General features: G+C 43.2%; 1 protein-coding gene across 1 annotated transcript; it reads right to left on the bottom strand.

Moving 5' to 3' along the window:
- Positions 1–27,204: 27,204 nt before the first annotated feature.
- On the bottom strand, positions 27,205–99,423 carry ZMAT3 (zinc finger matrin-type 3). Its single transcript, XM_075861646.1, has 6 exons — positions 98,984–99,423; positions 78,888–79,224; positions 57,651–57,758; positions 54,205–54,371; positions 46,942–47,036; positions 27,205–33,652 (listed from the first exon to the last, which is right to left on the bottom strand). Exons 2-6 carry the CDS (start codon positions 79,158–79,160, stop codon positions 33,444–33,446), a joined length of 852 nt encoding a protein of 283 aa, XP_075717761.1. The 5' UTR covers positions 79,161–79,224; positions 98,984–99,423; the 3' UTR covers positions 27,205–33,443.
- Positions 99,424–144,179: the final 44,756 nt, after the last annotated feature.

The raw sequence follows: 144,179 nt of genomic DNA on the forward strand, positions 1-144,179 counted from the left end.
TTCTGACGCCCTCTGCTCCCAGTGGGAGACTTCCTGTGGAGAACAATCTTTTTCATTGTATAATCATTAATTGATCTTAATCAGATAATTCAATTGAAGAAAAACATTAACAAACAACATCTTTACATTAAACGTTCAAATTGAGCAGTAACTAGAAGTGATACATGCAAACTCATTTTTCTTATATATATATATATATATATATATATATATATATATATATATATATGTATATATATATACTGCACAGAATTTTCTGCTCTATAATTTTCCTTTCACAACAACACCAAAAAAAATTAAATAAAGAAAAATGTTTTCAAATGGGAATATTCCGCTTCTGTACCTTTTATCTGACGCATGCCTCCAATAGTCCAATGCTAAGGCTGGTCCAGAACTTTACATAAAACTTAACCTCAGTATTTAATATTCCGACAACACTTCTTGAATACAGTTATTAAACAAACTAACTTTGTGATAACATCTGGAGGACTGCTGATATCTTATTGTACAAACACCAGTTCAATACTTGGGATAAAAATGATTCCCCTGTCACTACACACAACTTCTGCAGTGGGGAAGGTACTGGCCGTGCTTCAGACCACCCTGAGAACAGGTCTACACATACGAGCACCTTTTCATACACTTCTACCTCGGGTAGTTGTATGTTCTGCAATCGCTGGGACGGGTAATCTGGCCGGGCTGCACTTTTCACAGGTACCTTTTCTATTTTACCTATGTCATGCCATGCGCACATCATGCAGGCTGCTACAAACCTAGTGCTAGCATTATTGTATCAAGGGACAAGCCAATTTACTGATACCTGGATGCACATACTCTTGTTGTCAGGTCTGTCTTCTCTTGCTCTCTCAATTGGCTTACCCGATGATCCAATAAAGTTCCTACTAGCAATGGGCCCATAATTGTGGGTGATGCCAAAAGCGTACCTAGAGTCAATGTAAATGTCGGCCGTCTTACCTTTTGCCAGGTTACAAGCCTCAGCGAGGACCTCCAGTTCTGCTCCTTGAGATGAACAAGAAGGTGAGAATGGTTTCTGGATGATTTACCTTGTGCCTCGTATCCTGTCTTGTACATACTGTATATGATCAAGTATCTCTACATTACAAATTTACATTGGAAACCCATGTCACATATAGATAGAACATTTCAAAAGGATGGAGTTTTATTTTTCCACATTCATCTGATGATCCAGGACACTTGTAAATCCCACCCACCAGGTTCTGTAAATACCTGATTAATACAAAAACAAATAAATTATGTTACTGAAATCTGGCATAAAATGAACAATGTTCAGACAATTTTTTTTTGTTTTGCCTCCCCCATCTAAATCTGTAAAGACTCATCTGTGAGTGACGTCACCTCGCCTCCTGTGTACATTTTCTGGAGGGGGATGGTCTCTTACACAATACCTCCTATTGGGTGGAGACTACAGCACAGCATGCTCAGGGCCATATTTACCGTTCTGGAAGGATTTGGAACCATCTATACAGAAATACCTCAAAATGTAGGTTACTATCATACACATTTAATTTGGATTACTCATTGGGGTCTCATACACATTTTGTAGATCTCCTAGAACCAAATTCATTAATTCAAAACAAAATAAAACACAAAACAAAACTACCTGTTCAGTCCCTTCACCATTCCCTCCTATTTGCACTCTGCGAAAGTAATGTAGCAGGGCTCAAAACTACATATCTCAACATAATAAGGTCGGGCACTCAATCTGGGGGGCACTAGTTTGGCCCCCTGTAATACACAACAGCCTGGAACAAAAATGACTTTCTCCTGACAAAAATACATTTTATCTTTAAAATGACTTGCAACCATTTACCTGTAAAACATCTCACATTTTCAAAAATAACATTTAGGCAGCACTATAGCACATGCCTCATGTGTGAAAACAAAAACAAAACAATTGTAATTAGTTATTCAATAAAACAGAAAATAATATATCTGCTAATATTAATTACTGCAAACCAATAAACTATATATAAGAATAGGGAACAGTAGGAGCTCATACATTTTCAAGACCCCGTGTCTCACAATATCTGTATTTTAATTCATTTGAATTAACATCAAAACATTCCAGCATTAAATCTTACCACATCATAACACATAAATATGCAACGTAACTTTTATCTTTTTGCAGACAAATCCAGCCGGCTGAAATATTTCTCTCGCTTGGTGTAGTTACGGACAACAGCGCATGCGCAAAGATAAGAAACATTCCTTTACACAGAGAGAAACTGATTTTAACCCCTTACACAAAACACTAAGAATGTTTTTTGTTTTTTTTTAGACATTACTGCTGTTAAAAACACGAACATACAATATAGATCTGCTTTATTGTAGCCACTAGTTTCAAACTTCACACATGTTACATTACAAACGTCTCACACTTCACAGATGTCACATCGCACCTGTTCACATTACACTCCCCCGTTCTGACCCACATTAGTCACTGCAATGTACCTGGCTGCTCCGTTTTCTTCACTCTTCCTATCAATATTTACACCTGTATTCAAATTGTTCTTTCTCACATCAACTTACTTGTAACCACCTGTAATCACTTACTTTGTCATTTTAACTTATGACTTTTCCTGGCCATCCACCATCCCTTTCTCAACTTTCCACAAACCATTCTATTTATCACATGCAAACAACCATCTTATGGCTGCCAGCCTCTTCAATTTTGCCTTCACATACTTTACAATTAAAGCCCCAGCTCCTTTTGCTCATTCTACTATAATGATGGCTGGGACCCGTGCCCCAAGGCTGTCCCGCATTTTTGTCTCACTTCCTCCTGACCCCATGGTCGGAGAGCAGTAGGGTGATCTCCGGTAAATCCCCCACCTCAGGCAAACTGGCCACGTTTGCCGACAGATATCTCAGACCAGTCTATCTCCTAGACTGTCTTACCAATACGATATCAAAAGTTGTTCCTCCAGACATTCTAGCAGTAGGATCCCCTTTCCTCTGATCCCTCACTGTATTGAACATCAAGAACAGACAAAGGCCTTTTTAGCTAGATAGCTAAATATTCTTTCGCTGCGGCTAGGGAAGTAAAACAATTTGCTGTATTATCTGGCAGGTGTACTGCTGGAAGCAAATCTTGTGGTGTAGCAGATTTGTGCAAATACATCTGAAAACTCTCCCTTTTTTTGCCATTTTAGCGTAGTAGTCCTCAAAGAGTAATATATAGGTGCACCTCTGAATTCAAGGGGATGTTGCCTCTTCTGAATGCTTTCAGGATTTCCATCTTGTCATTGAAATCCAAAAAGCGCATTATGGTTGGCCTTGGTTAACTGTGTCTTTGAGCCAGGTCAGCCCGTGAGTTCAGGGGTGCCGTAGTCAAGTCAGGCTCCGGTCCAATTCTATGGGCCCTTTTGAAACTGCAGCAGTGTCTCAATCCCAAGACCACCGGTAAGTCCTCCTCACACAATTTATGTAAGTCTGCAGCTTTAATTGCTTTAGGCATGCCCACCATCCTGAGGCTGCTGTGCCTTTATCTATTCTCCATGTCGTCGAGTTTGGCTGATATGCATTTGTTTTCCACTATAACTGCATTCAACTGCGTAAGTAAGAGTTCGTTCTCATTCTCAAGCAGGGTAATATGCTGCCCGGCCTCATCTGGGTGGTGAGAATGTTGCCTTCCAGTCTCCTTGAGTATGATGCCACAAGGTTTTCACACCTGGATTTGGGGATTTTTTTGCCGTTCTTCTCTGCAGATCCTATCAAGCTCTGTCTTCGATGGGGACCGTCGGTGGACAGCCATTTTTAGGTCTCTCCAGAGATGTTCGATTGGGTTCAAGTCAGGGCTCTGGCTGGGCCACTCAAGGACATTCACAGAGTTGTCCCTTAGCCACTCAAGTGTTGTCTTTGCTAGGTGCTTAGGGTTCATTGTCTTGTTGGTAGGTGAACCTTTGGCCCAGTCTGATGTCCAGAGCACTCTGGTTCAGGTTTTCATTAAGAATAGCTCTGTACTTTGCTCTATTCATCTTTCCCTCAACCGAGACCAATCTCCCTGTCCCAGCTGCTGAAAAATACCCCCACAGCATGATGTTGCCACCGCCATGCTTCACTGTAGGGATGGTATTGGGCAGGTGATGAGCAGTGCCTGGTATCCCCCAGACATGATGCTTAGAATTAAGGCCAAAAGGTTCAACCCTGGTTTCATCAGACCACAGAATCGTATTTTTCACAGTCCTTTAGGTGCTTTTTTGCAAACTTCAGGCGGTCTTTCATGTGTCTTTTACTGAGGAGAGGCTTCTTTCTGTCTACTCTGCCATAAAGCCCAGATTGGTGGAGTGCTGCAGTGATGGTTCACATGCTGGAAGTTTCTCCTATCTGCACACAGGGTCTAAGGAGCTCAGCCAGAGTGACCACTGGGTTCTTGGTCACCTCTCTTACCATGGGCTTTCTCCCCCGATTACTTAGTTTGGTGGGGCAGCCAGCTCTAGGAAGGGTGCTTGTTGTTCCAAACTTCTTCCATTTCAGAATTATGTAGGCCACTGTGTTCTTGGGAACTTTCAGTGCAGCAAAAAAATTTTTGTACCCTTCTCTTGATCTGTTCCTCCACACAATCCTTTCTGAGCTCTACAGGCAGTTCTTTCCTCCTCATGGCTTGGTTTTTGCTCTGATATGCATTGTCAGCTGTGAAACCCTATATATGCAGTGGGTGTGTCTTTCCAAATCATGTCCAATCAAATAAATTTAACATAGATGGACTCTAATCAAGGTGTAGAAACATTTCAAAGATGATGTAGAGAAATGGGACGCCCCCACAGCAAAAGGGCTAAATACTTATGTCCATGCAAAATATGAGTTTTTAATTTAAAATAAATTAGCAAAAATGTCTAAAATTCTGTTTTCACTTTATCATTATTGGGTATTGAATGCAGAAGGATGGGGAAAAACATGAATTTTTTTATGTTAGAACAAGGCCTAAACATAACAAAATGTGAGAAAATTGAAAGGGTCTGAAGACTTTCCGAATGCACTGTACAAGCAGTTCTCCCAGCTATTTCCAACAGGGCTACAACCTGATAACAACTTGCCATTAAACCACAAAATATGTACTTTTAAAGTCACATTCACTACTATGCAACATCCGGCCTAGATATAAATTACCTAAAGGTCTGTGGTTTGCAAATAGGCATAGAGCATTTCCTTTGTAAATTTATGTATCATTTTTAAATCATCCCTCATTCTGAAGCTCTTTATACACCCATCTTGACATGTGATTTGACTATTATTTGACTGTTTGTGATTTGGTACAAACACAAGAGGGACAAGACTAAGGCCTCATGCACACGACCGTGCTCGTAATTACAACTCGTAATTACGAGCACGGCCGGCCGGCCACGGGCAGCCGGCCGTTTTTCCGAGTCGTGCTCCCATTATAAAGTATAGTAGCACGGCCCGTAAAATAAAAAAATAGAACATGTTCTATCTTTTTAACGGCACGGGCACCTTCCCGTGAGAAAACGGGAAGGTACCCGTGGCCAACAGAAGTCTATGGGCCCGTTATTTCGGGTCGTAATTACGACCCGTAATAACGGTTGTTTTTACGGTCGTGTGCATGAGGCCTAAGCTAGAGTTTTATTTGTGATCTGTCATTGTCATTACATTTGTCATTGAAAGTCATGTCCTTTTAGCAGACGACCCCGAGTCATAAATATTCAGACCATATATCCAGCAATATTTAAAATAGCCACTCTGCATAATATACATCTTCATATAAATGATCTGGAGGAATCATGCAAGCTCTAATGTTGCATCCAGCATTAGACATGCTTACTAGTCATTTGTGCAACAAAGCATCTAATGGCCTCAACATTTCCCCAGGTCCTATGGCGAATTCCTAATGTACTGAAAAGCAGTAGGTCATGTTCATGGAAGGAATTAAGCAGTTATTCTCTACGTTCTGCTAAACTACACATTTTCTATTAATAAATGTTTCAGGTTTTCTGAAGCCAAGTGTATGTCAGTTCCATTATTAGTAATCTGTTTATGTACCATGCAGATAACTGAACTGAATTTAAAGTGTTCATACACTGAGAAGACAATTAGGTTCTTGTTCCACTCCCATGATGCTTAGTGCTTAAACAGTGACAGCAAACATCATATCTGGAGACAAAAAATATAAGCAGGTAGACATGTGTTGGAGAAAAAAAATTATATTGAAGATGAAATTATAGCAGGTAGCAGATTTACCAGTAATATTGCCACAGTTGTAATCTAAAGCTCCTGGCCCCCAATGCAAAGTCTGTAACAGGGCTGCCCACCTCACATGTGCTTTGTATATTATTGGCGACTTCTTATGTAACAGGGTGGATTTTGGCCAAATAATGCTTTGTCATCAATTCACCTTAACCCCTTCCCTCTTTAGCCACTTTTGACCTTCCTGACATTTCCTCATTTTTCAAATCTGACATGTTTCACTTTATGTGGTAATAACTTCGGAATGCTTTTACCTATCCAAGCGATTCTGAGAATGTTTTCTCGTGACACATTGTACTTTATGTTACTGGCAAAATTTGCTCGATACATTAAGTATTTAAAGTGAAAAACACCAAAATTTAGCAAAAAATTAGCATTTTTCAAAATTTAAATGTATCTGCTTGCAAGACAATTACATACAAACCAATAAAATACCAACAGACAGAATTCAATACAAAATAGTGCTCAAAGAGCTAATAAACTGTAGAGCATCGTTGCTGACTATATTGTATGCACTATATTGAATCCTGAGTGAAAACCAAGATATACTTGGTGCATCGATCAACAATTAACATGAGAATAAACCAAGAAAATATGATCGACTTCAGCACACAGTATTTGAAAAATAGACGTCTCTTCTTACATCATGTCCACCGGTATGTTCTCTATCTTTTGTCCTGTTTAGCAGTTGCTGTTTGACCGTGCTTATTATTATTATTTTTGATCATCCATTGACTTCAAATCGATCTGAGTTATGGGATTGCTGCATATTTGCGATTCGTACTTACCCTTTGTGTGTTACATAGTGATCGTTATCATTACCAGTGCTGTATTTCCTTACGACTACATTTCTTTTGCCTTTGGACATACTTGGCCCTATTTGGCCCTGATTGTTTATTACTCTTGATCATCCATTGACTTTAAGTTTATCTGAGATATGGTACTGCTATATATCTGCGATCCGTACTTACCTTTTTGATCTTATATAGATTTCGTTCCCATTATCAGCAGTTCATTTAATTATGACTATATTCTTGTCGTCTTTGGACTTACTTGGCCCTAATCAGCCCTGATCTTAATTGAATATTATTTCTCGATCTTATCATATGCATGTTTCACTTCTGCTGTTATAAACTAACATGTACACGGTGACACTATACACATACCCGGTTTTTTACTGATTTTGACGTCTTATTGTTGTGTGACTCATCCCCTGTTCTATTTTTTAATTGTCTCATGTCTGTTATTTAATAAAAATTTGTACAATTTTTCAAATACTGTGTGCTGAAGTCGATCATATTTTCTTGGTTTATTCTCTTGCAAGACAATTAGTTATACCACACAAAATAGTCGCTAATTAACATCCCCCATATGTCTACATTAGATTGACATCGTTTTTTGAACATCCTTTTTCTATGACGTTACAAGGCTTAGAACTTTAGCAGCAATTTCTCACATTTTCAAGAAAATTTCAAAAGGCTATTTTTACAGGGGCCAGTTCAGTTGTGAAGTGAAATTAGAAACCTCCAAAAAGTCACCCTATTTTAAAAACTTCACCCCTCAAAGTATTCAAAACAGCATTTAGAAAGTTTCTTAACCCTTTAGATGTTTCACAGGAATTAAACCAATGTAGAGGTGAAATTTACAAATTAAATTTTTTGTTGTTGCAGAAATTCATTTTTAATAAAAAACTTTTTGTAACACAAAGTTTTACCAGAGAAACGCAACTCAATATTTATTGCCCAGGTTCTGCAGTTTTAGAAAATATCCCACATATGGCCCTAGTGTGCTAATGGACTGAAGCACCATTCTCAGAAGCAAATGAGTACCTAGAGGATTTTGGGCCTCCTTTTTATTAGAATATATTTTAGGCCCCATGTCAGGTTTGAAGGGCTCTTGCGGTGCCAAAACAGTTGAAATCCCCCAAAAATGACCCCATTTGGGAAACTACACTCCTTAAGGAAATTATCTAGGGGTATAGTTAGCATTTTGACCCTACAGGTTTATTGCAGAAATTATTGGAAGTAGGTGAAAATGGAAATCTACATTCTTTCAAAGAAAATGTAGGTTTAGCTAATTTTTTCTCATTTGCACTAGGACTAAAGGAGAAAAAGCACAGCAAAATCTGTACAGCAATTTCTCCCGAGTAAAACAGTACCCCATATGTGGTAATAAACGGCTGTTTGGACACACGGCAGGGCTTAGAAGGGAAAGAGCGCCATTTGGCTTTTGGAGCTCAAATTTAGCAGGAATGGTTTTTGGAGGCCATGTCCCTGAGGGGACAAAAGAATGAAAACGCCCATAAAGTGATTCTATTTAGGAAACTACACCCCTTAAGGAATTCATCTAGAGGTGTAGTGATCATTTTGACCCCACAGGTGTTTCATAGAATTTATTAGAATTGGGCAGTGAAAATAAAAACAATCCTTTTTCTTCAATAAAACGTAGCTTTAGCTCAAAATTTTTCATTTTCTCAACAAATAAAGGAAAAAAAGAACCCCAACATTTGTAAAGCAACTTCTCTGGAGTACGGAAATACCCCATATGTGGTCATAAACTGCTGTTTGGGTACATGGCAAGGAACAGAAGAGAAGAAGGGGCATTTGGCTTTTGGAGCACAGATTTTGCTGAATTGGTTTCTTGACACCATGTGGCTTTTGCAAAGCCCCTAAGGTACCAGTACAGTGGAAACTACCCAAAAGGGACTCCATTTGGGATACTACACCCCTTGAGGAATTAATCTAGGGATGTAGTGTGCATTTTCACCCCACAGCTGTTTCATAGATTTTATTTGAATTGGGCAGCGAAAATAAAAATTCTAGTTTTTTTCTAATAAGATGTAGCTTTAGCGCAAAATTTTTCATTTTCTCAAAAAATAAAGCAGAAAAAGAACCCCAACATTTGTTAAGCAATTCCTCCCGAATATGGCAATACCCCATATGCGGTTATAAACTCAGTTTTGGGCACACGGCAGGGCTCAGAATGGAAGGAGTGCCATTTGGCTTTTGGAGTACAGATTTTGCTGGATTGGTTTCTGGTCGCTATGTAGCATTTGCAAAACCCCTGTGGGACCAAAACAGTGGAAACCCCTCAAAACTGGGTGCAGTGAGCATGTTAACCCCGCAGGTGTTTTCCATAAATAAATGCGCTGCGTATGGTGCAAAGTAAAAATTTAAATTTTTCCCCAGATATGCCAATTCAGTGGCAAGTATGTCATGCCCAGCTTATGCCACTGTAGACACACACCCCAAAAATTGTTAAAAGGGTTCTCCCGGGTATGGCGGTGCCATATATGTGGAAGTAAACTGCTGTTTGGGCACGCTGTAGGGCTCAGATGGGTGGGAGCGCCATTTGGCTTTTCAAGCGTAGATTTTGCTTGGTAGTAGTTTTGTTTGAGTATTACTGGTGTTTCTGTTTATAATGTATGGGCATATGTAAGCCGGGCAGAGTACATCATGGGCATAGTCATGTGGTATAATAATGTGATGGTACATGTAAGCCGGGCAGAGTACATCAGGGGCATAGTCAGGTGGTATAATAATGGGGTAAACAATAAAATAATCCATAGATGTGTGTTATTCTCTGAAGCAATCCTTTCTGCACAGGCCGGTGACGTACTGATAAATGGTGTGTTTACTTATCCCCCTTTTGGTCCACACTCCACACCTTTGCAGTTTGGGGAATTTTGCTAGGAAGTGTTGTCCTGGTATAATATGGGCACCCTCGCTTCTAGCAGATATGTTTGGACCCTCCCCTTCCTGGTTCCCTAATTTTAGGGCTCCGATAAATCGCCTCTTGAAACAGAAGAAATGTTCCCCTCTGATCTGCACAGCCACATATTTTTTATTTCCTGACTTATGGAAGCCTTAACTAATTTAATTTTTTCATAGACGTAGTGGTATGAGGGCTGTTTTTTTGCGGGACGAGCTGTAGTTATTATTGGTACCATTTTGGGGTACATGCGACTTTTTGATCACTTTTTATCCTATTTTTTGAGAGGCAAGATGACCAAAAAACAGGTATTCTGGCATAGTCTTTTAGGTTTTTTTTCATACAGCATTCACCATGAGTTATAAATTACATGGTAACTTTATTCTGCGGGTCAGTATGATTCCGGCGGTACCAAATTTATAGCACTTTTTATGTTTTACAACTTTTTGCACAATAAAATTACTTTTATAAAAAGAATGTATTTTTTCTGTTGCCATGTTGTGAGAACCATAACTTTTAAAAAATTTCATCTACGGAGCTGTATGAGGGCTTGTTTTTTGAGAGACTAGCTATGGTTTTTATAGGCACCATTTTTGGATACATGCGACTTTTTGATCACTTTTTATTTCAATTTTTGTAGGGCAAAGTGACCAAAAACCAGAAATTCTGGCATTATTTGTTGGTTTTTTTTACGCCGTTCACCGCGTGGAATAAATAACATAATATTTTTATAGTTTAGGCCATTACTGTCGCGGCGATACCAATTATGTATGGTTTATTCATTTTTTTCAATAATAAAGGACTTGATAAGGGAAAAAGGGTGATTGTGTTTTGTTTTATTTTATTACTTAAAACTTTTATTATATTTTTTACAACTGTTTTTTCAAATTTTTTTAACATTTTTTTTTGCACTTTACTTTAGTCCCACTTGGGGAATTGAAGGTCCAAATGTCAGATTTTATTTTTTTCTAATACATTGCACTACCTACCTAGTGCAATGTATTAGATCTGTCAGTCATTCACTGACAGCAAGCCGATTAGGCAAACAGGAGGCCATTGTTAGGTCTCCTGGTGTCATAATAGTAGTCGGCAGTCGTGCAATTGCAGGGCACAGCTGGCGATCTGCTACCAACCACAAAGATGCAGCGATCGTACCCGACGGCGACCCACGATTTCTTTGCGGGGGCGCCAATGGGGTGACAGAGGGAGCTCCCTCCCTCTGTCAAACACATTAGATGTCGCTGTCGCTATTGACAGCGGCATTTAATGGGTTAAACTGCCGGAATCGGAGCTCGCTTCGATTCTGGCAGTTGCAGCAAGAGCCAGGCTGTGTACATTGTCAGTACCCGCGGATATATCCGTCCTCCGGCGCATCTGCAGAGGACGAATATATCCGTCCTTCGGAGTTAAGGGGTTAAATTCCTGTGAAACACCTAAAGGGTAATAAACTTTCTAAATGCTATTTTGAATACTTTGTGGGGTCTAGTTTCTAAAATGTTTCATGGGAGTTTCTAATATATAAGCCCCTCAAAGCCACTTCAGAACTGAACTGGTACCTAGAAAAAGAGGCTTTTGAAATTTTATTCAAAATATGAGAAATTGTTGCTAATGTTCTAAGCCGTGTAACGTCCTAGAAAAAAAAAAGAATGTTCAAAAAATGATGCCAACATATAGTAGACATATGGGAAATGGGAACCAGTAACTATTTTGGGTGGTAAAACCCCTCTTTCTTACAAGCAAATGCATTTAAACTCAGAAAAATGATATTTTTTCACATTTTCTCTAAATTTTGCTAGTTTTTCACAAATAAACACTGAATATATCGACCAAATTTTACCACTAACATAAAGCCCAATTTTTCACGAGAAACCAATCTCAGAATCGATTGGATAGGTTTAAGCATTCCGACGTTATTACCACATAAAGTAAAATATGTCAGATTTGAAAAATGGGCTCTGAGCCTTAAAGCCCAAACTAGGCTGCGTCCTTAAAGAGGCTCTGTCACCAGATTTTGCAACCCCTATCTGCTATTGCAGCAGATAGGCGCTGCAATGTAGATTACAGTAACGTTTTTATTTTTTAAAAACGAGCATTTTTGGCCAAGTTATGACCATTTTCGTATTTATGCAAATGAGGCTCATCAGAATGCCCAGCTAGTAAAAGTAGTAAACACGCCCCGATGTACACACATAATACACGCCCAGTTGTACTTTTACTTTTCAACACGCCCAGTTGTACTTTTGCAAGCCTCATTTGCATAAATACAAAAATGGTCATAACTTGGCCAAAAATGCTCGTTTTTTAAAAATAAAAACGTTACTGTAATCTACATTGCAGCGCCTATCTGCTACAATAGCAGATAGGGGTTGCAAAATCTGGTGACAGAGCCTCTTTAAGGGGTTAAAGCAAAATAGAGGTGAAATTTACAAATTTCATTTTTTTGTCAGAAAATCCTTTATATTCCATTTTTTTGGGTAAAACAGAAGGTTTTACCAGAGAAACGCAACTCAATTCGTATTGCCCTGATTCTGCAGTTATTAGAAATATCCCACATGTGGCCCTAGTGTGCTAATGGACTGAAACACCGGCCTCAGAAGCAAAGGAGCACCTAGTGGATTTTGAGGCCTCCTTTTTATTACGCACCATATCCGGTTTGAAGAGGTCTCATGGTGCCAAAACAGTGGAAACCCCCCAAAAGTGACCCTATTTGGCAAAGTACACCCCTCAATGAACTTATCGAGGGGTCGTCTAGTGGACATTTAGATCCCACAGTTATTTTGCTGCAATTTGTGGAATTAGGCTGTGAAATTGAAAATCTAATTTTTCCAATAAAAGGTACGAATTTTTAATTTTGACAAGGAATAAAAGGAGAAAAAGCACCCCAACATTTGTAAAGCAATTTCTCCTGATTACGGCGATACCCCACATGTGGTCATACGCTGCAGGTTGGACAAACAGCATGGCTCCATGTAGATTTTGCTTGATTGGTTTCAGGGCGCCATGTCGCATTTTCACATTTTCTCAGGTACCAGAATAGGGGAAACCCCTTAAAAGTGACCCCATTTTGGAAACTAGACCCCTTGCGGAATTGTAGTTTTCATGGGGTGCATGCGACTTTTCGATCAGTTTTTATTCTATTTTTAAGAAAAAAAACAGCAATTCTACTAAAGTTTTTTATCCTTTTTTTTTTTTTTGCAGCGTTCACCATGCGCTATAAATGACATATTCACTTTATTCTGCGGGGCGATATGATTACGGTGATACAATATGTTTATGGTTTTTTAATGTCTTACGGCGTTTCCACAATAAAATACTTTTTATAAAAAATTATTTACTTTTGGAGTTGCCTTATTCTAAGAGCCATAACTTTTTTATTTTTCCATCAAGAAAGCCGTGTGAGGACTTGTTTTTTTACGTAACGAACTATAGTTTCGATCATTACCATTTTTAGGCACATGTGACTTTTTGATATCTTTTTATTACATTTTTTGGGAGGTGAAGTGACCAAAAAATTGTTATTCTGGTACGGTTTATTATTATTTTCTTTTATGGCGTTCACCGCGCGGGATAGATAACGAAATACTTTTGTAGTTCAGGATGTTACGGACGCGGCGATACTAATTATGTATAGTTTATTTGTTTATTTATCTATTTTTTATTAACCCCTTAGTGTCTAAGCCTGTTTTGGCCTTAAGGACCAGACCATTTTTTTTCAAATCTGACATGTATCACTTGAAGTGGTAATAACTTGGGAATGATTTTATTTTTTCAAGTGATTCTGAGATTGTTTTCTCGTGACACATTGGACTTTAAGTTAGTGGTAAAATTTGGTCGACACATTCAGTGTTTATTTATGAAAAACACCAAAATTTTGAGAAAAAAAATGCAAAAAATTGCATTTTTTTACATTTAAATGTATCTGCTTGTAAGACAGATAGTAATACCACACAAAATAGTTACTAGATAACATTTACCATATGTCTACTTTATGTTTGCATTGTTTTTTGAACGTCCTTTTATTTTCTAGGATGTTACAAGGCTTAGAACTTTAGCAGCAATTTCTCATATTTCCAAGAAAATGTCAAAAACCCTATTTTAGGGACCGGTTCCGTTCTGAACTGGTTTTGAGGGCCTTATACACTTTAAACCCCCTATAAATCATCCCATTTTAAAAACTGAACCCCTCAAAGTATTCAAGAAAGCATTTAGAGAGTTTCTTATCCCTTTAGACGTTTCACAGGAATTAAAGCAAAGTGGAGGGGAAACTTAGAAATGTCATTTTTTTTTGCAGAAAATCAGTTTTGATCCATTTTTTTCTGTAACACAGAAGGTTTTACCAGAGAAATGCTACTCAATATTTATTGCCCAGATTCTGCAATTTTTATAAAGATCCCACATGTGGCCCTATAGTGCTACTGGATGGAAACACCGGCCTCCGAAGCAACGGAGCACCTAGTGGATTTTGGGGCCTTATTTTTATTAGAATATATTTTAGGCACCATGTGAGGTTTGAAGAGGTCTTGTGATGCCAAAACAAAGAAAACACCCCAAAAAAATACACCATTTCGCAAATTACACCCTCAAGGAATTTATTAAGGGATATAGTTAGCATTTTGACCCCCACCGGTATTTTGCTGAATTTAGTGTAATTACGCTCTAAAATTGAAAATCTAAGTTTTTTCTAATAAAATGTCGCTTTAGCTGAGATTTTTCAATTTTCCCAAAAGATAAAGGAGAAAAAGAACCCCAACATTTGTAAAGCAAACTCTTCTGAGTACGGCAATATCCCATATGTGGTAATAAACTGCAGTTTGGACCCACGGCAGGGCTCAGAAGGGAAGGAGCACCATTTGGCTTTTGGAGCTCAAATTTTGCTTGATTGTTTTTCAGGTGCCATGTTTCATTTGTAAAGCCCCTGAGAGGCCAAAACAGTGGAAACCCCACAAAAGTGACCCTATTTGGAAAACTACACCCCTCAAGGATCTAGGGGTATAGTGAGCATTTAGACCCCACAGGTCTTTTGCAGAATTTATTGAATTAGGCCGTGAAAATGAAAATCTACATTTTGTTCCACTAAATTGTAGAATGTTTTCATTTTCACAAGGGATACTGGAGAAAAATAACCCCAATATTTGGAAAGCAATTTCTCCCGATTATGGCAATACCCCACATGTGGTTATAAACTGCTGTTTGGACACACGGCAGGGCTCAGAAAGGCAGGAGCACTATTTGTCATGCAGATTTTGCTGTATTGGTTTTTGGGCGCCATGTTGCACATGCAAAACACCTGAGGTACCAGAGTACAGTGGAAGCCCCAAGAAGTGACCCCATTTTGGAAACTTCACCCCTCAAGGCATTTATCATTTGCCTGCACAAGACAGGTCTCAGAAGTGAAGAGCACCATGCGCATTTGAGGTCTATTTTGGTGTTTTTAATAGCATTCGCCCACAAGTGAAGGGCTCGGAAGTCAAATAGTAAAACAAACCCCCAAGTAGTGACCCCCATATTGGAAACTACACCCCTTAGGGCATTTTAAGGGGTGTAGTGAGCATTTTGACCCCACAGGTGATTTTACATTAGAAATTAGTGCCCAGTGGATGGTGCAAAGTGAAAATTGCCATTTTCCACTGATATGCCATTTAGTGCATAATATGTTGTGCCCAGTTTGTGCCACTGAAGACAAATATCTCATAAACTGTTAAGCGGGTTCTCCCGGGTATGGCAATGCCAGATCTGTGGACGTAAACTGGTGTTTGGGCACGCTGCAGGGCTCAAAAGGGAGGGAGCGCCATTTGGCTTTTGGAGCGCAGATTTTGCTTGGTAGTAGTTCTGTTTGGGGTTTTGCTGGTGTTTCAATTTATAATGTGGAGGCATATGTAATATGTGCGGGGTACATCAGGGCATAATAAGAGGGTATAATAATGTGGCAAATAAATAATAATCTGCAAATGTGTGGCCAGTGTCACACTGATAAATGGCGCCCGATCTTATCCACTTTTGGAACACTCTGCACATTTTTCATCGCCATATTCCGAGAGCCAGAACTTTTTTATTTTTTCACCACTGGAGCTGTGTGAGGGCTTATTTGTTGCGGGACAATCTGTAGTTTTCATTGGTACCATTTTGGGGTACGTGCGATTTTTTGATCACTTTTTATTCCATTTTTTTGGAAAGCAAGGTGACCAAAAACCATCAATTCTGACAATGTTTTTTTTTTTTGTTTTTTATACGGCGTTCACCCTGGGCTATAAATTATATTTTACTTTATTATGCGGGTCGATATGATTACGGCGATACCATATGTATATCATTTTTTTTATGTTTTGCAGCGTTTGCACAAAAAAAAAATCCCTTTTTTGAAAAATAAATTTTTTTTGTGTCCCCATATTCTGAGAGCCATAACTTTTTTATTTTTGCGTTGACAAGGCTGTAGAAGGACTTGTTTTTTGCAGAACGGGATGTAGTTTTTATTGGTACAATTTTGCGGTACGTGCAACTTTTTTATCATTTTTTATTCTATACTTTATAAGGGATGGTGACCAAAAAAATAGCGATTCTGGCATTGTTTATTATTTTTTTTTGCGGTGTTCACCGTGTGGGAAAAATAACATTATAGTGTTATAGTTTGGGTTGTTACGGACCCGCTGATACCAAATATGTGTACTTTTTTAACGGTTTCATTTTTTTCCTATAATAAAAGACTTATTATAGGAAAAAAGGCAGTTTTTAATTTTTTAACTTTGAACTTCTTTATAACTTTTTTTTGTCCCACTAGTGGACTTGAAGACCTGCACATGTCATCTTTATTCTAATACATTGCACTACCCACATAGTGCAATGCATTAGAGCTGTCAGCTATTCACTGACAGCAAGCCTATTATGCTCCGCCTCCGGGCGGGGCCTAATAGGCTTCTGTACGTGGGAGACCAGGAAGCAATTGTTGGCCTCCGGTTCCCATAGAAATGATCGGCATCCGTGCGACCACATCGCAGCGATTCCGGTCACCTGGAAACACCTAAGATGCCTAAGGTGTTAATGGCAGGGACCGGAGCTAGCTGTCGGATGTTTATGACAGCCGATGTCACTGTTCTGTCACCATGTGTTTTGACATGGTGACGGAAAAGCACCATGACATAACTACTTCATGGTGCCTTAATGCAGAGCAAACCATGATGTACAGTTGCGTCATGGTGCGTTAAGGGGTTAATAATAAAGGACTGATAAAGGAAAAATTGGGATTTTTAAAACCTTTAATTTCTTATTTTTACACAACTTTTTTTTACTTTTTAACTCTGTCCCTCTAGGGGACTTGAGGGCAGGAGGCCCTGATCGCTATTCTAATACACTGCACTACATGCGTAGAGCAGTGTATTAGAGCTGTCAGCTACTCGCTGACAGCAAGCATAGTGGGTCCTGACTTCGTCAGTAGATGGCTTAGCCGGACGCCATTATAAGGCGTCCGGTTGCCATAACCACCATGACCGGCCGCTATCATGTAGCGGGCTATCGATGGTGGTTTAACCCCTAAGAAGCCGCGATCGCTATTGAATGCGGCTTCTAAAGGGTTCATCCGCGATCTGTCCCCGCTGTAGGAGCTGCGGCAACTGCTGTACGAGACAGCAGCTGTCACAGCTCCTGTATGTGTCAGGAGGACGGCCGAAATGGCCGCTCCTCTCGTGATGTACTATTCCATCATGGAGCGCGAACGCTATGGTTACCATGACGGAATAGTACGTCAAGGAGCGCAAACGAGTTAAGGCCGAGTTCCCATGGGTTGAATGTGCTGCGTAAAAACCACGCAGCGTATCCAGCCTGGAACCCGTAGCACACTCCGTCCGAAAACTGTCCGGAATTTCCGCTGCGGTAAGCAGCGTAGAAGTAAAATAAAAAAATATCCATACTTACCTAAAAAAAAAACATATTTACCCAGAACTCCCTCCTTCCTCCAGTCCGGCCTCCCTGGATGACGCTACAGCCCATGTGAACGCTGCAGCCTGTCATTGACTGCAGCAGTCACATGGGATGAAACATCATCCCAGGAGGCCAGACTGGAGGATGAAGGAGGGAGTTCTAGGTAAGTATGATTTATTTTTTTTCTGAGTTGCAACGCTAGGCTTTCTGTTGCGGGCTTTGCATCCCCATTGAATTCAATGCTGAAAACTTGCAACAGTAAAGCAACGAAAACGCAGCATAAATTGAAATTCTACACCGCGGATCAATTTATTAACGTTTAAAAAAAAAAAAAAGAAATCCGCAACGTTTCAATCTCATCCATTTTGCTGCTACTGTAAATGCTGCGGAATTTCTGCACATAATTCGGTTGCGGAAATTCCGCAGCCTTTACACTACGTGGTAACTCGGCCTAAGTCAGGCTTAGCAGATTCTGTCTTTCCATTTCCTGTGAGAAACAGCGCTAGATTTATGAAGCTGTGGTTTTAGGAGCAAATAAAAATGTATTTGCAGTTTTTAATAATAAAATACATTAAACACCTAATGCTGATGATATAAAAGGTAACATTATAAATTAAGACTTTTTAACTTACCCATTTTTAGCATTTACATGCCTCCTCAAACTTATGTAGAAGTAATTTTAGGTAATTGATGATCCTATTTATATCTCAATGACTCAAAGATTCAATATGGCTCTTGTCCAGTAAAGTGGTCATTTCAGACTTCATTAAATGACCCCTAAAGCTGTAGAACTCACGCAGAAAGTTACCGGAGGGCTCCTTATTCCATTTTCTCCACAGGAAAAATTTTTAGAATTCAAAATCATTTACTTCATGCCCAGCATCAAGGGTTTCTATGACAACATCATTGCCTTTGCTTGACTTTGGGGAATGAGGGCATTCTTACTTCCCAGACACTTCTTTACTTGCAGTGTAGACAAGGAATCACATTTTAAACAGAAATACAAATTAAATTACAAGACTGAAATAATTTTTTTTTTAAATCATTAACTAAATATAAATATAGTTTAGTGACTTATTTTTAGATTTGTTGACCATTTCACATTGAACATTTTTGGCATTTTTATGCTGTATATCTACCATTTTCTCCATCTTTCTCCTCTTAGGTTAGAAGTGTGCTAGGGAATAGAAATGGAAGGGCTAAGGCTATGGTAAAAAAAAAACAAATATATGCAAATGTCAATGCAGCCCATAATAATAAGATATAGACTAAAAAAGGATAAAAAATTTTTTTTTATATATATATATATATATATATATATATATAAAATTATATCTGCACAGTGTTTTTTTTCACATATATAAAAGTTTACTATGCTGTATATTTAGTTTTATGGGCATAAAGCAGGAAAGTGTTGCTTCTGTCCTCACTGTTGCTCTGTAACTATTAGCAAATCCATTTTCTTGTCATTTCATATATTGTTTGTGTATCTGGTGGGATAACTGTAAGTTATTTTTTATTGAGATTTGTAATGAACAGAAATAAGTTAAAAGGCACAAAATAAAACAATAATGGTTATTTATGGAATTCTAGGAGCGTTCTTAGAAGACAATCATTACTTTGAGTCATTATTTTTCTGGAAAATACTCTGAATAACGCAGTTTATTTACTGATTCATTGTGCTTTTTGCTTCAAGTCAAGCAGTTTGGATATCTGTCATATTGAGAGTTTCTGTGCAAGCGAGTAATGATTATGATTTATCCTTTCAAAAAATGGGATAGCTTTACCTTTGTATTTACATTCATCCGTTTTGGACTGGGAATTAAAAATAGTGTCGCATTCAAAAAGAAAAAAAATAAGCTGGGATTGATTCTGAGTCTGCTTCTATCAATATGTTTTCTTTTACATGAAGAAGTCTTTTGACTTTTTTTAATAGGAAAGTCACTGTAATAAATCTACAAAGAAGGCAGTTTTGCTAAATGAGTAATTTAATGGATACATTTGCTCCAAAAAGCCTCTTTGTGGCTTCTAGGAACAAAGATATTAATGCTTTATGAAGAATAATTGCTTCTGTATGTTACTTCCTCACAGACTAGTATCCCCAACATACTTGCTGAGTTTAACACCTTTGGGGCCTTAAAGAGGCTTTGTCACCACATTGTAAGTGCCCTATCTTCTACATAAGGAGATGGGCGCTATAATGTAGGTGACAGCAGTGGTTTTTATATAGAAAAACTATCTATTTTTACACGTTATGAACGATTTTAGTTTTATGCTAATGACTTTCTTAATGCCCAACTGGGCGTGTTTTTACTTTAGACCAAGTGGGCGTTGTACAGAGAGTATATGACGCTGACCAATCAGCGTTATGCACTTCTCTCCATTCATTTACTCCACGCATAGTGACGCTGCGTTGTTCACTATGTGCTGTCTTATACTGACACATTAAGGTTACTGAAATGTTTTGACAGTGAATAGACATTCCTTACAGCCAGGACGGGATGTCTATTCACAATCCCGACACTTCGCTAACGTTTGTGTGGGATTTATAGCAGAGCAAGCGTAATCTCGCGAGATCACGCTGTAAATGACAGGTTACAGCAAGATTACGCTTGCTCTGCTGTAAGTCTCACACAAACGTTAGCGAAGTGTTGGGATTGTGAATAGACATCGCGTCCTGGCTGGAGGTGATGTCTATTCACTGTCAAGACACTTTAGTAACGTTAATGTGTCAGTATAAGACAGCACATGCGTCATACACTCCTCTGTACAATGCCCACTTGGTCTAAAGTAAAAACACGCCCAGTTGGGCATTAAGAAACGAAATAGCATAAAGCTAAATTCGCTAATAACGTGGTAAAAATAGATCGTTTTTCTAAATAAAAAACACTGCTGTCCACTACATTACAGTGCCCATCTCCTTATGTAGGAGATAGGGCACTTATAATGTGGTGACAGAGCCTCTTTAAGTAGTTTTTATTTACTCGCAATTACTAGTAACTCAGAAAAGCTCAACCTACCACTAAAGCCTCTAATTTGCACTATACATCCATTTCAAGGGCAGCCAGAACATTTTAATGGGGTTTTCCCATTAGATAGATGATAAATGTATGTATGCAGGGGGCACCACTACTTGGACCCCAATGATCACTAACACTGGGATCCCAAGTCCCCCGTTTCTCCTCAACCACACGGCCATGGTGAAGAGGAGTTTGAATGTAGTGGCAGTCAATGTCACTCCAATCAAACTCTATGGTAGTGACGCAGCGCGGTATTTGGTGGGAAATAGTCCTATCCGCAGTATATAAGATACATTTTGCATCAATGTTGAGAATGAATTAAGCAGATGTGTTGTGGTAGACCAGGGTTCCACTCTTCTAATTTGGCATAATGGGTACAACCAAAATGGATGACTTGCCTTGTATCCTATCTGTTTTTCAGCCTATTCCATTCTGTTTGTAAACATAAACTCTGCATAAAGTGCCCATCAGAGACACACAGTGCAAGGCAGTTGCATATGTTCTATAAAGCTGCCCCCACTAGATTTGGTGACAAATTTATAATTGGTTCCTCATATAAGGGAAGTGTGATAAAAACTTAAATAAAATTACATGTTAAGATAACCTAAAATAAGCTGGAATAGTAACACATCCAGTAAGTAACACAAGAGAGCACACTCCCCGCTACACATTACTGTCATTACATATTTAGACCAGACTCAGGCTGGATGAATCACTGCTCGGTACGTCCTCTTGTCCCATTAAATCTACTGTACTTTCAAATTTACACCATACAGATAATAAAGAGAAAATACAGGAAATTTCTCCAACTTAATTTGGAAAATAAGAAAATGCTGGGTAAATACACAGTCAGGTGTCTTTAGCAGCTTAGTCCATTTAGTAATAGAGAAGACAAATAAAAATGATACAGGAACTCCCATGGTGTAAAACTAGGAAATATCAGAGAAAGTATAGAGGCTATGGACACCTTTGAGGGCATTTTTTTTTTTAAAATAAATACATTAGTCAGTGAGATTAGTATAACTTTGTACAGAGGTGTATCTAGGAAACTCTGGGCCCCCTAGCAAACTTTTTACAGGGCCTCCCTCCCCTGGGTGCCACGCGCAGCCCCACTTTGTAGATGGTGCCCCCTGTAGATTGTCCCATATATCCCCCCTGTAGCTTGTGCCATACAGCCCCCCTGTAGATAGTGCCATATAGCCTCCCTATAGAATGTGTTATACAGCCCCCCCTGTAGACAGTGCTATACTGTCACTCTGTAGACAGGGCTATACAGCCCCCTGTAGACAGTGCTATACAGCCCCCCTGTGGACCGTGCTATACAGCCCCCTGAAGACAGTGCTATATAGCTCCTCCTGTAGACAGTGCTATACAGCCCCCCTTATACATAGTGCCACCCTTCCCCCCTGTAGAAAGTGCCATACAGCCCCCCTGTCGATAGTGCCCCCACCTCCCCCTTGTAGATAGTGCCACACAGCCCCCCTTGAAGATAGCATCCCCACCTCCCCCTTGTAGATAGTGCTATACAGTCCACCTGTAGATAGTGCTATACAGCCCACCCTTGTAGATAGCGCCCCCACTTCCCCCTTGAAGATAGTGCCATACAGCCCCCCTTGTCGATAGTGTCATATATGGCCCCCCAAATAAAACAAAAAATATATACTCACCTAGGCCCTGTTCTCACGACGAACGGAGCTGCTCCTCAACGCCGATGGGATCCATGCATAGGCCGGCGTTTTCCAGTGACGTCATCACGCCGGCCTGCGCAGGCGTCCTGACCCTACGCCTGATAGGCTGCAGGCTGAACGCGGCCTGTAACCTAGTAAATAGCAGCGCAGGAAGATACCTCCCTGCTCTGCCATAGTGTTTAATAGTATCTGCGTACTAAGGACGCAGATACTATTAAATGTGACGTCGCTAATGTTGTAGCAGCCATAGCGACTGCTAGCGGTGCCACCTGGCATGGCGGCCGCTATGGCTGCTACAGCGGTAGTTACGCCACTGACTTTGTTATTAATCTTTATTAAAAAATAGTTTTACTTTTGGAAATAGAGCTGCTCTGTATTCTCTATACAGAGCAGCTTTATCGTTAGTTTTACACAGAATCCGTCAGTCCCGCGGACCTGACAGGTTTAGCGGCGGCGGGTCCTGCATGTCTGTGACACGCAGCATCCACCTGTAATTGATCACATCTAAGTTATCAACTTAGCTCTATCTCCAAAAGTAAAATGATTTTTTAATAAAAACTAATTACAAAGTTACATTGACTAATCTATTTCTTAAAAAAAAAAAATGCCCTCAAAGGTATCCATAGCCTTTAAGACCAATGTTATTATACTCACTATAGTATATAATATTCCTATATTAAAAATGGATTGCTCCCAACATGTGCCCGACTGAAGTTTTATGGTAGCACCTTCCACCTTGGTCCATTGTGAGGAATTGGGGAACTACTTTGTTCATTTTTCTCCAGGTAGAGAGTGAAATCTTGAATGTCTATTTTTAATGATTGTCCCGTGTCCCAATACCTATCTCAGGAGGTTCCTAACTGAATATAGACAAGCAGCTGAGCAAAATGGGAAACCAGCTCATATCTGTAGAATTTTATAAGTATGTATAGAAATGGCTGAGAATGATACTCTCCACTGTCAGCATTATGCCTTATGCCTCATGGGCCTTGCCAGTGCATACGACCCGACTACTGGGTAGAGTCTATTACTGCGCTGCCATCTGGGGATTTTAACATCAATAAATATAACAGTGTCCTACAGTTTAATCTTCTGTTATTTTCCTGCTGTTTTTTTATCACTAAAAAACATAGAAACTATTGATGACTACAGACAGTAATACAATATCTCATTATAAGGATGTGTGCACACTTGTGTCAATTGACAGAGGGCAATCACTAAGGCAAATACGCACCCACACAGTAGAATACTGGCCTGTGTACCTAGCAGATGTCTGGCCTTGTGAAATGAAATGTGATGAAGAACCCTGACTCCAAATTAAAATGATGGAAACTATTTGCAAAATAACACAAATTTTTAATTGGGTGTTAAATGGTAACAGCTTTATTTATAATCACATGACCGCACTGAAAATGGCAAACCCCCCCCCCCCCCCCCCCCCACTCACGAAGACTCACCCCAAAGCACTCAGCAGAGGGAAAAAATAAACCTATAGTGGAAACCTCTAGGGAATCATGGCTGAAGTATTGCCCTTCCCTTGGGCTTAGAGGGCCAATGCCAACGTGTAACCTAAAATAGTCAAATAGAATTTATACATTTTAGCATATTTACAGGGAATGACATTATAGGAATAGATTTTATATATATATATATATATATATATATATATATATATATATATATATATATATATTTATATATAATATGATAGTAGTGAAGTATAATAGTCATACAGGTTATACAGTTAAATAAGCAGGTTGAACAAACAGTAAGAGCACACGCAGCCTCTGCGGACAACATATAGAGAGGTGAAGCAGCTAGGACTGGATGTGAGGGGGATCTAGATGTGATATCTGTCACCCTATTTATCGCTAGACTTAATTTAGCTGATCTTATTGACTAGGTTGATGGCCCCTTCCTCCCTTACAGCTCCAGGTCCACCATTCCAAAAGTTGAACAACTGATTAAAGGGGTTGTCCGGTTTACATAAATGGTTCCCTGACAATGTACCCCTGTTATCTCTAGAGGGAAAGCTGCTCTTTGTAGTACCTCTCTCCACCCTGGCTAATAAAACAAACTTCACTGCTAGAAACTATATGCAAAAAGGTTCTCTAAAGAAGACAACCCCTTTAAAGAGGATGGCGGCACTGTGATAATGAAGGAGCGGTCTTGGGTGAGGGGCTTGCCTGCTAGAACCTCCAAATTGCATCAAGGCAGGCGTATCGTAGGGTATTCAAGCTCAAGTTCCTCAGTCGCATTAAATATGACACTGATCTTGGTGGTATGCCCTAATTTTATGGAATCCTCTCTTATAAGTTCATTATGTCATTACCGCAATCATTATGAAGTCACGCACAGGATTCTGAGGTGTTTAACCCTTTAATGACTGGCAGTGCGCCTTATTACAGAGGCCATTAAAATGTCACCAAGCAGGCCCGTTATCAATAAGGCATTTTTAAGAGGTTTTGAGATGTGATACACACATTAATGAACCTGAGTCATTGCTCAACAAATACATACTATGCAAATTAGAGCTGCCTCTTGGGTAATCAAATGTGCAGAGAGGGATCATGTGCCACCTCCTCATTCTTTCTTAAATAAGGCTACACAGCCCCTAGAAGCCGGCACATGAGCCCGTTCGGTGCATGTCATATGCCTAAATCGCTCTGGTGGATTAATTTACATATTTTTGACCAGTTCCATCGAATAACTTCTCTAGATACCTTAACATTACAGGGTCATTCTGGAGACAGACCATGCCTTCAAGGTGTTTTATTTTTGGGTGCTTTTTGCAGGAGTGTGGCATCTATGAAACGGGGTAAGGAAATTGCCTTAGTTGGCACTATTTCCTGAATGCTGCTAGACAGCATTTTGCATGCTATACAATCCATCTCTGCACTCACCCATATCAATTTGAGGAAGGGGGGGGGGGGGTGACATCTTACTTTCGGTATTAGTCTGCAAAAAATCTACACGTACCCCTGGTTGTCTGATTCAGGCCACTTTCACACGGCTGTATTTTGCATTAGTATTTGTAGGTCAAAACCAGGAGTGGAACCTTCTCCTCTGTGTAGGTTCCACTTTTGGCCTTGACTTCCAAATACTGATGCAAAATACTGACCAAAATACTGTTGTGTAAGAGTGGTCTTAGGTATACATTAAGTAAACATTTTAGTATTGAGTGTGAACCCATTTTCTATGCAAACAGTCAGTGGTATGAATTTAATAAGGTGCTGCAAACACTCCGGACATTCTGGTCCAGGTTGATTGATAACTTAGTGTAACTGCTGCAAAGTTGTCAGGTGCATATCTCTCAAGGTGTTCCTCCGCAACCCAAAGATGCTCTATTAGTAGAACAAGTGAATATTTGTAACTAAAGGAGCTCCAGACCCCGGCTTGTCCTAGTCCTGTTTGTCCCCTAGATTGTCCTCCACCACAGAATCAATGACAGCTTCTCCATGTTCTCATCATGACGCTCCTGAACTATTCAGTGAGAGCGATGCTGCCCTCTGCTGGAAGCATCCAGTAACACTGATAATGTCTTATTTATATTAGTAGCTTTAATACAGGTTTTCAGCAATGGCAATGTGGGTGTTCACATCAAACAGGGCTGTACATACACGAATGAATGAAAATGCAACTATTTTCAAAAAATAACGCTGAGTTTACTAATAACTGCAGAAGAGAAGTGCCTCTGGAATTTCTAGCAGATTAGGCTTCGCTGACCTCTCCTTCCAACACTCTACCATTCACTGCAAGTGCAAAAATATATTGCTGTTGGTTGGTATAGCGACTCTTATCCATTCGGGGCCAATTCTGTTTCATAATATAAGTGATAACTAAGCTACACATTGTATCAGGCTGCATCAAGTCTCTTTCTGCAGCACTAGTTCTACTGCCCCGATAATGGCCCCGGTGTTCATATCGAACGACAAACGTTTTAAAGATAATTTGTCATCAAGGGCAGAGCCTTTTAACTTGAGTAATTTACCAAATGCTATAAGAAAAACAAGCCACTGTATGTTATTTGAGAGTCCACTTGGCCACATCTTTTTACATATTAAATGAATGGGGTCTGCCCTGATGACCTTTAACGCGAAATGACCTACATGCACATAATCAGCAGGATGTAGTTCCCACAGGATGCCCAACATGTACCTTATCACTGATTGGGCGGGCACACCAGCAGTGCCTGTAGTAGCAGGAGCAGAAGTGTGGCTGTGATTGACAAATACACGTCTGCAGTAACGTGTTTAACCCCTGAAGTGCCCAGTGCAGTGCGGACAAAGGTAGGGGGCTCCTTTTGTCCTGTCCCTGTCAGCCCCAGCAGTGCGATTGCCAGGACTGACTGATTTAGATTACCTATGACAGCCCTGGGCCTAATAAAGGCCCCCATGGCTGTCTAGTAATAGTGTTGTTGTCAGTTTACATGCACAGACAGTAATGGACTGTCATATAGACATATTATAGTACATTATGATTAAGAAAAAAAAAAAAAAAAACATAGTTAAAAGTCCTCTAATTGGACTAAAAAATGTTAAATTAAATAATTTAAGAAAATCACGCAGCAACACAAACAAATACATAAACTGCAATTGTTTTTAAATATCAATTTTATTAAGTCTCAAAAACATATAAAAAATATACTTATTATATATCCTCACACTCGTCTTGAGCCGTACAATCTAGTTTTTCCCTATATTAAATTTAACTGTGAACGCTATAAAAGAAATAAATTAAAAAAACAAACATTACTAAATGATGCCTAATAAAAATATGACTCGCCCTGCAAAGAACAAGACCTCAAATAGCTGCCTAGCCTTAAAGATAAAAAAAAGTTATTGCTGATAGAGTGCGAGGAGGCAAGAACGGAAAAAATTTTTTAGTCCTTAAGGTAAAATTTGTTTGGTGCTTAAAGGGTTAAAGATTGATCGACTATAGTTTGGAGATAATCAAAATTATGCTTGTATATGATCACTTAAATATCAGTTAGAGCTGCTTCCACATTTCGGTGATCAGGAGAGTGAACAACTTCAAAATGTATTTCCTGCTAAAACTTCTATATCTCTTTAGAACCCGACCAAACGTGGTCCCAGGACATAACCTGAGAACTATTCATCTGATGTCCCTCCAGCTTCCTCGGAAGCATTCAATACTCAGAGTAGTGCGCTCCACCTTACATAGACGCAAATAGCCCCATCAACCATAGACTAATGGACTCGGCTGCTTTACCCACAGGTCAAGAGGAAATGCACATGTCTAATATTCATTGAATTTAATGGATTTAATATGAAAGGGCATCCCAGACATTTTTGGCATATTTATAGGCTATGCCATAAATGTTTGATAAATGTGGATTCCAGCTCTAGGACTCGCCCCTATCTCGAGATCATGGGTCCCCCAACACTATCCGCACTTGGTGAAATGGCCACTGACTGCAGCATCTAAGCGGAGACTCAGTGGCAAGGTGGCCAGGATTTCGGAAACCGTCGAGCTACACTGTTTCTGTAACTCCCATAGAAGTAAATACGAGCTATGGAAACATTGTAGCACAGCAAACTGCACTGTTTCAAAAACTTGGGACTTACAGTAGATCGCTGTGCTATGCTGTTTCCGTAACTCCCATTCACTTCTATAGGAGTTACTGAAACAGCGTCTCTGTCTGGATGCGGCGGTCATCCCACCAGGTGGGGACGGGGTTGGGGAACTTGCATCTATCAGACATTTATGGCATATCCTATGGATACCTCTATAAAAAGTACCAAGAAAAAATACTCACAAGTAAAAGAGGAAATGCGTAAATGGAACTAATAGTGAGACAGATGTTCAGTTCAAAAAGTTTTTGAAAAAAATCATCCCTATCTAAGAGAACATAAAGAAATGAAAGACAGACAAATTCCTTCTGAATAAGCAGGATTTTGACAATAAATGCATTTTCCAATGGTGCAATCACAGAATGACAAATGGATGACGACTGAAACAGAGAAACTTGGATTACTAGACTACGAATTCCGCATCAGATTCATACTATTGTGAAGAACCTATGAAGCTTACTTCTTCAATGGACACTCCCAACAGCCATTTAGTTGTAGCAGGTGTAACACATTTAGAAAACGTGCGAAGGAGACACCAAAGGCAAAAGAAACAGCAAAATATGGGTCAAAAGGAAGCAGGTCCCCCAGAGGAGGTAAGAGATATTGCTCTAAATGCCACCATATTATATGATGTACCCGTTTGTGTGACGAATTCTATTGATGTGGTTAATCGAACTGATATTTCTCTTACTGACAATTGCATCTCTGTATTATTTAGGGGTCTCAATTTTGGCTGAAGTGAGGAATTTAAGTTTACAGAATTTGAGATTGATCTATACAAGTCCATACAAAAAATTTACTTGCATAGATTATTCTCTGGTAAAGATGCCTATGAACCAGACTGATTGATAAGTGAAGACAGATAAATATAGGACTATTGGGCTTCAACCCTAACCTTCATTTTTAAGATAAAGACAGGAAGATGCCCTGTTTACCTTTGGATCTTCCAGAGGGAGATATGGGGTAATATACTGAAACAATTGACATTGAGGGATTTGTTGGTGGAGTCACATCTACTATTTCCCCCTTACCTGCCGGCTCTCCGTTGGACATTTTTTCCAAAGCGGGTCTTAAAGGATATCAAGCCCTTAATATATCCAACAGCCCATTCAAGACTTACTAAAGGGTGAAAATAGTAGGGAAATTTTTATTATGTAAAGAAAGCTATGCATCAATTAAACTACACAGTATATCGATCCTTACAAGGTGAACCGACTGCCATGTATCAGAGTTCATGAGATCATTGGAGTGTTCACGTGGCTATACCCTGGTGGCTGTGATAGACTCAGTTACTGAGTCTCTCTCAAACTACCATGATTGGGTACATCAGTGTTAAAAAGGATTCCATCTTCTTTTTAAATAATTTTGTCCATTCCATACAATTTTGGTTGGCAAGAGGGATTCAGTTTAGCTAGTATTGACGTTGAAAGCCTGTACACTTTCATCCCACACAATGCAGATGTGCAGGCTTTGCGACGTCCATTATAATGTGTTGAAAAATATGTCATCTTTGTGTAATTTATTTGTGAATCATTACAATTCGTACGTAGTCACAATTTTTTTCAGTTCTGACGGCGATGGGGGACAACCGTGGTTCCTTATTTTCCAAAATTTTTCTTTCTGAATTTAAAGAACAAACTATTTAGAATGCTAAAAATCCCCATATTATATGTATATGATTATGATGTGTTTATCATTTGATCTAGTTAATCCAGAGTTTTCTGAATGTGTAAGCTAAATAACAATAAGATTCATATGAGATTCACTAGCAAATTTGGTGGACATAAGAATTTGTTGATGTGCTATTCACAATTAGAGATGGTGAGCTAAAAACAAAAGGCTATCGAAAACCTACAGCTACTAATGCATTGTTAATATACGATAGCTACCATCCATATCACCTTAAGGCTACATTCACACGAACGTGGCCAACCTTGGAGGTGGAAAACTGCCGTTTTTCACATCCGAGGTGCACCAGTGCGGGACGCATTATCACGCATCCCCTATAGACTAGTCTATTGAGGGATGCGTGAAAACGCAAGAAAATAGGAGATGTACTATTTTTCACAGACCCTTCAAATGCTCTGATGAAACAGTTGTGTGAACGGCCCCATTGAAATACACGAGTCCATGTGACGGCCGTTGTTTTAACGGCTGTCACACGGACGAGACACACGCTCATCTGAATGAGTCCTAAGAGGTCACTACCATATGGCAAGTTTTTGAGATTAAAGAGGATTAACAGTAATAATGACACATTCAAGGTACAAGCAGAGGAGCTGAGTAATAGATTAACATTGAGAGTTTATCCAAAAGATCTTATTAGTGGCACATGTGAAAAAAAGGAACTCACCAGATTAAGAGCCATTGCTAAATGTAAAAAGAAAAGCCAAAAAGAATAAACTTTTTATCTTTTAGTTTCACCATGCCCTATGGGCGATGAGTTTCGATCAACGATCAGGAAAAATTAACTACCTAAATCGTACCAGGCCCCTCAGGCTGGGGGGGCTTAGTGACAGTTCTACTATTACATGTAGAACCAAATATGTGGTGTATGAGGTCAGTTGCTCGTGTAATCTTAGTACAAGAGAAGGCTCTTCTCTTTTAATATAAAATATGCATATCCATCATAATAGTTATCCGAGAGACATGAAGTTTGCGGAGGTTACTATTTGTGAAACAACCTCACTCAGGAAGGAACAGACATAATCTACTTCAGACTTTGTATTCCACATCCTGTGACTGTGATTTTGCATTAAAGAAGATATTTTTGCTGAATAATGAGTGCCATGGAGTTCTTTGCTGAAGTCCATCTACCATAGACTCTATTATGTGGACTCCCCTCGCGTCCCGACAACTCATCACTAACCTCATCACTAAATACTCCCTCAAGATATGGGACTCGGTAAAATACTCAGCTTATTTGATTTCCCCACACTTACCCCTTCTACTACTGTTTAAAAACCCTGTTACCCCATGGCAATAAATTCCCTTACTCTATTAGGGTATCACTGAATAAAGGTCTCACTAAAATTTACGACCTTCTATCCCTAAGGGCATCTCTCTCTTCACTTCACTTCAAAGGAAATACGAATTGCCTTCCTCTGAACCATTCCACTACCTCCAGCTCAAACATCTTTTCTCCACCCTTTATATATTTTTTCCCTTTACATAACTCCATTTGAGTAATACGGTTTACGATATCCACATGCAAGGGGCCTTATTACAAAAATTTATCCTTATTTACTTTCAATACAACGAGGTACAAAATTTGGTCTACCCTTTTTTCTACTTGTCCCGCTGCCCCGTGACAGAACGTCCTTTTTGTTTCCTTTCCCTCCTTTACCCCCAGTTTAGAGCTGGTCTCCCCCAGTTCACCCATTGATATTTGACTACCTAAGGATTCTCTAAAACTGTAGCTTGGTAAGTCAACACTTTTCCGTTTGTCATGACCTGTAATTTTAACTGATGGTCGTTATTTTGCTTCTCACTTGGTGACTGTTTCGTGTCTTCTTGTTTGCACTATTTTTCAATTGTAAAAATGCACAACTTCAATAAAAAATAATAGTTAAAAAAAACAAACACATTGGTCCAAAATAGTTCATAGTTATATATTTCTGTACATTATAAAGAAAAATATCATTTCATTAACATACATGAACAGCAAAACTGCAGATCCTATAAATCGACATACGGCACCACACAGCAACAATGTGCGGCAGGGTTAAAAAAAACAGGTACATGTCAAAATCCTTCATTCTTTAAGACAAAGGTATTAAACATATAAGTGATAAGTTTGGATATATCATTTGGGCTCGGTTTGTGCGTTAATTGTGCAATTGAAGCGGCATTATTTTGTTTCATTGACTTCTGTGAACTTCTGCATTACGGATTGTGTGGAAAAAAAGTGGAGAAAGGGCAGCCCATAGCAACCTTACAGCTCTTCTAATTTGATAGTCTGAGCCAAGATGCAGATGGGAAGATTCATCAAACTCTGCTATAAGTTCCCATCCTGATGTGGAGTTACCGGACATGGATATTAATAGGGTTTACCAATAAAGAACAGGTGCAAGAGCAGATCTGCACGAGTCCCAGCGTTAAGAGGCCGTGGATAACACAAAGTAGGGGAGGTTTTCATACAAGTATATAATCAATTACATGTAGATCATAAAAATAGGAAATCTTTTTCTCTATATACAAAATCATCAAAATAGGCATTGATATTTTATATCACAAAAAAGGAAAAATACCCTTTCTTAACTAACTGGCCAAAGTCCCATATGATCTTTTGTCTTTGACACAGTACCTAGAGCAGCAAAGAATTGAAGTGCAAAGTGAAGGATATAAATCTACCAATCTATCAAGAGACACATAAAATACAGTTCATTGCACAGTAATTGAATAAATGCCCAACAGCAAAAAACATTAAAAGAAGTTATCTATTAATGTTTGTTAGCAAACACAGTGATGAGTTTTGGAGCGTTCCATAGTAAAACACAACATACACAAAAATTTCTAAACCATGCTCTGAACTACATGCTGTACATGTCTGCACTGTGTCTTCTCATGTCTCATTCTGGACATGTAGACTTTTCCCATTGAGTATTTTATTATTTTACAAAATGGGATTCTTTGGCTACTAATCACACAGTGTAAATAATAGTGTGCAACAGCATAAAGTACATTGCAAGCCAGCAATTACTATATCTATAGCCTGGTAGTAGGGTCCCTACAACAGACAAATGTTTGGTACACAGTACACCCATAGTACATTCACTAGGTGTAAACTACCATTGAGCTGCCTAAAAACGTGGCTGAATCCCTTTGAAAGTAGCTGCATCCTTTCTTAACAGGTCATGACTACAGTCAGGGATTGGGAGCGCAAAAGGAACAGTTTTCACACTAAAACAAGGATTGTAACCTCCAATGATCCGTGCAAGTGTCCTACGTATAATGAATAGCTCATAAGCAATTTGCCCCGCCCCACGTAAAAGCACTGAATATGTATGAAAACTGGCAGTCTTGGCATACCTTCATATAACACATAATACAGTGTATTGTTTAGTACTGTCATGTAATACCTGTTAGCCCTCGGGTAGGGCTAATATTTGCCTAAACAAACATGGTGAAAGGAAGTCTACCCCCCATCTCTGGCAATGAAAGTCAATTAGTTTCTGAAAGGCCTCCAACTTGTGAAATGGTTACAAGGAAAATTGGTAGTAACAAAGGAAATCAAAGCAACAGTTTAGAAACACCATTTGATAGTGATCATTCCGCTACATGTATCCTAAATTCTCCATCTCGCTGCGGTAACGTTGCTCGGAAACTTTGCTTTTGTGCTGCTTGGTCTCCAGATGTTGCCTGAACTCTAGCTCCTCACTGGCTCCTGCATTGCACATTGAGCAATAGAACTGTCCACTAGGGGTTACACACATAGCCAGGTCCCTAGGAATCCGTTGGCGGGAACGGGGATTAAAATATGGACCTAAGGGAAACAAAACAAGAATTTAATTTTAGCATTAAAGTTGGAGAAGGTTAGGAAAAGTTTGATCAGTTGAAGGTGGAGAGAAACATTCTTCAGAATAATGCATAATAAACGATGGAGAAGGATGGAGAATTGACTACATAGGATTACTGCCTGGCCTCAATGTCAGTCTCCATTCATAGACCTATGGTATGGCTGTACGAGACCCCATCCATATTAACATTTTATTGCCTTTAGACCCACTAACGTAGATCTTTCAAAACAAATAATATATGAAACAAATGATATCCTGGAAGCCAGCCATATAATATTTTGACTTCAAAATGACGCATTATGCACAAATGGCTGCACAAAGTTCTCCCCACTAAACAGGAATTGATTTCACCGATGAGCTACATGATGGGTTATGATAGGATAGATACCTCTGAATGAGGTCGTTTCACATCCGGTACTTGCACGGAATGGAGACTGGGGTAGGGAGAGGAGGGAAAACAATGGGCGAAAGCATGGTTACAGGTCTGAGATTGTTTTTTGTGACATGTCCTCACAATGGATTACCTGGTCACTTTAAACTTCTGCTTTATGTAATGTTTCTAATCTCTAATGACATTGCTATACCACATTGCACTGTATTGACCTGTGCATTTTAATGCTCTTGTCTATTTTTTTTTTGTTGGTGGGATTGCATCACTTGTTGTAGTGCCATAGAACCACAACAAGCGTCTAATATCTTGCGATAAAATGTGAAGCGACTTCCATAGAAAAATTCAGTACCCTCATTAGATTTCATTTGCACGCTTTAGAACAAAGGAAATATGGATGGATTGGTCCATTAACATGGTCCATCTCTTGGTAATTAAAGGTCCATTTACTTGGGCCGATGAGCAGGGGAAACACTAGTTTGCCGGCTAATCGAATTTTCTATGATCCTTATATTCGGCAGCACATCTCCTCATGTAAACAAGGGGTGTGCTGCCAACAATGATGCAAACTGTATGAAGACAAACGAGCAATGATTGCACCATGTAAATGGAGCGAAGCGAACGCCGATGGATGTGCTACATCATCGATCAGCACTCGTTTACCGGCATGTATATGCTGGTGTAAAAGGTCCCTTAGTGATATAAGACTTTGACATTTAATGGCCTAATATTCTGTGCCACTCCTAGGAAAGACTGATATTTGTGTCATGAAATTGTTTGTAGAGACAGTAGTTCATGGTCGATGATCAATGCATTACATTTTAAAGAACATTACCAAATGTCTCATGAGCTTTCTACGACGCAGAAGATTTCCATCAACAGATTATAGACAATGAAATGTTCCCCTGATTAGTAATTCTTGATCATACTGTATATATCATGGTATGGCAGCATCTCACTTTACATGTCTTTACAGACCGCCCCCAACGCGCATTTCGCCGTCAGCTTTCTCAAGGGGTACCAAATGGGAAAGCTGACGGCGAAACGCGCGTTGGGGGCGGTCTGTGTGGAGATATCTCGTTTGTGGTCCATCATGCAATCCACGGGTTTGTGCAGTTCTCTTAGCCCATTAAATAGGGCCATTTTTTGGTCTGTGTATAGGTGGGCACAATTTTGTGCTTTCTGGCCAGGTGTATAATACATCTAGAACCTTTTTTTGTTCTTTAGTTTAATTATTTGGCTTATGATATATCCTTTTGGATAGAGATTTCTGTACTATACCACATCACATTATGTTCATATTGTGTTAGCATATAACTGGGACTATTTACGCTGTTTCTCCACACTCTCCTTAATTGTGTGTATTATTGTTTTTATCTTTGTGATGGCGAATATGCTGTTATGTGCAATATAATAAAGTTTCTTTTTTATTGTCATGGTACGTAATTTGTGCTATGTGTCGCTTATTTTCTGGATATACTAACTGGTATATTGTCTGCCAAACATAGCACACATAGAGAAGAGGAAAATCCTGCTCTCCTATCTCTACCTATCACATATATAGAAGCTGCAGCATAACAGGGAGGAGATTGCATAGCAGTAATGAGCAGTGTAGATGTGAATCCTGCACTGGGGTGACATAACACATAAAGGGGTTGTCTGGGCACGGGACCGTTTTTCATATTGATGACCTATTTACAGGAGGGGTCATCAGTATATGATTGGTGGGGATCCGAGACCCGGACCCCACACCGATCAGCTACCACTACTCAAGTGAATAAGAGCAGAGTTGCAGTACTGCAGCACGGCCGCTATTCAGTGTGCAGAGCCATCTGCTTCCGGCACCGAACACTGCATACAGTGCATAACATCTGGTGCCTGGAGGCACCCAGAGCAACTGATCGGTGCAGGGTCTGGGTGTAGGACCCCCACCGATCATATGCTGTTGACCTATACTGTCGATATATGAAAAACTTATGAAAAACTGTTTAGTAATGCCCACCGCCTAGCTAAGCTATCACACCGATAATGCTAGTGAAAATTGTGTCCCAAAACGTTTATTATTTTAAAACTTATGAGCTTTTTTTCTAAATATGTAAATGAGCCTTTATTAGACAAGTGGGGGGTACGCTAAGGGACCATTTGCAAGACAGACTTGGGATATACTAACAATGCTCAGGCAAGGATCAGAAGGGCTGGGGCCTTCTTATAGTCCAGGCAATCATGTGAGTTGATGATGATGATGATTGTCTTCATGTGCGCTGGACACAGCGGACCAGAGCGGAGCTCACAGATCCATGGCTGCGGGCGTCAGGAGGTGAGTAGACCTGACGGCCTGCGGCCATGGACGCTACACTGTATACTATATGATCAGGCTGTGTTGCTGGGCAGGGAAAGAAGAGAAACTCAGTGTCGCACCTGCCATGTGGCGAGGTGAGCCGACAGCCTCAGCCGGCGCCACCAAGCCGAAAATGGGGGGCGGGATTTTGAGCCAGGGACAGTCTGGACCGGGGGGACGGGGCATGCCTAATTTTACTTAGCAGACGTGCCGTATGATGGGCACGTCTCTAAGAACACTCCTCCTCCTTTCTGACGCTGTACGTAGCATGCGCCGCCAGAGAGGAGCAGGTCTGCAGGAGGAGCGGTTGAGTGCTCTCTCCTCAAGTAAGAAGAGGAGTGGCGAGACGCACGAGGTGAACAGTGGTCTGTATTAAAAACTGAGTGACACTTACAGTGCTCACGCTCCTGCCTTCACTAATTTAAAAGGGGTCGGTCAGCCGAAGCTGGAAGACCGGGACCCAGGAGTATACTGCAAAGGGGGGTCTGGGCATTTTACTGACAGCCAAGAGCTCTATGGGGGGGGGGGATAATCCACCCCATAGAGCCCTCACGTCACAATAATGGTAGGATAGGGGGATTCGGGGGGGGGGGGCGGTTTGAGTGTCTGACTTACTGCAGAGGGCTCTATAGGGGGGGGATTCTGCCCCCCTTTAGAGCAGTCAGTCAGATGCTTAGACCCACCTAACCTTGCAGTATAGTAACTAGTGAGGGCTGTATGGGGGATTATGCCCCGACCACACCTTGCAGTATACTCCCGGCCCCCCAGCGTCGGCCGACCCCTTTTAAATGGGGCAGGAAGCTGAACGCAGTATAATCCTTCCCCATAAACCTACCCCCACTAATTTAAAAGTGATCGGCCGACGCTGAAGGGCAGGGGATTCTACAAGGGGCAGTCTGAGCATCTTACTGACAGCCGACGGCTCTATAGGGGGGAATGATCTTCCTTTCTGACGCTGTACGTAGCATGCGCCGCCAGAGAGGAGCAGGTCTGCAGGAGGAGCGGTTGAGTGCTCTCTCCTCAAGTAAGAAGAGGAGTGGCGAGACGCACGAGGTGAACAGTGGTCTGTATTAAAAACTGAGTGACACTTACAGTGCTCACGCTCCTGCCTTCACTAATTTAAAAGGGGTCGGTCAGCCGAAGCTGGAAGACCGGGACCCAGGAGTATACTGCAAAGGGGGGTCTGGGCATTTTACTGACAGCCAAGAGCTCTATGGGGGGGGGGGATAATCCACCCCATAGAGCCCTCACGTCACAATAATGGTAGGATAGGGGGATTCGGGGGGGGGGGCGGTTTGAGTGTCTGACTTACTGCAGAGGGCTCTATAGGGGGGGGATTCTGCCCCCCTTTAGAGCAGTCAGTCAGATGCTTAGACCCACCTAACCTTGCAGTATAGTAACTAGTGAGGGCTGTATGGGGGATTATGCCCCGACCACACCTTGCAGTATACTCCCGGCCCCCCAGCGTCGGCCGACCCCTTTTAAATGGGGCAGGAAGCTGAACGCAGTATAATCCTTCCCCATAAACCTACCCCCACTAATTTAAAAGTGATCGGCCGACGCTGAAGGGCAGGGGATTCTACAAGGGGCAGTCTGAGCATCTTACTGACAGCCGACGGCTCTATAGGGGGGAATGATCTTCCCCATAGAGCCCTCTCTAGCTACCTTACTGCAAAGTTAGCAGGGTCTGCGGGTCTGACTGACTGCTGAGGGATCTAAGGGGAATCCGCCCCCTTAGAGTCCTTAGCACTCAGTTAGACGCCCAGACCCCCACATTGCAGTATAGGAATTAGTGAGGGCTCTATGGGGTGGATTATTCAGCCCCACAGAGCCCTCAGCTGTCAGTAAGATGCTCAGACAACTCCCCGCCCGATCACTTAAATTAGTGGGGGCAGGAAGCTGAGCACATTATAGCTCCCTCCCACAGCAGTCAGTCAGTACCCCTTGCAGTATAATACCCCCCCCCCCCCCCCCATAGCGCCCTCAGTAGTTATTGTACTGCAAGGGGGGGGTTTCGGTGTGATTGGTGCAACTTTCTAATTACTTTTTATTAAAAATTATTTTTACTTTTTGAGATACAGCTGCTTTGTATCATGTATACAGAGCAGCTATATATAGCGCTGAATCCTGTATCTATCAAGTCAGCGGGACTGACAAATTCAGTGTCAGCGGGTCCTGTAGGATCGAGCTGTTACCGATCACATCTAAGTTCATAACTTAGATGTGATCGATAATAGGTGACCTAATGGATTCAGGTCTCAGCGCTAGATACAGCTGCTCTATATACAGGATACAAAGCAGCTGTATCTCAAAAAGTAAAAATTATTTTCAATTAAAACTTGCACCAATCACATTGATAGATATCTTTTTATATATATATATATATATATAAGTTTTTAAAAGTGTATATAGCCTTTAAACTGTAACTAAACTTTTATCATGGCATACTGACATGTCAGAAGTTTTGATCAGTGGGGACCGAGCACTGAGACCCCCACCGATCGCTAAAACAAGCAGCAGAAGTGCTCGGGTGAACGCTGTGCCACTTTATTTATGATTGACTTTCGGCCGAGTGAGCGGTGTATGGACTCATAGACTTTCTATTGAGCCCGTACACTGCTCCAAGGAAAGCCAAACAGAATAGAAGCGGCACACCGCTCACCCGAGCACTTCTGCTGCTTCGTTTTAGCGACTAGTGGGGGTCTCAGTGCTCGGACCGCACTGATCAAAACTTCTGACATGTCAAAAGTTTAAAAAAAAACTGTTGTTACACTTTAAAGAGAACCTTTCACCTGCCCATACATGTGCAGCTGAGTGCAGCATGTAATAGGTAGGGCTGCACAAACTCTGGGGCACTTTAAATTTTTTTACTAGCCTCCTTCGTTATTTAGATATTGGTGCCGTAATATTGTAAATAACCCCCTGAACTGTCAAAGGGGCGGTAATTGGCAAGGGGGCGTGTAACATCGCTGCGACACTGTCCAATCAGCTATGGACAGTGTCAACAGCAAGAGCTGGAGAGAGAGCGAGTGCGCGCGCACGCTCTCACTCTTCAGCTCTAGGCAGGCAAGTACAAGACTGTGTGATCTCTCGCGAGAGATCAGTCTTGTCGTCCTTGTCTGCCGAGAGCTAAAGAGTGAGAGTGTGCATGCGCGCACAGCTCCGATGCCATGGAACAGTGCTGATGGGGCAGTGTCACACCGATGCTACACGCCCAATTGCCAATTACCGCCCCATTGACAGTTCAGGGGGTTATTTTCATATCGGGCGCCAAATATTACGGCACCGATATCTAAATAACGAAGGAGGCTAGAAAAAAAATGTAAAGTGGCCCAGCGTTTGTGCAGCCCTGCCCATTATATGCTGCACTTAGCTAAACATGTATGGGCAGGTGAAAGGTTCTCTTTAAGGCCTCATGCCCACGAACGTAAAAACGCCCGTAATTACGGCCCATAATTACGGGCATATAGACTTCTATTGGCCACGGGTACCTCCCCGTATGCTTACGGGAAGGTGCCCGTGCCGTTGAAAAATATATAACATGTTCTATTTCAGGCCGTAATTACGGTATGGACAGGCCCGTAGAAGTCTATGTGTGTGCACCCGTAATTACGGGAGCGTTGCTAGGCGACGTCAGGGGATAGTCACTGTCCAGGGTGCTGAAAGAGTTAAACGATCAGCAGTAACTCTTAAAGCACCCTGGACAGTGACTACCGATCACAATATAGATCAACCTGTAAAAAAAAAAAGACGTTCATACTTACCCAGAACTCCCTACTTCTTCCTCCAGTCCGGCCTCCTGGGATGACGTTTCAGCCCATGTGACCGCTGCAACGGGTGGAATACTGGTGACAACGGACCCATGTTTACGGGCACGGGTCTGTAAATACTGGTGCAATACGGGTCGAATACATGTGACCAAGGACTCGTATTTACGTGAGGAAAAAAATAAGTTTGTGTGCATGAGGCCTAAAGGAAAGGTTTTCTAAAAAAAAATATTTGATATGTTTTACTTTATGGGCCAATTTTTTCTAATTATTTTAATATGTTCCCTAAAGTAACTATTTATTCATATGTTTGTACTTCTGTGGGGGCAGCCATTTTTATTTTTCATACTGCTAATTTCTGTTTTGCAGGTTCCGCTGGACCATTTGGACTACGTCGTAGATTCATTAAACTACTTTGCTGATTTAAGATTTTTTTCGAAAAAATGGTAAAGCCGATTGTGTGGAAGAGTTGTTGCTTCAATAAAAAAAAAAATGTATGTCTCTGTTTTTTAATACCTCATTACCGCCTTAGTAATGGATGCTCTCAATCATATAACTGCCATTACTAAGAAGGGGCTTAGTGTTAGCTAGTAAAAAGGCTAGCACTAACCCACCGCCACCGAGTACCGGGAAGAGCCGGGTACGATCCAGTACCCGACCATCTGAAGTGAAGGGCGGGTACTGGGGTGGTCGCAGGCTGGTACTATCAGGCTGGGAAGGGTCAAAAACCGTGGCCCTTCCCACCCTGGTAATGCTTGGCTGCTGCTGCTTTATTGTATCTGGCTGGTTATGAAAAATGGAGGGGATCTCACGTAATTCTTTTTCCACCCTGCAGCCTAGCATTACCAGGGTGGGAAGGGTCACGGTTTTTGGCCCTTCCCAGCCTGGTAACACCAGCCTGTGGCCTCCCCGCTGGATAACCGTCATTTCAGATGGTCGGGTACTGGATCGTACTCGGCTGTTCTCGGTATCCCTGGCGGTAGTGGGAACTGTGGTAATAATAGGGGTTAGTGATAGCCTTTTTACTAGTAATTACGGGCCCATAGACTTCTATTGGCCATGGGTACCTGCACGTATGCTTACGGGAAGGTGCCCGTGCCGTTGAAAAAGATAGAACATGTCGTATTTCAGGCCGTAATTACGGCACGGGCAGCCCATAGAAGTCTATCGGGCCCCCGTAATTACGGGTGACTACGTGTGTGCACCCGTAATTACGGGAGCGTTGCTAGTCGACGTCAGTAAATAGTCACTGTCCGGGGTGCTGAAAGAGTTAAACGATCGTCAGTAACTGTTTCAGCTCCCTGGACAGTGGCTACCGATTACAATATAGATAAAGCTGTAAAAAAACAAAGACGTTCATACTTACCCAGAACTCCCTGCTTCTTCCTCCAGTCCGGCCTCCTGGGATGACGTTTCAGCCCATGTGACCGCTGCAGCCAATCACAGGCCAATCACTGGCTGCAGCGGTCACATGGACTGCCGCGTCATCCAGGGAGCTCGGGCTGGATGTCAAGAGAGGGACGCGTCACCAAGACAACGGCCGGGTAAGTATGAATTTCTTTTACTTTTATTACGGAAAGGGCTGTCCCTTCTCTCTATCCTGCACTGATAGAGAGAAGGGCTGCCGATTAGTGCAGTGCAATTTTGCAGCCAAAAACGCGCCCGTAAATACGGGTGGAATACGGGTGACACCAGACCCGTATTTACGGACACGGGTCCGTAAATACTGGTGCAATACGGGTCGAATACGTGTGACCAAGGACCCGTATTTACGCCAGTATTTACGGGTGGACAAAAATACGGTTGTGTGCATGGGGCCTTAGGGGGGCAAACTCGCAAATTGCCCAGTGCCCCCAGAATGGGCCACTACTCTTGGGCCAGTGCTGTGTGCTTGCCCCCCAGTCTAAAATTTGCCAGCCAACCCCTGACCATTGGCTCCGTGCTCCACCGTTTGCTCTTGTAGGCCACAGCCTGGTTTAGGCCTGAAGCCTACAAGAGATCGGGAGCATGCTGATGACATCAACTGCCCAGCACGATGACGTCACTGCATCATGCCGTCCACGCCGGAACACTGAACTCCGTTAAATATCATAAGTCAATTGGGTAATAAAAAGGGGGGCATAGAAGATGCGTTAAACCATTTTCAGTGTTAATGCTGTGTTGTTGATCTATCATACTAAAGTAATACAGTAAGAAGAATTCTTTAAATCTATTCTATACTTCAAACAGCACTTTAACAAATAAACAACTAATGTTTTCCTATTTAAATTTTTTTATATATTGCGTGTTTGTTGTGTGAAGCTAGTAATGAGAAAACTCGGATAGATTTGGGGGGGGGGGCATCTTTTTATAGTTCACCTCAGGCAGCAGAGGGGCTAGGTTCACACCTGGAGAAGCTGTATGCTGATTGGACAGCGTCATACAGAAAACATTACACCGCCCAGAGCGAAAAGAGTCATCTCCTATTGGGCTATTAGAGCCACATTAGCATATTTAGAAAAATGAACATAACTTTGCAAATAATAAACATTTTTAAAAACAAATCACACTGCGACTATTAGATTAGTTAGGAGATAGGGAATTGATAAACTAGTGACAGAGCCTCTTTAAATAACAGAACTTATCCAGCAATCTTAGTTGCTTATACAGTGTTTGTTAAAATTCGGTCCATGAGGGCCAATGTTAGGGACCATAATTTCTTTATATCAAAAATTAGACATATCCAATCCACAGAGTTGCCACTGTAAATATATAAATAAAAACATAAACCCTCCAGAAGTGTTCCTGAAATTAGCACTCAAGACAAAATTGAGTGACAATTTTGGCCACTATATATGCTAGTATCTTTAACACCTTGGCGCATAATCACGTAAATACATAGAAAGGCGACCATTCGCACATTCCGCAATGCATGTACGTGCGGGCACATAAGCTGTGCCTGCTTGCTCACCTCGGCAGCCCGGCTGTGAACGACAGCTGGGCTCCGCTGCAACGGCTAGCATTGGAGAAACCTCCAATCCCAGACGTTTAACCCCTTAAATGTTGTGGTCAATAGCGACCGTGGCATTTACGTGGTTTGACAGAGGGAGGGGGCTCCCTCTGTCAATAATGGGCGGCCCGCGATCGCCGACCGTTTACCAGGGCAGCCGGAGGCCTGACAAAGGCCCTCAGACCTGCCTTGGCTACATGCCTATTACGCCGTGCCAGAGTCATGGCCTAATAGATTGCCTGTCAGTTTTACACTGGCAGGCAATAATGCTTTGGTATACGAAGTATACCAAAGCATTATATCTGCGATCAGAAGATCGCATTGTAAAGTCCTCTACTGGGACTAAAAAAAAAAAAAAAATAATTAAAACAGTTCAATAAAGTTTATTTAAAAAATTAATTACAGTAAAAATGAAAATAAAAGCATTTTTTTCCCCATAAAAAGTGGTTTTATTTACTAGAAGTGTAAAAAAAATTACATATATCTGGTATCGCCGCGAACGTAACGACCCAAGCAATAAAGTTAGCACATTAAATAAATTGCCAGATGAACGCTGTAAAAAAAAAACACAAAATTAACGGCGAAAATGGTTTTTTTTTCCCATTCCCCCCACCAAAAAATAAAATAAAAGTTAATCAATAAGTCCCATGTACTACAAAATAGTACCAACGAAAACTACACCTGGTCCTGCAAAAAACAAGCCCATGTATGTCTACATCGACGGAAAAATAAAAAATTTACGGCTTGGAAGGCGGGGAGGAAAAAACGAAAAAGAATGCTTGGTCATTAAGGCAAAAATAGGTCATTAAGGGATTAATTTAGAATATTCTTTCTTCATCCTAAGGGTATGTTCACACGCAGTGTTTTCAGACGTAATTTGGGCGTTTTACGCCTCGAATTACGCCTGAAAAAACGCCCCTAATACGCCTACAAACATCTGCCCATTGCTTTCAATGGGAATTACGATGTTCTGTTCCCACGAGCATTTATGTTACGCGTCGCTGTCAAAATACGGCGCGTAAAATGACGGCTCGTCAAAAGTAGTGCAGGACACTTCTTGGGACATTTTTGGAGGTGTTTTTCATTGACTCCATTGAAAAACAGCTACAAAAACGGCCGTAAAAAACACAGCGAAAAACGCAGGTTGTTAAAAAAACGTCTGAAAATCAGGAGCTGTTTTCGCCAACAGCACCAACAAGACCTTTGTCATTATGAATGACCAACACTAACCCAGTTAAAATATCTTCAAGTTGAACATGAGGGTATGTTCACACGCTTAACAAAAAACATCTGAAAATACGGAGCTGTTTTCAGAGAAAACAGTCCTTGATTTTCAGGCGTTTTTGAAGCTGAAAATGAAGCTTCTTTTAATTTGGAGCTTCTTTTCAGGCTTCTTTTGAGGCGTTTTCCATAGTGTTCAATGGAAAATCAGCTCCAAAAAACGCCTCAAGAAGTGACATGCACTTCTTTTTACGGAGCGTCTTTTTACGATCCGTTTTTAAAACAGCAGCCTAAAAAGACGCCCCCCCCCACCCATATGAACTAAATGCTATTTTTCCCATTGATATCAATGGCCAGATGTTTATAGGCGTTCAGCTTCCATTTTTCAGGCGTTTTTCAAGGCGTAAACGCCCCAAAATATGCCTGAAAACACTGCGTGTGAACATATCCTTAGTTTTTTAAGACACTCGCGATTTTCTCTGCGTTTTTTACGGCCGTTTTTGGAGCTGTTTTCTATAGAGTCAATGAAAAACCGCTCCAAAAACGTCCCAAGAAGTGTCCTGCACTTCTTTTTCGCGGCCGTTTTTTTACGTGTCCGTTTTTCAAAACGGTCGCGTAAAAAAACGGCCCATTGGAACAGAACGCCGTTTTCCCATTGAAATCAATGGGCAGATGTTTGGAGGCGATCTTCTTCCGATTTTTCGGGCGTTTACTGCCCGAAAAATGGCCGAAAATAGGCCGTGTGAACATACCCTTACAGTTATAACATGAGATTAGAATGTCTGGCCATGATAAAGATAAGAATCTGTAGTTTCCTATGCAGCTTCTATGGAGTGAAGTGTATGCTGGACTGCCACCACAAACTAATACCACGCCAATAGTAGCGGTGTAAAGCATGATTCTCTGTCAACACCAGACAGTATACACATCTCCTGCCCTCCTCAGAACTGTCTTCTACAATTGTCCCTCACTGTACGGTATTTAAATCGTGTACAAGGTTATAGACATACTCTATATTCCTTCTTACTATATTTAGTAAAGATTACATATATATATTTATACTCCTACATTTATATTATACTTCTAAAAACAAGTGTATAAAATGCTAGTGCAGTTTCATTGCATGCAATGTCTATCCGTTATTCCGCTGAACACCACTAACTTAGTTTCAATGGACCTGGGACAAATATCAAATAAAGCTGACAACACTTCTGTCCTGCTAATTTTGCAGTCTATATATATACGGTATAAATGTGCTGTAATTACAATTCCAACATTAACATTAAAGTACTCATCTGCTTTGGATGATCCCTACTTGTTAGAAGGGTCCTTTGACTATCAGAAGATCACAAAGTGCCCCCATTTTGGGATCCCAGCGATCAACTATAATCTGTGGGGAAACCTGGCAGCAACTATTCCATTTCACTGCAGCTCCCCCGCAGGAGAAATTAATTTTACATAGTGTCCATTCAAATCAATGGACTGTCTGTGTCAAGCAGGACAGGACAGGTCCTCCAGAGGGAGAGACGCTCTTTGTAACCACCCTCCACTCTGGCCAAGAGATGAGGATCCTGAACAGCAGATGCCCCTCTATTATCTCAGAATTCCCTAAATGGATTTTCTAAACTAGATAACCCCTTAAGCAAAATATAGTAAAACCCTCTCTTTTTTTCAGGCGCACTTTATAAAATTGCATCTGAAAATTAGAAGAAACACTCTCTGCTTTGTTTTTCCTTTATTCTTTTTGTAATCGGTCTCCTCTCCCTTACATTATGCATATTTATTCAGAGTGAAAATTTAATAGTAGTGAATGCGACAGCTACTAAAGTAATGGGGCTACCAAAGTTCTAAGACTCTTCAAAACTTTGACAATTAAAAACACACATAAATGTTAAGAGCGTCTGTCTCCACGCTGTAGAAGTACATTTGTGAGCCAGGAAAGAGCTCTTTAGATTCCTGCTGTTTGTGGATACACTATATGGGCTATAGGGTTCTATTGTATTTGGCGACATCAATGCATTGCATTTCAGCAACTTCAGACTTTACTTAAACAATAATGTATAATAGATAAAAAAAAAACAAAAAAACAATCACGAATGAGATGTTTGCCATATGGTATCAGCAATAGAATTAAAAAGAACTGTGATTAAGAGCATGCAATAAATACAGTAAGCATATTTTCATTAAGAGAAAGGGAACGTCAGGCCTTCTTTGAGACAATGGTTATTTTAATGAATCAATGTCCAGAGATCATTACAGTAAAAGATAACAGATTGCGAAAGAAAAACTTGCTCTCGCCAGGAATCTTTGCATATGGAATAGAGACGTGTTCCTTTGAAATCTTGATTAAAACATGATAGGGGATTATATTTTTGTATATATCAGGTCGATGCGGTTTATTAAAATTCAGATTAATTTTGCTGAAATGTGCACCTCGCTGTAACGTGACCCACACAAACCGATTCTTCATCTGTTACTATGGCAACAATAACCCATTACTCTATGAGGCCTATTCTATGAACCAGCCTGGACACGTCTCCCTGATAAAATACCTGTATTATTCTGAAGAGAACAGACGTTTCTTCGATTCTGCATCATTTTATGTTCATTGCCTTCTTTGCGAACTCTCTTCTTGCATTCAGAGTCCCTGAAAGTGACAAAATCACGTTATATGACATTACTGAGGAAAAGCTATCACATAGTGATGCTACATGTTTACATTCATATACCAACCGGAAAAGTAGAAATATTTTGTACAGTAGCAGGTTGGTGTACATTAACTCTTTCAGGACCAGGCCTATTTTGGCGTTATGGACTGAAGGGTTTATAGTAATTTTTGCGTCACCGCATTAAGAGTCATGACTTTTTTTACTTTTTCCATCGATGTACAGTGCTGTGAAAAAATATTTGCCCCTCACCCGATTTTGTCACATTTAAATGTTTCAGATGATCCAACTAATTGTAATAAAAGATAAAGACAATGCGAGTAATCACAAAATGCAGCTTTTATTCTGATTGGCTTTTGTCGGAAAAGCCGAGCGATCGGTGTACATAGTTACATAGTTACATAGTTCGTACGGTTGAAAAAAAGACACAAGTTCAACCAAGGGATGGGAAAAGGGAAGGAAAAATTTCTACACATAGGAGCTAATATTTTTTTGTTCCAGGAAATTATCTAACCCTTTTTTAAAGCCATCTACTGTCCCTGCTGTGACCAGCTCCTGCGGTAGACTATTCTATAGTTTCACAGTTCTCACAGTTAGGGCTTATTCAGACGAACGTATAATACGTCCGTGCAACGCGCGTAATTTTCACGCGCCTCGCACGGACCTATGTTAGTCAATGGGGCCATTCAGACATTCAGTGATTTTCACGCAGCGTATGTCCGCTGCATAAAACTCACGACATGTCCTATATTTGCCCGTTTTTCGCGCATCACGCACCCATTGAAGTCAATGGGTGCCTGAAAACTGCGTACGGCACTCGGACGCAATTCCGTGTGCCGCGTGTGATGCGCTACAGTAGTCAAAACTATGAATGAAAACAGAAAAGCACCACGTGACAGAGTGTCATAATAATCACGCAGCCACGCACCATATGGTGATGACACACGGAGCTTTTATGGACCTTTTGCACGCGCAAAACGCCACATTTTTTTGCGTGCGCAAAGTGCACACGCTCGTGTGAATCCGGCTGAAAGAAGGCTTGTCGTCTCTGCAGATTGACAGCATGTACAGGCTCAATGGAAAATCTAGGCATTTGTACGCTGCTCGCTCAGCTTTTCAATGAAAGCCGATCAGAAATGAAGTGAAACAGCGCTTACCCGAGTGCTTCTGCCGCTTTGTTTTATCGATCGATGGAGGCAGTGGCGTAACTACCGCTATAGCAGCCGTAGCGGCTGCTACGGGGCCAGCAACATGAGGGGGCTCATGCCAACCGCCGGCACGGTCCTCCCCATGGCTGGAGGCTCCGCTAGCAACTGCTATGGCTGCTACAGCGCGACGCCACTGAAGGGGTTGTTCCTACAATAAACATGCATGCATCCCCTGTCCACAGGATAGGGGATACATGTGTGATCGCTGGCAGCGATAAGGAGAACGGGGGACCGAAAGTCCCCCGAAGTTCTCCATGACAAACCTCGGACTTCCGGCGTTTGCGCAGTTCAATAAAAATGAAAGGAGCGCTGGTCACGCATGCGCACAAGCGCGACCGGTGCGCAAGTCATTTCTATGGAGCTGCAGACAGACCCCGGAAGTCTAAGGTTTGTCATGGAGAACTTCGAGGGACTTTCGGTCCCCCGTTCTCCTTATCGCTGCCAGCGATCACACATGTATCCCCTATCCTGTGGATAGGGTATACATCTCTTTCGTAGGACAAACTATAGGCCGTTTTTTTTGGGGGGGGGGCTATATGGCGATATCTACAGGGTGGGTCTGTATGGCGTTATCTACAGGGGGGTCTGTATGGCGTTATCTACAGGGGGGTCTGTATGGTGTTATCTACAGGGGGGGTCCGAATGGCGTTATCTACAGGGGGGTTCTGTATGGCGTTATCTACGGGGGGGGGTCTGTATGGCGTTATCTACAGGGGGGTCTGTATGGCGTTATCTACAGGGAGGTCTGTATGGCGTTATCTACAGGGGGGTCTGTATGGCGTTATCTACAGGGGGACGGTGTATGGCGTTATCTACAGGGGGTCTCTGTATGGCGTTATCTACAGGGGGTGTCTGTATGGCGTTATCTACAGGGGGCTGTATGGCGTTAACTACAGGGGGGCTGTATGGAGTTATCTACAGGGGGGCTGTATGGAGTTATCTACAGGGGGGGTCTGTATGGTGTTATCTACAGGGGAGGTCCTTATGGCGTTATCTACAGCGGGGTTCTGTATGGTGTTATCTACGGGGGGGTCTGTATGGCATTATCTACAGGGGGGTCTGTATGGCGTTATCTACAGGGGGTCTGTATGGCGTTATCTACAGGGGGGTTGTATGGCTTTATCTACAGGGGGGCTGTATGGCGTTATCTACAGGGGGGACTCTGTATAGCGTTATCTACAGGGGGACGCTGTATGGCGTTATCTAGAGGGGGTCTCTGTATGGCGTTATCTACAAGGGGGGCTGTTTGGCTTTATCTTCAGGGGGGCTGTATGGCGTTATCTACAGGGCGGGCTGTATGGCATTATCTACAGGGGGCTGTAAGACGTTATCTACAGGGGGCTGTGTATGGCGCTACCTACAAGGGGCTGTGTATGGTGCTATCTATAGGGGGGCGCTGTGTGGTGGAATCTATAGGGAGGCACTATCTACAAGGGGGGTTATGTGATACCCAGCGGAGGGGGGCCCCATTCAAAAGTTTGCTATGGGGCCCAGTCTTTCCTAGTTACGCCCCTGAATGGATGTGTCAGTGCTCTGACTCCCACTGATCAAATATTCTTATATGTCACTATGGCATGTCAAAGGTTTTATAAGGGTATTTTCACACGGCCTATTTTCAGACGTAATTCGGGCGTTTTACGCCTCGAATTACGCCTGAAAAAACGGCTCCAATACTTGTGCAAACATCTGCCCATTGATTTCAATAAGTTTTACGATGTTCTGTGCAGACGAGGTGTATTTTTACGCATCGCTGTCAAAAGACGGTGCGTAAAAAGACGCCCGCCTCAAAGAAGTGCATGTCACTTCTTGGGACGTAACTGAAACTCCATTGAAAAACAGCTCCAATTATGTCCATAATGGACGCCGTGAAAAACGCGTGCACTTGCAAAAACGACTGAAATTCAGGAGCTGTTTTCGCCTGAAAACAGCTCCTGAATTTCAGACGTATTTTGCGTTGCCGTGTGAACATACCCTTAGGGTATGTTCACACGAGGTCATTACGTCCGTGATTGACGGACGTATTTCGGCCGCAAGTACCGGACCGAACACAGTGCAGGGAGCCGGGCTCCTAGCATCATAGTTATGTATGACGCTAGGAGTCCCTGCCTCGCTGCCGGACAACTGTCCCGTACTGTAATCATGTTTTCAGTACGAGACAGTTGTCCGGCAGCGAGGCAGGGACTCCTAGCGTCGTACATAAGTATGATGCTAGGAGCCTGGCTCCCTGCACTGTGTTCAGTCCGGTACTTGCGGCCGAAATACGTCCGTCAATTAGGGACGTAATGACCTCATGTGAACATACCCTAAAAGTTTAGTTACACTTCAAGTGATGTTTGCATTGAACAGGTCTGGCATTAATCATGCCTGGGTGTGGCTGGTGGAATTGAACTAAATATTTAATTAAATGTAATAATGGGTGGATTTAGTAGATAAGTGGGCAATTACTTTTTCACATAGGGCCAGATAGGGCTGAACAGCATTTTTCTTTCAATAAATGATATTGTCATTTTGTGTTTACTTGTCTAATATTAAAGGGGATTTGATTATTTGAAACATTCAAGTGTGCCAAATATGCAAAAATAGAAGACATTTTTTACAGCACTGTGGCTTTATGAGGGCTTGTTTTTTGAGAGTTGAGTTGTATTTTTCAATGGCACCATTTTGGGGCACATATAATTTACCGATTAACTTTGATTTAACTTAAATTTCAGTCGTTTACCATGTGGAATAAATAATGTGTTACCTTTAGGCCTTATGAAAATAACGCGCAGTGCACGGACCTATGTAACTCAATGGGGCTGTTCAGACAGTCCATGATTTCCACGCAGCGTGCGTCCGCTGCGTAAAACTCACGACATGTCCTATACTTGAGCGGTTTTCGCGCATCACGCACCCATTGAAGTCAATGGGTGCGTGAAAATCACGCGCGGCACACGGATGCACTTCCGTGTGCTGCGAGTGATTTGCGCAACAGTTGTTCAAGAAATGAAGGCAAAAATAAAAGCACCTCCTTCATTTCTGTTTCTAAACATAAAAACAGTGTCATAACGATGCCATATGCGCCAAAATCACGCAGCAACGCACCATTCACTGATAAGACACGGAACTGCAACGCGCGCAAAACGCTGCGTTTTTTGCTGCACGCAAAATGCACACGTTCGTGTGAATTTCGCCTTATTCTTTGTGTCAGTACGATTACGGAGATACCAAATATGTATAGTTTATTTTATGTTTTACAACTTTTGAACAATAATAGCACATTTCATAGGAAAAAACTATTTTATTGCTGCATTCCAAGAACAATAACTTTTTTATTTTTCTGTCAATGTAGCTGTATGTGGGCTTATTTTATGCGTAACGAGTCATAAACCATTTTGGGGTACATATAAATTATTGAATAACTTTTATTATTTTTTGGGGCGTAGGGAATGAAAAAAAACACAGTTCTGTCTTTCCGGGATTTTTGTACCTAAATGACGGTTGGTACAAAATCTTATTACAGTTCCAACATACAAATTTGGTAAATGAGCGCCGATTGACTTACTATATACTTGATTCGTGCTTGATACAGGCAATTTACCTGCCCATGTAATAGGACCCTAACACTGAATTACGTCTTTGTAAGAACAATATTTGGACTATGTACAGTAAAATTTATAAAGATTCTAAAGCTCTGTTCACACTGAGTTTTTTTAAACGTTTGTTGCTGCGGAAACCGCGGCAAAAACCGCGGCAACAGACAGCCTCCCTTTGTTTTCAATGGAAGGTGGAGGCATTTTTTTTCCCGCGAGCAGAAAAAAACGCTCGCAGGAAAAAGAAAAAACCCCATTTGAAATCAATGGGAGGCAGAAAAAACGCTGCGAACGGGCAACGCGTTTTTTTATGCGTTTTTTGACGCGATTTATGTAAAAAAATGCTTGCAGTTTTTTCCTTTGCCTGTTGAAGAAATAGGTTAAAAAAAAAAAAAAAAGTAAAAAAAGCGCATCAAAAAACGCCTGTGGTGCAAAACCACTTAAAAAAAAAACCAGAGCTGATTTTTCCAGGCAGAGTTTTCTGCCTGCAAAAAACTCTGTGTGAACAGGGCCTGAGACAGTCATAGAAGAGTATTTAAAATTTACTTGTATGGCTAAAAAGCCCAAAATAGTAATGTAACTAGGACTACTATGATTTTTAATGATATAATAGAACAGATCAATTTAAAAAGACGACGCATGAGGTCACAACGTGTGAAATGAAAATGTGTTAATGTATGGGAGAATAGCAGAGGGGACATCGATGACACCAGTGAAACAGCTGAAAATACTGAGAAAAGGGGCGGTCATCTGAATAGAGACCCGTAAGGCTGGGTTCACACGACCTATTTTCAGACGTAAACGAGGCGTATTATGCCTCGTTTTACGTCTGAAAATAGGGCTACAATATGTCGGCAAACATCTGCCCATTCATTTGAATGGGTTTGCCGACGTATTGTGCAGACGACCTGTCATTTACGCGTCGTCGTTTGACAGCTGTCAAACGACGACGCGTAAATTGACTGCCTCGGCAAAGAAGTGCAGGGCACTTCTTTGCCACGTAATTTGAGCTGTTCTTCATTGAACTCAATGAAGAGCAGCTCAAGATATACGATTGTCACAGACGCCTCGTATATTTTACGAGGAGGAGCATTGAGGGTATGTGCACACGATGAGAGGCTTTTACGTCTGAAAAGACAGACTGTTTTCAGGAGAAAACAGCTGCCTCGTTTCAGACGTAAATGCTCCTCCTCGTATTTTGCGAGGCTTCTCTGACAGCCGTAAATTTTGAGCTGTGCTTCATTGAGTTCAATGAAGAACGGCTCAAATTACGTCTGAAAGAAGTGTCCTGCACTTCTTTTGACGAGGCTGTATTTTTACGCGTCGTCGTTTGACAGCTGTCAAATGACGACGCGTAAATGACAGGTTGTCTGCACAGTACGTCGGTAAACTCATTCAGATGAATGGACAGATGTTTGCCGACGTATTGTAGCCCTATTTTCAGACGTAAAACGAGGCTGTAAAGGATCTGCCAGGTACTACGTCTGTGTATACTCCCGGGATTAATCAGTCGACACCTGAGGCTAGACCTCTTAGACTGACACCGGCTCCCACCAACCAGGGTGGCAGGCTTAGGAGTGGGAGAGCCTATCGCGGCCTGGTCAGTCGGAGTTAGCTCCGCCCCCTGTCCATTTATACCTGCCGTGTTCTCTTCCTCAGTGCTTGTTATTCTTCTTGGATTCCTGGCCCCACTGCTGCCTTGCTCCAGCCTGCTTCTGCCGTGCTTCTGCCTTGCTTCAGTTCCGCTTCTCCTGCTTCGCTTTGCCCCTGGCTTGCTTCCTGCTCCGTGCTCTCGTTGGTATACTCCACTACATCCTGATCCTGACTGACTCATTCACCGCTCCGTTTCCTCGCGGCGTTCCGTGGGCTACTGCCCCTTCCCTTGCGTGTTCCCTGTTTGTACTCCCTTGCACTTAGACAGCGTAGGGACCTCTCGTGCACCTATTGAGTGTAGGGACTATCGCCCAGTTGTACCCCGTCGCCTAGGGCGGGTCGTTGCAAGTAGGCAGGGACAGGGCGGTGGGTAGATTAGGGCTCACTTGTTCCCTTCACCTCCTTACTGCCATTACAGAGGCATAAAACGCCTTGTTTACATCTGAAAATAGGTCGTGTGAACCCAGCCTCACGGCTGAAACGACGCAGCTGTTTTCTTCTGAAAACAGGCTGTCATTTCAGCCATAAAAGCCAGCTAGCGTGTGAACATACCCTAACTGAATAGGAAATGCCCTCTCCCCCCATTCATCTACAAGGACATGCAGACTTTTTTTTCTCTTTCGAGACTAAAGGGATGGGAAATTAAAGGGGAGAAAAGCAGTGGGAAGATTAAAAAACATACTCCGCTTCTAAGGGATGGTCTCATTTATACCTACATGAAAGCATTAGCGGGTGTCTCAGCCAGACGCAATCTCTTGGCATGGTTTTTTCCTTGGTAGTGTGCTTGAGCGACCACCGGAGAGCTGAAGGAAGCATCACATAGTTTGCAATAGTCATTCTCAGTAGCAAGGATCACCCGCCCCCCACTTTTCGGAGTTGTCACCTGAATGAATTAAACACAACTTTTATTTCTAAGATAAATCATTAATCTGATTGTATCATTTTATAATGAATCAACAAACTAATTATAAAGAAACCTTAACTAATAATTACTAAATAGTTTTCAATAGCATATCTAATAATAAATACTCACTTTTTACATTTCAATCCCCAGATAACAAACTTTTGGGTAGCACCATTCAATAGGCTGTGATAATTTCAATGATAGGCATTGTTGTTACCATTGTAAAACTAGTTAAATTAGAACATCTGCAAGATACAATAATAAAGCTAAGTTAGTAGGTGCCATTGTACCAACTAAATGGCACCCGAAGTGCAGAATGGGGGACCAAATTGCTTCTATCCAACATAAAGACTTCTATAACTGCCGGCTGAGAGTTGTTCTGCCGGCAGTTATCACCCCCAATCTTCCCATTAACATGCAGGTTCGGCCAAGCAGAATATGTATGTTAATTCCTCTATCAGTAAAATAACATATTAGCACCTCCGGACACTACATAAGTATATCCCCCTCCCCAATATCAGGTCTTGGCATTGTATTTTGTAGATACATTGCAGCCTCTAATTTAGCTTTATTCTGGCATTTTACAGATTACCTAATTTAACAGAGTCCATCCTACGGTCAGTTTTTATGATAATATCACCGCTTAACAGAAATGTTGTCCTTTTATCATTTATATACTCAAAATAGAGTCACATAATCTAATTTGTAAATCTAAGCCATATTCTATAAACTAATGATAGCTACATCCACTTTCTAGATTTCCGATATAAGATTCATTGTCAGTGGCCACAGATGAAGCACTGACGTTGTCTGACCCTCAAAATATCAGAGGATTTAGGACAGGTTTTTGCTGTGCCTTTCCCATTAGTATGTAAAATTTCAAGGCACCAGGTATGATATAAGAATTCTGTCTGTATTATTACATCGTGCATATTATAAAATCATAAAGCCAATGTATTAGTCAGGCAGGACTTTTTTCAAGTTGGCCTTCTTGAACATCGATGCAGTGAAATGTAAAGAGTGTAGTGGTTATACACCAACATAGTGCAGCCGAAATATGCAGAATGATTTCTTCTGATACAATATTAAATTCCAGGCGCTCTCTAGTGGACACTGCTGGATCTACACACTTGCCAGGAATAAAAATGTTCCATAAAAAATTTCCATAAACAGACCAATTCTATAATTTATAGAATTTTGGTATTGTTGGACAAAGATGAAGACCCAGTGTATGCTTTTTGGACTCCAAATACAGAAGCAAGCACATCGCGTTTGGACTTTACATTCAGCACAAACATAGAGAAAATCTCACAATGCCGGCTTTGAACACATATGTCATACAGTTGCATAGATCACACATAGAACACAATTTTCTGACAAGGGGGAAGGGTAACTTATGGTTAACCTCATTGTCAAGGGGAAATTCAGGGTCGTAATGATCTCATGAGATTTAATAGTCAGTTTGTGTATTCAAGGGTCACATAAGAACATGGGTCTAATCCAGATTACTTAGATGGAGGTTACATCTCGCTGACATCACGGATATGGTCTACAAAGCCCTATTTAACCGTTTCCCTTTCACAGTGCTGGCTTTTCAGATCCTATGGAAAGTGACACTTTCCATTAGGACGTGAATCGACGACCGCTGTTGCACCCAAGGGAATTGGTTCTGGGGCTTCCTCTCACTCATCCCCATTCACTCACTGCCGCAAGTACAGATGCAGCAGCAGGAAGTGAGAGGGATGGGCATAACGGTTTGGCTCAGTCAACCCCTTAGATGCCGTGGTCAATAGCGACTGGGTGTAAAAAAGGAAGAAAAAAACCCACAAAAAAAATCAATGCTGAAACTGCTGGGTTTTTTCCTTTTTCCCACAAAAAATATGAATAAAAGTTCAATAAATTCTATTTACATAAAAATTATAACAATAAAAACTACAACACGTAACGCAGAAAATAAAAACACAATCGTAAAGCTTTGTCGACAGAAAAGTAAAAAAGGTATAAAAAATTTTCAATGATGAAATCATGAAAAAAAATTGGTGAGAAAGTGATAAATAGGCTGACCTTAAAGAGGCTCTGTCACCAGATTCTCCTATTGCATGTGATCGGCGCTGCAATGTAGATAACAGTAAAGTTTTTTGTTTTTTTAAAACGTTCATTTTTGGCCAAGTTATGAGCTATTTTATATATATGCAAATCAGGTTTGAAATGGACAACTGGGCGTGTATTGTGTTTTTAACTGGGCGTGTTTACGTGTATGACGCTGACCAATCAGTGACCAGTCAGCATCATACACTCCTCTACATTCATTTACACAGCAGCGATGTGCAGCCACATAAACAGAGATTAACGTTAATCAAGTGTCCTGATAATGAATACACATGAAATCCAGCCTGGACGTCATGTGTATTCAGAATCCTGACACTTCTGACTCTTTTCTTTGAGATTTCTAGCAAGGAAAACAAAATCTCGTTTACCTCCGTAATCTCGCGAGATTACGTGTGGCTTGCTGGAATCTCACAGAAAAGAGTCAGAAGTGTCAGGATTCTGAATACACATCACGTCCAGGCTGGATGATCATGTGTATTCATTATCAGGACACTTGATTAACGTTAATCTCTGTTTATGTGGCTGCACATCGCTGCTGTGTAAATCAATGGAGATGAGTGTATGATGCTGACTGGTCACTGATTGGTCAGCGTCATACACGTAAACACGCCCAGTTAAAAACACAATACACGCCCAGTTGGACATAACGAAAAAAAAACGCCCAGTTGTCCATTTCAAACCTCATTTGCATAAATATAAAATAGCTCATAACTTGGCCAAAAATTAACGTTTTTTTTTAAAAAAAACACGTTACTGTTCTCTACATTTCAGCGCCGATCACATGCAATAGGAGATAGGGGTTTGAGAATCTGGTGACAGAGCCTTTTTAAAGGCTATATAAACCTTTGAAAACTTTTTTCTTCTTACTAAAACAATGTTCTTAGTGTAACTTTGTCATTGGTTTTTATTAAAAATAATTTGAATTTTTGAGATACATAGAAGCTGTACCTTGCACTGAAACCGAATCTGTCAGGTCAGAAGGACTGTTGGCTTTGGTGACAGCGGGTTGTGCATGTCTCTGTTCATAACATTGTTTTAGTAAGGAAAAAAAAATAGTCTTCAAAGGTTTACATAGCCTTTAAGGGGTGAATATGTCATGTGCCATGACATTGTGGTCTGTAGGATGCAACTATTTAATGAGACACTTACATTTGGTGGAGATGATCCAGGTGACACTGTATCTAAGGTGTGTCTTGATGACGCTGGACAACTACTCGATGCACTATAATTCCGTAACTTCTTGCTGTGGTTTTTGCCCTAAAATACATATTTGTGATTATAAAATTATTACTTTAAGAAAATTTCTAAAAGAACTCAAAAGGAAATGGGGAAAAGATGCAACCAATTAGGTTATTACTTTCATTTCCCAACCATCAATGACCGCTGTAATATAAAGTCACCATTACGGTTTTATATGCACTAGTTTTAATACATTTATTTTGTATAATACTACACGAGAGGACAATGGGGGGAGATTTATCATATAGAGAACAGTGGAGCAGTTTCCCATAGGGACCAATCCGATTCGAGCTCTCGGACTAGTAAACTAGGTCTTAGAAATCATACGGCTGAATTCACTTGTGGTCATAGTGACTCAGCCATATCGCTACTGTATCTTGAAGCAGTTCTCAAAACATTACATGAAGAAACGACCATGTAAAGTCTTTCTGCTGCAGCTTTTCATAGTAAAGTACTTTCACATGAAATGGTAGTGATGCTGCACTACCTCATCGGTCAAACCAGTACCTTATTGGAAAAAAGGGATCGCTAGAAGACACAACTCTGATACACATACTGTAACGATCCCAGCACCTGTGTGTCCATCACTTGACCATGGGCAGAATTGTATCCACTCGAAGTAAACAATAAGGCCCTGTTCGCACATGGTTTTTGGGCACTGATTTTGACGCGGGAACTGCATCGGAATCAGCGCCGAAAACGATCGGAATTGTCCCTCATTGATTTCAATGGGAGGCAGAGGCCTTTTTTTACGGGCGGGTTTCGGGCCGGTCGCGGGGAAAAAAAGTGGCATGCCGTGGTTTCTGCTTCTGACCTCCCAAAAACCTGCGGCTCTCATCTCTAAACGTTTTTCGTGGCATTTTTTACGGCCGGTCCTTGAATTTGCTTCAAATTTCCTGAAGGAATTCTGAGGCAGCTTTAATCTGCCTGCAGAAAAACTCTGTGTGAACAGGGCCTAAAGGTTCCAACTTGAATAACAACAAGCAAAGATTTTGGTAAACCATGAGAAATTAATGCAATTAATAAGTGCTTTTTTGGGCACAGGAGTGGAGTCAAAAGAAAGGAGATGCATCAGTCTTTTCCTTATACCTTTCCTTCCTTTTGGATCCACTTTTGGCTTTGACTAAAACAAGAACAAGGCTGGTTTCAAACACAGCGTTTTGGTGTGTTTTTAATGCCGTTTGTATTCCCGCTTTGTGGTGCCTTTTTTTGGTGTGGCCAGATGATACATTAAAGTCTATAGCAGGGGTCTCAAACTTGGCGGTGTAAAGGGGCCACACATTGAAAAACGTTGATGGGCCGCATTACATTCAAATTTGATACAATACAAAATTATTTGTTAATCAATTAGTTATTTGAACTACTATAACAATACTACATTACTATAATAATGCTACATTACTATAATAATACAGTTCGGTTTAAATTTTCATAAAATTTGCGGGTTTACTCCATGTGTTAATTAAAACAATCCAGTTCTCCAATTTAACCCCTTTAGGACACAGCCTGTTTTGGTCTTGTGGACACAGATGATTTTTTCAAATCTGACATGTGTCACTTTATGTGGTAATAACTCCGTAACGCTTTTACCTATCCAAGCGATTCTGAGATTGTTTTCTCGTGACATATTGTACTTTATGTTAGTGAAAAAATTTGGTCGATAAATTCAATATTTATTTGTGAAAAACAGATAGTAATACCACACAAAATAGTTACTAGTTAACATCCTCCATATGTCTACTTTATGTTTGCATCATTTTTTTTCACTTACTTTTATTTTTCTAGGACGTTACAAGGCTTAGAACTTTAGCAGCAATTTCTCATATTTTCAAGAAAATTTCAATAGGCCATTTTTTCAGGGACCAGTTCAGTTCTGAAGTGGCTTTGAGGGCCTTCTATATTAGAAAGTCCCCATAAATCACCCCATTTTGAAAACTGAAGCCCTCAAAGTATTCAAAACCACATTCAGAAAGTATTTTAACAATTTAGGCGTTTCACGGGAATTAAGGCAAAGTAGAGGTGAAATTTACAAATTTCATTTTTTTTGCCGAAATTCATTTGTAATAAAAAAAAATCTGTAACACAGAAGGTTTTACCAGAGAAACGCAACTTAATATTTATTGCCCAGATTCTGCAGATTTTAGAAATATCCAACATGTGGCCCTAGTGTCCTAATGGACTGAAGCACAGGCCTCAGAAGCAAAGGAGCACCCAGTGGATTTTGGGGCCTTGTTTTTTAGGAATATATTTTAGGCACCATGTCAGGTTTGAGGAGGTCTTGTGGTACATAAACAGTCGAAATCCCCCAAAAGTGACCCCATTTTGGAAACTACACCCCTCAATGCATTTTTCTAGGGGTATAGTTAGCATTTTGACCCCACAGTTTTTTTTGCAGAATTTAGTGGAAATAGTCTGTGAAGATGAAAATCACCTATTTTTCTGTGGAAACATAGAATTTTTTCATTTTTACAAGGAATAAAGGAGAAAAAGCACCCCAACATTTGTAAAGCAATTTCTCCCGATTACGGCAATACCCCATATGTGGTCGTAAACTGATGTTTGGACCCACAGCAGGGCTCAGGAGGGAAGGAGCGCCTTTTTGATTTTGGAGCGCAGATTTTGCTGGATTGGTTTCCAGTGCCATGTTGGATTTGTAACGCCCCGGAGGGACCAAAATAGTGGAAACCACCCAAAAGTTACCCTATTTTGGAAACTACACCCCTCAAGGAATTTTTCTAGGGGTATAGTGAGCATTTTGACCCCACAGGATCTTTTTTAGAGCTAAGGTGACCAAAAAACAAGCGATTTTGGCGCATTAAATTCTTTATTTCTTACAGCATTCCGGGAGCGCAATAAATTAAGTTTTGCTTTATTCTTCCAGTCGGTACGATTACGGCGATACCATATGTGTATAGTTTTTTTTTAGTTTTGCAGCGTTTTCTCAATAAAATTAAGTTTCTATAAAATAATTTATTTTCTGAGACACCCTATTCTGAGCCGTAACTTTTTTATTTTTTTGTCCAAAAAGGTGTGGGAGGTCTTGTTTTTTGCAGGACGGGTTGTAATTTTTATTGGTACTATTTTGGGGCAAATGCGACTTTTTGATCACTTTTTATTCTATATCTTGGGTGGGGTGGTGACCAAAAAATAGTGATGCTGACATAGTTTTCCGTTTATTTTGTTTGCGGCGTTCACCGTGCGGAAAAATTAACATTATAGTTTCATAGTTTGGATCGTTATGAACACGGTGATACCAAATATGTGTACTTTTTTTTAACGTTTTAATTTTTTCCCTATAATAAATGACTTATTATAGGAAAACAAAAACTTTTATTTTTACACTTTTATAAAACATTTTTATTAACTTTTTTTTACTTTTTACACTTTATTTTGTTGTTTTAACTTTTCTTTTACTTTTTACACTTTATTATTTTGACCTGCAGCTGTGATCGCTGCTAGAATACATTACACTACCTAGGTAGTGTAATGTATTCCAACTATCAGTGTGACGTCACAGTCACTCTGACAGTGAGGGTATGTGCACATATAGTGACCAAAAACGTCTGAAAATACGGAGCTGTTTTCAAGGGAAAACAGCCCCTGATTTTCAGACGTTTTTTGAGCAACTCGCGTTTTTCGCGGCGGTTTTTTACGCAGCGTTTTTTACGTCCGTTTTTGGAGCTGTTTTTATTGAAGTCTATGAGAAAACGGCTCCAAAATCGTCCAAAGAAGTGTCCTGCACTTCTTTGACGATGCAGTCATTTTACGCGTCGTCGTATGACAGCTGTCAAACGACGACGCGTAAATTACAGGTCGTCGGCACAGTACGTCGGCAAACCCATTCAAATGAATGGGCAGATGTTTGCCGACGTATTGCAGCCGTATTTTCAGACGTAGAATGAGGCATAATACGCCTCGTTTACGTCTGAAAATAGGTCGTGTGAACCCAGCCTAAGGGTATGTGCACACGGTAGCAGGCTTTTACGTCTGAAATGACAGACTGTTTTCAGGAGAAAACAGCTGCCTCGTTTCAGCCGTAATTGCTCCTTCTCGCATTTTGCGAGGCTTCTCTGACAGCCGTAAATTTTTAGCTGTGCTTCATTGAGTTGAATGAAGTACGGCTCAAATTACGTCTGAAAGAAGTGTCCTGCACTTCTTTTGACGAGGCTGTATTTTTACACGTCGTCGTTTGACAGCTGTCAAACGACGACGCGTAAATGACAGGTTGTCTGCACAGTACGTCGGCAAACCCATTCAAATGAATGGGCAGATGTTTGCCGACGTATTGTAGCCCTATTTTCAGACGTAAAACGAGGCATAATACGCCTCGTTTACGTCTGAAAATAGGTCGTGTGAACCCAGCCTTAGTCTACGAGGATCAGCAGAGGCTGATCCTTATAGGCTTCCATACATGGCATTCCCGGAGGCCATTGCATGACCTCCGGATGCCATCACAAGCATCAGCAGCCCCCACAATTGAATGGGGGCTGCTGATGTGCTACAAACCCCCTACATGCGGATATCGCAATCGAGCCCCGCATGTAACGGGTTAATTGCCGAAATCAGCGGCGATGAGCCGCTGATCGCCAACACTGGCGTGTCAGTTGTCGGGGACAGCTGATCTCCAAGTTCCCGATGTACACCTTGTCGCCGACAGTGTGCATCGGGAACGACACAGTGACTTCCTGTCACTCTGACAGGAAGCCTATCAGCACCAGCCGAAGGTTGGTCCTGATGGGCTTCCGTCGATGGCAGACACGGAAGCCATTGTTTGGCTTCCCTTTGCCATACTAACTATCGGCAAACCCCGCAATTTCGGACCGGGGTCTGCCGATATGTTAGAAACTCCCAAAATTCGGCGATTGCAACCGATCGCCGAATTTAAGGGGTTAATTCGCCGAAATCAGCTGCAAAGTACCGCTGGTCAGCAAGAGTGGAGTGTCAGCTGTCGGCGACAGCTGACCTCCCGGTTCCCGGTGCACACTGTCGCCGACAGTGTGCACCGGGAAAAACTCAGTAACTGTAAGTCCTCGTGCGGGAAATAACCTCCCGCAACGACGTACAGTTACTTACTCGTGCGGATAGGGGTTAAGTTTCGCTAAATGCAGTCTGGCAGCTCAGTTGGCAGCGTTTGGCAGACACAAGAATGTCAAGATTGGGCAGCCCACTCTGCCTGGGACTCCAGCTCTGCTCCTGACATCACTGTCCATATTTGGACAGTGATGTCAGGGGCTTCCCCAGAGCCGGAGTCCCTGAGCAGAGCCGCTTCTAGCGCTCTGCCTGGGACTCCTGCTATGCTTCTGACATAACTGTCCATATATGGACAGTGATGTCAGGGACTTTCCCAGAGCCGGAGTCCCGGAGCAGAGCCACTTCTAGCACTCGGACGCTACTCCTTCGGCCTGCTCTTTCCTCTCCCGAGGGAGCTAGGTTGCCCCGCGGGCCGCAGATGAAAGCCTCAGGGGCCACATGCGGCCCGCGGGCCACTTGTTTGAGGCCCCTGGCTTATAGTAGAATATAGGAAAATGCACTGTTAGGGATAGGGATACAGTTACTACTCTCCTCTGCATGGTACCTACAGTCGTCTGGACTATATACTCCTCCAACATCCTGCTCTCCCTTGGGTGTCTTCCACATCCATCTGTAATATTTTATGGTCAGACCATGCCCCAGTATTTTGCACTTTACGACTCCCCTTTCTCACCAGAAACTCCTGGACGTGGAGATTCAATGAGACTCTCCTCTTGGATGAGGTCTTTCTCTCAGACCTGAAACAATCAGTAGGTCACTTTGTATCCGACCATTCTCACGATGTCACATCTCCTGTGGTGCAGTGGGAAACCCTCAAATGCGTACTCAGGGGGATCGTTATGAAACATGGTGCCCGACTTAAAAGAGAAAAGGCTTACGCCCTCAAAATTGCCCTACAGAAAGTCTCCTCTCTTGAGCTGGCACATAAACATGCACTCTCTATCTCAATTCTGCAAGACCTGCCATGTGCTCGAAAGGAGGCCAGATGTCTTTTAGACTCGGTACATAAACGAACCTTACAAATTTGCCATTGTAGATTCTATGAACATGGCGACAAGAGTGACCACATGTTTGCCAGAGCAATGAGAGGCCAAGATTTCCAATCTCATATACCCTTCCTCAAATCTACAACAGGCCTTTTAGCCAACACTACACCTGATATTGCCAAAAACGTCCACACTTTCTACTCCAGCTTTTATAACTTACGCCCCCCTCCACGGGATCCGGGACTCTCCCTCTTCCCCTTTTCCTCGTTTGTCCGCAGAAGACATAACGGACATGGAGGAAGACTTATCCTCTCCAGAAATTCTCGCTATGATAAAAGATCTCCTGGGGGGAAGAGCCCAGGACCGGATGGATATACCGCCAAATTCTGCAAATTTCTAGCTGAACAACTCTCACCTCTCTTACGCAAGTCTTTTAAAACAATTTCCCCTGAAGTCCTATTTCCCCCTAATTCTACTCAGGCGCATGTCGCGGTCCTCACTAAACAGGGTAAAGACCCCCTGTTCTGTGCCAGTTATAGGCCCATCTCTCTAGTCAATGTGGACTTAAAATGTATGCCAAGCTCCTGACCAATAGACTAAAAAACATCTACCCACCTTGGTTCATTCAGATCAGTTGGGTTTCGTGCCTGGCAGGGAGGTCCACGACAAGACCCTAGACATCATCAATCAAGCCCAATTCCATCACACACCCCTTATGATTCTTTAATTAGATGCCAAAAAGGCATTTGACAGAATCAAATGCTAGCTAGGTCCGTCTGGCCAGGCAGTGATAGGCTCTCCCACTCCTAAGCCTGCCATCCTGGGTGGTGGAAGATGGAGTCAGTCTCACAGACATAGAAGCAGGTGCAGACTGATTACCTATGGGCATCGACACAGAAGTTGTGTCTGGCAGATCCTTTACAGAAGCACAGTGGATGCGCTGCTTCTACTTCTCCCATAAGGCCTCTTCGGCCACCCGCACCCAAGAGACCAGCTTTAAAATTGTTCACAATGGTACCGGGTTCCTACTCCACTCCATAAATGGTAACCCCTGGTCCCTGATAACTGTTGGCATTGCGGTGCACCGGGTACTTCTATGACACATATTTAGTGGAGCTGCCCGCTATTGAGGTCTTCTGGGAAGCGGTGTTTAAAGTTATACACGGATCCCGTGGATTCTTGGTCCCTAACTCTCCTGAGGCTATTATTTATGTTCCCCATGCCCACGAATGCATACAAATGATCGCTCATTAGATACTTATTACAGGCAGCAAAGTCAGTCATTCCACGCTAATGGAAATCAGTAGAACGCGCTACATAAACTCACTACATAAACACCTGGCTCCAGTGAAACACTTTCCTTTCGTTCTGTGTACCATACATTGCTGAGCTAATGTTGTCTATGCTGCACCAAACGGGAAGTGAAGTCTTCCCCCACACCTGTTCTCTCCTAACGTGCCTATCCCCTGCCAACCACATACCCATCTCCTGATGGCCCCATAGCTGTCAGATGCCTTTCTGCCTCTTTTCTGTATTATCATCACTAATCAGAACCCTTCCTTCTTCTACACCACAGTACTTCGTATTGGCTTCCCCTCTGCCTTTCCTCTGTATTTCTTTCTTTAACCCCTTTAGGACGCAGACTGCTTTGGCCTTGTGGCACAGTAGATTTTTTCAAATCTGACGTGTCACTTTATGTGGTAAGAACTTAGGAATGCTTTTACCTATTCAATCGATTCTGAGATTGTTTTCTCGTGACATATGATACTTTTATGATAGTGGAAAAATGTAGTCAACAAATTCAATATTTATTAGTAAAAAAATTAGCATTTTTCTAATTGTAAATGGATCTGTTTGTAAAACAGATAGTAATACCACACAAAATAGTCACTAGTTAACATTTCCCATATATTTACTTTATGTTTGAATCGTTTTTTTGAACGTATTTTTATAGGACGTTACGAGGCTTAGAACTTTAACAGCAATTTCTCACATTTTCAAGAAAATTTCAAAAGGTTATTGTTACAGTTACCAGTTTAGTTCTGAAGTGGTTTTGGAGGGCCTTATATAGTAGAATCCCCCAATAAATCAGCCCATTTTAAAAACTGCACCCCTCAAAGTATTCAAAACAGCATTTAGAAAGTTTCTTAACCTTTTAGGCGTTTCACAGGAAATAAAGCAAAGTAGAGGGGAAATTTACAAATTACATTTTTTTTTTGCCAAAATTCATTTCTAATGCATTTTTTTCTGTATCACAGAAGGTTTTACCAGAAAAATGCAACTCAATATTTATTTCCCAGATTCTGCAGTTTTTAGAAATATCCCACATGTGGCCCTAGCGTGGTAATGGACTGAAACGCCGGCCTCAGAAGCAAAAGACCACCTACAGGATTTTGGGGTCTGCTTTTTTTTAGATTATATTTTAAGCACCATGTCAGGTTTGAAGAGGTCTTGTGGTGCCAAAACAGTGGAAACTCCTCAAAAGTGACCCCATTTTGGAAACTACACCCCTCAAGGAATTTATCTAAGGGTATAGTTAGCATTTTGACCCCACAGTTATTTTGCTATATTTATTGGAGTTAGTCTGTGAAAATTAAAATCTACTTTTTTTCTAATAAAACATAGAAATTTGTAATATTTACAAGGAATAAAGAAGAAAATGCACCCCAACATTTGTAAAGCATCTTCTCCCGATTACAGAAATACCCGTATGTGGTAATAAACTGATGTTTGGACCCACAGCAGTGCTCAGAAGGGAAGGAGCGCCATTTGGATTTTGGAGCGCAGATTTTGCTGGATTGGTTTTCAGTGCCATGTCGCGTTTGCAACGCCCTGGAGGGACCAAAACAGTGGAAACACTCCAAAAGTGACCCCATTTAGGAAACTACACCCCTCAAGAAATTTTTCTAGGGGTATAGTAAGCATTTTGACCCCACAAGTTTTTTCCATAATTTAGTGGAATTAGGCCGTGAAAATTAATACCCACATTTTTGTCCACTAAAATGTTGCGTTTTTTCATTTTCACAAGGAATAGAGGAGAAAAAGCCGGCCAAAATTTGTAACTCAATCTCTCCCGAGTATGACAATACCCCACATGTGGTAATAATTGTTTTTGTTTTAATAGAAATTAATTTACCTTTGCAGGACTGATCCTTTTTTGCTTTTCCATTGTAGTTTTTCACTCCCCGCCTTCCAAACGCCATAACTTTTTTATTTTTCCATCAATAGAGCGGTGTGAGGGCTTATTTTTTGCGGGAAATGTTGTAGTTTTGAAGGTGAAATTGGAAAAAACTGTGATATCTCCGTTCTTGTTTGGGTTTCGTTTTTACCGCTTTCACCGTGCGGTAAAAACGACAACTTAGCTTTATTCTGCGGGTCAATACGATAATGATGATACTAAATGTATATAGTTTTTTTTATATTTTACTACTTTTACAAAGAAAAAACTATTTGTTAAAAAAAAAATTGTTTTATATCAACACATTCTGAGAGCCATAACTTTTTTATTTTTTGGTCAATTGAGCGGTGTCAGAGCATATTTTTGGCGGGACGAGCTGTAGATTTTATTGGTACCATTTTTTGGTACATACATTTTGATCTCTTTTTATTACATTTTATTTAGAGCTAAAGTGACCAAAAAACACTGATTTTGGTGTTTTGAATTCTTTATTTCTTATGGCGTTCAGAATGCGCTAAAACTTACAGTTTTACTTTATTCTGCGGGTCGGTATGATTAAGGCGATACCATATGTATATAGTTTTATGTTTTGCAGCGTTTGCACAATAAAATCACTTGTTTATAAAATAATAAATTTTCTGTGTCACCATATTCTGTGAGCCATAACTTTTTTATTTTTCAGTCATAAAAGCTGTGGGAGGGCTTTATTTTTGCGGGACAGGTTGTAGTTTTTATTGGTACTATATTGGGGTACATGTGACTTTTTGATCACTTTTTATTCTATATTTTGGGAGGGGTGGTGACCAAAAAATAGTGATTCTGGCATTGTTTTTCATTTATTTTTTTTGTGGTGTTCACTGTGCGGGGAAAATAACATTATAGTTTTATAGTTTGGGTCCTTACGAACGCGGTGATACCAAATATGTGTACTGTTTTTTAACGTTTTCATTTTTTTCTCATAATAAGGAACTTGTAGGAAAAAATAATCTTTTATTTATCTATCTATTATACTTTTTTTTTAAATGTTTCTATTATCTTTTATACTTAAAAAAAAAAAAGTTTTTACTTTTTACACTTTTTTTACCTGCAGCTCTCATCGCTGCTAGAATATACTACACTACCTAGTAGTGTAATGTATTCCAACTGTCAGTGTGACGTCACAGTCACTCTGACAGTAAGGGCACATTCAGACGTGGCGGAATTGCTATTGAATTCCGCTGTGGACAGTCCGCAGTAGAATTATGCAGCAGCCGTTTTTTACATTTGTTTCTATACATTTTTAGGAAAGTTAGTTCAGACGTTGCAGAAAATAACTGTGCTGAAATTAGCCTGCGGTGCAGATTTTTCCCTCCGCAGCATGCACATCACATTGCGGAGAAGGTGCGGAATTTCAATGCGGATTACAGCCTTTTTCAATGAAAAAACCGAAATCTGTGGCAAATCCGCTGTGATATCTGCAACGTCTGAATTACCTGTCAAATAAGCAAATGTTGGTGCAGATTCGTTGCGATACTGCCCCGATTCTGCACCAACATTTGCAGCGGAAAAATTCCGCCACATCTGAACATGGCCTAAGTCTACGAGGACCAGCCGGAGGCTTCTATACATGGCAGACCCGGAGGTCGTTGTCTGGCCTCCGGATGCCATCACAAGCATCAGCAACCCCCACAATTGCATGGGGGCTGCTGATGTGCTACAAACCTCACAAATGCTGCGATCGCAATCGAGCGCCACATTTAAGGGGTTAATTGCCGAAATCAGCGGCGATAAGCCGCTGATCGGTAACAGTGGACAGCTGACCTCCCGGTTCCCGATGCACACTGTCACCGGGAACGACACAGTGTGCATCAGGAACGACAGTGACTTCCGGTCACTCTGACAGGAAGCCTATCAGGAAGCTGGTTCTGATAGGCTTCCGTACATGGCAAATACGGAGGCCATTGCTTGGCCTCCGGTCGCCATGCTAGTCATCGGCAAACCTCACGATTTCATTGTGAGGTCTGCCAATGTGCTAGAAACCCCTAAAATGCGGCGATTCTAATCGATCGCCGCATTTAAGGGGTTAATTGCCTAAATCAGCAGAAATAAGCCGCTGATCGGCAACAATGGTGTGTCAGCTGTTGGGGACAGCTGGCCTCCTGGTTCCCGGTGCACAATGTCGCCGACAGTGTGCACCGGGAACCGCGCAGTAACTGTACGTCCTCGTGCGCTAAGACACTGGCCACCAGGATCTACAGTTGCATCGTGGTGCGCCTAGGTGTTAAACAGGTATGGTTCGTCTCATCTGCCAGCGACCACAATCAACATATGCCTACGTAGCAGGCACTTATTTTGTCTGGGTCGCATTGGACTTTCCCGTCTCTTGCACTTACTTCCTGCTCCAAGTCATCCCATTGACTCTGACGGATATGTTGGACTGTCTATACGCTGGAACTAACATGGATCTCTGCCTGTTTGCTGGATCTTATGTTCCTCTTGTATGCTTTTTGAATCTCTTGTATTTGTATTTTGTCTACTTCCTGTTGGTATAAAATAAAAATTTTGAATTTGAAAAAAATATAGAAAAATGTCCAAAAAGCCACACAGCATATAAAAAATGCAGCCTGCTCTAAACCTGCCACAAAACCACCCAGATAAATATAGTATATGAATGAGAGCTGATAAATTCTGCTTTAATAGCACTGCACATCTGGCCATTGTGGGAAAAGCCATGTACTGAGTACTGCATCCTATTAGATTTAACACAACTTTTCAAATGCTATTAGAATTGCTGACCTTGTACTGTTCACTATTTCAGGGTGGGAAAATTTGATTAAGTTCATTGAAGATTAAAGCGGTTATCCAGTCCCTAAAAATTGATGGCCTATCCTCAGCATAGGCCATCAATAGCTGATGGGTCGGGGTCCAACTCCTGGGACCCCCATCAATCAGCTTTTTTGAAGGAGGTGCAGCGGTCATACGAGTGCTGCTTCCCCTTCATTTCTACTTGCTCACTGTGAACCGTGGACTCAGATTTTAAAAGAGAGGTTGTAAAAAGATGCCCCGTATGAACTAAATGCTGTTTTTCCAATTTATTTCAATGGGCAGATGTTTGTAGGCGTTCAGCTTCCGTTTCTTCAGGCGTTTTTCGAGGTGTAAACGCCCCAAAATACGCCTGAAAACACTGCGTGTGAACAGTCAGCAAGAAGAAATGAAGGGGAAGTTGCGCTCGCACGAATGTTTCACCCCCTTCAAAAGAGCTGATCGGTGGGGGTCCCAGGAGTCTGACCCCAACCCATCAGCTATTGATGGCCTATCCTAAGGATAGGCCATCAATTTTTAGGGACTGGACAACCCCTTTAAATTAAAGGAGTTGAAATAAAATTGAGGTTCAAATCTTGGTACCACTGCCGATCAGCTGTTTAAAGGGCCACGGCGGCAAGCACTGTTTTCCCTTCGATACGTACACAGCTTCATATTATACAACGCTGCCACATTCGTGTTACAGCTCACTATATGGACAAAAGTATTTGGACACCTACACATTACATCTACAGGAGCTTTATGAAATTCCATTCTAAATTCATAGGCATTAATATGGAGCTTAACCACCCCCGCCCCCCCCCCCCCCCCCCCCCCACCGATAAAACAGCTTTCACTCTTCTGGGAAGGCTTTGTACACGTTTTTGGAGTATGTGTGTGGAAATTTTTGCCGATTTATCCAGAAGAGCATTTGTGAGCTCAGACGGTGATGTTGGACGAGAAGGTCTGGCTCACAATCTCCATTCTAGTGCATCCCAAAAGTGTTTAATGGGGTTGAGGTCAGGGTTCTGTGTGGGCCAGTCAAGTTCTTCCATACCAAACTCACCCAACCATGTCTTTATGGACCTGGCTATGGGAACTGGGGCACATTCTTGCTGGAAGAGAAAAGGGTCTTCCCCAAACTATTCCCATAAAGTTGAAAGCATACAATTATCCAAAATGTCTTGGTATGCGGAAGCATTAAGATTTCCCTTCACTGGAACTAAGGGGCCTAGGACAACCCCTGAAAGAAAAACCCTGTAGCATTATCCCTCCTCCACCAAACTTTACAGTTGGCACAATACAGTCAGGCAGGTAACATTCTCATGGCATTCACCAAACCCAGACTCGTCCATCAGCATGCAAGATAGAGAAGTGTGATTCGTCACTCCACAGAACATGTTTCCACTGCTCCAGAGTCCAGTGGCGGCTGCTTTACACCACTCCATCCGACGCTTGGCATTGTGCTTGGCAATGTAAGGCTTGCATGCAGCTGCTCGGTCATTGATACCCATGCCATGAAGTTCCCAATGCAGTTTTTTGGAGTGTGTCTGTGGGAATTTAATGTTAGATGGGGTTTGGAGCTCTGCAGTTATTGAGTCAGCAACGTTGGCGACTTTTATTCACTATGCGCCTCAGCCCTTGGCGACCCAGCTCTGTAACTTTATATGGTCTGGCACTTCATGGCTGAGCTGCCGTGGTTCCTAAACGCTTCCACTTTGTAATAATACCACACACAACTGATTGTGGAATATGTAGGGGGTAAGAAATTTCACAAACTGACTTGTTGGAATGGCGGCATCCTATTACAGGACCACACTGGATTTCAGTGAGCTCTTTAGAATGACCCATTTTTTTCACAAATGTTTGTAAAGGCAGACTGCCTCGCAAGGGGCCGGATTTTATACACCTGTGGTAATGGGACTGAATGAAACATCTTAATTCAATGATTAAGAGGCGTGCCCAAGCGCTTTTTTCCATATAGTTTATCTCCAATTCAAGTGAATGGGGAAAAGCTGTAGTGCTGTTGTTCGCTGATATGAATGTGTCAACATTGTACATTATGGAGCTGTGTTCGCAGTGAAGGGGAAGCGGCGCTTTTATTTAACCGTATAAACCCCTTTAAAAATGCCTAAAATAAGTTATTAAATAATACGCTTAAAGGGGTTGTCCCGGGAAAAACATGTTGGGAGATGGTGACATCTCCTCTGAAAAACGCAGCAATTCAGTCCACTTTCCGTAGCAGGAATTGACATTCTTACATTTTTACGCAGCGCGTGGATGAGATTTGTTAAATCTCATCCACTATACTGCTACTATATCCACTATGCTGCTACTATATTCTGCAGCATTTTTTCTGTCTGAAATTCCAGACGGAAAAAACGCAATTCCGCAGCGTGTGGACGAGCCCTTACTCTACTTCACTTTTAAAGGGAACCTGTCACCAGTATTTCACCTATTAAAACAGCAATACCTGGTGGAGGTGGGTAAAAAAAAAATTTTTTTTATGTAACCTATAATTATCTTCTCAGTCGGCTCTGTACCTTTAGTATTCAGTTTTTTAGTGTTCCCGAACTGTATGCTAATGAGCATAAAAGTCATATCTTCATTCCTCAAGCCTGAGTTAACCCCGCATCCTTACTATTTATGGACAGCTCCTTGCCTCCCCCCAGCACACCCCTGAGCATCGATGCCCTGTTCTGGTGCATGCGCACAACGGGACACCATAGCGTCGCAGTGCAGTAACTCGATTTGGGGCCTGGGCGAAGCAGGGAAGGGTCACGGGACCATACACGACAGGCGTATGCGCCCTATCTCTGATGAGATTTCGACATTCAGGGCGAGCCAGTTTTCGGCGCTGGGCGGGCATAAGAATTTGAACGAACGAGACTGCCGGATTATTACCATAAAAGGTGTCAAATGTTTGCAGATCGTTATTTACGGTCGGAGGAGTTTAGGAGAGGGGATAATGGCAATGGGCTTTTGACAGTAGCGGCCAGCGAGGGGTGAGTAGAGTTCAATAGGTGAAATGCTGGTGACAGGTTCCCTTTAAGCTTCCTTTTGGGTCCAAACCCGAACCTTGGGGATAGGCTTCTATCATTTCCAGATGGTTTAAAGAGGCTCTGTCACCAGATTATAAGTTCCCTATCTTGTACATGATGTGATCGGCGCTGTAATGTAGATTACAGCAGTAATTTTTATTTCGAAAAACAATCATTTTTTACGGAGTTATGACCTATTTTAGCTTTATGCTAATGAGTTTCTTAATGAACAACTGGGCGTGTTTTATTTTTTGACCAAGTGGGCGCTGTGGAGAGAAGTGTATGACGCTGACCAATTCACGACCAATCAGCGTCATACACGTCTCCCCATTCATTTACTCTGCACATAGCGATATAGCTATATCGCTATATGCAGCCACATAAACACACTAACGTTACTGCAGTGTCCTGACAATGAATATACATTACCTGCAGCCAGGACGTGATGTGTATTCAGAATCCTCACCACTTCTGTAGCGTCTGTGTGAGACTACAGCAGAGCACAGCGAGATTTCGCTGTAAATGACAGTTTACAGCGTAATCTCGCGAGACTACGCCTGCTATGCTGTTACTCACAGAGAAGTGCAGAAAAGTGGTCAGGATTCTGAATACACATCATGTCCTGGCTGTAGGTAATGTACTGTATATTCATTATCAGGACACTGCAGTAACGTTATAGTGTGTTTATGTGGCTGAACATAGCGATATAGCTATATCGCTATCTGCAGTGTAAATGAATGGAGAGAAGTGTATGATGCTGATTGGTCACTGATTGGTCAGCGTCATACACTCCTCTCCACAACGACCACTTGGTCAAAAAGTAAAACACGCCCAGTTGTCCATTGAGAAACTCATTAGCATAAAGCCAAAATAGGTCATAACCGTCAAAAATTATCGTTTTTCTAAATAAAAAACACTGCTGTAATCTACATTACAGCGCCGATCACATCATGTACAATATAGGCCACTTATAATGTGGTGACAGAGCCTCTTTAAGAGCATTCTACACGTTCAATTAAAGGGGTTGTCCCGCAATTAAAAATGACATTTCTCCGTCATGCAAAACATACAAATTTTTTAATTAAGAATATTAAAAAAAAAAAAAGCTTCTGTGTCCAGATATTGCTGTCACATACTTGTTATGGCACCTCCCTTAGTTTCCCTCTCAGGACATCCATATAATGTATCCTGTGCTGGTGGATAGACATGCGCTGTGGCTCAGTCCCACCACTTGGAATCTGTGGAATGATTCCTGCTATTGTGCAGGCCAGACAATGAGAACCAGCGTACTAGAAGCAACTTCCTCTCACCCGCACTGAACACCTTGGGCCTTGTTCATGCAGCATATTTTCAGGCATATTTCGGAGCGTAAAATACTCGTATTATGTCTCGAAATACACTTGAAATATGCCTGCAAACAGCTTCCCGCTGATTTCAATGATAAATACGCTGTGTAGTTCATATGAGAAGTATTTTTCCGCTGCTGAATTTAAAAAAAACGACTCAAACATATATGCTTAGTAAAAAAAAAGAAGTGATATGTCACTTCTTGAATCGTTTTCCAAGCTAATTTTTCCCAATGACACTTCAAAAAAGCCATGACAATATGCCTAAAAATACACTTCAAAAACAAAAAACACTTTGAAAATCATCTTTAAAAATACCTGGTTCTCTATTGTGTGAGCCGTGTACTTTTCAGCCTAAACATACACCGTGTGAACATGGCCTTAAGTAGACGTTCTGAGAGAGAGCACCAGGGGCACCATAACAAGCACATAACATCAAAATCTAGACACAGGAGCATTTTTTAACCCCTAATTGCACCATGATGTACATGTATCTCATGAAATGCCTCATGTTAAAGGGTTATTACCATCTTGGCGATTATTTTTCATTTATTTTTTTACTAGCTCAAATGCATAATAAAAACAGAATCTCCCGATGTTGTCAATTTAATTTTGTTACCATGATTTTTGTTTTCACAGTGTCTTTTGGCTGCTCTACGTTTTCACGATCAGGACTATTTGTGTGAAATACAATCCTCGTCACCCACCCATTGCTAAGATCCCTATCGTTTCACTCGCACAGGGATTTCCTTCATCCGGGCTCAGCAGTTATGTGCCATCTGCAGCACTATAGAACGGCTCCCGGGCTACTGCGCATACTCGGGAGCCGTCCTATAGATTTGAATAGAGCTGCGGTGAGGTGGCCGGGCAGGAAGCTGCTTCTCATGCTCCAGCATGCGCGCACCCGAGTTCCCAGCCATCCTCAATGTAAAAAGATGTTAGAACGGCACAAAACGCGGCCACCGCTTCTAGACTGCGGCGGTGGTCGTAACCGTAGACAACGGCTGCCAAACAGTAAAGAGGAGCCTGGGTGGAGAGGAATCTTCATCTGGATAACAGAAGGGCCTGACAAGTGTAATACTGACATGCAATAATGCTTTGGAATGCTAAGTATTCCAAAGTATCATGGAAGCGATCCATCCGCTTCAATATCGCGGCTTCAAGTACTCTAATGGTACAAAAAAAACAAAACGATTTAAATTAAGTTTAATAAAGTTTAACTTAAAAAAGTCTCTTCCTGCAAAAATAAATAAATAAACCCCCTTTTTTTTTTATTGAAAATTATTATTTTTTTTTTAAACAGTTCAGCATAAAAAATACATATTCGTTACAATTGTAACGACCCATAAAAAAAAAAAAAGAAATAGCACAGAACCAAGTATAATCTATGCAGAGTATAAATTCATCTTTATTACATTCACATCAGAACACATTAAACTATTCAAGATTCAAAATATACATTATAAGACGGGGACATACAGTGCCTTGCGAAAATATTCACCCCCCCCCCAGGTGTTTTTGCTGTTTTGTTCTATTGCGACACATCTACACACTGGGGTTTTTGCACATTCTTCCAGGTAAAACTGCTCCAGCTTCTTGAAGTTAGACGTTCCGTCAGTTTACATCAGTTTTCTAGACCTGCCACAGATTCTTAATCAAATTGAGGTCTGGGCTTTGACTAGTCCATTCCAAGACATTTAAAGGGGTTATTTTAAAATTGATGGCCTCTCCTTAGCATATCTGATAGAAAATAGAAATAAACACGTATAAAACCTGCAGCCTCTTCAATGTTTACCATGGGTGTCACTCCTGTTCGTACTTGCACATACCGTTACTTTCGTAGCAGTTGTGCAAAGTATTACAGCACTGTCCCATTCACTTGAATAGTTCAACGCTATAAAATCTTGCACAGCTACTACAAAAGTAATGGAAGGAATGAAACCCGAGATAAACAATAATAAGGCTACAGCGCTCGTATAAGTGCTACGGCCCCTTCAAACAGCTGATCGGTGGGGCTGCCAAGAGTCGGACCCCCACAGATCTAATATTGATGGCCTATCCTAAAGATATTGGATTGAGGTCCGTCATTGACTAGGCCATTCCAAGACATTTACAGGTTTCCCCTTAAACCCCTCCAGTGTAGCTTTAGCACTGTGTTTAGGGCCATTGTCCTGCTGGAAGGTGAACCTCCGTCCCCAAATCTCTGACACACAAACAGGTTATTCCTCAAGAATTGCCCTGTATTCACTGCTACTCATCTTTCCTTCAATCCGGAAAAGTTTTCCAGTCCCTCCAATGAAAATCATCCCCACAATATGATGCTGCCACCACCATGCTTCACTGTGGGAATGGTGTTCTTATGGTGATGGGAAGAGTTGGGTGGATACATATGCACTCACAACTTTTTTTGTTAAGTTAATTATTCATTCCACTGTAACAATTTGGACTATTTTGTCAGGCCCATTACATAAAATCAAATTTGACATCCATTTTAATTCCAGGTTGTAAAGAAAATCGGAAAACACAATGGGGGTGAATACTTTCGCAAGTCACTGTATGTTTACCAAATGAGATCCCAGCAATATGTACATTTCTTCACTGAACACTCCCTAGCCCCTCGCCTTGGTCTTGAGTGACAGCTCTAGCGTCCAAATCAGTTGATCACTAGAGACTTGACAGAGAAGACATTACAATGTCATCGTCTCAGTCATGTAACCTGCATGGCCGTCACTAGTATGGTTACGCAGCTCTCACCATCGTTTATATAGCGCTGTCAGCAGTTTTGAGGGGTAAAAACTGCTGAAAGATTTGCTTTAACATGGATATGACCCCCATCTTATAATGTATATTTTTCATCTCCAAACATTTTATGTATTGTGAATGTAATAAAGAGGAATTTATATATTACTCAGTTCTGTGATATTTCTCTCTTTTTTAGTGTGTTTGTATCTTAAAGAACACAGGACCTTAAAGAGGTTGGCCCACGAAAAACATTTATCACCTATCCAAAGGACTGCAGATCTGTGAAACTCTCCTTCAAAGGGGTTGTTCCAGCTTAGAAAACCCTTTTTGACATACCCTATTAGAGAATTCTGAGTTTTTTGATCCTGTTCAGGATCATTTCTAGTGGAGAGCGGTTACAAAGTAGACAAGGTAGTCTGACAGTAGAATAGCACACTTAAGGGGCCTTCTTTAAAATCCCAGGCAGCCATGACAACAATCGGCATCCTGCCAGCGTGTCGTTGGGGGCCGACGACCTATCAAAGGGGGGCACCCCCTCATTCTAACAGCTTAGTTGCCGCTGTCGTTATTGACTGCGGCATCTAAGTGGTTAAACAGTTGGGATCAGAGTTATCTCCCCTTCTTTAGGTCCCCCCCCCGCTGCCATGACAACCGTAGGCACCCCGCGATCGCGACGCTGGGGGAGGGTGATGGACTGTCAGAGGGGTGCCCCCCTTTCTTAACAGCTTAGATGTGGCAGTCGTAGTCGACCGCGCCATCTAAGTGGTTAAAAGGCCAGGAAGAGCGATCTATGTTCCTGGCCATTAGTGCGAGGTGTAAGCTGTAATACACCGCTGAAACCTGTGTAGTATGGAGCGGGCTCAGCGCATGAGCCGAACCCATACTTCAGTCCCTGCACCAGGACGTCCCGTCACGTCCTGGTGCATGAAAGAGTTAACACAAAAATTGATAAACAAAATATTTTGCTGACTTTGTGTGAAATAACTCGACTGGCCTTCAGAGACTCCTGACCTCAACCCCATTGTACATCTCTGGGATGATTGGATGCACAAACTGTGAGCCAACCCTTACCTCCCAGCATCCGTGCCCAATGACACCAATTTTCTTATAGCGGACTGGATGCAAATTTCGATACCAACGTTAAAAATTGTAAGGTAAGCCTTGCTAGACTAAGCAGCTACGATGTCCATGGTTCTGGAATAACATGTTCAGTGAGCACATATGGACTGTGTGTCCACTTAAGGTCCTTATTTTACCCGCAGATTTCTACCGGTAAACCAGTGCTGATCAACTATATAGAATGTAGATCGGAGCTCGTTCAGCTCCATTTACATGGCACAATCATTACCAATCTCGTTCATCCACATACAGTTTGTATCAATGTCGGCAGCACAGCCCGTTTAAATGAGATGTGCTGACAACAGCGATGATTTCTACTGCTGCATAAAAGATGCGATTATTTAAAATTTTGCCTGATCACTGGGCCCTTTTACACATTGATAGCCTGATGAAGACGCCAGTCCGGCATAGAAATGCGTAGCTTGTCGACCCTGCACACCAATATTAAATTATGAACTTTGCTTAGCCTCATTGCCATTCATTAGCAGCGCCAATTTGGTTCCATTTTTTCTTTTTTTTTGTTCATCTTTTACACTGGCTGACCAGGAACGAGCATTCTGTTCCCCTGATCATCGGCCCATGTAAATGTGCCTTTACTTTTGGCCATGTACAGTAGTAGTATTTTTCAAAAGCTTTGCTACATCTACCATAACGCATCACCACAGAGAACTTTCTGTACAGACATCAAGCCTGCAGGACCGTGCAGCTCAAGTTCTATCAGGAAAGCCAGCAGATTTGTGTGTGACTGGAGAAGATATGATATAACTCACGTTTAGTACAAAATAGGAAAATCAAACTAACATTATACGGAAAAAAATTCTGAAGTAGAGCTTTAAGCTCTTTATTATCAGGACTACACACTACTATGTATGCCAGGAAAAACTTTAAAAGGACTAAGCAATGCCAGCCTCTGCTTCCCTTACCTGATAGTGCGCCTGAGCTTGCTGTGCAGAATTTAAAGTGACATTGCACAGCTTACAAGAAAGTGGTTTACACAGGTCTTCCAAGGACGAATCTAGCTCCACAACTTCATCCTGTGTGGCTTCTAGGGAAGGTGGTGGAGATGCAAAGTCAGGTCTTCTCTCTGAATGAAGCTGCACAGGAAACACTATTTGATTTTTGCTCATTCCTATGGTGGATGGAAAAGCAGATGGCTCTGGTTGAGACGGCAGCCTGGCATGTTGTAACACAATCATTTGCCCGGGTTTTATGCAAAATCAGTTCTGAATGTAAATTCTTTGCCCGCAGCAGCGAAGATTACTTGAAGGAAGAAAAACAAAAAAAATACACTTTTTATACATAAAATATATTTCTAGAGATTTGAACTCATCACAAATACAGTACACTGATAGATTTTGCAGTTATATGCTTACTGGCAGCTATAATGACTTATATTGAAGGAGAAGAAGCTAGCTACTTCCTCCCTTACTGATGTCACAACAGAACTTAAATTCCAAACTTCCAACATGCTTTGTTTTTTAATGATTTAAAAAAAGGAAAAAAAATAATTTATCTATACATTACATAAAATCACTGGTCTGTCTCAAATATCCGTGATAAGCGAATAAACATTTTACAGATACCAGATCATATCTTACACTTAACAGATACAGATTAAATCAAGTATGTCTCTGCACAGTCAGAGGGACAGGAGACATAGGGTACTCCGACTGCAAATGACTGCCAGGGACAAATGAAGAAGTGAGGAACCTCTGGGTGACTAGGTGATAGAGAAATCAGCCCCATGAGAGATAACAGGCCAGACAATGGTAGATGTGAGACAGCTACTTCCTGTCCCAATAACTGAGGGCCAGAAAACGCTTCAGCACAAAAGCTTAGGTCTTGCATGCATTCATCGGCAGAAATCTTGTGTGATGGAATTATTATTATGCTGTATGATAGGTATATATAACTTTTAACCCCCTAATAGTCTCATTGACATTTTTTTAGATGGTAGCTTCATTTTTTATTGTAGAATTAAGGTCGCAAGTAAATAAAGTTGGCGCATAACTCAATTTCCTTAAGTGCAATTTAACCCCTTAGTGACGTAGAAATGTTCGCCTTAAATAGGCACTGCACTTTGAACAAGGGAACAGAATGAGAGACATTTAAATGGAGTACGAACAAAGTGAGGAGGACATTGATTGAAGCGGCGGTTGAGCATGTATCCTGACACTCCATTAAAAGACTTGACAGAGATAGCGGAGTGCTGAAGTAAGGAGGAACGGGGGCACAGAACCCCCGTTCTAGTGATCGGTGGGGATTCAGGCGATGAGACATTTATTCCCTTTAAAAAATCTATATATGTATTTCCACCTATTAAAATGGTCAGCTGGCTGCCAACATAGAAGACTCAATATCTGTGCTTCCTGGGCTACCTAATTTGTATCTAGTTTATCATTGTAAAAGACTGGAAGCAGGTTCCGAGTCCAGTGGCTGAAATAATCTGGAATGATGTTGTTATTAAGCAAGAGGTTCTGTACATAGATAAGGAACCGTTTGAGTGGAGGGGAACATGCAGACATGAGCAAGAACAGTGATTTTCAACCTGTGGTACCCAAAGGGGGTACATACCGCAGCCTCAGGGGCTACACAGAGTGCTAAAAAAACAAAATTTAAGCTGGCTTTCATTGCTGGCTGCTAAGAAACTGATGTGCGAGCCAACGTGCTTATAAAGTAAGCACATCAGCTTTTAAAGCCTGCACACATCAAAAAGCTTGCTCTGCTCCCTTCTCCACTTCTATCACGGGCCCGCTGCTGCCGATTCTATGAGGGTCTGATCTGGGGTCTATCAGTATTAGGTGGTGTTCTGTGGGGTCTAACATTTTTATGGGGTCTGATCTGCGCTGTCATTATTAGGGTGTCTGGTCTAGGGTCTGTATAAAGGGGGTCGGGCCATGTCTGATGTGTGGCCTGCAATCATTTAGGGCCCTGCTGAAGTTAGTCATATGTGCTATTTGTGATTCAAATGCTGTTATTTGGGGGCATGTCATATATTAACGGGCAGGGCATAACAAAAATGTGCGCACCGCTTTTTGCTCCAATCTTCTGGTCAGACATCATGAATGGGTTCCGTCAAAGTATTCATCATTTTGATGGGAAGAATAGCACAGCATGCTCTGCTATTGTTCCCCTCAAATGAGATGGAGCCTATGACAGTAGTGTGAGCAGAGCCTTATAACTGATCCCTTTCTTGTGGGGTATTTGGTTGCAACTTCTCATCACTAAGAGGTGGTTGGCTTAAAAACATTGAAGAAAAACTGAGCTAGACTAAAGGTAGGATGCTAAATATTCTGGCAAGGCGCAAGGGCAAGGTTTACATAGGAGTTCAGAGGGTGAGGCTGGACAGATCCGGAACAAGATTGCTAAACAGCAGACCTTGGTGAAACTGGAAAAGGACACTGGAAAGGGAGCTGTCCAGCATCCCAGATAGCTCAGTGAGTAGTGCTGCTACCTGGAACAGAAGATTTTCTAGGATTGTTACATTCATACTAGAACCGAGTAGCAATAGAGGTCATGGTGCTGAAATCTTAGATCATATACACACACACATATATATATACACGCACAAATATATATGTCACACATGTATCTATATGCACGCACATACACACACACACACATATATATATATATATATGTGTTCACAAACACACACAGATATATCTCTTAGGCCCCATGCACACGGCCGTGCGTGTTATCACGGCCTGCGATTGCGGGCACGGCTGGCCGCCGACTGCCGTGCACATTACAAAGTATGGGAGCACGGCCTGCAAAAGAACGGACATGTTCCATAATTTTCGGAACATTTCTACGTTACGGACACCCATCCGTAGCTATACGGAAAGGTGTCCGCGGCCAATAGAACCGAATGGAAATTTTTTAGGGTTGTGTGCATGGGTTCTTACTCTGAAAACCACTGACCAAACCATTTCTAATCAATATGTAGAGCTACCCCAATAGGAACATGTCAAACGAAACAAACAGAAACTGTAAATATGAATCCTTGAGTTGTCAACACCTCTGAAGTTGTTGCAAATCCTATTTATGCATGTCTTAATAAACTGGGCAGATCAGATTCCTTATTGCATAACTAAGCTAATTTGATAATCTGCACTTGATGGCAGCCAGTATGTCTGCCATTTTAGGTCCCAAATCGGTTGTTCACCCAGCTTTCATAGGTTCCTGATCATCGAATCGGACTAGTTATGCTGGTAAATAAACCCTCTTTTCATAGGGCAACATAACTGGACACACTACAGGAAATGCTCTTTAACCCGTTAGTGACCGCCAATACGCCTTTTAACGGCGGTCACTAACGGGCTTTATTCTGATGCATATGCCTTTTACGTCGCTGCATCAGGATAAAGTAAACAGAGCAAGGAGCGTCAAATCTTCCTGCTCTCAGCTGCCAGAGGCAGATGAGGGCTGGGGGCGTCCCTGCTCTGCCGTGTGAGATCGATATTAGTATCGATCTCACCCTTTTAACCCCTCAGATGCGGTGCTCAATAGCGTGCACCGCATCTGAGTGGATTTGGAGAGAGGGAGGGAGCCCCCTCTCTCTCCCACCGACACCCGGCAATACTTTATTAGGCCCCCAGGTCTGCCTGGAGCGAATGCCTGCTAGATTATGACCTAGCAGATGCCTGTCCGTTTTAAAAGGACAGGCAGTAATACACTGCAATACAAAAGTATTGCAGTGTATTATAATAGCGATCGGAGAATCGCATATTAAAGTCCCCTAGCGGGACTAGTAAAAAAATTTAAAAAAAGTTTAATATAGTTAATTTAAAAAAAATGTGGAAAAAAATGAAAAACCCAGCTTTTCCCCTTACAAAATGCTTTACTATTAAAAAACCAAAATAAAGTAAAAAAGTTACACATATTTGGTATCGCCGCGTCCGTAACGACCCCGACTATAAATGTATAACATTATTTAACCCGCACGGTGAACGCCGTAATTTTTTTTATAAAAAACTATGGAAAAATTGCCGTTTACTGTGAATCCTGACTTTAAAAAAAGTGATAAAAAGTGATCAAAAAGTCGCATCTACTCTAAAATGGTACCAATAAAAACTACAAGTCTTCCCGGAAAAAAAAAAGCCCTCATACAACTGCATCGGCGAAAAAATAAAAACGTTACGGCTCTTCAAATATAGAGACACAAAAACAAATCATTTTGAAAAAAAAGTGTTTTTACTGTGTAAAAGTAGTAAAACATACAAAAACTATACAAATTTGGTATCCTTGCAATCGTAACAACCCGCTGAATAAAGTTAGTGTTATTTATATCACACGGTAAACGGCGTAGATTTAAGACGCGAAAAAGAGTGGTGAAATGTCAGGTTTTTTTCTAGTTAATAAAAGTTAATAAAAGTTCATCAATAAATAATATGTCCCCCAAAATGGTGCTATTAAAAAATACAACTTGTCCCGCAAAAAACAAGACCTTATACAGCTATGTCGACGCAAAAATAAAAAAAGTTATAGCTCTTGGAATGCGACGATGGAAAAACGTAAAAAATGGCTAAAATAGGCTGGTCATTAAGGCGTTAAATCTATGTACACCTTTGAAATCATGTTTTTATTTTCTTGTTTTTACTTTTAAAAATGTTTATCAGTGTGTTTTGTGTTTCTAGATACTTTTTATTAAAAATTATTTTTACTTTTTGAGATACAGCTGCATACTACTGTATACAGAACAGCTGTATCTAGCGCTGAAACCTGTATCTGTCAGGAGAGCGCCACAGGTTCAGTGTCAGCAGGTCAGACACGCAGAATCCGCCTGTTATCGATCACATCTAAGTAATGAACTTAGATGTGATTGGTAACAGCTCGATCCTGCGTGTCAGAGACACGCAGGACCCGCTGACACTGAACCCGTCCTGACGGATACAGGTTTCAGCGTTAGATACAGCTGCTCTGTATACAGAATACAAAGCAGCTGTACCTCAAAAAGTCATCATAATATCTAATAAAAAGTATTTAGAAAGTTGCACAAAACACACTGATAGACATTTTTATTAAAAAAAACAAACAGATTTTAAAAGGTGTACATAGCCTTTAAAGGTGTTGTCAAGTCAAGTCCCTAAAAATTGATGGCCTACCTTTAGCTGAGTCGAGGTCCGACTCCCGGGACCCCCCCCCCCCCCCCCGCTGATCAGCTGTTTTGAAGGGGGTGCAGTACTTGTAGCTTCCTCCCCTTCATTTTTACTTGCTCACTGTGAATCATCAATATGGGTGTAGTGGCGATTCACAGGTATTGCAGCCTTCTCCCATTGAAGTGATTGGGAGAAGAAGGCTGCAATACCTGTGAATCGCTGCTAAACGTGTGTCCACGATTCACAGTGAGCAAGTAGAAATGAAGGGGAAGCAGCGCTCGTGCTGGCTTCAGAGCTGAAATCTCTCAGAAGTCCTTGCTGGTTTAATGTCTGGTGATTTGCATTCTGGAAAGCCTAGTCTTTACACCAGGCTCTGTAAATGCTTGGTAACGGTTTCCAGTAAGAATCAGTAAAATTGAGCAGCAGAAACGAGAATACATATCTGGCCTATAATATAGTCTGTAATTCAGGAATAAAGCCCCATGCACATGAACGTGCTTTTGCGCCACAATTCCCCCGAAAATCCATGGGAGAATTGCGACCCCATTCATTCCTATGGGCCTATGCACTCGACCGTGGTTTTCACGGTCCGTGCATGGCCCAGCAGCCTAGACTGCAGAAAGAACGGACATGTCTTATTACGGCTGTGTTCTGCGGTTCAGGCTCATAGGAAATAATGGACGCGACCATGTGCATGGCCCAGGATTTGCAGGCAGCTCGCGGGTGATACTCTACGGCCGGCCGACCCGAAAATCACGGCCGTGCACATGGCTACGGTCGTGTGCATGAGGCCTAATGCATTTTTCCATTGGCATGTACGTAAATAATATTGGCAAGTGTGTAAATAATATTGGCAAGTGTGTAAATAATATTGGCAAGTGTGTAAATAATATTTGAATATTTGAATGTCTCAACACGCTAATTTTACAGAGATGAGCAGTCTCATGGGAGATGCCACCTATCTTTCTCCTGTAGAACTGATCTGTTAAAGCTTACTGCTGTCAAGAGCCCCTCCAACGGGAAGAGAAAGTCCACAGACTTGGACTAATAAAGCAGGAGTGGAGGAAGATGCTCTAGGTATAGTAAGTATTCATTATTGGTTGACTTTTCGGGGCACACTGTGGTCTGCACGGTACGGGGGCACACTGTGGCTGGTATTGTAATACACATCTCAGCTGCTACAGACCTTGAGGAAGAGGATCATGTTATTCATCGAGTGATTGCAGCAGCTCATGTGTGTATTTTGTGACTTCACTATGCGATTTTCTGATGTCTTATATAATGCTTTTAGTTAGTTTTACACTGACAGGCAGTAATGCTTTAGTATACTAACAGTAGTCTAGCATGGCCTAATAGTCTGCCTAACAGGCATACAGTGATGGCAGGCCTTTGTTAGGCCCCTGGCTGCCATGGCAACCCATTTCAGGCCCGCCGGTGACGGAGGCCCCTTCAACTGTAGCTGGACCTCCACCGATCAGAAAGCAATGGCATGTGTCAGTGTCTGAGTCTTAACCCCTTAAGGACATGGACTAGTTGGCACGTTCAGGACGCAGCCCCATTTTTCAAATCTGTGGTGTTACTTTATGTGTTAATAACACTGGAATGCTTATATCTACCTATCCAAGCGTTTCTGAGGTTGTTTTCTCATGACACATTATACTTTAAGTTAGTGGTAAAATTTTGTCGATACATTTAGTATTTTATTGTGAAAAACACCAAAAATTAGAGAAAAACTGCAAAAACTGCAAAAGCATTTTTCTAAATGTAAATGTATCTGTTTGTAAGACAGATAGTAATACCACACAAAATAAATGCTAATTAACATTTCCCATATGTCTACTTTAGATTGTCATTTTTTGAACATCCTTCTATTTTTCTAGGACATTACAAGGCTTAGAACTTTAGCAGAAATTTCTCACATTTTAAAGAAAATTTCAAAAGGCTATTTTTCAAGGACCAGTTCAGTTGTGAAGTGGTTTTAAGGCGCCCATACAATGCAAATCCCCATAAATCGCCCCATTTTAAAAACGGAACCCCTCAAAGTATTCAAAGCGGCATTTAGAAAGTTTATTTACCCTTTAGGCGTTTCACAAGAATTACAGCAAAGTAGGGATGAAATTTCCAAATTTCATTTTTTTTGCAGAGATTCATTTTTAATCCTTTTTTTTCTGTAACACAGAAGGTTTTACCAGAGAAACGCAGCTCAATGTGGCCCTAGAGTGCTAATTCACTGAAATACAGACCTCCGAAGCAAAGGAGCACCTAGAGGATTATGGGGCCTTATTTTTATTCAAATATATTTTAGGCACCATGGCCGGTTTGAAGAGGTCTTGTGATACCAAAACAGTGAAAACACCCCCAAAAAGACACCATTTGGCAATCTACAGCCCTCAAGGAATTTATCAAGGGGTATAGTGAGCATTTTGACCCCACAGTTTTTTTGCTGAATTTAGTGGAATGAAGCCTTGAAAATGAAAATCTAAATTTTTTCCAATAAAACGTAGAAATTTTAAATTTTTACAAGGCATAAAGGAGAAAAACCTTCCCAGCATTTGAAAAGCAATTTCTCCCGATTACGGCAATACCCCATATGTGGTGATAAACTGCTGTTTGGACCCACGGCAGGGCTTAGAAATGAAGGAGCACCATTTGGTTTTTTGAGCTCAAGTTTTGCTGCAATGATTTTCGGGTGCCATGTGGCATTAGCAAAGCCCCTGAGGGACCAAATCAGTGGAAACCCCTCAAAAGTGACCCCATTTGGGAAACTACACACTTCAAGAAATTTATCGAGGGGTATAGTGAGCATCTTGACCCCACAGGTTTTTTGCGGACTTTAATTCGGCCGTGAAAATTAAAATACAAATTTTTTCTAATAAAATGTCGACGCTTTCAATTTTTACGAGGCATAAAGGAGAAAAAGCACCCCAACATTTGAAAAACAATTTCTCCCGATTACGGCAATACCCCATAAGTGGTCATAAACTGGTGTATGGACACACGGCAGGGGTCCAAAGGGAAGGTTCACCATTTGGAGCTCAAATTTAGCTGGAATGGTTTTCGGGTGACATGTTACGTTTGCAAAGTGCCCGCGGGACCAAAATAGTAGGAAACCCCCAAAAGTGACGCCTTTTGGGAAACTACATCCCTTAAGGAATCTATCTAGAGGTATGGTAAGCATTTAGACCCCACTGGCCTTTTGCAGAATTTATTGGAATTAGGCCGTAAAAATTAATATCATCCTTTTTTCCACTAAAAAGTTGAATATTTTTATTTCTTCAGGGATAAAAGGAGAAAAAGCACCCCAATGTTTGTAAAGCAATTTCTCCAGAGTACGGAAATATGCCACATGTGGTCATAAACTGCTTTTTGGACAAACGGCAGGGCTCAGACAGGCAGGAGCACTATTTGGCATGCAGATTTTGCTGGATCGGTTTTTGGGTGCTTTTGCAAAACCCTACGGTACCAGAGTACAGTGGAAGCCCCCAAGAAGTGACCCCATTTTGGAAATTGCACTCCTCAAGGCATTTAACATTTGCCTTGACATATGACAGAGCTCAGAAGTGAAGAGCGACATGCGCATTTGAGGTCTATTTTGGTTATTTTCAGAGCATAGGCCCATGATTGCAGGGCTAGAAAAACAAACCCCCAAGTAGTGACCCCCATTTTGGAAACTACACCCCTTGAGGCATTTTAAAGGGTGTAGTGAGCATTTTGCCCCCTACAGGTGTTTTTCCATTAATAATGAATGCGCAGCGGATGGTGCAAAGTAAAAATTGCGATTTTCCGCCGATAAGCCATTTTAGTGCACACTATGTTGTGCCCAGTTTGTGCCACCGAAGACACACCTCGTAAACTGCTAAGCTGATTCTCCCGGGAATGGCGATGCCATATATGTGGACGTAAACTGCGCTGTTTGGGCACGCTGTAGGGTTCAGAAGGGAGGGAGCACCATTTGGCTTTTGGAGCGCAGATTTAGCTTGGTAGTTGTTCTGTTTGGGGTTTTGCTGGTATTTCAGTTTATAATGTGGGGGCATATGTAAACTGTGCAGAGTACATCAGGGCATAATAAGAGGGTATAATAATGGAGTAAATAAATAATATTTCAGAGATATGTGGCCAGTGTCGCACTGATAAATGGCACCTGATCTTATCCGCTTTTGGACACTGCACATTTTGTGTCGCCATATTCTGAGAGCCAGAACTTTTTTATTTTTCAGTCAAAAAAGCTGTGAAGGGGTTGTTTATTGCGAGACGGGTTGTTATTTTTATTGGTACTATTTTTGGGTACATGGGACTTTATGATTACTTTTTATTCCATGTTTTATGAGGGGTGGTGATAAAAAAAATAGCGATTATGGCATTTTTTTAATGTTTTTTTTTGCGGTGTTCACCGTGCGGGAAAAATAACATTACAGTTTTATAGATTGAGCCGTTACGGACGCGGTGAAACCAAATATGTGTACTTTTTTAACGGTTTCATTTTTTTCCTATAATAAAAGACTTATTATAGGAAAAAAGACAGTGTTTGTTTTTATTAACTTGAAACTTTTCTTTTTACACTTATATTCAACTTTTTTGAACTTTTTTTTGCCCCACTAGGGGACTTGAGGTTCTGCACCTCTGATCTTTACTCTAATGCATTGCACTACTCACATAGTGCAATGCATTAGAGCTGTCAGTCATTCACTGACAGCAAGCCTATTAGGTCCAGTCTGCGTGCGGGGCTTAATAGGCTATCATACGTGGCCGACCAGGAGGCCATTATTAGGCCTCCGGTTGCCACAGCAATGATCGACATCGTCACGATCACATCGTCACGATGTCGATCGCTACAAACCACTAAGATGCCGCGATCGCTTTTGATTGTGGCATCTAAGGGGTTAATGGCAGGGATCGGAGCTAGCTCTGTTCCCTGCCATTACAGAACGGTGTCAGCTGTAAGATACAGTGATGTCGCATCCGTTCTAGGCAGACAGGAGGCCATTGTTAGGCTTCTGGTCTACCGGAGCAGTCATCGGAACCCCACGATTTCATTACAGGGTTCCGATCTGCTTGTAAACACCATAGATGCAGCGCTCGCTTTTGAGCGCTGCATCTAAGAGGTTAATCGGCCACATCGGAGGCTAGCTCCTGTACTGGCCTTGAAGCAGTGATAGCGTTAAGCTATCACTGCTTTAAGATTGTGTCTGCAGACACAGTAGCCTGTTAACGCTATGACATAATAGTACGTCAGTTTGCGTTAACAGTCCACCGCCCGTGACGTAATAGTACGTCACAGTGAGTTAAGGGGTTAAGCAGGACCTCTCACCTCTCGTGACAGTTCAGTTAATTACATATGTCTAAAAAACAATTCTGGAGCATTTTTTCTTAGATCTCTACATTTTGCCGTTCCTTTGCTATTCCTCCTAGGAATTTATCAATAAATTAACAACTGGATATGACCAGCAGGGGATGTGTCCCTACACAGACTGACATTGTCCAATCAGTCAATATCCAAACTCCAATCGCATTTATATTCAGGGATAGGTAATGTGCGGACGAACATCCTCCCATAGTAGATCAATAGACCACTCCAAGCATATTCAAACCATTTCAGAAAAAAGGAGCATATAGCCAAATATATATAAAAAGGCATAACAACTTTTATTACTCATATTAGACAAACATAATTTAAAATCGTAATATCACAAGGTAATACAGACTAGTTAGTGGTACAGCAGGATAGACTGATCAAATGTTGGCCATAGAATAATTACTAATGATGTGGAAGAGTGTCCACTCATGGGAAATAGTGTGCAGTATATGGTTGACTATATACATAAAGTAACCTTTGGAAACCTCTCAAAACTCTCCCATTCCTAGTAACTCTCTCTAAATAACACAAGGGTGATCGCCAGTGCATATAAGTAATTCCTAGTTTATGATCAAAGGCCTGTCTTACCCATCTCAGCAAAGTCTTCCCACACAACCACTGTGTACCCCAATGCGCGTTTCGCGATGTCCCGCTTCCTCATGGGGTGCATAGAGTCCTGAGGTTACTAAGCCCTTAAACAGTGTGGTGATCTCACTGCGTAAGCAGCGCCGATCTCCAATCAGTGCTGACAGAGTCTCTGCAGGGCAGAAAATCTGTAGCACCTTAGCAAAGTGGATGAGATATTAATAAATTTAATCCACATGCTGCAGAAAATTTGCATGTACAAATTAACCTGAGGCGCGGATTTTTAAAATCTGCAGCATCTTAATTTATTCTGAAGAATTGTTACATATTTATTGTAAAAATCTTCACGAAATACCAACTGTAACAATTTTTGTTTTGCAGAAAATCCGCAGCAAAAATTGCAAGTAGAAAAAAAAAAGTCCTCTTTCCCGGTTAAAATAAAAAAAATCCCATAGTCCCCTTCCCTGTCTTTCCCATAGCGACTCCTTTTCAACTGCACCCCCATCTGATCTCTGTGCTGCAAGCCTTCTGGGATGATGTTCCATGGTGACCGCTGCAGCCAATCACAGGTTGCAGCAGTCACATGGGACCCAACGTCATCCCAGGAGGCCTGCTCAACACAAACCAGTCCAGGAGCAGGGACGCGTTACTATGGGAAAGCCAGGGGAGGGGAGTATGGGCTTTTTTTTTTTTTTTACATTTAATTCACTCTTCCCCCTTCTCCGCAGCAGCAAATTCAGCCGAAAATCTGCACCAAATCAAACACAATTGCAGAATTTTCTTTAGCAAATCTGACCCATGTGAACACACCCTTACACCCAGTTGACAATCTATTCCTGAATTTCTATGAGGAATAACATATGAACAATACAAAGCAAAGTTCTAAGAAAAAGTAAAAAAAAATAGACATGTTAAGACAGGTGACAGGTTCTCTTTAAAGAAGTTTTCCTAACAGGGTAGCCTTCTTAGGAGGCACTCGAGAGACCGTTTTCTTATTTCTCTATGAAAGCTATTATGTAAATAGTCCAGATTAATGCCTTCCCGCTCAATCACGTACAGTTACGTTGTAGGCGTTAGTGTCTTAGCGCTTTCCCACATAACTGTACATGATGGTGATGGCGCTGTGCCAGCACCATCAACCGTGGGTGTCAGCGGTATATTACAGCTGACACTCTGCTGTAAGGCCAGGACCAGAGCTGGCATCCAATCCAGCCGATTAACCCCTTAGATGCAGCGCTAAAAAATTATCGCTGCATCTAGGTGGTTTCCAGCCTATCGGTACCCCTCCAACACGATCGCGGGTGTGCCGATGGTTGCTATGGCACCTGGAGACCTAACAATGGCCTCCTGGTCTGCCAAGTATGAAAGCCAATTAGCCCCCCCCCCCGGAGAGCTGGAGCCTAATGGGCTTGCTGTCAGTGTATGACTGACAGCTCTAATACAATGAACTATGTAGGTAGTGCAGTCTATTAGAATAGTGATCAGGGTTTCATGCCTTCAAGTTACCTAGTGGAACAAAAAGAAAAAGGTAAAAAAAAGTTAATAAAAAAAGTATAAAAATAAGTTTCAAGTTAAAAAAAACAATAACCGCCTTTTTTTCCATAATAAGTCTTTTAGGAAAAAAACTGAAAACATTAAAAAAAAAAGTACACATATTTGCTATCGCTACATCCGTAACGAACCAAATTATAAAATATCACATTATTGTTCCCCCGCGGTGAACACCGTAAAAAAACAAAACTTATCGCCGTTTTTTTGGTCACCTACCCTCCCAAAACAGAATAAAAAGTGATTAAAAAGATGTATGTACCCCAAATTTGTACCAATAAAATTACAGGCCGTCCCACAAAAATCAAAACCTCCCACAGCTTTCTTGATGGGAAAAAAAAAGTTATGGCTCTCAGAATATAGTGACACAAAAAATAAATGATTTTTTTATTTTTTTTAAAAAAGTGATTTTATTGTGCAAACACTGTAGAGTATAAAAAAAAACTATATACATTTGGTATCGCCGCAATTGTATCGATCCACAGAATTAAATAAAATTGTCATTTATAGCCCACGGTGAATACTGAAAAAAAAAGAATTAAAAACATTGTCAGAGTTGATGGTTTTTGGTCACTTTGCTTGCCAAAAAAAGGAATGAAAAGTGATCAAAAAGTCGTATGTACCCCAAAATGGTATTATTGAAAACTACAGATTATCCTGCCAAAAATAAGCCCTCACATAGCTCCGTTGGAAAAAAAATGTGCAGAATGTGTCCCAAAAGGGCGATAAGATTGGGCACCATTTATCAGTGTGACACTGACAACACATCTGCGGATTATTAGCTATTTACCACATTATTATACCTTCATATTATGCCCTGATGTATTCCGCACAGATAACATATGCTTTCACACCATAAACTGAAATACAAGTAAAACCACAAACAGCACTACTACCAAGCAAAATCTGCGCTCCAAAAGCCAAACGGCGCTCCCTCCCTTCTGAGTCCTACAGCGTGCTAAACAGCAGTTTACGTCAACATATATGGCATCGCCATACCTCGGAAAACCCACTTAACAGTTTATGAGATATTTATCTGCAGTAGCGCAAACTGGGCACAATGTATTTTGCACTGAAATGGCATATCAGTGGAATATTCCAATTTTCACTTTGCACCATCTGCTGGGGTTCTTAAAAAATGCATTGAGAGGTGCAGTTTCTAAAATGGGGGTCACTACTTGGGAGTTTGTTTTACTATTTTACCTCAGAGCCCTGCAATTGCGGGCCAATGCTGTGAAAATCATCAAAATAGACCTCAAATGCGCATGGTGCTCTTTCACTCCTAAGCCCTGTCATATGGCCAGGCAAATGATAAATGCCTTGAGGGGTGTAGTTTCCAAAATGGGATCACTTCTCAGGGTTTTCCACTGTACTCTGGTACCTAAGGGAGCTCTGCAAATGCAACATGCCGTCTGAACACTAATCCAGCAAAATCTGCGCTATAAAAGCCAAATAGCTTTCCTTCCATTTTTAGCTCTGCCATGTGCCCAAACAGCAGTTTAGGGCCACATATGGGGTATTGCCATTCTCGGGAGAAATTGAGTAAGAAATTGAGTGGTGTTTTTTCTCTCTTACCCCTTGTGAATATAAAAAATTGGGAGCTAAAACAACATATTTTTGGAAAAAAAATATTTTTCATTTTCACAACCTAATTCTAATAAAATCGATAAAACACCAGTGGGGTCAAATCGCTCACTACACCCCTAGATGAATACCCTGAGGGGTATAGTTTCCAAAATGGAGTCACTTCTCATAGATTTCTAATGTACTGGTACCTCAGGGGTTCTGCAAGTGCGAAATGGTGCCCAAAAGACAATGAAGCAAAGTCTGAATGCTAAATAGCGCGCCTGCCATTCTGTGCCCTGCGGTGTGTCCAAACAGCAGTTTACGACCACATTTGGTGTATTTCCATACTCGGGAGAAATTGCTTTATAAGTGTTTGGGTGATTTTTCTCCTTTGTTCTTTGTAAAAATTCAAAATTTTACTGGAAAAATGTAGAGTTTTTATTTTCACTGACTAATTCCAATAAATTCAGCAAAAACAACAGTGGGGTCAAAATGCACACTATACTGCTAGATAAATTCTTAGAGGGGTGTAGTTTCCTAAATGGGGTCACTCTAACCATTCAAGAAAAACTTGAGCTCCAAAAGTCAAATGGCGCTCCTTCCTTTCTAAGCCCTGCCGTGTGTCCAAACAGCAGTTTATTACCACATATGCGGTATTGTCGTGCTCAGAAGAGTTTACTTTACAAATGTTGGTGTGATTTTTCTCCTTTTTCTGTTGTGAAAATAAAAAAATCTTAGCTAAAACGACATTAAATTACAAAAAATTTAGATTTTCAATTTGCCTAATTCCAATAAATTCAGCAAAAGGCCTGTAGGGTCAAAATGCTCAATATACCCAGGGTCATAGCTAAAGGCTCATGGGCCCGGGTGCAAGAATTCAGCTTGGGCCCCCCTACCCCTCCCCAACACCACCATCATCCAACCCCTGCGCGTGCCTATGCCCAGACGCCTTGCCCAACAGCCCCCATAGTATAATGCCCCCACACAGTATAATGCTACCATAGCTGCCCCCACACAGTATAATGCCCCATAACTGCCCCATACTTTATAATGCCCCCCATAACAGCCCCATACCGTATAATGCTCCCCATATCAGCCCCCACAGTATAATGCCCCACATAGCGGCCCCATACAGTATAGTGCCCCCCATATCAGCCCCCATACAGTATAATGCCCCCCATATCAGCTCCCCATACAGTAAAATGCCCCCATATCAGCTCCCCAGACAGTATAATGCCCCCATGAGCTTCCCATACAGTATAATGCCCCCCATATGAGCTCCCCATACAGTATAATGCCCCCCATATCAGCTCCCCATACAGTATAATGCCCCTCCATATCAGCTTCCCATACAGTATAATGCCCCCGATATCAGCCCTCATACAGTATAATGCCCCTCCATATCAGCTCCCATACAGTATAATGCCCCCCATACAGTATAATGCCCCTCCATATCAGCACCCCATATAGTATAAAGCCCCTCCATATCAGCTCCCCATACAGTATAATGCCCCTCCATTTAAGCCCCCCCCATACCGTATAATGCCTCCCATATCAGCACCCCATACAGTATAATGCCCCCATACAATATAATGCCCCCATATCAGCTCCCCATACAGTATAATGCCCCTCCATATCAGCCCCCATACAGTATAATGCCCCTCCATATCAGCTCCCCATACAGTATAATGCCCCTCCATATCAGCTCCCATACATTATAATGCCCCCATATCAGCTCCCCAAACAGTATAATGCCCCCCATATGAGCTCCACATACAGTATAATGCCCCCCATATCAGCCCCCCATACAGTATAATTCCCCCATATCAGTCCCCATGCAGTATAATGCCCCCCAATCTTATCAGCCCCCATGCCATATCAGCCCCCATACAGTATAATGCCCCCCCCCCCCGCCATATCAGCCCCCATACATTATAATGCCCCCATATGTGCATAATAGAAAAAGCATAATTACTCAACTATACCCGCTCCCACGTCGGGTGGAGGATCCTTCGCAACCCACAGTGTGTAATGTATTGTGTTGTATTGTGCAGTTTGTGGTAGAGAGAGGCTGTCATTTAACGGCCCCCCTCTCTCCACCGCAAACCGCACAATACAACACAATACATTACAACAACACAATACATTGCATTACAATACAGACTCTGCTGCTCACCTGGAGTCCTCCGCACCCGCTCTTCCACTGCACTGGCTGGAAGACGTGTCACGTGACAACACGGTCACATGGCACATAAAATTAATTTAACAAGCATGCTGTATGGCAACGGGGGCCCGTGGACCCCCCAGGCTTAGGGGCCCGGTCGCAACTGCGACCGCTGCGAACCCTATAGCTACAGCACTGAATATACCCCTAGATAAATTTCTTGAGGGGTGTAGTTTCACAAATGGGGTCACTTTTTCAGGGTTTCCACTGTTTTGGTCCCTCAGGGGCATTGCAATATGCGACACGGCACCTAAAAACCATTCCAGCAAAACTTGAACTCCAGAAGCCAAACAGCGTTCCTCCCCTACAGTGCTCTGCCGTGTTTCCAAACAGCAGTTTATTACCACATGTGTAATATTGCTATAATCATGAGCATTGCTTTTCAAATATTGGTTTGCTTTTTCTCCTTTATTCCTTGTAAAAATTTAGAATTTATATGTTTTATTGGGAAAAATTTAGATTTTCATTTTCATGGCCTAAGTCCACTAAATTCAGCAAAAAACCTGTGGGGTCAAAATGCTCACTATACACCTCGATAAATTACTTGAGGTGAATAGTTGGACAAATGTTGTCTTTTTGGGGGGTTTCCACTGTTTTGGCACCACAAGAGCTCTTAAAACTTGACATGGTGCCTAAAATATATTTTAATAAAAAGGCGGCCCCAAAATCCACTAGGTGCTACTTTGCTTCTGAGGCCGGTGTTTCAGTCCATTACCACCCTAGGGCCACATGTGGGATATTTCTAAAAACTGCAGAATCTCGGCAATAAATATTGTGTTTCTCTGTTAAAACATTCTGTGCTACAGAAAAAAATGGATTAAAATAAAATTTTGGGAACAAAAATGATTTTGTAAATTTCACTTCCTTCTAAATGCTGTTTTGAATACTTTGAGGGTGCAGTTTTTAAAATGGGGTGATTTATAGGGGGTTTATAATATATAAAGCCCTCAAAGCCACTTCAGAACTGAACTGGTCCCTAAAAAAATCGTTTTTGTAAATTTTCTTCAAAATGTGAGAAATTGCTGCTAAAGTTCTAAGCCTTGTGGCGTCCTAGAAAAATTAAAAGGACTTTAAAAAAAACTTTGCCAACATAAAGTAGACATATGGTAAATGTTGACTAGTAATCATTTTTTTGGTATTACTATCGGTCTTACAAGCAAATACATTTAAATTTAGAAAAATGCAAATTTTAGCCAATTTTCAAAAAATGTAGGTGTTTTTCACAAATAAACACTGAATGTATGGACCAAATTTTACCACTGACATAAAGTACAATGTGTCATGAAAAAACAATCTCAGAATCGCTTGGATACAACATTCCAAAGTTATTACTGCACAAAGTGACACATGTCAGATTTGAAAAATTGTCTGTGTCCATAAGGCCAACACAGACTGTTAAGGTGTTATTGGCAACCAGGATTCGTTGATATTTAGTACAATGTATCCGTCCCTCTAACACAATCGCAAAGCATAACAGAACCACCCACCTCACGCATAACAGTTGGCACGGGTGCTCTTTTCTTGAAATGCTTATTTATTTATTTTCTCCAAACAAGCCTTTGGTGATTTAAGCAAAAAAAAAAGTCTAATCTCTGCTTCAGCGGAATACAGCACTTGATTGCAAAATGCTTCTGGCTTATCTAAGTTTTTATTTTAACTCCCATTTGGCCGCTGATAGCAGGCACAAAATATACAGTATCCAAAATAAAGAGCCTGACTGACCGGGAGCAGACTGTGCCCACATCAAAACTTTCTACAAAGGTGCTGTGTATGCGGCCACATGGTCTTCTCTCAGTCAGTCAGGCCGAGACAGGCCTCTATTTTGCATATTGCATGCGGATGATACCGCTGCCCATACATATGCAGCTTAGTGCAGCATGTAATGGGGAAGGCTGCACAAATCCTGGGGCACTTTAATTTTTCTCCTACCCTCCTCCGTTATTTAGATATCGGTGCCGTTATATGTGGCACCCGATATTTAAAATAACCCCCTGAACTGTCAATGGGGCGTGTAATTGGCAAGGGGACATGTAACATCACTGTGACACTGTCCAATCAGCTATGGACAGTGTCACAGCAAGAGCTGGAGAGAGGAGAGCTATGAAAAACCACCCCATGCCTGGACCATCCCTTCAACCCCATGGCGACATTTCACATACATGTACATAACAACTGCCAAGGAGAAGTATGGAGTATGCTCATGATTTTGAGCGCGCTCCATAAGAGCGGGTGTCAGCTGTATGTTACAGCTGACACCCTCAGTCCGACGGCCGGAATCGAAGATAACTTCTATTCCGCCCGTTTGACTACTTAAATGCTGCAGTCAATAGCGACCGCAGCATTTAAGCCATTAAAATAAGGGGGAAGGCACCCTCTGACATGCCATCGGACCCCCCCGCGACGCGATCGGGGGGACTGGCGATGGTTGTTAAGGCAGCCTGGGTACCTAATGAAGGAGACTCATAAGAGACTGTCAGTATAGTTATATACTGCAATACAGTAGTATAGAAGTATATCATGAAAGCAATCCAACATATGCTGGCTCAAGTTCCCTAGTGGGGACTAATAAAAAAAAAAACGTTAAATACAGTTAAATAAAGGTTTTATTAATGTACAAAAAAAAAAAGTTTACATAGAGAAAACGTCCATCTTAGCCAGAGGTCTCAAACACGCGGCCCACGGTCCGCATGCCACCACTGAACCTGTCATCTGCGGCCCGCTGACAGCGGTAGAGCAGAAAGCAGGCCAAAGGAAGAGCGCCGCACACACCCCCCTGTATAGTGTCACACCACACACCCCACCCTGTGGACAGCGCTACACCCCCCTCTCTATAGATATCTTCATTGGGGCTCCCTCTAGGAGTGGAATCCCCAGCCAGAGAGCTCTGGTTGGGGATTCCGCTGATAGACGAGGACTCTGACATAACTATCCATATAGGTACAGTGATGTCAGTGGCTCCTCCTGGACCGGAATACCCGGCCAACGCGTTGCCGATGCACTGGTCAAGGATTCCGCTGATAGACGAGGCCTCTCACGTAACTGTCGGTTTACGGACAGTGACGTCAGGGACTCCTCCAGGAGAGGAATCCGCGGCCAAAATGCCGGAAATGCTTTGGCAGGGGATTCCACCCTTAGGGAGGGAGCCCCAATGGAGTTATCTATAGGGGGATATGTGTGACACTATCTACAAGGGGGTGTGTGGCACTATCTACAAGGGGGGGTGTGGTACTATCTACAAGGGGGGGGTGTGGCACTATCTACAAGGGGGTGTGTGGCACTATCTACAAGGGGGGGGTGTGGCCCTATCCACAAGGGGGTGTGTGGCACTATCTACAAAGGTGTGTGTGTGGCACTATCTACAAAGGTGTGTGTGTGGCACTGTCTACAAAGGTGTGTGTGTGTGGCACTATCTACAAAGGGGTGTGTGGGGCATTATCTACACTGGGCACTGTGGAATTATCTAGGGGGGGGGGGTGTGGCATGGTCGCATTATCTACTATTATAAAGCATTTTGGGGATCACAAAGCTCGGACCCGGTGCCCGGTTATATGAGGTGCAGTGATGCTCAGTGTGGGGTATCTGTGGAGCTGGTCACTGGACCACTATATACATAGACACCGCAGTGATGAGGGCGCTACTCACAGTCAGCTGCAGGGACCACTCTCCACAATTCGCACTCATTGGGGTTTTCCCCGGACGTGCGATCATCCTCTGGACCGGGAACGATGAGGCCCCGCATAAACAGGCTGCTTCCCTTCTCTGCAGCGGCTCCTGTGATCCCAGTAGCCGCAGAGCCCTTCCTCCTCCTCGGCTGTCTGTGTGTACGAGCTTCCGGGGCCTCCCGCCCTCCCATTGGCCGCCTGCCACAGACAGTGCAGAGTGAGGCTGGAGGATCTGTCACACTGTGGGGTGAGGGCATCTCCAGGTGGTCGTGGACCGGGCAGTGGGCAGCGGCTGTGACATAGCAGGATAATGGATGAGCGGGATCCTGACCTGGCAGATCACATCTCAGGTATAATAGAGGCAGATGCTCCACACTACAAACATGATGGGGCAGGAGGATGGAGTACAGCAGTGATCACAGGAGAGATCCCTCACAAACCGCAGCATCATTATCACCTATTATTAAAGGGAGAACGTTCTTTTTTGTATGATGAAAAGTTATACAATTTTCCATGATACTTTCTGTATTAATTCTTCACAATTTTCAAGATCTCTGCTTGTTGTTATTCTATAGGAACATTTATTGCTTATTTCCAGTGGATAATATAAACTCCATGGTCATGTGATAGATACACAGGTGAATGTGTCGTTACAGTATGGGTGCATTTAGATGAGATGTTTTTGGCCACGTGGCAAAATCACATGCGGTTTTACTGCGATTTGCAGCGGTTTTCGAAGGAGGCTTTGTCTGTGCGTTCTTACAAGTTAAAGTTGTTTTTTACCTGTAAAAACTGCACAGGCAAAAAAACGCATTGTGAACTGCGGCAATTTGTGGTAAAACCGTGTGCATTTTTGACACGTTTTTTACCGGACGACCAAAAATGTCTCATCTAAAGTGTATCAGAGCGGTGTCTTCTAGCGATCCCTGCTCCTGTGTGTCCATCACATGACCATGGACAGAATTGTATCCACTGGAAGTAAACAATGAATGTTCCTACTGATTAACAACAAGCAGAGATACTGAAAACTGAGGAATTAATACAATAAGTATAATAGAAACATGTATAACTTTTCATTATGCAAAAACCAGACATTCCGTTTAACCCCTCCCTGACATCTGCCATATATACATGGCGGAAGCTGGGAGGGAAAGTATGGAGCGTGCTCACAGGCTGTGCCTGCTCCATAAAATGGGCATGTCGGCTGTATGTTACAATCGACACTCACTGCAACTGGCCGGGTTGTAGATTACTATAATCCCGCTTGTTTAACCTCTTAGATGCTGCGGTCAATAGCTACTGCAGCATTTAAAGAGGCTCTGTCACCAGATTTTGCAACCCCTATCTGCTATTGCAGCAGATCGGCGCTGCAATGTAGATTACAGTAACGTTTTTATTTTTAAAAAACGAGCATTTTTGGCCAAGTTATGACTATTTTTGTATTTATGCAAATGAGGCTTGCAAAAGTCCAAGTGGGCGTGTTTAAAGTAAAAGTCCAAGTGGGCGTGTATTATGTGCGTACATCGGGGCGTTTTTACTTCTTTTACTAGCTGGGCGTTCTGAGGAGAAGTATCATCCACTTCTCTTCAGAACGCCCAGCTTCTGGCAGTGCAGACACAGCCGTGTTCTCGAGAGATCACGCTGTGACGTCACTCACAGGTCCTGCATCGTGTCGGACGAGCGAGGACACATCGGCACCAGAGGCTTCAGTTGATTCTGCAGCAGCATCGGCGTTTGCAGGTAAGTCGATGTAGCTACTTACCTGCAAACGCTGATGCTGCTGCAGAATCAACTGTAGCCTCTGGTGCCGATGTGGCCGACACGATGCAGGACCTGGGGCAGGAAGTGAGTGACGACACAGCGTGATCTCTGGAGAACACGCGGTGTGCCTGCACTGCCAGAAGCTGGGCGTTCTGAAGAGAAGTGGATGATACTTCTCTTCAGAACGCACAGCTAGTAAAAGTAGTAAAAACGCCCCGATGTACGCACATAATACACGCCCACTTGGACTTTTACTTTAAACACGCCCACTTGGACTTTTGCAAGCCTCATTTGCATAAATACAAAAATGGTCATAACTTGGCCAAAAATGCTCGTTTTTTAAAAATAAAAACGTTACTGTTATCTACATTGCAGCGCCGATCTGCTGCAATAGCAGATAGGGGTTGCAAAATCTGGTGACAGAGCCTCTTTAAGTCTTTAAAAGGAGCGGCGGTTCCCTCTGACAACCCATCGCTCCCGCCCACGATGCAATAACAGTGGGCCGACTGTTCTCATGGCAGCCTGGGGGCCCCCAGGTTTTCCATCTTTATTCTCCTATTAAGCCCTATTAAGGCTTGATAGGAGCCGCTAAAAAGCGCAATATACTGCAATACATTAGAATTGCAGTACATTGTGCAAGCGATCCAGTGATTGCTGGTTCAAGTTCTCTAAAGGGACTAGTAAAAAAACAGTTAATTAGAGGTTTTTTTTATTCATAAACAAAAATATGAAGAGTTTAAAAAAAAAAACTTTGGAAAAAAGAAGTCCGTACTGTTACAACAGAACATTATTTAACCCGCACGGGGAAATAAAGTATAATGCCAGAATCAGGGCCTGTTCACATCACCGTTTACTTTCCGTTCCGGGGTTCCGTCGGAGGTTTCCGTCGGGTGAACCCTGCAACGGAAAGTGAAAGTGAAACCACAGCTTCCGTTTCAGTCACCATTGATATCAATGGTGATGGAAACATCGCTAATGGTTTCCATTCGTCACCATTCCGGCTGGTTTCCGGTTTTCCGACGGAATCAATAGCGAAGTCGACTACGCTATTGATTCCGTCGGAAAACCGGAAACCAGCCGGAATGGTGACGAATAGAAACCATTAGCGATGTTTCCGTCACCATTGATATCAATGGTGACTGAAACGGAAGCTGTGCTGTCACTTTCAATTCCAGAATTGCTGTTTTTTGATCACCACCCCTCCCAAAACAGAATAATAAAAGTGATCAAAATGTTGCATGTACCCCAAAATTATACCATTAAAAACTACAGCCCGTCCCGCAAAACATAAGCCCTCACACAGCTTTTTTGACGAAAAAAATTAAAAAGTTATGGCTCTCAGAATATGATGTTACAAAAAATAAATTATTTGAAACAAAGGTGATTTTATTGTGCAAACGCTGTAAAACATAAAAAAAGATATACATTTGGTATCACCGTAATCGTATCGACCCGCAGAATAAAGTAAATATTTCATTTATTACGTACGGTGAACGCCGTAAAAAATAAATAATAAAAAACATCAGAATTGCTGGTTTTTGGTCACCTTGCTTGCCCAAAAATTAAATAAAAAGTGATAAAAAAAATAAATTGCATGTACCCCAGAATGGTACCAATGACATCCACAAATTGCCAGTTGAGGACCTGTGAGGCGTCTATTTCTCAAATTAGAAACTCTAATGTACTTGTCTTGTTTCTCAGTTGTGCAGCGGGGCCTCCCACTTCTCTTTCTACTCTGGTTAGAGCCTGTTTGTGCTGTCCTCTGAAGGGACTAGTACACACCGTTGTAGGAAATCTTCAGTTTCTTGGCAATTTCTCGCATGGAATAGCCTTCATTTCTAAGAACAAGAATAGACTGTCGAGTTTCACATGAAAGCTCTCTTTTTCTAGCCATTTTGAGAGTTTAATCGAACCCACAAATGTAATGCTCCAGATTCTCAACTAGCTCAAAGGAAGGTCAGTTTTATAGCTCCTCTAAACAGAAAAACTGTTTACAGCGGTGCTAACATAAGTGCACAAGGGTTTTCAAGTGTTTTCTAATCATCCATTAGCCTTCTAACACAGTTAGCAAACACAATGTACCATTAGAACACTGGAGTGATGGTTGCTGGAAATGGGCCTCTATACACCTATGTAGATATTGCATTAAAAACCAGACGTTTGCAGCTAGAATAGTCATTTACCACATTAACAATGTATAGAGTGTATTTCTGATTAATTTAATGTTATCTTCATTGAAAAAAACTGTTTTTCTTTCAAAAATAAGGAAATTTCTAAGTGACCCTAAACTTTTGAACGGTAGTGTATATGACATCGCCATACCCGGGAGAACCCGCTTAACAGTTTATGAGGTATTTGTCTTCAGTGGCACGGACTTGGCACAACATATTGTGCACTAAAATTGCATATCAGTGGAAAATTGCAATTTGCACTTGCACCATCCACTGAGCGTTCATTTCTAATAATAAAAAAAACCCTGTGGGGTCAAAATTCTCACTATACTTCTCAAAAAATGCCTTGAGTGCAGTTTCCAAAATTGGGGTCACACCTTGGGGGTTTGTTTTACTATTTGACACCAGAGCCCTGCTATTGTAGGCCAATTCTGTAAAAATCACCAAAATAGACCTCAAATTCGCATGGTGCTCTTTTACTCCTAAGCCCTGTCATATGTCCAGGCAAATGATAAATGCCTTGAGAGGTGTAGTTTACAAAATGAGGTCACTTCTCAGAGTTTTCCACTCTACTCTGGTACCAAAGGGAGCTCTGCAAATGTGACATGGCGCCCGTACACCAGTCCAGCAAAATCTGCACTCTAAAAGCCAAATGTTGCGCCTTCCATTGTGAGCTCTGTCATGTGCCCAATCAGAAGTTTAGGGCCACACATGGGGTATTGCTGTACTCTGGAGAAATTGGGTAACAAATTGTGTTTTTTCTCCTATTAGCCCTTGTGAAATAAAAAAATTGGCTTTTTCACTGCCTAATTCTAATAAAAAATATCAAACACCTGTAGGATCAAAATGCTCACTACACCCCTAGATGAATGCCCTGAGGGGTATAGTTTCCAGAATAGAGTTACTTCTCAGGGGTTTCTACTGTACTGGTACCTCAGGGGCTCTGCAAATGTGACATGGTGCAGAGAAATCAATTAAGCAAAATCTGGATGCCAAGTTTGCGCTCCTGCCATTCTGAGCCCTGCGGTATGTCCAAACAGCAGTTTATGACCACATATGGGGTATTGCCGTACGCGGGAGAAATTGCTTTACAAATGTTGGGGTGCTTCTCCTTTATTCTTTGTGAAAATGAAAAAAAGTCAACATTTTAGTGGAAAAATTTAGATTTTAATTTTCACTGCCTAATTCCAATAAATTCAGCAAAAAAAACTGTGGGGTCAAAATGCTCACTATACCGCTAGATAAATTCTGTGAGGGGTGTAGTTTCCCAAATGGGGCCACTTTTGCGGGTTTTGCACTGTTTTGACCCCTTGGGGGCTTTGCAATTGTGACATGGCGCCGCAAAACATTCCAGTAAAACTTGAGCTCCAAAAGTCAAATGGCGCTCCATCCTTTCTAAGCCCTGTCGTGTGTCCAAACAGCAGTTTATTACCACATATTGGGTATTGCTGTGCTCGGGAGAAATTGCTTTAAAAATGTTGTGGTGCTTTTTTTTCGTTATCTATTGTGAAAATGAAAAAATCTGAGCTAAAACTACATTTTATTAGAAAAAATTTAGATTTTTAATTTCACAGCCTAATTCCAATAAATTCCGCAAAAAACCTGCAGGGTCGAAAAATGCTAACTATACCCCTTGAAAAATTCCTTGGGGTGAAGTTTCCAAAATGGGGTCACTGTTTTGGTCCCTCCACGACGTTGCAAACACAACATGACACTGAAAACCATTCCAGCAAAATCTGCGCTCCAAAATCCAAATGGCGCTCATTCCCTTCTGAGCCCTGTCGTGGGTCCATACAGCAGTTTATTACCACATATGGTATTGCCGTAATCGGTAGAAATTGCTTTACAAATGTTGGGGTGCTTTTTCTCCTTTATTCCTTGTAAAAATTAAAACTTTCTACATTTTTTCAGAGAAAAAGTAGATTTTCATTTTTACAGACTAATTCCAATAAATGTATCAAACCTCTTATGCATGTGACCACACTGACTATATAAGATGACTCTTTTATGGTTCTGTACACTTGGCCTGATGAAGAGGCTGATTCAGCATTGAAACGCGTAGTCTTTTGCAATAAATTATTTATTTTTGTATTTCAAAACACTGGAACTGCTTCTACCTTTATTACCAGCAGCGCCGTTTATGGTCCACCAATTTTTTCTTCCTGCAAATACTTAACAGCGGTAACCACCTCCCGTTACCGGATACGACCTGGCTGCAGGGGTCTAATGATACCTATTTCATTATAAGTCTGCTACAGCGTTTTGCCTGTTCTAGCACAACGCCAAGAGGTGAGTTTTATTCCATTATTTTTAGTAATCTGCACTATGTGGCGCCGTGCTTTTTTTTTTGCTTTCTTCTCCAGGTATCTGTGTTCTGAGCATCTATCCATCTATCCCAAGTCCTGTGAAATGTATCAAAATTTTGTTCAATTGACCATTTCGTTTTTTCGAATGACTGTACCGAACAGATCTCGTCAATCCATTCTGAAGTGGATGGTGTATCTGTCTCCCTCCAGTGTCTAGCAATTATAAGTTTTGCTGCGTTTAAAAGATGGGGAATTATGGATTTGTGGTTTATGATCTGGAAGGACATGTCCAGATGAAGGATTACTAGTTCTAATGTCAAAGTGATATTGTTACCTAAGACAGTGTTTATGATTGTTTCAATTTTTTTCCAGAATGGCTTGATTAGATCACAATTAAAACAGATGTGTGACAAATTCCCTGTTTCTTTTTTACAGCGTGAGCATATTGGGCTTTGGTTGGGATCTATTCTGTTCAGAAGCTCTGGCGTTTTGTACCAACGTGCTATTACTTTATAATTTAGTTCTTGTATTTTCGTAGAACTGGAAATGGATTGAGAGTTTTTTAAAATTCGATCCGTCTGTTTCTTAGTGAACGTTTTACCTAATTCTCTTTCCCATTTTGTCATAAATGATGGTATTTGTGAATTAGCGATGAGAAGTTGGTAAATTTTTTAAACTGTTTTTTTGGAAATAATCTTAGAGGAATAAAAGTTAGTGAACAAATTAACAGTACTTGATCTAGAATATCAGGCAAGAAAACCTTAATTGATTCAACAATTATATTGAATGTCTGCTCATCAAACATGAGATTAGGAAGTGTATTTTTCATTTCTTCCATTGTAATCACATTTTTTTTTTAGAATAAAATGACTTGCTGGGAGTAAAGCTTTTTTTGAGTTCGTAGATAATTTCTTCTTAAGTTTTTTAAGTTTAGTCGATATCAGATAGTAGATTGGTGTGTGAATACATATATTACGTATAAAATTTTATTTTTTGTTCAGTTTGTGCCAGGTTCTAATAGTCTGATTAATCAAAGGATTAAGTATATCAGAGTAATTGAATTTATTATAAGGTGTCGGCCATAAGATATCTTCAACGTTGGTTTTTAATAAACTCAACTCGAGCTGGACCCAGACCTTGCGTTTTGTAGAGCTTTGCCATTCCATACATCTGCATAAGTGGATAGCGTTTTTGTAATTTTCTATGTCTGGTAGGCCAATTTCACCTGCTTTTTTGTTTTTTACAAGTGTTGAATATTTGTTTCTACATCCTTTAGCTTGCCATATAAATTTTGTTATAGTCTTTTTAAGTTTATTGAAAAACGTCAAAGGGAAAATAATGGCCCACATTTATTATGCAGTTTCCGCATAAGGGAAGGGACAATTGCTGTCAGTCAGGTATGTGCTCCTGAGTTTCCACTAGGGGGCATTGCTTTAGATCCAGCAGGAGGTGAGGGGAGCCCAGAAGAGTCTGAGAAGACAGACCAGTAAAATTAAAAAAATCCATGTTCTTAGAAGGAAAATATCTGCCTGCATTTGATGTCTGAGAGAAGGACTGCCTGTTCATGTGTGTCCTGCATCACAGCCACTTGTAAGCATGTCGTTTTAAGAATATACCTAATTTATTCAACTGTAGTAACAATCTCCAGTTAACATATGGTATGCAGTATTGTGGGCATATAGTTCCAAGTGGGTTGCAATATTTTATGCAGACTCTGCATAAAATAATCTCTATGCCACCGTATTTTTGCATGGCCCATCTGAAATGCACTGAGGCCTAAGACTGGGTTCAGTCTTTTGCATTTTTCCTGCGATTTTCATGCTGCGTTTTTGCACAGTTTGAAATCTGCTTTGTTCAGATGATACATCTCTGTTAAATTTCATTCACATTTTGCAATTGAGACCAGATGTAGTAACAGCGATCATGGTACTGCCGTTTCTATTTTCCTAAAATAAAAACTGCAACAAAACCACTTGTGCTTTACTCTGCTTGCTATAGGTGAATGGAGAGAGCCTGAAAATGTATCCTGACCTAGTCCTACTCACATGGCACAAATTTCTGTTCTGTTCTGGGGCTTTGTTTCAATGTATTAGTGTAAGTTAAATGTAGCAGCTCCTGGGCTGAGCTCATAATTCATTACTTACCCTAGATACAATTTTAGCAAAATCTCAGCTGTAAAACATATTGGATTCTTACAGGTTTTCAGCATATGGTTTTTACATCTCTTGCATTCAGGAGAGATAATGATGAATGTATTATATAGTCTAGGGGGCATCTTTGTCTATTCCAAGTGAATATGAGAGAGGCTGCCAGCATCCAAAAGGGCATGGAGCGCTGACAAGCACTGCAGCCACTCAGTTTTAGTGATTGGTGGGGGTCATAGCGCATGGATCCCCACTCAAGAGATCTTTTTCTAAACTGGAGGTATGAACATGGTAATATTCTCATACTGCCTTTCATGCCTTTTAGGTCTTCCCATTTGTCACATTAGTGTATCACATCATTATGAGTATTTTCTAGATTTCATTTTATTAGATTTCTGACACAATGAGTATATCTGAAAAAGTATGCTCTTTTGCTTTCTCAACTTACAGAAATACTAGAGATACTGTAATATGTAAATACTGCATGCCTATGGGAAATCTAATCATTGGTCACACAATTAAAAATCTTTACATCTTGATCCTAAAATGTTATTTTAAAGAAAGAAAGAATCAAAAATCAAACTGAAAAGGTCAATGCCCGTGATCTGAATAATTATAGATATTCACCATAAAATTGTTATCGACAATCCAGTTGTTGTTTTTTTAGTCAAATGTCTTTCTTTCATCTTTTATGCATATTTCCATGTCAGGATTCTCATTTTTACATCTGTTTGCGTTCATTCAGAATCCATTTTTCCAACAATGAAAAAATATATTTCGTTTTTTTCCAATTTTATAACATTAGCCTGCTTTCTGTCACGATCACAGGGTATGTGGACCCGCCGTAGCGGAGAGGCAGCTGGCCTAGTCACAGTCTATGCAAAAGTCTATAGCAGTTCGTAACACACGGGTACCCGAACTAGTCCAGACAGTGGCTGTGGCTTCAGCACAGATGGAGGTAGGTGCAGCAGGTTGCATCAGACGTGGCGGACAGTACTAGACGTGGCAGACGACACTGGACGTGGCAAATGACAGCAGGTGCAGTAGGGCACGAATCCAAGACTAAGAGGCTCAGAAATGAGAACACAGCACGGGATACAGGAAACGGGTAACAGGGCACGGGTAACAACTGGAACAGGAAAACACTAAGGGACCATTTGCAAGACTGACATGGGATACACTAACAATGCTCAGGCAAGGATCAGAAGGGAAGGGCCCTTCTTATAGTCCAGGAAATCATATGTAGTTGATGATATGATTGTTCACATGTGCGCGCGCTGGCCCTTTAAGATCAGGTGCGAGCGCACCCTACAGGACACAGCGGACCGGAGCGGAAATGAGCGCTGGCATCTCCTAGTAAGGAGATGCAAGCCAGCGCTCGCTGATCCATGGCTCGCTGATCCGGGAGGTGAGTAAACTCGACGGCCCGCGGCCATGGATGCTACAGTATCCCCCCTCTTACGCCCCCTCTTCTTGGGACCAGAGCGAGAGAGAAATTTCTTAATGAGAGAAAGGGCACTGAGGTTCTCTTCCGGCTCCCAGGACCTCTCCTCAGGACCAAACCTTCTCCAGTCCACCAAATAGAAAGTCCTTCCTCCTACCATTTTGCAGTCCAGGATCTCCCTCAACTCAAACACATCAGAAGAACCGCTGGGAGCAACTGTGGAACTGGAAGTCTTACTGTAGCAGTTCAGGACCACTGGTTTCAGGAGAGACACATGAAAGGAGTTGGGGATTCTGAGGGTAGGAGGCAGCCGCAGCTTATAGGAGACAGGGTTTATCTGTTGCAGAATCTCAAAAGGACCGAGGAACCTGGGAGAAAACTTGTATTAAGGCATCTTCAAACGAATATTCCGTGAGGACAGTCAGACATTGGTACCTGGAAGATACTGAGGCGGCTCTCTTCTCTTTGTATCCGCTTTTCGCTTCATGCGATCGACTGCCAGCAAAATAGAGGACCGGGTCTGTTGCCAGATTTGCAGAAAGTCCCCAAATGCAGAGTCAGCAGTGGGTACCTGAGACGTAGTCGACACAGGGAGAGGGACTCTAGGATGTTGACTGTACACAATGTAAAATGAAGTGGAAGTGGTGGAATCGCTTGTGTGATTGTTATACGAGAACTCGGCCCATGGAAGAAGCTGTACCCAGTTATCATGCTGCAAGGAGATGAAGTGGCGGAGATAATTCTCAATGATTTGGTTGATCCTCTCGACTTGCCCATTGCACTGGGGGTGATAGGCTGAGGAAAAGTCCAATCTCACATCCAGGAGTTTACAGAGGGCTCCTGCTGAGGGAGGAAGGTCTGTGACAAAGTCCATCGCAATGAGCTGCCAGGGGGCAATGGGAATAGGCAGAGGTGGGAGCAGGCCGGTAGGCCTGGAGTGAGTAACCTTGTTAGAAGCACACATCGTGTAGGAAGAGACAAAGTCCACAACATCTTTGTGTAACGTGGGCCACCAGAAGAGACGAGCAATCAGGTCCCGGGTCTTACGAACACCAGTGTGCCCAGCCAGTTTAGAGCTGTGTCCCCAGCGGAGAATTCTCATGTCTGCCAACCGAACAAAAGTCCTTCCTTGAGGGATGTCTCTAACCTGCAAAGGATTGGCAGTGACAATGCAGGTCAGGTCTATGATACTTTGAAGGGGCTCCACCGTCTCAAATGACCTGGACAGGATATCGGCCCTCACATTCTTGTCTGCGGGACGGTAGTGGAGCACGAATTAGAAACGGGTGAAGAACAACGACCATATGGCTTGACGGGGATTTAGTCATTGAGCGGACTGGAGATAGGTGAGGTGCTTGTGGTCGGTGTAGATCAAGATGGGGTGAGCTGTGCCCTCTAGAAGATGTCTCCACTCCTCCAGAGCCAATTGATGGACAGTAGCCCCCGATCCCCAATAGAGTAATTGCGCTCTGCAGAAGAAAAAAGTCTAGAGTAATAGCCACATACTACTGCCTTTCCTTTGGAGCTCCTCTAGAACAGAAGTGCACCTGCACCAACAGAAGAAGCGTCCACCTCCAATGAAAACTGCCGAGATACGTCTGGATGATGCAGGATCGAGGCTGAAGTGAAGGCTTTCATGAGGCTAATAAATGTGGACTCTGCCTCTGGAGTCCACACCTTGGCGTTCACACCCTTCTTGTTAAGGGTTGAGATGGGAACAGTCAGAGATGAGAATTTTGGAATAAACTGCCAGTAGAAATTGGTGAATCCCAGGAAACGCTGTATGGCCCTCAGGCCTTGAGGATGTGGCTATTCCAGGACAGACTTAAGTTTCTCAGGATTCATCTTGAGACCTTGATCCGAGATGATGTAGCCCAGACGCACTTCTCCAACTTGACATATAAGCGATTCTCCCTTAATCGCAGTATAACCTGACGGACATGCCGCCGATGGGTCATCAGATCTGGGGAGAAAATCAAAATATCATCGAGATAGACTACAACATAGATATAGAGGAGATCTCGGAAAATATCATTGACAAATTCCTGAAAGCGTTACACAGTCCGAAGGGCATCACCAGGTATTTGTAGTGCCGTCTCGGGTATTGAACGCCGTCTTCCACTCGTCCCCTTGATGGATTCAAATCAAATTAAAAGGCCTACGGAAGTCTAATTTTAAAAAAATTCGGGGTCCTCGTATATGGTCAAACAGCTCAGATATAAGTGGCAATGTGTATTTGTTTTTGACCGTAATGTGGTTGAGACCACGGTAGTCAATGCAGGGTCGAAGAGATCCGGCTCTCTTCTCAACGAAGAAGAACCCGGCCCCGGCTGGGGAGGAAGATTTTCGTATAAAACCCAAATTCTCATTGATATAGGCTGACATGGATAAAGTCTCTGGCAAGGAGAAAGGATATACCCATCCACGGGGAGAGAAGCATTTGGAACCAGTTCAATGGGGCAGTCATAATTCCGATGTGGAGGCAACGTCTCAGCCTCTCGCTTGCTGAAGACATCCGCAAAACTGGCATACTGAGATGGTAGATTGGATAGTGACGGAGGCAGGGGGGCATAACAGGACGAACTTGTGACAGGCAATGGCTATGGCATCTGGGACCCCATTGTAGAATTTCTCCGGAACTCCAGTCAAGAACTGGCGCATGTAGACAAAGCCATGGCAGACCCAGCAGGATAGGATTGATAGCCTTGGGTAGTACAAGTAAGGTGATCTGCTCCAAGTGAAGAGCTCTGACCCATAGTTTCAACGGCTCCGTGATGAACACAATCAGATCTGCAATGGTAGACCATTCACAGAGGCATCAGCCAGGGGTCTCTCCAGAAGAACTGTGGGTAGATGTAAACGATCCACTAGATCCTGCTGGATGAAATTAGCAGCTGCTCTGGAGTCAAGATAGGCAGAGGAGGGATGTGACGTCTCTCCGGCGATGATGGCCACAGGAATCGATAATTTGGAAGAGGTTTTGACATTTGGAGACGTCCCACCTAGAGTTGCCTCTCCAAGCAACCCTAGGTGCTGCAGTTTCCCAGTTTCTGTGGGCATTAGCACACAAAATAACCCTTAAGACCACAATACATACATAGTCCAGAGGCGCCTCTGCGCTGCTTCTCTTGTTCGGACAACCGGACTCTGTCTACATGCATGGGTTCTTCAGGTAGCGCACTAGTGGAAGGCTATAGTGATCTCTGGACCGAGGGTGCTGGTCTGTGACCCCGGCTCTCCTGTCGAACCTCTTGAGTGTGCTCCCAGATTCTCATGTCAACCCGGGTGGCTAACAGGATGAGAGCATCCAAGGTAGAAGGAAGGTCGCAGGCCGCCAGTTCGTCCTTGACGATAGAGGACAGTCCCTGCCAGAAGGTCGCCACCAGTGCCTCATTGTTCCATGCCAGCTCTGCTGCATGGGTACGGAAGGAGATAGCATGCTCCCCTAATGTCATGTTGGGTTTGTGGACCCACTGGGCCGTACCACCTTGACGTATGGCAGCTGGCCAACAGGGCACAGGTCACAGTCTATAGTTTGTATAGTGTACCTGTGGCAGCTCGGACAGTAGCAAGGAAGGCTCGGCTGGGACTAGGCAGCAGGTAGACGTCAGGCGTGGAGTAGCAGGACAGGTGTGGAATACAGCACAGCATGACTACAGCTCAGCATGGTACTTGACCAGGTTAGCACGGGATACAGGATACAGGTAAGGGGAACACTGGGAACTGGAAAACACTAGGAGACCATTTGCATAGACAAACTTTGGGTACGACAACAACGCACAGGCATGGGAGGAAGGGGCACAGCCCTTCTTATAACCCAGGTTGCTCTGGGATCAATCAGCTCAATCTCCCACTTACGTGCGCTTTGGCTTCTTAAGTCTGGACTGAGCACGCGAGCGCACACTGGTGGTCACTGTGGAACAGGACGGCCGTATGTGCAGACATCTCTGGAGAGAATGGCATCGACTGGATGGCAGGAGTTCGTGGTCAGCGACCACGGATGTTACAGTATCCCCCCTCTTATGCCCCCTCCTCTTTGGACCAAAACGAGAGAGAAAACTCTTAATGAGGGTAGGAGCATTGAGATTCTCTTCTGGCTCCCTGGACCTCTCTTCTGGACCAAACCTCTTCCAATCTACTAAATAAAAGGTTCTTCCTCTTACTTTTTTAGTGTCCAGGATCTCCTTAACCTCAAAAGGTGTCTGAAGGACCGCTAGAAGCAACCGCAGGGCTAGGAGTGTTGGTATAGTGGTTCAGAACAACCGACTTCAGGAGGGAGACATGGAAGGAGTTGGGGATCTTGAGGGTAGGAGGCAGCTGAAGCTTGTAGGCAACAGGGTGGCACCCTTAGTCAGATATTCCTAGAGGACAGCCAGACCTTCGTGCCAGGCAGAAGTTGAGGAGGTTCTCTTCTCCTTGTGTCAGCCTTCCGTTTCATGCGGTTGACTGCTAGTAGGATGGAGGATCGAGTCTGCTGCCAGATCTGCAGGAAGTCTCTAAAAGCAGAGTCAGCTGCTGCTACCTCAGATGTATCGGGTATCGGGAGAGGAATTCGTGGGTGTTGGCCGTAGACAATGAAGAACGGTGTATTCCTTGTGGATTCGCTGGTGTGATTATTATATGAGAACTCAGCCCACGGAAGCAGCTGCACCTGGTCATCATGCTGCTTGGAGATTGTGCCGTAGGTAGTTCTCCAAGATGTGATTGATCCTCTCGACCTGACCATTGGACTGAGGGTGGCAGGCTGATGAAAAGTCCAACTTCATACCGAGGAGTCCAGAACTTCGAGATGAACTGAACCCCCCGATCAGACACTATATGCCGTGGCAAGCCGTGCAGGCGGAAGATGTGTTGGATGAAAAGGTTGGCCAGTTGAGGAGCAGACGGAAGACCGGTCAGCGGAACGAGGTGGGCCATCTTCGAAAATTGGTCCACCACCACCCAGACAGTACTGCATCCCGCAGAGGGAGGCAGGTCCGTAACAAAGTTCATAGCTATTGTAAAGGATCTGCCAGGCACAGCGGGGTTAACTCCCAGAACTAATCAGTCAGCACCTGAGAATACATCCCTGAGACTGACTCCTGCTTCCACCATTCAGGCTGGCAGGCTTAGGAGTGGGAGAGCCTATCGTAACCTGGCCAGACTCAGCTAGCTCCCGCCCTCGGTCTATTTAAGCCTGCACTTCCTGTCCCTCGGTGCTTGTTATTGCTTTTGTTTCTTTCCTTGTGGTTCCTGGCCCAGCTACAGCTCCTTCTATTTTTGATCCTGCTCCATACCGACCCTGGCTTACCGACTACTCTTCTGCTTTTCGTTTTGTACCTCGCACACTCCTGGCTTGACTCGGCTCGTTCACCACTCTGGTTGCTCACGGTGTTGCCGTGGGCAACGGCCCCTTTTCCTTGCTTGTGTTCCTTGTATGTTTGTCGTGTTTGTCGTGCACTTACTGAGCGCAGGGACCGCCGCCCAGTTGTACCCCGTCGCCTAGGGCGGGTCGTTGCAAGTAGGCAGGGACAGAGTGGCGGGTAGATTAGGGCTCACTTGTCCGTCTCCCTACCCCCTGCCATTACATAATAACAAGCCCATACCTAGTCTACCCCTGGTCCCTGACACCACTATGGATCCCCGTGAGACCCTGGCTCAGCAAATGCAGGGTCTCTCCCTACAGGTCCAGGCCCTGGCTCAGAGGGTCAACCAGCCTGATGCTACCCTGGTAGTTCCCCGCACCGCACCTCTTGAACCCCACCTCAAGCTGCCCGACCGTTTCTCAGGGGACCGGAGGACTTTTCTCTCCTTTCGGGAGAGTTGTAGGCTTTACTTTCGTTTAAAGCCTCATTCCTCAGGTTCTGAGAGCCAGCGGGTGGGTATAGTTATGTCCCGGCTCCAGGAAGGGCCCCAAGAGTGGGCCTTCTCCTTGGCTCCTGACGCCCCTGAACTTTCCTCCGTTGATTGTTTCTTTTCTGCTCTCGGACTTATTTATGACGAGACTGACAGGACTGCCTTTGCCGAGAGTCAGCTGGTGACCTTAAGTCAGGGTAAGAGACCTGTTGAGGAGTATTGCTCTGACTTTCGGAAGTGGTGCGTAGCTTCTCGGTGGAATGACCCTGCCTTAAGGTGCCAGTTTAGGTTGGGTCTGTCGAATGCCCTGAAAGACCTGCTAGTTAGCTATCCCTCTTCTGACTCCCTAGACCAGGTTATGGCTTTAGCGATACGACTTGACCGACGTCTCAGGGAACGACAACGTGAACGTTTATGTGTTTTCTCCTCCGACTCCCCCATGATGCCTCCCGAAGCTCCGTTGCTTCGTTCCTCCCCGAAAGATTCAGAGATACCTATGCAACTCGGGGCCTCCGTGTCCCCCCAACAACGTAGAGAATTCCGCAGGAAGAATGGTCTCTGCTTCTACTGTGGGGACGACAAGCATCAAGTGAACAACTGTCCTAAGCGTAAGGTTGCAGCCAGAGAACTTCCGCGTCTAAGTGATCATCGGGGAGGTCACTTGGGCGCACAGGTATTTCCCGTAAATATGAAACGTACTAAGATCTTGCTTCCCTTTCAGGTCTCTTTTGGTGGTAGGTCTGCTACGTGCAGTGCTTTCGTGGATTCAGGGTCCTCTACTAATATCATGTCTGTGGAATTTGCTATGTCCCTTGCTATGCCTCTTATTGATTTGCCTAAACCTGTCCCGGTAGTGGGTATCGACGCCACTCCTCTTGCTAATGGTTATTTTACACAGCATACCCCTGTTTTTGAACTCCTTGTTGGCTCCATGCATTTGGAGCAATGCTCTGTACTGTTGATGCAGGGATTATCGCACGATTTGGTTCTAGGTCTTCCCTGGTTGCAGTTGCATAATCCTACGTTTGACTGGAATACTGGGGAGCTAACCAAATGGGGTAATGAATGTTGTACGTCATGTTTTTCTGTTAATTCTATTTCTCCCCCTAAGGAGGCGAATACGCTACCCGAGTTTGTTCAGGACTTCGCTGATGTTTTCTCTAGGGAGGCCTCCGAAGTGTTACCTCCTCATAGAGAATACGATTGCGCTATCGAATTGGTACCAGGAGCTAAGCTTCCTAAGGGTAGGATATTTAATCTTTCTTGTCCCGAACGTGAAGCTATGAGAGTGTATATCCAGGAATCCCTGGCCAAGGGTTACATTCGTCCCTCTTCTTCTCCGGTAGGTGCTGGCTTCTTCTTCGTGGGGAAGAAGGATGGTGGTCTTAGGCCATGCATTGACTACCGTAGCCTGAATAAGGTCACGGTAAGGAACCAGTATCCCCTTCCTTTGATTTCTGATCTCTTTAATCAGGTTCAGGGGGCCCAATGGTTTTCTAAATTGGATCTACGGGGGGCGTATAACCTTATTCGCATCAAAGAGGGGGATGAGTGGAAGACTGCGTTTAACACGCCCGAAGGCCATTTCGAATACCTCGTCATGCCCTTTGGGTTGTGTAATGCCCCTGCGGTCTTCCAGAATTTCATAAATGAGATTTTGAGAAATTACCTGGGGATTTTTCTGGTAGTGTACCTTGATGACATACTGGTGTTTTCCAAGGACTGGTCCTCCCACGTGGAGCATGTCAGGAAGGTGCTCCGGGAAAATAAACTGTTTGTCAAAACCGAAAAATGTGTGTTTGGGGTACAGGAGATTCCATTTTTGGGTCAAATCCTCACTCCTCATGAATTCCGCATGGACCCCGCCAAGGTTCAGGCTGTGGCGGAATGGGTCCAACCTGCCTCCCTGAAGGCGTTACAGTGTTTTTTGGGGTTTGCTAATTATTACAGGAGATTTATTGCTAACTTCTCGGTCATCGCTAAGCCCCTTACGGACCTCACTCGCAAAGGTGCTGATCTCCTCCACTGGCCTCCTGAGGCTGTCCAGGCTTTTGAGGTCCTTAAGAAGTGCTTTGTCTCGGCCCCGGTGCTGGTTCAGCCCAACCAAATGGAGCCATTTATCGTGGAAGTTGACGCATCTGAGGTGGGAGTGGGGGCTGTCTTGTCCCAGGGTACCAGGTCCCTCACCCATCTACTCCCCTGTCCCTACTTCTCCAGGAAGTTTTCGCCAACTGAAAGTAACTATGATATTGGCAACCGCGAACTCTTAGCCATTAAATGGGCATTTGAAGAGTGGCGCCACTTCCTGGAGGGGGCTAGGCACCAGGTAACGGTCCTTACCGACCACAAGAATCTGGTTTTCCTAGAATCTGCCCGGAGGCTAAACCCGAGACAAGCTCGATGGGCGTTATTTTTTACCAGATTCAATTTTTTGGTTACCTATAGGGCTGGGTCTAAAAATATTAAGGCTGATGCACTGTCGCGTAGCTTCATGACCAGCCCTCCTTCGGAGGAAGATCCTGCTTGTATTTTGCCTCCAGGTATAATCATTTCCTCGATCGATTCTGATTTAGTCTCTGAAATTGCTGCTGATCAAGGTGCAGCTCCCGGGAACCTTCCTGAGAACAAGCTGTTTGTTCCCCTGCAATTCCGGCTAAGGGTACTTAGGGAAAATCATGACTCCGCACTATCTGGCCATCCAGGCATCCTGGGTACCAAACACCTCATTACCAGAAATTATTGGTGGCCTGGGTTGCCTAAAGACGTTAAGGCCTACGTCGCCGCTTGTGAGGTTTGTGCTAGGTCCAAGACTCCCAGGTCCCGACCAGCGGGCTTACTGCGTTCGTTGCCCATTCCCCAGAGACCTTGGACACATATCTCCATGGATTTTATCACCGATTTGCCTCCATCCCAAGGCAAGTCGGTGGTGTGGGTGGTGGTGGACCGCTTCAGTAAGATGTGCCACTTTGTGCCCCTCAAGAAACTACCCAACGCCAAAACGTTGGCTACCTTGTTTGTCAAACACATCCTGCGTCTCCATGGGGTCCCTGTCAATATTGTTTCGGACAGAGGGGTACAATTTGTTTCATTGTTTTGGAGAGCCTTCTGTATGAAGTTGGGGATTGATCTGTCCTTCTCCTCTGCCTTCCATCCTGAAACCAATGGCCAAACGGAGAGGACTAATCAGTCTCTAGAACAATACTTAAGGTGTTTTGTCTCTGACTGTCAATTTGATTGGGTCTCTTTCATTCCCCTCGCCGAATTTTCCATTAATAACCGGGTCAGTAACTCGTCAGGGGTCTCTCCTTTTTTTTGTAATTTTGGGTTTAATCCACGGTTCTCCTCCGTTTCACCTGGTAGTTCCAACAATCCTGAGGTAGAGGTCGTTCATCGGGAACTGTGCACAGTCTGGGCCCAGGTTCAGAAAAACCTAGAGGTGTCCCAGAGCGTACAAAAAACTCAGGCTGATAAAAAACGTTCTGCTAACCCCCTGTTTATGGTCGGGGATCTGGTGTGGTTGTCGTCTAGGAACTTGCGTCTCAAGGTTCCGTCCAAGAAGTTTGCTCCCCGGTTTATTGGGCCGTATAAGGTCATTGAGGTCCTCAATCCTGTCTCCTTCCGGCTGGAGTTACCCCCGTCTTTTCGGATACACAACGTGTTTCATGCCTCCCTCCTCAAACGCTGCTCCCCGTCCTTGGCTCCCTCGAGGAGACCTCCTGTTCCCATCCTCACCCCGGAGGGGGTGGAATTCGAGGTGGCCAGGATTGTGGACAGCAAGATGGTCCAAGGCTCCCTCCAGTACCTGGTCCATTGGAGAGGATACGGGCCCGAGGAGAGGACTTGGGTACCCGCCCGGGATGTTCACGCTGGGATTTTGGTCAGGAGGTTCCACCTGCGTTTCCCCAGTAAGCCAGGTCCACTTAGAAAGGGTCCGGTGGCCCCTCATAAAAGGGGGGGTACTGTAAAGGATCTGCCAGGCACAGCGGGGTTAACTCCCAGAACTAATCAGTCAGCACCTGAGAATACATCCCTGAGACTGACTCCTGCTTCCACCATTCAGGCTGGCAGGCTTAGGAGTGGGAGAGCCTATCGTAACCTGGCCAGACTCAGCTAGCTCCCGCCCTCGGTCTATTTAAGCCTGCACTTCCTGTCCCTCGGTGCTTGTTATTGCTTTTTTTTCTTTCCTTGTGGTTCCTGGCCCAGCTACAGCTCCTGCTATTTTTGATCCTGCTCCATACCGACCCTGGCTTACCGACTACTCTTCTGCTTTTCGTTTTGTACCTCGCACACTCCTGGCTTGACTCGGCTCGTTCACCACTCTGGTTGCTCACGGTGTTGCCGTGGGCAACGGCCCCTTTTCCTTGCTTGTGTTCCTTGTATGTTTGTCGTGTTTGTCGTGCACTTACTGAGCGCAGGGACCGCCGCCCAGTTGTACCCCGTCGCCTAGGGCGGGTCGTTGCAAGTAGGCAGGGACAGAGTGGCGGGTAGATTAGGGCTCACTTGTCCGTCTCCCTACCCCCTGCCATTACAGCTATATGCTGCCAGGGAGCATCGGGCACAGGCAATGGCTGGAGCAGACCAGCAGGTCTGGAGTGAGCGACCTTGTTAGCTGCACACACTGAGCAGGAAGAAACAATGTCCATAATGTCTTTGGGCAGCGTGGGCCACCAGAAATGACGGACAATCAGGTCTCGAGTTTTGCGGGTACTAGCATGACTGACGTCACATGTGGTTAATAAAATGTAAACAAATAGTAAAATACAATGATGAATGGGGAAGCAAAAAATGATGCAAAAAACAAATAATAATGAATAATTCTTCCATAATATAAGCAAACTAAAAGTAGATGAGCACATAATGTGAAAAAGATATGTTAGTAACAGTAGATGGTAACATTGAAATGGACGGTATGAGCAGAGAGTATGTTCGTAATATGATAGTCATGAGAACTGTGTTGCTGCCAGTCAGGAAAATAATGTGTTAAGGGGGGGAGGCAGTGTGTCCATGGTTGTAAATTATGTTTCCTTACCTCAAGGGAGAGAGGAATCATGACGGCAGAAAAGTTTCCACGGGACCGCGCTGAGATGGCGTTCCCGGTGTCATGGTAAAGGCAGCTAAGCTACGGGAGCCGAGGACGTACATAAATAATCACTGAAACAGCTGGCTAGGTGAGTGGAGAAAAAAACAAGGGGAGGGGGAAACAAAGAGGGGGACGTGGTATGATTATGGTAGCTAAGATGAATGGATTTAAGAGGATATAAATGCTATAATTGTGAATACAATAGTGGATAGATACGTAGCAGGGACATGTTGAAAATAAATAAAAACATAAATAAAATATAAGCAGTGTCTATGATAACAAAAATAAACAATAAAGAGTATACAATTACATAAAATGCACAATGAAATGTAATACAATGGTAATAAACAAGGTATATAGACATGATTATAGTCGAAAAGGTGTTAGTAATAATATACCAATGTATGATATATAAAAGATAATAAACTTACAAATACATTTATAGTTCTATGAAAATATATATCAGTCGTGTGAGGTTTCAGTTATGTCGTTCAAGCCTCCAGGATGCAAACAGGACATTTTAAAAATCCAATAATTTTCACGTTGTTTTAAACGGGAAAATCTGTTGGGGAGGCCCGGGGAAATCTGTTCAATCAGTGTAATAGAGATTTTATCAAAATTACAATTGTGTGTTTGTACAAAGTGTCTAGACAAGGGGTCTAAAGCACGCGGCCCGCGGGCCACATGTGGCCCCTGGGGCTGTCATTTGCGGCACAGACACAGAGCTGCTAGTATAGGCTCTGCTCCGAGACTCTGGAATTCCCTGACATCGATGTCCACATATGAACAGCGATGTTTGGGGCTTCCCCAGAGCCGGAGTCCCATGCAGAGCGCTAGTACAGGCTCTGCTCCGGGACTCTGCGGAATTCCCTGACATCGCTGTTCATATATGGATAGTGTGTCAGGGTCTTCCCCAGAGCGGAGTCCCGGGCAGAGTGCTAGTATCGGCTCTGCTTCGGGACTCTGTCGAATTCCCTGACATCGCTGTCCATGTTTGGACACACAATGTCTGGGGCTTCCCCTGAGCCGGAGTCCCGTGCAGAGCGCTAGTATAGGCTCTGCTCCGGGACTCTGTGGAATTCCCTGACATCGCTGTCCATATTATGGACAGTGTGTCAGGGTCTTCCCCAGAGCGGAGACCCGGGCAGAGCGCTAGTATCGGCTCTGCTCCAGGACTCTGTGGAATTCCCTGACATCGGTGTCCATGTTTGGACACACGATGTCTGGGGCTTCCCCAGAGCCGGAGTCCCGGGCAGAGCGCTAGTATAGGCTCTGCTCTGGGACTCTGGGGAAGCCTCTGACCGCTGTCTATACATCGACAATGATGTCAGGGGCTTCCCCAGAACCTACTAGCGCTCTGCCCGGGACTCCAACTCTGGGGTTGCCCCTGACATCTCTGTCCATATATGGACAGTGATGTCAGGAGTAGAGCTGGAATCCCAGGCAGAGTGCTAGAAGCGGCTCTGCTCCGGGACTCCAGCTCTGGGCAAGCCCCTGACATCACTGTGGCAGTATCTGCGGAGGGCACTGTGGCAGCATCTGCGGAGGGCACTGTGGCAGCATCTGCGGAGGGCACAGCGGCAGCATCCACAGAGGGCACAGCGACAGCATCCACAGAGGGCACTGCGGCAGCATCCACCGAGGGCACTGTGGCACTATCTAAAAAGGGGCTGCCCAATCTTGACAGGTGTGTCTGCCAAACGCTGCTAACTGAGCCGCCGGACTGCATTTAGCGACACTTAAACTGGAAAACTGGATTGTTGAAATAATAATTATTATTATTATTATTATAGTAATATAGTGTTATAGTAGTTCAAATAACTAATTGATTAACAATAATTTTGTATTGTATCAAATTTGAAAGTAATGCGGTCCATCAACTTCCCATTTTTTCTATATGCGGCCCACTTACCCGGTCGAGTTTGAGACCCCTGGTCTAGACACACTATGTTTCAGAAAACCGTTATTAACATTCGAACGATGATTGTTAATCCTGCAGCGAAGTGGTTGCGTTGTCCTACCAATGTACTGTAGGTTGCAGGGGCATGTCAACAGATAAATAACATATTCACTTCCACAGTTTAGAAACAATTTGATGTTAAAAATTTCATGAGTTACTGCAGAGGAGAAAGGGGTGATTCTATGTGATATATTGGTGCAGCAAAAACATCTTGAATTGCTGCAACGAAACGAGCTAAGTATAGAGGGGAACATGCTGGGGCAGATGGGTTTTGAATCCCGTAATTTGCTCGGAGCGAGGATGTTTCTAAGGGTTTGTGATCTTCGATATGTAATTTTTGGACGGTCTGGTAATATGTCTTTTAAATACGGGTCATTTTTTAAAATATACCAGTGTTTGTTAATAATGGAATTTATACGTTTACTCCCAGTATTAAAAGTGGTAACAAAATTATGTTTGATTTTTTCCGTGTCAGTAGATCTGATGGCTGGTACTGTACAGTTATCCTGGGTTAGACTGGCAGCTTTCTGATGTGCATGTTTTATCAAAGTGATTGGAAATTTTTTTTCTTTAAAACGTTTGGTTAAAATACCACATTCTGTTTCAAAAAGTTTATCATTAGAACAATTTTTTCTGATTCTCCTGAATTGGCCAAAAGGGATGTTTCTCAACCAGGGGGTATAAGGAGCACTATTGAAATTGAGGTAGCTATTTACATCGACTGACTTAAAATGGGTTCTAGTGATGAATTGGCCATGTATATCTTTATTAATGGTGAGATCTAGGAAATCAATTGATTTGTCCGAAAAATTGTGAGTGAATTTTAATCCAAAAAGGTTACAGTTTAAGGATTCCATGAAAAGGAAGGCCTCTTTTGCATCCCTTTTCCAAATGAAAAATAGGTCATCGATGTATCGTTTGAACTATAAGATGTTATTTTTAAAAACTAGGTTACCAAAAATATGGTGCTCTTCAAAAGCACCCATGTATAGGTTAGCGAAACGTGACCCCATGGCACAACCCCTAATCTGTTTATAAAAATTATTATCGAAAGTAAAAACATTATGGTGTAGGATAAAATCAATGCAATTAGTCAAAAAGGATAATTGGTTGACAGGGAAGTTACGATTGGAATGTAAATAAAATGCAATGGTTTCTAGGACTTTGTTATGTGGAATGTTGGTGTATAAAGCGGATACATCTGCTGTGAGGAAATTGAGGCATGACACATTATGTTCAGTGTTGAATGAGCGCAGATCTCTAATTAAATGCGTTGAGTCTTTCAGGTAAGATGGTAACTGTAAGACAAGAGGTTGTAGGTGTAAATCCACAAAATGAGAGAGATTGCTTGTGAGGGACCCTATGCCCGCAATAATGGGTCATCCAGGGGGTGAGGTTACAGATTTGTGTATTTTAGGCAGATGATACATAAAGGGCATGGTTGGAAATGGGACAGTCAAACATTATTTTTTCCTTTTTGGTGATTAGGTTTTCCCTAAAGGCTAGATCAATGAGGGCTTTATATTCGACGGTGTAAGAAGGTAAAGGGTTGGTTTTTAATTTTTAATAAAAAGAAGTGTCAGCTAATAATCTAAGGGCTTCAAGAATGTAATCAGGCCTATCTTGTAGAACAATACCCCTGGTCGGAAGTCAAGTGGAAATTTACACGGATAACAATCCCCTGGCGTATCTTGGAACGGCAAAACTGGGGGCGATGGAGCAACGATGGATCGCCCGACTGGCTCGATTCAACTATACCATTCGGTACAAGCCCGGTAAGAACCATACCAACGCCGATGCACTCTCCCGACAGCGTTGTGAGACCCCGGTCGAAGAGGTGGACGAGGAGCGGGAAGAAGTAGAGATACCCCCACTACGCGTGGTTCATCCCCCAATGCAGCAGCAACGGGTAGTGACAGCGATACAAGGGATTGAGGCTCTTACTGAGATGTATGATAGGGCCGAGTGGAAGAGGCGGCAACAGCAAGACCGGGACATCCAAACAATCGACAAGTGGGTGCGTCGGCAGGGAAGACCCACGGCAGCGGAGCAGGTTGTCAGCACCAGCTAAAGCATTAGTGGGATAGTTGGAACGACTAGAACACCATGATGGAGTGTTGTATGGAAGAGTGTGGGCACCACGGGAACATCGCGACATATGGCAGTTGGTATTGCCCATAGCAGACGTGAAACCCGTGTGCAAGTGGATGCACGAGAACCGAGGCCATTTTGCGGTGGAAAAGACTGTACAGCTCATCAGGAATCACTTCTATGCTCCAAACTTGGAAAGAATAATGGAAGATGTCTACAAGGGATGCATGGAGTGTGTCGTGCACAAGGCGACAGAACAGTCGGAGAGGCCCATGACCATCGTGACGGGTGAGCCACTAGAACTGCTGACGGTAGACTCTTTAACGGTCCAAGAAGTTACCTCAGGGCACCGATATGCGCTAGTATGCTTAGACCATTTTTCAAAATTTGCCGTGGTGATTCCTACATGGGACCAGACTGAGACGACTACCGCGGCTGCATTGTGGAAGCACGTCATCCGTCCGTATGGATGCCCCAGACGCATCTTGTTGGATCAAGGACCGAATTTTGAGTCTGATCTCTTCCATGAGCTGTGTATCTTACACGGAATTCGGAAATCCATAACGACCCCATATCACCCCCAAGGGAATGGGGCTTGTGAACGATTCAATCGCACCTTACTCGGCCTATTAAAGACCATCGGGGACGAACGGCAGGAACGGTGGCCTGAATATGTGGACGACCTGGTATGGGTCTATAACAACACTGTGCATCGAGCTACCGGGTATACACCATACCAGTTGATGTTCGCCGACCAAGCCGAGTTCCTTTGGACCTTTTGTTAGAGATGCCGGAGGTGGAAGTCAATCAGTCACCGTCACAATGGGTACAGGAACATCAACGACGGTTGAGCGCCGCGAAGGGCGAAATGGAGAGAGCTCGGCCCACGGAGAGCCTGCCCCTCGTAGAAGAACGCCAGCGAGCATTTCATACAGGGGATCGGGTGCTTGTGCGGAATCGCAGGGCAGCACGTGGCCGTAAGCTGGAGCCCCGATGGGAGAGGAAACCGTATGTGGTGGTGAAACGCGTCGATCCCGGGCTTCCTGTGTATGAAGTGCGACCAGAGGGTGACCAGGGACCGAGCAGAAGACTGCATCGCAACCTGTTGCGGCCATGTACCTTTCTGACACCAGAAGCAGTCGTGTCCCCAAGGCAAGAAGAACCGCGGAGTGCTCCACCGACAAATATTGACGGAGATTGGTGGTTCGTGGTTCCATCAGATGACCCCAGTATACCCTGGGAATCACGACCGCCGGGGACGGAGAATCCAACGGAATGCGTGGAGACACCTGCAACGGAATTGAATCTTGAACTGCGTTACCCACAGAGGTGTACTCGCAACCAACAACCGGCCTATTTGAAAGACTATGAAGTTTAGTGCCGAGGACTGCACTTGATAACCAAGGGGGAAGTGTAAGGGGTGTACCTGTAAGTGTCGGTGGTACAGGGGAACCCACGCAGTGACACGGGCTGGAGTCTGGCTCGGAAGTCGGCTCCCGAGCGAAGGTGCGTCCTGGACGTCATGGCAACGGCCGCTCTGCCGACGGCCATGACACGTGCGCTTCCACAAGGAGGAGGGCGAGGTCTCAAGGCAAGACAGAAGAAGAGGAGGAGGACCGGATGTAAGAGGGGCGGAAGTGAGCGTGGTGGAGCGAAAAATCGAGAGGAATAGAGCGGAAGCGAGTGGTGAGAGAGGGAGAACTGTGAGGAGACCGGACGGCAGACGGAGAAAAAGCAGAGAGGAGCCGAGTTGTGGAGGGAGAAGAGGAGAGGCGGTAGAGGCTGCCAGAATAGCAGCAGCAGCAGAGAGGAGGGCTAGCAGTGTGGTCACAGGAGGGAATCTACAGGAGGAACGTGCCTCCCTGCGGTGGAAAGAAGCAACTGCCCGGAGCAGGAGTGGAGTGGAGCCTCAGCATCCACTACAGGTACCAGCCACCCCACATAGCCCTAACTAGGACCCTCAGACCTCCCCAGGAGATATACCAGTAGCCGCAGCACCATCTTACCCATCGAAAGGAGTATGGCCCTCGTCTATCCTGGTCACAGAGTACGTTAAGCTTAGCCGTACACCATCCTCAGTTGTAGCCTGAATTAGGCCTAGTACAGGCTCGCCGCCCCATTCTCATTGACCGCGCAAGTGTCTCTGCGTGCCCTTCAGAGGTAACCCACTGTAACCCTTGCATGGAACTGTTATTGATGAATCCCCGACTGTAACCCTTGCATGGAACTGTTATTGATGAATCCCCGACTGTAACCCTTGCATGGAACTGTTATTGATGAATCCCCACCTGTAACCCTTGCGTGGAACTGTTGTTGATGAATCTTGTTGGGACAGGAGCAGACAGAAGGAACGGCCGGGTTGACATGGACTTTGTTGGACTATTAGTTGGACCTTGTGTAAACCTTAGCGTCATCCCGCCAGTTCAGTTGCGTCCAAAGGGGTCCATCGTTCGGACCACCGACTGAGGAGAGAGAGGGTTTGTCATGAAAGGTAGCGGATAGCTCCGCCAAGGACCCGTGACGGTGCCAGTAGGTACAGTAGTTCGCTGATTCCCATGACGCGACCCGTGGGCCTGGAGTGTGGCTCTTACCCTAGGGTAGGCTGCCAGTAGCGGGTAGCTCCCGCCGTGACTGGCAGCGGCGTGTCCGCAGCCAAGCCGGCAACGTGGGGTCAGGCACAACCTCTCTCCGGGGGACTTCCAGCGGGATCGAAGTCCTCAACCTCAGGATTCCTGTCTGCTCCATAGAAGAGGATTTACTGTTACTTGCTCGCTGAAGTAAAGAAGTATAAAAGAAGAAGGTGTGTCTCTTTCATTTCGTAGCAACAGCGGTAGTTCCTCCTACAAATTGTCTGCTGCATCACGACCGCATTTTGTTCCAGCCCACGAGGGGTTAACCAGTCGACAGTATTACAGCGGGAAAACGGAGACCAGAATAACCGCCAAGTAATAGCCCGCCCACTTCCTGGTGGGAAGAGCCAGAATCTGCCTAGCAACAGTGAAACATCACTTCAACAGCGGAACCAAAATTCCTACCTCTTGTTGTGCCGGGGATGGAAAACACCAGCCGCAACTACCGGAAGTCCCTGGGCGCCGTCATCTTGAAAGTTACTCAGCCGGAGCCGCAATAGCCGCCACTGCTGAGAAAGATAAAGAATTTATTCCCACTTAGCCCTGCGAGAGTGGAAGTGTTCTACAGCCGCGGAAGTCACTGCGCCACAACGAGAGACCGCGGTGAGCAGATAAGAGAGTCAGTTTGAAAAATTCACACAGCGTTGCTAAGGGCAACGAACCACAAAAATAGCAGAAATGTCTGACGACGGAGATGACGTTTCTCCCAGCAACAGTGGATTACCCCCAGCTGCCCAGGTGATGCCAATCACAATGCCTTACTACTTTGGATCACCATGGCTCCCCCGCTACCAGGAGAAAATCATTCCCTGAAAGATTTCAGACAGAAGATGTTGTCCATGTTTCGCTTGTATCCTCTCTCCACAGAACAGAAGGTTGAGATATTAACTGGACAGTTAGAGGGCGCAGCTTTGAGAGAAGTGAAATCCTGGCCCAGAACTGAGAGAAAGACAGTTGAACAAATTCCGGACCGGCTGCGCGCCATTTTTGAAGTGAGAACTGTGGCAGAAAGCAAGATGAGGTTCTTTGGGAAAAAACAGCAGCCTGGTGAGTCATTGAGAGACTTTGCTTTATCCCTGCAGGAGGCGCTACGAGCAATTATGCAGGTAGAGCCCATGGAGGCTGCAGCTGCTGACAAGGCCTTAAGAGAGCAAGTTTGTGGAGGGAGCTGGATCTGAAGTCCTAATAAGCCAGCTCAGAATGTTTGCCTCCCAGAACACAGACGGTCCTTTCCTGGACTTTAAAGAACTAGTCATAAGGATCCTGGGGACTGAAGCTGCATCAACTCCAACTAAAGTTTGTCCCTATTCCATAGAGACACCCCATGAGCTTCCCGCTGACTACCGAGTTACATTGGGAAGCCAAGCTGCCATTGCTCCGTTAACCGCCAAGCAGGAGCCAGATTCAGTTGCTGAACTGAGAGACCAAGTTGCTGTTTTGACCAAAAGCCTCACTAAAATGTGTCATAGCTTGGAAGATCTGAAGCAGCACCAAGAGGAAAGTCACCGGTACACCAGTAACAGGTTCCGTGATAGACCTGTTAGAAGAACGTTAACTTACCAGAATCCGGGTAGGCTCCCTACTGACAAGTTTAATGCTAATGGAAGACCCATTTGCCGCAGATGCCAAAGAGCTGGCCATGTTGAGAGAGTTTGCCGTCAGTTAAACGACAAACCCCCGAGGCAATGGACCGTTCCTCGGGAGGAGGGCCACTAGGTCCATCAACTCCAGAAAGCATACCACGCTACGTTGGGCAGTGTCCAGTGATCATCATCCACATAGAGGGATTCCTGATTCCCGCCTTACTGGATACTGGCTCACAGGTCACCACGCTGCAAAGAGGGTGGTTTGAGAAACATTGGGACACTGATCAGCTGATACAACCTCCAGACCCGTGGCTGAAAGTCATAGCTGGTAATGGACAGTCAATACCACTACATGGTTACTGGGAACCTACAATCCAGGTGAGAGAGATGCAACTACCTCAGCAAGGCGTGATTGTGATGATGAATTTCCAGCAATGGTGCTGGGCATGAACATACTCCACAACTGCTATGAAGAAATGCTAGATGCCCTACATGGCGCCCTTCCTACAGCTTCTACCTCTAAGCAAGTTACGCTTCAGAACGCCATATGTCGCCTGACTGCTCAACAGAGATTCTGCAATGAAAAGGGTGAGATTTGCCGTGCTCATATTATGGACAACCAACCAGTGACTCTGCAGCCAGAGACAGAAACCATGGTGTGGTGCAGAGGTCGTTCAGGTTTACAAGGTAAAGACTATCAAGCTCTAGTGGAACCTCTTCCACTGGAAGAACACCCAACAGTACAGGCAGCTAGAAGCCTAGTGACCGTTTCCAATGGGAGGGTACCTATCCGCCTCCTGAATCTTGGCGACCAAGCTGTGGAGCTGAAGAAGCATTACCCAATTGCCAAGCTGTCACAGATCTTTGTGCAAGACATCTGGAGTCCAGAACCTGTTGTATCTCATGCTAACCAAAGTCGTGTCACGCCTGGGAAGATAACAAAACCCTGGGTGGACCGAGATCCACGTTGGCGATGCCAATACACAAGAAGAACAGATTGAAGGAGTCCTAACAGTAGCCCAAGATCACCAGAAAGCTTTCAGTAAGCATTCCATGGACTTTGGAAAAGCTACCATCATCCAGCATACCATTCCAACGGGTTCACATCCACCCATCAAGGAAAGGTACCGTCCTATTCCACCTGTTATGTACCAACAGGTGAAGAAAAAGCTTTGGGAGATGAAGGATACTGATGTGATTCAAGAACGTTACAGTCCATGGGCTGCACCCCTAGTCCTGGTGAAAAAGAAGGATGGTGATATCAGGTTCTGTGTGGACTACCGGAAACTCAATAAGACCACCCACAAGGATGCGTATCCCTTGCCACGCATTGAAGAATCCTTGACTGCCTTGGGGTCTGCTGCCTATTTTATTATATTGGCAAATACCCATGGACCCTGAAGGAAAAGAAAAGACTGCTTTCACTACTCCTATGGGATTATTTGAGTTCAATGACATGCCCTTTGGACTCTGCAATGCCTTAGGAACTTTTCAGAGACTGATGGAACGCTGCCTGGGTCATCAGAACTTTGAGACCGTCCTCCTGTACTTAGACGATATCATCATCTACTCAAAGACGTATGAAGACCATTTGCAGCATCTGGCTGAAGTATTCCAGACCCTCATAAAGTACAGCCTGAAAGTGAAACCCTCTAAGTGTCATCTCCTGAAACCAGAAGTCTGTTACTTGAGTCATGTCGTCAGTGCAGAGGGGGTGATTTCTGATCCAGAGGAAGTGGCAGCTGTGAAGAACTGGCCAACTCCTAAAACCGTCAAAGAGGTGAGAAGTTTTCTTGGGTTTGCAGGATACTACAGGCGTTTCATCCCACACTTCGCCCAGGTTGCAGAACCGCTCCAGGGATTGTTAAGAGGCCAGTCCAAAGAAGCATTGAAGAGAAGGGTCCTAATTGAGTGGTCTGAAGCCCATGAAAACGCCTTCAAGAAGCTAAAACAACTGCTGATTGAACCACCAATCTTGGGATATCAGCAACCCTTCAAATTGTACACAGATGCCAGCAACAAAGGGTTGGGAGCAGTCCTGTCGCAGGTACAAGACCAAAAGGAGACAGTCATTGCTTATGCCAGCAGAGCTCTTCGTGGAGCTGAGAGGAACGATCAGAATTATAGTTCCCTCAAGCTGGAGTTCCTAGCTCTTGTGTGGGCCGTCACCAAGAATTTTAAAGACTACCTTGCTGCGACACACTTCATTGTCTACAAAGATAATAATCCGCTAGACCACCTTGACACCGCCAGACTTGGAGCTCTTCAACAGCGATGGGCATCCAGACTGGCAAACTACCAGTTTGTAATCAAGTACCGGTCTGCTACATCCAATAAGAATGCTGACGCCCTGTCCAGATTGCCCGTTGATGATGAAATCGCCCAAAGTCAAGATGAGTGGGAAGAAGTAGAGATGCCAACTTTCTACGCCCAGTTTTCTGCACAAAATACGCTGATTGCCAGAGAAAGAAAAGATCATTCTGAGCCAGAGTTTCCAGATCCTTCTAAGGATCCAAGACAATGGGTTAAGATCCAAAGAGAAAGTTGAACTCTCTGAGAACTCCAGACTTCTCTTCTACAGCACAAGACTCCTGACCGAATACGAAGCGGTAAAGCTCATCTAGAATTGATTCGTCAATGGAAACAAAAGAATTGCCTCTTCATGTCAAGAGGGCGGGTACAGAGAAACGCTCTAGACCCTATTACAGGTGAACGTCTGCATTAAATTGTAGTACCCCGGCGAGATGCCAAAACAGTGTTGGAAGCCTATCATGATCGATCAGGACACTTTGGGGTTCAGAAAACTGAAGCTACCATCCGCAGACGATTTTACTGGACGGGTGTGAGAAGTGACATAGAGAAGTGGTGCCAGGAATGTCCTATTTGTGCCCAGAATAAAGGACAGCCTTCAGACCAGAAAGCCCCACTCCATTCTATCATCAGCCATAAACCTCTGGAGCTCATAGCCATTGACCATGTCAAGCTGGAGCCAAGTCGCTCAGGGTATGCCTATGCCATTACAATCATTGACCATTACACCAAGTTTGTTGTTGCTTTGCCTGTGAAAGACCTGACTGCCAAGACAACTGCTGCCATCGTTTGGAAGAATTTTGTGCTTCCTTATGGCTGCCCAGACAAGATTCTGACTGATCGTGGATCTGCATTTGAGTCCCAACTGTTCCACGAGATGTGTTCACTACATGGCTGCCAGAAGCTCAAAACCACCGCTTATCATCCACAAGGAAATGACCTGTGTGAGAAGATGAACCAGACGCTCATTCAGATGCTGAGAACTGTTCCATCCCAGAAAAGAGCTGATTGGCCAAGTTTACTGCCTGAACTGGTGTACCTGTACAATAACACCATCCATTATTCCACAGGGTACACACCCTACTATCTACTGTTTGGCCGACAAGGAAAGTTACCGTCAGATATGGCCTTGGATGTTGAGGTGCCAGACACCATCAATCCCCTGCCAAAGATTGAGTAGGTGAGTGACCACCAACGTCGCCTGGCTGAAGGGAACGAGTTTGTGGAAACTTAGATGGAAGATGCTTGTCAAATTCAACAGGCAGATTTTGACAAAAATTCCCGTGCAAAGCCATTCCTAATTGGAGACCGTGTATGGCTGAAAAACAACCATCGCACCAGCAAGTTAGACATCAAGTGGGAGAAAGAACCCTACACTGTAAAGTCTATCCCATATCCAGGTACTGATGTCTACAAGATTGAGCGAGAGGGTCGAGATCCTCAAGTTGTACATCGCAACAGGCTTAAACCCTACCAGAAGGAAGACAGGCATACAGAACCACAGTCGACTCAAGAACTTCCTACAGCTGGAGAAGCCCGATAGCCCACAGAGGAATCTCCTCCAACTAAAGATTCTCAGCCCTCAAAAGATGAGCCAATGTTCAGTCCTTTTGATTGGTTCCTCAAGCCATGGATCTCCGTGTTCATCCCCAGTGTTGTTCCTGCAGTGAATACCATCCCACCGCCTTCGGCAACAGAGTCCAGACCTTGTCCAGAAGAATCCATAGACCGTCAGGTTGTGACAGAAGAGCCCCTGAGAAGATCCGAGAGAGCTACCAGAGGTAAGATGCCAGCCAGGTATCAGGATTGAACTATTATGGAACTCTCGTACTGCGTTTGTTAGTCAGTGTTCATCCATTCAATTGGCTGACTAAAGCTTAAGAGAGACCAAGAACGTTTGCCTCTGCTACGTCCCAGATGGGCCTAAGCGCCCATGTTTTCAGTTTAGTGCCGGACTATGGACACTACCCAGGTACGTTGATTGATGATCTACGACCCTGTTCCCCTTCTAGAAGAGTCGTCGTCCCATTACCTACACCTTTGTGCCTTTAAAGATTTAAAGGACTTATAAATGTTTGCCGTATATTTGTACATGTCATGTTTTACAGGTCCATAGACGCCAAGGGCGGCTTTCTTCAAAAAGAGGGTATATGCAATGTCCCAGATACACTGCAGCAATGTACTGTGATTTCTGACATTGTATGGAAAAATATATGTTTAAAACTGTTCCTTTAAGGCTGGACTGAGGGGAGGAGTCAAGGCAGATCCCTTGTAGTTTTGAATGAGTTAGTTCTGAGAGAGTCAATAACGGGTGGAGTGAGGAGTAGTTCCTGTGTAGGGAGAAACCCTGCAGCTCTGAGGAGAAAATCCAGTTTAGAGATCTTGGATCAAACCTGGAGAAACACACACAACTAATCCAGTTGTGTAATTACCAAAGAGAGCGAATCCAGCTCATGAGAGAATCAAAGGAGGAAGTTCACAAGGAATCCTGCCTTGTCTCCTCACCTGCCAGTCTGCAGCAATTGCATCTGTACCCTGCCAAACCTGAAGTAAAGGACCGTAAGTTACTATTTACAAGTTATTCAACTGTCTCCCGTGTATTCAATCTGCACCCACGTTACCAACAAGGGCACCCCAAATACCATCAGACCGGGAGGCTGTACAACAGGGTGTGCCCCAGGGGGAAACTACAACTACTACCATCTACATTCACCATACAGTGTAGACCCCCTCCATTTCCCTGTAACGGCTCCGCAGGGAGTGCTTGAAGGCCCAGCCACCGTGTCCCTATACCGCGTCGCACTACCCCATCACCACCGGGCTGTTGCACCGCAATCAGGAATTTCAGGGCCCCATACAGCTAAATTGTCTGGGCCTCCCTACCGTGGCACCGCTTGTTAACGGTACTCCGTCCAGCACTGTATCATGCTACCCCTTCATTTCTACTTGCTCTCTGAGAATCGTCGACACAGATGTAGTGCAATTCAGAGTATTGCAGCCTTCTCGCATTCACTTCATTGTGAGAAGGCTGCAATACTGTGAATCGCCGCTACATCCGTGTCGACTATTCACAGTGAGCAAGTAGAAATGAAGAGGAAGCAGCGCTCGGACCGACCCATAAACTATTGGTGGCCTATCCTGAGGATAGGCCATCAATTTTTAGGGCCTGGAAAACCCCTTTAAAAGGAACCTTTTAGCACTCTCATGCTGCCCTAACAATGGACACAAGCCAGTGCTAAAGCTATGACTTCTCTAAAATGACGCAGCACTTTAGAGTAACACATAGTTTAGTTTAATCAGTGCACCTGTCACTATATCATACTGCCCGCATTTAGGGCAACATTAACAGGCCGACAGGTTCACATAAACAAAATAGAAGTTACATGATTTGTTTTGGTACAATCTTAACCCCTTCCCTCTTTAGCCACTTTTGACCTTCCTGACCGAGCCTCATTTTTCAAATCTGACATGTGTCACTTTATGTGGTAATAACTCCGGAATGCTTTCACCTATCCAAGCGATTCTGAGATTGTTTTCTCGTGACACATTGGACTTTATGTTACTGGCAAAATTTGCTCGATATGTTCAGTATTTAATTGTGAAAAACACCAAAATTTAGCGAAAAATTGCAAAAATTAGCATTTTTCTCAATTTAAATGTATCTGACAGGCAGTTATACCACCCAAAATTGTTTCTAATTAACATCACCCATATGTCTACTTTAGATTGGCATCGTTTTTTGAACATCCTTTTATTTTTCTATGACCTCACAAGGCTTAGAACTTTAGCAGCAATTTCTCACATTTTCAAGAAAATTTCAAAAGGCCATTTTTACAGGGGCCAGTTCAGTTGTGAAGTGGCTTTGAGGGCCTTATATATTAGAAACCCCCAAAAAGTCACCCCATTTTAAAAACTTCACCCCTCAAAGTATTCAAAACAGCATTTAGAAAATGTCTTAACCCTTTACACATGTCACAGGAATTAAAGCAATGTAGAGGTGAATTTTACAAATTTCATATTTTTTTGCAGAAATAAATTTTTAGTACAATTTTTTTTATAACACAGAAGGTTTTACCAGAGAAATGCAACTCAATATTTGTTGCCCAGTTTCTGCAGTTTTAGGAAATATCCCACATGTGGCCGTAGCGTGCTACTGGAATGAAGCACCGGCCTCAGAAGCAAAGGAGCACCTGGTGGATTTTGGGGCCTTATTTTTGTTAGAATAAATTTTAGGCACCATGTCAGGTTTGAAGGGCTCTTGCGGTGCTAAAACAGTCAAAATGCCCCAAAAGTGACCCCATCTGGGAAACTACACACCTCAAGGAAATTATCTAGGGGTACAGTGAGCATTTTGACCGCACAGCTTTTTTACAGAAATTATTAGAAGTAGGTCGTGAAAATTAAAATCAACATTTCTTCAAAGAAAATGTAGGTTTAGCGATTTTTTTTCTCATTTTCACAAAGACTAAAGGAGAAAAAGCACCGTAAAATTTGTAAAGCAATTTCTCCCGAGTAAAACAATACCCCACATGTGGTAATAAACGGTTGTTTGGAGACACGGCGAGGCTGAGAAGGGAAAGAGCGCTATTTGGCTTTTGGAGCTCAAGTTTAGCAGGAATGGTTTGTGGAGGCCATGTCACATTTACAAAGCCCCTGAGGGGACAAAACAGTGGAAACCCCCCACAAGTGACCCCATTTCGGAAACTACGCCCATTGAGGAAATTATCTAGGGGTATAGTGAGCGTTTTGACCCAACAGGTTTTTTGCATAAATTATTGGAAATAGGCCCTGAAAATGACAATCTAAATTTTTTCAAAGAAAATGTAGGTTTAGCTAATTTTTTCTCATTTCCACAAGGACTGAAGGAGAAAAAGCACCGTAAAATTTGTAAACCAATCTCTCCCGAGTAAAACAATGCCCCATATGTGGTAATAAACGGTTGTTTGGAGACACGGCAGGGCTGAGAAGGGAAAGAGCGCTATTTGGCTTTTGGAGCTCAAGTTTAGCAGGAATGGTTTGCGGAGGCCAGGTCACATTTACGAAGTCCCTGAGGAGACAAAACAGTGGAAACCCCCCACAAGTGACCCCATTTTGGAGACTACACCCATTGAGGAAATTATTTAGGGGTATAGTGAGCTCTTTGACCCCACAGGTTTTTTGCAGAAATTATTGGAAGTAGGCCCTGAAAATAAAAATCAACATTTTTTCAAAGAAAATGTAGGTTTAGCTTATTTTTACTCATTTCCACAAGGACTGAAGGAGAAAAAGCACCACAAAATTTGTAAAGCAATTTCTCCCGAGTAAAACAATGCCCCACATGTGGTAATAAACGGTTGTTTGGAGACACGGCTTGGCTTAGAAGGGAAAGAGCGCTATTTGGCTTTTGGAGATCACATTGAGCAGGAATGGTTTGCGGCGGCCATGTCACATTTGCAAAGCCCCTGAGGGGAAAAAACAATGAAAACGCCCAAAAAGTGACACCATTTAGGAAACTACACCTCTTGAGGAATTCATCTAGGGGTGTAGTGAGCATTTTGACTCCACAGATGTTTCATAGAATTTATTAGAATTGGGCAGTGAAAATAAAAACAATCCTTTTTCTTCAATAAGACGTAGCTTTAGCGCAAATTTTTTCATTTTCGCAACAAATAAAGGAAAAAAAGAACCCAACATTTGTAAAGCAATTTCTACCGAGTACGGCAATACCCCATATGTGGTCATAAACTGCTGTTTGGGCACACGGCAGGGCTCAGAAGGGAAGGACCGCCATTTGGAGTGCAGATGTTTCTGGATTGGTTTCTGGGCGCCTGTGGGCCCAAAACAGTGGAAACCCCCCAGAAGTGACCCCATTTTGGAAACTACACCCCTCAATGCTTTTACCTACGGGTGTAGTGAGCATGTTAACCCTGCAGGTGTTTTGTAGAAATTAGTGTGAACTCGATGTTGCAGAGTGAAAATGGGATTTTTTCCACAGATATGTGGACAATATGTGGTGCCCGGCTTGTGCCACCATAACGAGACAGCTCTCTAATTATTATGCTGGGTTTCCTGGTTTTAGAAACACCCTACATGTGGCCCTAATCTCTTGCCTGGACAGTCGACCAGGCTCAGGAGTGAAAGGGTACCATGTAAAATTGAGGCCTAATTTGGCGATTTACAAAGTATTGGTTCACAACTGCAGAGGCTCAGATGTGAAATAATAAAAATAAACCCCTGGGAAGTGACCCCACTATGGAAACTGCACCCCTCAAGGCATTTATTAAGGGGTGTAGTGAGCATTTTCACCCCACAGATCTTTTCCATAAATGAATGCGCTGTGGATGGTGCAAATTAAAAATTTATATTTTTCCCTAGATATGCCATTCAGTGGCAAATATGTCGTGCCCAGCTTATGCCACTGGAGACACACACCCCAAAAATTGCTAAAAGGGTTCTCCCGGGTATGACGGTGCCATATATGTGGAAGGAAACTGCTGTTTGGGCCCGCTGTAGGGTTCAGATGGGAGGAAATGCCATTTGGCTTTTGGAGCGTGGATTTTGCTTGGTAGTAGTTTTGTTTGGAGTCTTACTGGTGTTTCCGTTTATAATGTAGGGCATATGTAAGCCGGGCGGAGTATATCAGGGGCATAGTCAGGTGGTATAATAATGGGGTAAAAAAAAACAATAAAATAATCCATAGATGTGTGTTACGCTGTGAAGCAATCCTTTCCGCACAGGCCGGTGTCGCACTGATAAATGGCGTCCTTTATTATCCCCCTTTTGGAGCACACTCCGCGCCTTTGTAGTTTGGGGAATTTTGCTAGGAAGTGTTGTCCTGGTATAATACGGGCCCCCTCGCTTCCAGCGGATATGTTTGGGCCCTCCCTTTCCTGGTTCCCTAATTTTAGGTCCTTGATAAATCGCCTCTTCAAACAGAAGAAACGTTCCCCTCGGGCACAACTGCATATTTTTTTATTTCCTGACTTATTGGAGCCATAACTAATTTTATTTTTCATAGACGTAGCGGTATGAGGGCTGGTTTGTTGCGGGACGAGCTGTAGTTATTATTGGTACCATTTTGGGGTACATGCGACTTTTTGATCACCTTTTATCCTATTTTTTGGGATGCCAGGTAAACAAAAAAACGCAATTCTGGCACAGCTTTTTTCGTTTTTTTTTTATACAGCGTTCACAATGCGTTATAAACTACATGTTAACTTTATTCTGCAGGTCCGTACGATTCCGGCGATACCTAATTTATAGAACTTTTTCATGTTTTACAACTTTTTGCACAATAAAATTACTTTTGTAAAAAGAATGTATTTTTTCTGTCGCCAAGTTGTGAGAACCATAACTTTTTCATTTTTTTGTCGACGGAGCTGTATGAGGGCTTGTTTTTTGCGGGACGAGCTATAGTTTTTATAGGTACCATTTTTGGATATGTGCGCCTTTTTGATCACTTTTTATTCTAATATTTGTAGGGCAAAGTGACCAAAAAACAGAAACTCTGGTAACGTTTTTTACGGGTTTTTTTTACGCTGTTCACCGCGTGCAATAAATAATATAATATTTTGATACCTCCGGTCGTTACGGTCGTGGCGATACCAAATACATATGGTTTATTATTATTTTTCAATAATAAAGGACTTGATAAGAGTAAAAGGGGGATTGTGTTTTATTTGATTACTTGAAACTTTTACTGTTTTCAAACTTTTATTTTGTGCACTTTTTTTTACACTTTTTTATACTTTTTTTACACTTTTTCTCAAGTCCCACTAGGGGACTTGAAGTTCCAACGGTCAGATTTTTTTTTTTCTAATACATTGCACTACCTATGTAGTGCAATGTATTAGATCTGTCAGTCATTCACTGACAGCAAGCCGATTAGGCTTCGCCTCCCGGCGGGGCCTAAATCGGCTTCCGTAATGGCAGAGCAGGAGACCATTGTGTCTCCTGTTGCCATAACAGCAGTCGCCAGTCCCGATTGCCTGTCAGGGCTGGCGATCTGCTAGTAACCGCTACGATGCAGCAATCGCTTTTGATTGCTGCATCGAAGGGGTTAATGGCAGGGATCGGAGCTAGCTCCGGTTCCTGCCGTTACAGGTGGATGTCAGCTGTACAGTACAGCTGACCTCCACCGCTGATGACGCCGGATCAGCTCCTGACCCGGCGCCATCTTGCCGACAGCTACGGAAGCCGATCAGGCTCCGCTGCCGGGCGGATCTTGACCGGCTTCGGTGCTAGGCAGACCGGGAGGCCAGTATTAGGCCTCCGGTTGCCATTGCAGCCACCGGAACCCCGGCAATTTCATTACTGGGGTTCCGATGAGCTGCAAACACCTTAAGTGCAGCGATCGCGTTTGAGCGCTGCACTTAAGGGGTTAATGGCGGGGATCGAAGCTAATTTCGGTCCCCGCCGTTACAGCCGGATGTCAGCTGTAAGATACAGCTGAGATCCGGTGATGATGGGACCGGCTCAGCTTCTGAGCCGGTCCCAAACATTTGGCGTACATGTACGGCAAGATGCGGGAAGTCAGTACTTTCCATGACGTACATGTACGGCAAATGTCGGGAAGGGGTTAAAACCCCATCTATGATCAAAAATAGATACATAAGAGCAGAGGAGAAAAAGTTGTTAAAACAGTGGCATAACAATTGCGGTCAGAGTGGGGGTGGGTCAACCTGGAATGGGCGAGCCCCACTTAAAACCGGATCCTCGTATTTAACGAAGCATTAGGACGGTGTATGCTGTCTCTTATATAATTTCCTAATGCTACCCGGCCGGATGTGGTAGTGGGCCTTGTGTACCAGGCCATGAAGGCAAGAGGAGCGAGTAGTGGGGAGTACATTTTTTTATATTTTTATGTTGGTTCTGGGGTCCATGCTTAAGGTGGACGAGGCTATTCAAAAGTGTGGTGTGTGGCGCAGCACAATGTAGTTACACCCCTGTGTGTAAATATTATTCTAGTTCTATATGTAACCCATTTATTCATTTTACACTTACCTTTGCAGTCTTCTCTTCTCTTCAGCAGGGGGACATCAAGCTCACAAGTGCTTACCACACACTGAAGCTGAGCCGCTCCCTCTGCCCTATCCAGACACACAAGTTGGCGTTGCTGGGATTGCTCTTCATCGCTTTGGACCTTTAGCAATATTAAAATTGACTAAGTGAAAGAAAAAATAAATATATATAAACATTGTAAAGAGCTTCGTCATTCGTTCTACAGAGTTTTAAACGTTAGGGTTAACGCTTATGACGTTGAGCGTGACATCAAGATGTGCTAGATTGCAGCATGAGACTGCTGAGCAACTTAAATACACCCCAGCTAGACGCACACTGGAGCTGCTGTATGTAAGTATATCATTGTATGCTTGTAACGGTCTTTTATGTTTTACTGTCTGTGTTTTGTTTAAAGGTTTCAGTGTCTTGGCCTATGTTGGATTGTCATGGGATCGAATTTTTACCAATAAAATGGTCAAAGCGGGCTGTACGGGGCAGTTTATTTAAATAAAGTGTTTTTTATATTTTTTTCAACTGTGTAACAGCGCTAGTAATTGAGGTGTCTGACTGACATCTCTCCATTACAATCGCTAGGGCTTGGTGTCAGTCAGTGATGTGCTAGTTCCACCTTTTGCAGAAGTTACCCCAGTACCCAACGCACCAGGGGTACTTGGAAGAAGTGCGAACCATAAGGAGCGGCCCAACCAACATGACGGGCAGCCGCAGGCTGGTGTTTTTAGGATGGGAGGGGACCAATAGCCATGGACCTTCCCATCCGGATAATCAGACTGCAGCTATTGATTTTCTCCAAGTTTTATTTTATATATATATATATATATATATATATATATATATATATATATATATATATATATATATATATATATATATATATATATAAATAAATGTATTTATAGGGTAGTGTAATGCCTTTCTTAAAAAAAAAGTTACAAAAAAAAGTAAATGATTATCCAGCCAAGAAAAACCAACAACCGCAGTCTGAAATTGTCAGGAAGGGAAGGTCCAAGGTTATTGGTTCCTTCCCATCCTAAAAACACCAGCCTGTGACCATCCCAGGGGAAACACATCACATTAGATGGGCCACTCCTGATATTCCTTGGCTCTTCCCAGTACACCTGGTGCGTTGGGTACTGGGATAATAGATTGGAGGGGTTGGTGTCATAGTGGACATAGCACACCTCTGGCTGAAGCCAAGCCCTAGCAATTGTAATGGAGAGGTGTTAGTCAGACACCTCGATTACTAGTCCTGTTATACAGTGGAAAATTGTATAAAAAACACTTTATTGAAATAAACTGCCCCCCTACAGCCCGATTTGACCATTTTATTGGTAAAAATTCGATCCTACGACGATCTGACGTAGTCCAAGATACTGAAACTTGTAAAAAAAAAAAAACACAGACAATAAAATATATAAGACAAGCATACAATGATATACATACAGAAGATGATTCATGCCAACCCTGAAGCGGTCTTCCTCCGTCCTCCACTGAACGCGCTGTCAGTGAGGATGTTGCTGCAGCTGGAACCCCTGTCAAGGACCCAGCAGAAGTGTCAGAAGAGATGGACACAGCGCTGATATCATCGGTGCTTGTCCTTCTGAGAGCAGTGAAAGAGGTGGGGGCATGTCTCAGACTGGCAGGCAACGCTCTCCACATGCAAGTCTGGGAATGACGGAAACAGCAGAGTACATACTTGACCGCTGCTCCGTACAAGCTCCGCCTGCATGGGAGTGCAAGTTTTATTTTACTCAAAATGCCCAAATGTTAGGCTGGGTTGACACCTGCGTTCAGCTTTCCGTTATTCTCCTCTGTCAGAGCAGAGCAACAGAAAAATAAGAAGCCCCTGTTCCGCTGCACAACGGGACAACACCTGCCGCCAACGAAACCCATTGACTTTAATGGGTATTGTCGGATTTCCGTTGGGATGCCGGTGGTTTTAACGAAAACAATAGTGCAGCATGCTGCACTATTGTATCCGGTATTCTGTCAGATCTGCAACGGAGCCTCCAACGCAGATGTGAACAAAGCCTAACACAAAAGTTTTGTATTTTTTTAAGCTGGTTCACAAAAAAATAATAATTACAAATTCTACTGGACCAACTGCCTATTTAGAGACAGGCAGCAGCTCCAGGAGCGACATCATAAGGGTAGGAACACAGTAGGCGGATACGCTGAGTAAAACTATACAGCTTATCCGCCCCGGTAGCCGCAGGGAATTCCGCCAGCAAAACCGCACCAAATAGTGGCGCAGGTTTCGTGAGGCATGTCCACTGCGGGAATCCTGCAGGGAAAAAAAAGTTTAGACTTGCTCCGGCCGTAGTTTAGGTGACGCATCTCTCTTCTGAACGTAGCCCCGCCTCCTGGGATGACGCTGTAGACCAGGGGTCTCAAGCACACGGCCCGCGGGCCGCATGCGGCCCCTGGGGCTGTCATCTGCGGCCCTTGGGACGCAGAGCCGCTAGTATCGGCTCTGCTCCGAGACTATGGAATTCCCTGACATCGCTGTCCACATATGAACAGCGATGTCTGGGGCTTCCCCAGAGCTGGAGTCCCGAGCAGAGCGCTGGTGTCGGCTCTACTCCGGGACTCTGTGGAATTCCCTGACATCGCTGTCCACATATGAACAGCGATGTCTGGGGCTTCCCCAGAGCCGGAGTCCCGAGCAGAGCGCTGGTGTCGGCTCTACTCCGGGACTCTGTGGAATTCCCTGACATCGCTGTCCACATATGAACAGCGATGTCTGGGGCTTCCCCAGAGCCGGAGTCCCGGGCAGAGCGCTAGTACAGGCTCTGCTCCGGGACTCTGTGGAATTCCCTGACATCGCTGCCAATATATGGACAGTGTGTCAGGGTCTTGCCCAGAGCGGAGCAGAGCGCTGGTGTCGGCTCTGCTCCTGGACTCTGTGGAATTCCCTGACATCGCTGTCCACATATCAACAGCGATGTCTGGGGCTTCCCCAGAGCCGGAGTCACGAGCAGAGCACTGGTGTCGGCTCTACTCCGGGACTCTGTGGAATTCCCTGACATCGCTGTCCACATATGAACAGCGATGTCTGGGGCTTCCCCAGAGCCGGAGTCCCGGGCAGAGCGCTAGTACAGGCTCTGCTCCGGGACTCTGTGGAATTCCCTGACATCGCTGCCCATATATGGACAGTGTGTCAGGGTCTTGCCCAGAGCGGAGCAGAGCGCTGGTGTCGGCTCTGCTCCTGGACTCTGTGGAATTCCCTGACATCGCTGTCCACATATGAACAGCGATGTCTGGTGCTTCCCCAGAGTCGGAGTCCCGAGCATAGAGCTGGTGTCGGCTCTGCTCCGGGACTCTGTGGAATTCCCTGACATCGCTGCCCATACATCGACAATGATGTCATGGGCTTCCCCAGAGCAGGAGTCCCAGTGATGTCAGGAGCACAGCTGGAGTCCCAGGAAGAGCCTACTAGCGCTCTGCCTGGGACTCCAGCTCTGGGCAAGCCCCTGACATCACTGGGGCAGCCTCTACAGAGGGCACTGGGGCAGCCTCTACAGAGGGCACTGGGGCAGCCTCTACAGAGGGCACTTTGGCAGCCTCTACAGAGGGCACTGTGGCAGCCTCTACAGAGGGCACTGGGGCAGCCTCTACAGAGGGCACTTTGGCAGCCTCTACAGAGGGCACTGTGGCAGCCTCTACAGAGAGCACTGTGGCAGCCTCTACAGAGGGCACTGTGGCAGCCTCTACAGAGGGCACTGTGGCGTTATCTACAAGTGGGTGTGTGACAGTATCTGAAGAGGACACTGGCATTATCTAGGGATTTGTTGCATTATCTACAGAGGGCACTGTGGCCTTATCTACAGAGGGCACTGTGGCCTTATCTACAGAGGGCACTGTGGCCTTATCTACAGAGGGCACTGTGGCCTTATCTACAGAGGGCACTGTGGCCTTATCTACAGAGGGCACTGTGGCCTTATCTACAGAGGGCACTGTGGCCTTATCTACAGAGGGCACTGTGGCCTTATCTAGGGGTGTGTTGCATTATCCACAGAGGGCACTGCGGCAGCATCCACAGAGGGCACTGCGGCAGCATCCACAGAGGGCACTGCGGCACTATCTAAAAAGGGGCTGCCCAATCTTGACATGTGTGCTAACTGAGCCGCCGGACTGCATTTAGCGACACTTAAACTGGAAAGCTGGATTGTTGAAATAAGCACGTGGAGAAATATCTAAAATTTTAAACCTAGCGCTATTATTCTAGTAATATAGTGTTATAGTAGTTCAAATAACTAATTGATTAACAATAATTTTGTATTGTATCAAATTTGAAAGTAATGCGGCCCGTCAACTTCCCATTTTTTCTATATGCGGCCCACTTACCCGGCCGAGTTTGAGACCCCTGCTGTAGACCATGTGACCACTGCAGCAGTCACATAGGATGAAACGTCATGACAGGAGGCCGGGCTGCGCTAAGAATAGAGGATCGCGTCACCAGGACTACGGCCGGGGTAAGTCTAAACTTTTTTATAAATGTAAAATTTGTGATTTTTGTGGCAGAACCGCAGCATTTCCGCAACAGAGGAGCAGCTTTTCCGCAGTATAAATTGACATGCTGCGGCTTAAAAAAACACACTGCAGGTCAATTTGTTTTGCTGTGTGTGCATGAAATATGTTCAAATCTCATCCACTCTGCTGCGACTGTAATACGCTGCGGATTTTCCGCAATGAAATGTGTTGCATAAATTCCGCAGTCTTCACACCTAGTGTGTTCCTACCCTAACAATAAGGCCCAGTTCACAGAGTTTTTTGGCCTTGATATTGACTTGGACACTGCGTCAGAATCAGCGCCAAAAAACGTCCAAAACCGCCTTCCATTGATTTCATCTGAAATCAA

Source organism: Rhinoderma darwinii, chromosome 4 (genome assembly GCF_050947455.1).
Source record: "Rhinoderma darwinii isolate aRhiDar2 chromosome 4, aRhiDar2.hap1, whole genome shotgun sequence".
Taxonomy (NCBI): Eukaryota; Metazoa; Chordata; class Amphibia; order Anura; family Rhinodermatidae; genus Rhinoderma; species Rhinoderma darwinii.

Bases quoted from the DNA above. Each gene is read 5' to 3' on its own strand.
- ZMAT3 (XM_075861646.1), bottom strand. From the start codon at position 79,160: ATGATTGTGTTACAACATGCCAGGCTGCCGTCTCAACCAGAGCCATCT. The intron at 47,037-54,204 runs GTAGGTATAAAT...TGTCACTTTCAG, and splicing joins ACACCCGCTAATGCTTTCAT to GGACTCTGAATGCAAGAAGA. The intron at 33,653-46,941 runs GTATTTTATCAG...TGTTTCCCTTAG, and splicing joins TTCTCTTCAGAATAATACAG to GTCCATATTTTAATCCCCGT.